Source organism: Lampetra fluviatilis, chromosome 4, assembly GCF_964198595.1.
Source record: "Lampetra fluviatilis chromosome 4, kcLamFluv1.1, whole genome shotgun sequence".
NCBI lineage: Eukaryota > Metazoa > Chordata > Hyperoartia > Petromyzontiformes > Petromyzontidae > Lampetra > Lampetra fluviatilis.
This window is the reverse complement of record NC_136278.1, coordinates 8,065,414-8,170,061: the sequence shown is the minus strand read 5'-3', so window position 1 is coordinate 8,170,061 and position 104,648 is coordinate 8,065,414. Positions and strand designations below refer to the sequence as shown.

Below are 104,648 nucleotides of genomic sequence, written 5' to 3'. Positions count from 1 at the left end.
CGATCAGCTTATTAAGGCCCGGCCGCCTTTGTCTCCCTCGTGGCGATGTTTATACACCGCGCCGAGTACTCAGTTGAGGCCGAGTTGACCTAGGGGAGGCCCAGGACTGGTTCAGATAATCGTCACTGGTGCCGAAGCGAACTCGGCTCGCCGGGTTCGTAGTGCGCTAACCACTGCGCCACCGCTCCCACCACAACACAATCTCACACGAGGATGATCACTTATTAACTGTTCCCTTTGTAAGTCTGTTTAATCATTTACTTTGCAATACCTGGTAGCAATAATGCTTCTACATTTAAAAAAACGTTACTTCATCACAAACCCGTTACATAGTTTAACGTAACACGTACGCTTAAAAAAATCATGGAAAATAATGTGCAGTACTAGTCTAGTTTGGCAAAGTCGCAATTATATCTTCTTAATCTCTCCCCCAAAGAATTGGGAGGTTACCTCAATTCATAATCACGCACTGTTCTGTTACTACTCTACACACTCTGTGAATACATACTGCTCGTACCAAACGCTGCAGTAAAATTGCAATAATATTCCAGGTAATTCCCCCTCCCCCAAAACTTCTCTTTACAAACAAATTAACACACAACCCCCCCCACACTCACTCACTCAATAACAACACATTGCTGCAGCGAATGGGCGACTCACGATTGGCTCAGCCAACCAGCGACATCCACACCGACCAGATGAGAAGGGCAGCAGGTGGCGTGATGGTTTGCCCTGACAATCCGTGTGGGCAGATGGGTTGAAAAACATGCTCCTGGTTACACCAGCCCACAGGGATTATTGTGTCCGTCCGTCCGTCGTGCTTCCAAAAAATGGGAGGGGTGGGGCTGGGTGGGGAGGGGAGGGTGGGGCTGGGTGGGGAGGGGAAGGTGGGGAGGGGCTGGGAGGGGAGGGGAGGGTGGGGAGGGGCTGGGTGGGGAGGGTGGGGAGGGGCTGGGGTGGGGAGGGTGGGGAGGGGCTGGGTGGGGATGGAGGGGGCTGGGTGGGGAGGGTAGGGAGGGGCTGGGTGGGGAGGGTGAGGAGGGGCTGGGTGGGGAGGGTGGGGAGGGGCTGGGTGGGAAAGGTGGGGCTGGGTGGGGGGGGTGGGAGGGGTGGGGAGGGGAGGGGCTGGTCACCCCGTGGTGCCCTTATAAAACTCAACGTTTAACATACTCACGCCGGCTTTTGCCCGCCCTCACAGTCGGGCATATTTGCGGAATACACCACGCCGCCGTTGACCCTGGCCATTGACCGAGCAACCCAACGTTCCTACCAGCTCCCTCCGCAGGAATGTGTTTAATTTCCTCCCTCCCCACCCACCCAACCAAACGTAAAAATGAAGACCTCTCTCTCTCACACACATAGACATTGATTGGGGTGAGAATTGCACAGTGCCTGAGCCAGATATATAAGCACTTAGTCTTTCACGTGACACAAATTAAAGTTCTCCATCGAGTCGTAACAAAGATGCATGGGAGAATTAGGACGTTTTATTCCCAATATGTCCCGACAGCCTGTGTTCTCTCACAGACTGTCGGGACATGTTATTGGACAGGATGGTCCAGATATCATGTGACCCCCCACCCGCCCCATTTAATTATCTAAAACGTAATATTTAAAAAATAAGAGTTTATTTGAAACAGAAGTGAATATGCAAAGGGACAAAACATGTCAGGGGTCTATTAATTGTGAGTCACAAGATATCTGGATCACGGTGTACATAATTTTAATCAGCAGCAGCCATGGTCAATCCACTGCTGGATACATTCCTTTGCCCCCCCCCCCCCCACACAGCTGCGGTCATAGTCTTGCAATGTAATAAACTCGTTTAAAAAAGTTTTATTTTAAACAACGGTTTTATTTCGATTTAAAGCTTTCGTGATTGCAGGGATTCATCTTCTTGGTTCTTTCGGTAAAGTCACGTAGAATGGAAATAATAAAATAATAATAATAAAACATAATAAAATAATTCTCACGACGTTTCGGCCACAACGCAAGCAGCCGTCCTTAGGTGAAGAACAGGTCTGTCGAGAAGACAGCGTCTTAACAACTTTGTTTAACTCGCGGTCGAGAAGTACGTCAGTGGCACCTGAGACACGCGGCGCCTGCGTTTTGTGCGAAACGATTCCACAGTTTAGGGACCACGGCGTTTTTGACCTACACAAATATATATAAATAATAATAAGACGTCCATACAAAATGTAAATTGCTTTAAAGTAGCGAATTGATTTATTAATTGACGCCGATTTTGATACAGGCATGCATTGTCACCGGATCTGAGTGCGTGTGCAAAATGTGGAATTGATTGTACAACGGGAAGTGGACGAAATTTTTATAACAATATTTGACCCAGACAACCATATGAATCAAGTTAAGTAAAACTTGGTGCACTTTGAGGCCACGTGAATTGTCGAAGGCTCGATGCTGACTGGAGGTCACGAGAGAGACCCAGGTGTCATGAGTTGACTTGGCTCCTTTGCTGTAACGACTTGCTGCGGTTTAGTCGCTCGTTGTTGTGAGCGTCGTTCCCCCGCTGTTGTTGGAGGGCGACTGCCTCCAAACGTTCCAGTCGCGTCCTTCACAAAGATCTCCCATGTGGCCTTGAACAGACTGTTGAGGCAAGTGCTATGCGCAGGCACCTATGACGGCCGGCATGGTACACGAGAACGTGAGTGGCCTGCACCATGCAGGCCAATGTTTACGCATCACACTACGTACTCATTTTCGGCTGAGTCTACCCAGGGGAGGCCCAATACCGGCTGAGACCATAGTCGCTGGTATTGACCGCGAGCGGGGATCGAATCCACGTGGCCGGGTTCACGAGCTGATTTCATCGGCCCGTCCCATCGGACGCGTTTCATTCTATCATTGTCACTCCCCGTCATCCTTCACCATCGTCCCCCATCTCTTCGAGCGACACGTGCTGCCCAAACCCACGTGCAGTTTTAGTCATTAACACGTACTCTAGACCGCGTTTTTGCCCGTCTTTAAACGTCATGGTTTTAGGTCAAGTTATGTTTAGGGCATTGTTGGGATCATGGGAACCCATGAGCAAAAAAGCAACCCACATTATTTTATTTCGCTACTGTCTATATCTGGATGTTGTGGATAAGAGTCTGAGCCGGCCCAACCACGTGGTTCAGGGATGATACGTGACCACTTGATGACCCAGGTGATGGGCTACAGTGGTAATAGGACGATGTAGTTTGCATTTTCTCCCTGTGGTCGCGTGGATTTTTCTCCGGGTCCTCCGGTTTTCCCCTCCACGTTTAGAATCGGCATCACGCGTTTAGAATCGGCATCACGCGTTTAGAGTATTTGGCTGCTATAAATGTCCACATTATAAATCACTTATTTGGATTATCATTTGTGGCCAGGTCGCTTCTGAAAAAGAGCTATATAGCTCAGTAGGTCTTACTTGGTAAAATAAAAATAGTTTAGTTGAAAATATGTTCATGTACAGTACTGAAAATGTAAAAAATAGAATATTTAAAAAGCTGTAGCAAGAGAAACAGAATTTGTTTTTTTTACAGCTCTTTGTCAAACTACGTGGATAAAGCCCTCCCCCCCACACCGTTTTGGTCATGGGGGCTGTTTGACCATACTTCACCACGCTGTCACGATGGGTTGGTGAAGAGGTGCTGGTGGTAACCGAGCTGAAATCATCTTAAAGGATGGTGGTGAATTGTATATGAATCAGGATTTAAGATGATAACAGCGGGGCGATACGGTTATGTACGTCAAATGCGGCTCATTGTTTACATATTGGTGGTGCATTGGTGTTTCTGTAACTTAAACTTCGTCATTGTATGATAATTATCAATCAAACATTGTCCACTGCTGGGAAATGTATTTTCACATCGGCTTGTGTTTGCGCAATGTTTTAGACTTCTATGGAAGACAATAGTTGTTTTGTTCTCATTGCTATTTGCTACAGCGCTGTAATTTTGTCATGTTGGTGACCCAGATCAGTCTCGCAAAGAAGACTCTATCCCGGTCTCTCGAGTTCTCTCGCCTGGTTAAACAACGAACTTGAAACCAGAACTGGATGTTCTACAGCCAATTACTGTTTGACGCCTGGATTAAAAAAAAAACTGCTGTGAATGAAAGTGATAAGCGTGCTGCTCATGCTGACAAAACAATGGAGTGTACCGTCATTGATAGGAATTTGATACGTACGTATTGTCACTGCTGTAATTTATGGCAAGACGCTATGTAATTTAGAATATAGAGTACTGTGTATCCTATTACGCTACATTGTACAAAGTGTCGTGTTAAAATTAAATTGGTTATGAAGGTAGTGTTTGATACGTATGTCAGGACACAACGTACCATTAAATACGAAATTACAATGAAAGCTTAAAATAAATGGAATGCTATCGCATTACCGTGGTTTGACTTTTATACGAGATCACACATAATTTGGGGATAACTTCAAATCACCTGAGGATTAAAGGTGTCCTAATGAGATAACGTGAATATTTCATGCAACCGTGTAATTATTTTCAACCTTGAAATTGCCTCTTGAAGCCACTGTTAGCGGATGAGAGCTAACGATGCGGGTATTTTGGCCTACTCTTCCATGCTGGATAGACGTCTTGGAAGAGTTTGGAGTACCCACACTTTACTCCACTAGACACGACTAACTGCGTGTAGCCATTTGTTATATTGTACTTCTGGGTGGACAGAACTGAAATACATCTAAGAAACCTGCACCACTGTTTCAATTGCCGCATCTGTAGATCGAATCGAAGTGTCGATCTCTGGATTGTAAGTCGTGTGCTTACCATGACGTCACGGTAGCATCCCTAAATGTGTCCTAACGTGAATCAATGATGGTCATGCAGTTGAAGGAAAAGTAATTCATAACCCTATATAATACTCATACCATAGACTGATGGATGTTTCATTGCTTGAAAAAGAAAACGTAAAAAATAAATATTGCTCAGCACACAGCTGGACAGCACATTGCTGGAACACAAATAGTTGTGACTTTACCACTGCACTTGGCTCATGATTCTCTCTCCAGGTTCCCTCAACAATGTCAACACTTCTCACTTCATGGCCAAGGTTAACACTGGTATGGTCAAGCCACCCCCTTGACCAACGTAGCATGAGGAAGGCCTTTATCCTGCAGTGGCTTGACAAACAGAAGTGGATTTGATGCATGCATTATAGCATAGGATGCACGGCCATATACAGGTTATTCACGTCTTTAAAACTGTCAAGTGGGCTTGGGTAGGACACGTAACGAGATGAGACGATAGCCGGTGGTCAATAATAATGACAAAGTGGCATCCAAGGTACGGGACGAGTCCGAGAAATTTATCCAAGAGGAGATGGAGCGATTAAATCAGTTTATGTGCACGTACTAAGCGGATTATTACATCACGTGATAGAGATTTGGGCAGCTTAGGGAGGCCTAAATCCAGCAGTGGGTTGATCATGGCCGACGACTGATTATATTACAACAGGCCGTGTGTACATATCTGCTTACACCATTAGCGTATTCGGTCGACAACAGAAATTGATTTGTGACCGAGGAAGCGCGCCACTGTATCTGGGTATTAACAGATTAGCGTATTTGAAAACATTGTTTTACTGCAGAGGAAGCACAATATTTTATCATGTCATATCCAATTGCAATTCAAAAGGTCAAAGATACGACGCAACTGCATGTAACTAACAGCACAAACATAAACACTGACACGTACAAGCATTTCAGTGGCATACTGGAGGCCTTTGAAATGCAAGCACGTGCTGCACAAGATGGCCATGATATCACTAAACCGTGCCAGCTGTCTGTAGTGTGGGGGCATTTTTCGTCTTGCTGTGCCACTGACATACAACCATTTGTATACAATGCAGGCTGAAACTGAGATTCTGTTCTACCGGCCATGCCCTATAGTTTTCTCTATAGTACCGTAAATTAAATAGAAACTTGAACTTCACCAGCACAGTTCAATGATTCCCAGTTTTGTTCTCACTCTCACATGAGTTATGGCCAATATGAATATTTGTGTAGTTGGTAATAAAAAAAAGCGAGCATTAGCTATACAAACAAGTATTTTTTTGGAGTATTTATATTGTATACCTGGGCCAATGGTATGGTGATGATCATACTACTGGGCCAGGTTAATTGAACCATAACATGGCTAACAACAGTGATAGGGGTGTGACTAACATGGCATAGCGAGGCCTTCATCCAGCAATAGATTGACAAATGGCTAAACATCTCATTATTGCTGTATTCTATACCCAATGCACACATGAAACGTCCATCATAAAAAAAACATAAAAAGTTAGGTAAAGATGTCATGGAATTCATTGCTCGTGCAACTGCAAGCGAAAGGGCCTCCACTCGTGGCACCTCTAGAGGGTGTCTCTAGAGGTAACTTTGGCCTACTCTTCCACTCTTGCTGGACGTCTTGAATACATGGGAGGATCCACATGTCACAGCACCACACGGGACCTGTAGATTGACTGTGTTGAACCTGATAATTGTTTTTTTACCCTTCTATCTGGCAACAAAACTGACACCTTTTTTTTACAAGGAGTCATGTTTACATAGACCACAATACCTGCGGTCATAATGCAAACAAAAAACATAACTCTGATAATGTGCACTGTCCTTGAAGTTGATTGGTCCACACCCGAGACAGCTTTCCTTAGAGCCTAGTCTCACGTGGGTTGGATCAGTTTTGTTGCCAGATAGAAGGGTAAAAAAAACAATTATCATATTTTTTACTGGCAAATGAGGTTCCAATGGTGTGTTGAACCTATTTATACTGCTGGGTGGACAGAGGTGGGGAGGGAGGGATGGCATTTAAGAAACTTGCCTGGTTGTTTAAACTGCCATGCCAAGAAATCGATTGTAACCAGCCACTTCTGTATTGCAAGTCCACTGCGAGAGTTTGCTGTAAATGTAACACAGATGAAGTGTAAAAAAAACACACTCAACATTCTTTTATAGCAATACAGCACATTGGTTTCTCAGTAAACGTGTCAAACTATTTCATGGAACTATGAATCATTTTACGTGGTTCCAACTCGAAAAAAAAATTCCCTTGAAGATAATGTGAATTCGTGAGTAGGGGCATTGTTGCGTTCCAAAGAGGTACAACGAACAACAAGTGGAACAGAATGTACATAGATCATTATTAATAGAAAACCAGGAAGTTGGCAAATTGAATTTGGCCTCTTGCCAGGCAGCAAGAGTTATCAGAATAACAATGCCAGTGTGGGCCCCTTTCTCACCAACATGTTTCAGTTGCACCCAATGGGCACTTAGCAAGTGCTGTACACAGATGGTGTTCGGCACATTCATGGAGGAAGTATGTTGTGCATGAAAATAGAAATTTTGCAATGAGCAACATCCTAAGTTGAACACGCGTGTCAATCAACAACACACTACATTTGTATGCGTTTCAAATTGTCCATGCCACGTGATCCGTTTGTTTACATATTACTACTCATTTGCACAGACTCTTAAAACCCGTGCTGATGGGCAGAGGCATGCTTTGGTCCTGTACCTCAAATGTGCCTCCAAAATCATTAAGCGTTGCTTTTTCATTTAAAATTCCCCGCGCATATGTATGGTTTACGCAAACATACATTGTGTGATTTTAAAATCTTTATTTTTTTTATGATGGTTCTGAGTATATTGTTTGAGCTGGATAAGTTGTCGATTTAGAACTCTCATGGTGCAATCGCACGCAGCGAAAATGTAAAGGATAGCGGAATATGGCACAGGTGATATTCCTTTAGGCACGACTACCGAAAGCAAATATGATGAGCACGTTTATTTGAAGTAGGTATGACAATGATATATAATTTGTTAAATGTTGGCTCTAATGTCTATATGCCCATGAAATCACTGTACACCTGTCTGTGTAAACATGCCGCAGTATTATTGAGCAAAGTCAACACACGGGTGCGTTATTCCTTAGCCTACTGTGAAAATGCAATCCTGCCCCCTGCAGTTTCAGTTATGTTACTACCTCACGTCATCACTATGGTAGGAACGCACGCAGGATAGTAATTCGATAGGTGACCGCCATGCATAACAGGTGTTACAGGCTGTCGACCCACAGGGGTGGTAGAGTTGCCACCTGTTTCGAGTTTGACCTCGACAGTCTGGGAATTGGCATCTGTGTACAGGTGGCAGGAATTGATTTGCACTGAGCAATGTTTAGCTTTATCAGATAATACTGCAGTTGTGATAGATGGTCAAATGACAGCTGTTTCTTATTTTCTGCTGCAGAGCAACGTGTTCTCTCACAGTGAATTTTATTTGTAAAATCACCACGTTTGCAATGAACCCTGCCTTTCACCAGAGATAAATGCGGTCTCCATAAAGGCATCACACAGTATGCACATCTAATTTCTTCAGACTCTTGGGATTACAGTAATTGAATGGAGAATGACATATTTCCTGTGGCCAACATATCATCTTTATGAGCTAAGACAAGATCCCCCGTATAGCCTTTAACAGACTGTAGGGCAAGTGCTGTTCTCGAGCCCCTATGGATGCTGGCACGGTGATGGGTTTGTGGATAGGGGTTCCTAGGAACCTTTCACTGACGATTTGTAGCCGTGGCCGGGAATGAAACTCGGGTCACTGCTAGTGAAGGTGCACAACGTAGTGTGCAAGCCACAGTACCACCACCCCCTCATGCAGAATGCATTGAATCGTCCAAAAGCCACACGTTTGCAAACGACAGTATATTGTTTACATGATTCAGCAAGTGTAGTTTAATGGAGCATGGTTATTGCAGGCACTTCCATTTTCCATTCACCAATTTTATGCTTACCTTTGTTTTAAATCGATGTTTGGACCATGCTTACTTGTGGATTCGAGCTTTTGTCAAGGGCGTTAGTCGGCTTTCAGCAAGGAACGCACTTAGGAAAAAAAAACATGTCTTGCTGTCATATGGACTAGTCAGCTGTTTTCCATGACGTGGCATGTCACGCAGATGACTACCACCTCCCTTCAGTCGTCACAGGTCGTTCTGTCCCTTTGGAGATGCGAAGAATAATGTTGGAACAAGTTATAATAGCGGTTCCTGGAAAGCACGACATTTTAAATGGAGTGTGTTGCTAAGTAATACAAACTTTAACAGATCTGTCAATAACACTACATTAAAAGGACAAAATATATATTTCAGGTGGCTTTTTAGCAATTGCCCTTCTTCATAACACATCCAAAATTAGTTTGACTATAATAGTTAACTTTAAACTGAACACATTTTTATCGGTTACATTCGGTTAATTAAATTCTTGCTAATAATACTTTGTGTAAAATGCTATTTAAGATAATTATGGTACTGAAGGTTTCTTATACTTTTTTTTATAGTACAGTAATTGCTGAAATACCTGTTTGGCAGTAGTGAAAAGGATTCAGTTACAAGTGCTGATTATCAATGTCATGAATAAGGGCATTAATGTTAATTCAGTTGCTCATTAAAACCCAAGCCAGCTGTAAAACATTACAAGCAAGCCATGATTTAGAATGCAACTAAAAGCAACGAAACATATAATTAAACAGCTACATTTTCAGTGTCACAGCATATCAATATTGCAATCACGCAAACACTCATTAATTGGCTGATAACACCTTCACATGCAGAGGACCGCAGAACTTGGGGAGGAAATTTGGCACCAGCTCAGTGCCTGGCTGCCTTTCCTGCTTGCCTATCGCTCCTCGCGCCTCTGACTCGTTTTCTCTCTTTTAATAGCGAGTGAATACTGTGCGTTGGCGTGTTACAAGTTGATGTATTATTATAAACGCCGTATTTGTGAATTTAATCACGGATACAAAATGTCGTGTGTTTCCCTTCTCCTTTGCATGCGTTTTCATATCTAAGCATATATTAGCCATCGTGATTCAAGTTCAAAAACATTGTTTTAAAATCATCTCCAAAATAAGCACGACAATGATGTGATTGTAGGTTACATTTCAAATGCAGCAGAGTTTGAAATAAATCACATTTAAAAAGTAAAATAACATACAGCACACTTGTGAATAAACTGAGTCACCAGATATAGTCCGTGGGCAAGAGAAGACCCCAGTACCACCGAAAGTAGCAAAACTATCGTCATTCCGATTTATAACCCCACTGATTTCAAATTATTATCACATCTTTCGATTTAAAGCTTTCGTGACTGCAGGGATTCATCTTCTTGGTTCTTTTGGTAAAGTCACGTAGAAGGGAAATAATAAAATAATAAAAATAAAACATAATAAAATACAATTCTCACGACGTTTCGGCCACAATGCTGTCTTTCCGACAGCATTCAGACGCTGTCTTTCCGACAGACCTGTTCTTCACCTGAGGACGGCTGCTTGCGTTGTGGCCGAAACGTCGTGAGAATTGTATTTTGTTTAATTTTTATTATTTTATTATTTTCCTTCTACGTGACTTTACCGAAAGAACCAAGAAGATATTATCATCACCATTCACTGTTGTTGGCCACGTCACGAAATTGGAACTGCTAAAGTGATGCCACCTCAGCTGAGACTGAAAAGTAAAATATCTCGTCTGGACTCAAGGACTAACACAAGTGACATCATTTCCTGAACTATATTCTTTGGGCGGGTCACCACTAAAAAAATGCTTCTTAATTCAATAGGCCTTACCTTAAATACACCGACTGGCTTACTTACGGTGGTTCAGTACATCCCTGCAGCATTACGTTGCGTGTAAAGAGAAAGGCCATACGGAAACTCACACGGGGGCATGACACAGTCAGTGTTAAAACAAACTTTAAAGCAACTCTAATTAAACCCTGAACAGAACTAGTAACGATTGCTTTCCTCTCTCGGGCATTCTGCTCTAGATCCCATCGTCCCCCGTGCAGGAATGGCTGCGACGCCCATTTCTTAATTGCTTAATTGCCACTGGTATTAAATATTGTACCAAATTAGTTTTATAGTTGACGATGTAATTATAGAAGGGGCGCTGAGCTTTTCCGTGGGGTGGGGGGAACAGCCCCCTCCAGTGCCCCCCCCCCACCCCCCCTCCAATCCTCCCCCCCACCCCCCCTCCAGTGCCCCCCCCACCCCCCCTCCAGTGCCCCCCCCACCCCCCCTCCAATCCTCCCCCCCACTCCCCTCCAGTGCCCCCCCCCACCCCCCCTCCAATCCTCCCCCCACTTCCCCTCCAGTGCCCCCCCCCCACCCCCCTCCAATCCTCCCCCCACCCCCCTCCAGTGCCCCCCCCCACCCCCCTCCAGTGCCCCCCCCCACCCCCCCTCCAATCCTCCCCCCCACTCCCCTCCAGTGCCCCGCCCCACCCCCCTCCAATCCTCCCCCCACTCCCCTCCAGTCCCCCCCCCCCACCCCCCTCCAATCCTCCCCCCACCCCCCCTCCAGTGCCCCCCCCCACCCCCCCTCCAATCCTCCCCCCCACTCCCCTCCAGTGCCCCCCCCCACCCCCCCTCCAATCCTCCCCCCACCCCCCTCCAGTGCCCCCCCCACCCCCCTCCAGTGCCCCCCCCCACCCCCTCCAATCCTCCCCCCACCCCCCTCCAGTGCCCCCCCCACCCCCCTCCAGTGCCCCCCCCCACCCCCCTCCAATCCTCCCCCCACTCCCCTCCAGTGCCCCCCCCCCCACCCCCCCTCCAATCCTCCCCCCCCACTCCCCTCCAGTCCCCCCCCCCCCACCCCCCCCTCCAATCCTCCCCCCACCCCCCTCCAGTGCCCCCCCCACCCCCCTCCAGTGCCCCCCCCCACCCCCCTCCAATCCTCCCCCCCACTCCCCTCCAGTGCCCCCCCCCCCCACCCCCTCCAATCCTCCCCCCCACCCCCTCCAGTGCCCCCCCCACCCCCCTCCAGTGCCCCCCCCCACCCCCCTCCAATCCTCCCCCCACTCCCCTCCAGTGCCCCCCCCCCACCCCCCTCCAATCCTCCCCCCACTTCCCTCCAGTGCCCCCCCCCCACCCCCCTCCAATCCTCCCCCCCACCCCCCCTCCAGTGCCCCCCCCACCCCCCTCCAGTGCCCCCCCCACCCCCCCTCCAATCCTCCCCCCACTCCCCTCCAGTGCCCCGCCCCACCCCCCTCCAATCCTCCCCCCACCTCCCCTCCAGTCCCCCCCCCCACCCCCCTCCAATCCTCCCCCCACCCCCCCTCCAGTGCCCCCCCCCCCACCCCCCCTCCAATCCTCCCCCCCCACTCCCCTCCAGTGCCCCCCCCACCCCCCTCCAATCCTCCCCCCACCCCCCTCCAGTGCCCCCCCCACCCCCCCTCCAGTGCCCCCCCCCACCCCCCTCCAGATCCTCCCCCCCACCCCCCTCCAGTGCCCCCCCCCACCCCCCTCCAGTGCCCCCCCCCCACCCCCCTCCAATCCTCCCCCCCACTCCCCCTCCAGTGCCCCCCCCCCACCCCCCTCCAATCCTCCCCCCCACTCCCCTCCAGTCCCCCCCCCCCACCCCCCTCCAATCCTCCCCCCACCCCCCCTCCAGTGCCCCCCCCCACCCCCCCTCCAGTGCCCCCCCCCCACCCCCCCTCCAATCCTCCCCCCACTCCCCTCCAGTGCCCCCCCCCCACCCCCCCTCCAATCCTCCCCCCCACCCCCCTCCAGTGCCCCCCCCCACCCCCCCTCCAGTGCCCCCCCCACCCCCCTCCAATCCTCCCCCCACTCCCCTCCAGTGCCCCCCCCACCCCCCTCCAGTGCCCCCCCCACCCCCCTCCAGTGCCCCCCCCACCCCCTCCAGTGCCCCCCACCCCCCCTCCAGTGCCCCCCCCACCCCCTCCAGTGCCCCCCCACCCCCTCCAGTGCTCCCCCCCACCCCCTCCAGTTGCCCCCACCCCCCTCCAGTGCCCCCCCCCACCCCCTCCAGTGCCCCCCCTAACCCCCTCCAGTGCCCCCCCACCCCCCTCCAGTGCCCCCACCCCCCTCCAGTGCCCCCCCCACCCCCTCCAGTGCCCCCCCTCACCCCCTCCAGTGCCCCCCCCACCCCCTCCAGTGCCCCCAACCCCCCTCCAGTGCCCCCCTCACCCCCCTCCAGTGCCCCCCCCCACCCCCTCCAGTGCCCCCACCCCCCTCCAGTGCCCCCCCCACCTCCCTCCAGTGCTTCCCCCCCCACCCCCCCTCCAGTGCCCCCCCCACCCCCTCCAGTGCCCCCACCCCCCCCTCCAGTGCCCCCCCCACCCCCTCCAGTGCCCCCACCCCCCTCCAGTGCCCCCCCACCCCCCTCCAATACCCCCCACCCCCCTCCAGTGCCCCCCCTCCAGTGCCCCCCCCTCCAGTGCCCCCCACCCCCCTCCAGTGCCCCCCCCACCCCCCCTCCAGTACCCCCCCACCCCCCACCCCCTCCAGTGCTCCCTTCCACCCCCCTCCAGTGCCCCCCCCACCCCCTCCAGTGCCCCCCCTCCAGTACCCCCACCCCCCTCCAGTACCCCCCCCCACCACCCCCCTCCAGTGTTCCCCCCACCACCTCCAGTGCCCCCCCTCACCCCCCTCCAGTGTTCCCCCCCACCACCTCCAGTTCTCCCCCCCCACCCCCCTCCAGTGCTCCCCCCCACCCCCCCTCCAGTGCCCCCCACCCCCTCCAGTCCTCCCCCCCACCCCCTCCAGTCCCTCCCCCCCCACCCCCTTCAGTGCTCCCCCCCCCCACCCCCCTCCCAGTCCTCCCCCCCACCCCCCCTCCAGTGTTCCCCCCACCAACCTCCAGTGCCCCCCACCCCCCTCCAGTGCTCCCCCTCACCCCCCTCCAGTGCCCCCCCCATCCCATCCAGTGCCCCCCCACCACCTCCAGTGATCCCCTCCAGTGCCCCCCCATCCCCTCCAGTGCCCCGCTCACCCCCCCTCCAGTGTTCCTCTCACCCCCCCTTCCCAGTGCCCCCACCCCCCTCCAGTGCCCCCCTCCAGTGCTCCCCCCCCACCCCCCCGACACCGCAAGGTCTGGCTCAGTATCTGCGAGGGAAGATGGTCTTGATGTACGGCTCCAGTAGGCCATGCAGCTCACTCTTGCGCTCGAGGGCTCGCTCGCTCTGGACAACGCGCGGAACGACTTCATTCATCCGCAGCAGAGCAATCTCCCTCTCCACTTTCACCTTCATCACCTGAGCACACGAACACGCAATGCGCGCGGATGATGAGAGTGGGTTTTTGTTCGGATACGTGCCGTTCATCTGATTAATGACTGCAACAAATACAAAGACAAATGTCCCTTCCAAAAAAACGTTCACTTGTCCACTCCACTGCTCGTGGAAGGGCCTCAAAGAGAGGAAGCTCGATGGAGCACTCCCCCGACCCTCTAAGAGGGGTATTTTTGGTCTACCCCTTCCACACGCTTGTCGAGGTGGGAGTATCCACACTTTACCCCACCCACACGCGTTTCGCCAAATCGCCTGTGGTGTGTACACGCTTATACATGGTGCTTCAAAAATGCGTTAACACTTCTGAGAATTTGCAACATTGCCACAAGAAATGTGCCTCCGGGCTCTGGAGACCACGTGGAGACGAATCCAGGCACGTGTTGACAATGATGGCGAACAAGTGGACATTCTGAATTATTTTTGAAGCTATGAACATACATTTGTTATCATATTACAGTGTATTATCCGTTCTTTTTCCAGTAAAAACGATAGTCACATATAAGTGTTAATATTGTTTTTAAGCACTCTGTACTGTTGGGTGGACAGAGGCGATGTGGTCTTATTGTTTCAAATGCCATACAAGGCGTTCCAATGAGCAACCTCGAATTGGATGAACGTTTATATGCCATTCATATTTTGTCAAATGATTGCGCTTATGATGCAGTGCATATGTTTTAATTTGATAGGCTAAATGTGATGGATTACGAACCAATCACAATTATAATCACGCGAATGTAAAAACCAATGCCTAAATCACTGCTCATGAGGCTGTTAAATAAACAAATCCCACGTGGAAAAAGACTGCTTACGAATACATTTTGATGATAATTATCCTATCTATAGCTCTTCTGCGTGGGAAACGAGCAATTTTTTTCTTAAGACTACAACATGTTTAGAAATGTTAATTGGTCGTGGGACTTTGTTTTTCATCGGAGCAGAAATCGCAATGTAATTACTTGGTAAGAGCCTCAAATTACAGCAACAAATTTAATGTTGTCAAGTCGAATGAGGCATTAATATTTTAATTGTGTCACGCGATATTTAGTCGGTAATTGCCAGATAAGTGCCCCAAACTTACGATGGCCCGAACACCCTTCACCTCCAGCTCGAAAATTAATGTAGAAATATCACGTGACGCTTGTGTGTAATCAGCTGCAAATTCTAATCTTGCTGACTTGGCCACTGCAACCACCGTAATGGGTTTTACGGGGCGATTAAAATGTAAATAATTCCCCTGATGCTGAGATGTTGTTTTAATTATTAAAAGGCTCCACACAAAACACTTTACACAGAAACGTATTGTTCTTATACACGAGATACAGCCACAGGCAGGTGTGAGGGGGGCAAATTAACCTCATGGCTCTCGCATAATGTTCGTGATGCGGTAATTCTTAGTCTGTTGATGGTCGGCGATGCGGCAATCGACTCATCTCGACGAGCTGTACACTACGATGCACCACGATGCGTACCGCGAGCCTTCAGGGTTTCAGCGCAATCGTCCTCGCTGCATTTCGACATTGCGGAGTGGCACCGATTTCGGATTGATTGGTACCCCAGTCGCGGAGTTAAGTACACCCCTGGACAAAAATAGTGTCCCAGAAATAAAATATTTAATTGCCTCGGCAATTTTGTATTAATTGGTACCCCGGGGTACCGCCATAAGGATCAAATGTTGAGTTTGTGAAAAAGAGGATGTGGATGTCTGTTTTGCTGTGGGTGCAAAAGGTAAAACAGGACATACAGTCAATACTCGTGCCTTTAATTATATTGCCGCAGACATGCTGCGCTTTTACGATGATTATAAACGAGACATAAGCCATGAGGGGTCGTTCCTGGGAAAGTCTGAAGCAGCTCAGGTCTTGTCCCAAACAGAAGATGTGTGTCTATGTTGTGTGTCTCTCTCTGTGTGTCTCTGTGTTGTCTCTCTCTGCTTGTGTGTCTGTCTGTGTGTCCCCGTGTCTGTGTTTTGTCTCTCAAATTTAGCAATCTTTGGAAGAACGTAATCAACCAGGTAAGGTGCTGACTGTTGTGTTAGCCGACTCTCTGTGTTGGATTGCATTGTATTTCTAAGTTCACTAGGTTTGTTTTCTACCTGATGACGATTGCTTGTGTTGCGATCGAAACGTCGCATTCTATTACTTAATTTATTTTCTTTCTACGTGACTTTACCGAAAGAACCAAAGAGTCATTCCTGCAGTCACGAAAGCTTCAAATCAAGTTTGAAGATGTGAGTTTGGACCAGAGGTCGCAATCGGGTACCCAGTACCCGTTTGTCACTCATTTCGGGTAGGGTACGGGTACGGGTTGGATATGGCTACCTGTACCCGGCCGGGTACGGGTACCCATTTGCGACCCTAGTGCGGCCGGGTATGGGTAAGGAATCAAAACCCGTTTGCGACCTCTGGTTTGGACCCCCCTTTTGCAGACCCACACCATTTCCGCATCCCTTCGCACTGTATCTCCACGGATGCAATAGTACATTTGACTGGCTTAGCTCATGCTATGCCAAGCAATATATTTATTGATGGTTATTTATCAATGTTTGCGATATTTGCTCACAAAAACATGGCCCTGAAGTTAAGCTACGCCAGAGATGTTGTTTCGTTTATAACCATCAAATACCTCGTTTGTTAGTTGTCCAATACATCAATATTGCTCCCTGCACTATTTATGCGTGTCGTTTTTGTTATTGTTGCTGTGCTCACACACCACAGATCGCCATTGTAAAATAGCCGGGGAAACTGGATGAATGGGATCATCCGTGAAACAAATCGAATAAATAAAAAAAACTCAAACTATTAACGGCATGTGTCTGTTCCATGTGTCTGTTGAATTGGACTTCCACGGTAAACTGGACTTTTATGGTAAACTGGACTTTTATGGTAAACTGGACTTTGATAGAAAAACTGGACTCCAATGTTAAACTGGACTCCCATCGTATCGTCACATCTTTCCGAGGGAGGCCCTGGTGAAAACATTTCAGTTTATTATATATTATTTCTTACACGGATTGTCTCATGTAGCCAGTCGCATGGTTATTTAAAGAGGGGCAAAACAACTCAGAGTACAGGGTCCTGAAGGAATATTGCGCACAACTAACAAACAAGGTAATTAACGCAGGTCGTAAACAAAATACACGCGAATCGAAAACAAATGCCAACATCTTCTTGGTTCTTTTGGTAAAGTCACGTAGAAGGGAAATAATAAATAATAAAAATAAAACATAATAAAATAATTCTCACGACGTTTCGGCCACAACGCAAGCAGCCGTCCTCAGGTGAAGAACAGGTCTGTCGGAAAGACAGCGTCTGAATGAACACCACCAGGCTTGGCAGCGTATATTTAAGCTGGGTTGGAGAGGTAAGAGCGCCTTGACAAAAGAATTTGCATATCAAGAGGAATTTAGCATATTTATGGGAAATGTGGCCGAAACGTCGTGAGAATTATTTTATAATGTTTTATTTTTATTATTTTATTATTTCCCTTCTACGTGACTTTACCGAAAGAACCAAGAAGATGAATCCCTGCAGTCACGAAAGCTTTAAATCGAAATGCAAACATAATAACATGAGAGCAAGAGGCACCACAAAAAAAAACCAAGGTGCAATTACAAGTAAGCTTCGTGGCCTGAAAAAAGTGAGCTGCGTGGCCCGAGTGCAGCTCGCAGGCCCGCTGGTGGGAAAGGTTTCGACGTCTTCGCTTGGTTTAGCAATCGGGCCAGTGGGCCATTCATCGGAATGCAGCAATGCCGGTCTGCGTGCACGTTGGCTCTTGTGCACTGTGGTCCAGATGTCTTGTGATTCCCATTTAATTCTCTGAGACTTAATTTTATTATTATTATTACACGCTTTTATTTAACTCACATTTGTCTGTTGTTGTTGCTGTATCCTCAAATCTTGTAACTCAATTTTAATCCACTTCCCAATGTGGTATCGACTGCAAACTTGGTATACTTATGTCATACTGATGACAATACTATATTCTATCATAAAAAAAGAAAAAAAAACATTTTTAAACGTTATTTTTTATATGTTATGTTTCGGCTTGGGTCTAATTATCCACGGTCAACTAATGTTGGCTGTAATTTCCCACAGTCCCTTATGTTATGGCAAGCTTCGGGGCCACTTCCTGGAGTCGTGGAGTTCTTCAATTAATAGTACATTTCATAAAAGCGTGTTTAAAAATATATATATATACTATTTTATATACTGTACTAATGGGTGTGAAAACAAAAAATTAATAAGCAAAGGTAAAACAAAATGTTAGGGGTCATTTAATTGGGGGGTCACGAGACATCAGGACCACCTTGTACATGACAAAAAACATCTGTATACAGCACATGTGAAATTAGCAATCTGTCGCGTTTTAAAATCACTAGCATTGTTTAATCAAAATATTAACTATCTGAATTTGCAAAATAAATAATTACGAAATATACGTGACAGTATAGTTAGGCCTTAATCCAATATATTTACAAAGGGATAAAAAAATATTTTAAAATGTAAGTAACATTTTTGCATTATATATGTTGAACTTATTTTGCACAGTTCGTAACCAACCGTGCTAACCATGCGTATGTAATATGACCATCACTTTAGCTACGGGTGTTTGGAAGACTAACCTGAATAAAGCATTATTCATATTTTTTTTGCAATTTATTTTATTTCCGGAAGCAGCGGGACCATATTTGGCCAAGGCTGGCCCAGAGAGCACGCGGTTTGTACCTGGATGTATTTTGTCCTCGCGTGCGTGGCTCCGTGCGTGACGATGAGAATGGCAAGCGCTTCGCACAAGAAGGTGTGGGCATCTTCATAGAGGGCCGAGCCATAGCAGAGAGCGCCAGCCCTCACGAACGCATCCAGCAGCTGTGGAGACTTTGGGTGGCACACGTCACTGCAAACGCACAGAGGTCAGCAACAGAGACAAAGTTGACCTCCGTAGGAAAGAAGAGCTCTTGGCGTACAGCGGCTGGCATGACGCACAGTAGGGTAAGGTGGTCAGCACTATGCCCTGCCGCCTTTGTATCTCCAAACTGGACTGGGCCAGGTACTCGTGTTTAAAGGCTGATTCGAGCCCAGGGGAAGTCTACGCAAGGTTTATATAATAGCCATAGATGATTTGCGAGAACAGGAATCAAACTCAAGTGGCCGCGTTAGTCGTGATATGTGAGTGACACACAGAGAGAGAGACACACACACCGTGGCAATTAGGAATATCACAAAGCAGCTCAATTCTTCTGGCTGTCCACAACATCCTGTCAAGCGACCTAAAGTTGTGGTTGATAATATACGTTTGCTATATATATACATACAAGCAAATATTTCACACGTAAGACTCATTTGTCATGAGAATGAAGGTGAAACTCACTGAATCTGCGGGCAAGTGACAACTGAAGTGAAATCTGGGGTGATGTAAAATTTGTTGGAGTGACCCATCATAATTGGTGTGTTTTATTATTAGCAAATTGCAATGATATTCAATTGCATTCGGTTGCTTGGAATTAATTATATTCAACAACAAGTTATTAATGAGCTCGTTGGGGTTGAGAGGTTGCGCTGTTGTTTGCGAACTGCATCAGCTACGAACCAGGCGACCTAAGTTTGTTCCCTGGCCCACGGCCATAAGTGGCGAGTGACATCTCAACTGGCAAGTGGCATCTCAACTGGCAAGTGACATCTCAACTGGCAGGTGACATCTCAACTGTCAAGTGACATCTCAACTGTCAAGTGACATCTCAACGGGCAAGTGACATCTCAACTGACAAGTGACATCTCAACTGGCAGGTGACATCTCAACTGTCAAGTGACATCTCAACTGGCAAGTGGCATCTCAACTGGCAAGTGACATCTCAACTGGCAGGTGACATCTCAACTGTCAAGTGACATCTCAACGGGCAAGTGACATCTCAACTGTCAAGTGACATCTCAACTGTCAAGTGACATCTCAACGGGCAAGTGACATCTCAACTGACAAGTGACATCTCAACTGGCAGGTGACATCTCAACTGACAAGTGACATCTCAACTGGCAGGTGACATCTCAACTGTCAAGTAACATCTCGACTGTCAAGTGACATCTCGACTGGCAAGTGACATCTCAACTGGCAAGTGACATCTCAACGGGCAAGTGACATCTCAACTGGCAAGTGACATCTCAACTGGCAAGTGACATCATAACTGGCAGGTGACATCTCGACTGGCAAGTGACATCTTAACTGGCAAGTGACATCTCAACTGTCAAGTGACATCTCAACTGGCAGGTGACATCTCAACTGGCAAGTGACATCTCAACTGGCAAGTGACATCTCAACTGGCAAGTGACATCTCAACTGACAGGTGACATCTCAACTGACAGGTGACATCTCAACTGGCAAGTGACATCTCAACTGACAGGTGACATCTCAACTGACAGGTGACATCTCAACTGACAAGTGACATCTCAACTGGCAGGTGACATCTCAACTGGCAAGTGACATCTCAACTGGCAGGTGACATCTCAACTGGCAAGTGACATCTCAACTGGCAGGTGACATCTCAACTGGCAAGTGACATCTCAACTGGCAAGTGACATCTCAACTGGCAAGTGACATCTCAACTGGCAGGTGACATCTCAACTGGCAAGTGACATCTCAACTGGCAAGTGACATCGCAACTGGCAGGTGACATCTCAACTGGCAAGTGACATCTCAACTGACAGGTGACATCTCAACTGGCAAGTGACATCTCAACTGTCAAGTGACATCTCAACTGGCAGGTGACATCTCAACTGGCAAGTGACATCTCAACTGGCAAGTGACATCTCAACTGACAAGTGACATCTCAACTGGCAAGTGACATCTCAACTGTCAAGTGACATCTCAACTGTCAAGTGACATCTCAACTGTCAAGTGACATCTCAACGGGCAAGTGACATCTCAACTGTCAAGTGACATCTCAACTGGCAAGTGACATCTCAACTGGCAAGTGACATCTCAACTGGCAAGTGACATCTCAACTGGTCCTGGGTCCCCCTTCACCCACCCACATTGACCTGCTTGGTGAAGGTTGGTCAAGTAACCACCATGAATTGACAAAGGAGGAAACATTGAAGAGGGGTAAACATTATTATGTTTTTTTTCGGTAAAGTCACGTAAGTAAAAAAAATATAACATTTATTTGTTTTCATTTTAATTTATTTTATATGTTTTTACCTACGTGACTTTACCGAAAAAAACAGTATGGATCCTTGCAGTCACAAAAACTTAAAATCTAGAATCATGATTACGTTATTATTTTAGTATTATTGTATACATAAGTCTGTGTCAGCCTTCCACACACAAAATCGATTTGCTTAATTTGCCACGCTGGCAGGATGCCAAGCAGGACGAGGAGGGACTAAGGTTAACCGTGACTGGGGAATATTATGTAGTGGGAAAAAAAACTACTTTGAAATACTTTATACACTCGGAATAATTAATCAAACTGCTATAAAGCAAATCAAATCAAAGCTGTGTAAAGTACCGTACTAAGAGTTTTTTTTTCTAGAGTTTCATTTAAATCACGTTACCATTTAAAGCACTTCAAGTAGACAGGGACAGGCGGAGTGTCGCAGGATAACACTGGGCACTTGGGACAGAATTCGTCTAAAAGCGATATCTTTCATTCGCTAGCCTGCCAAAACATGTTTCTCGAAAATTATAACCTGTATTGAGTTCATGGCAAAACAAATCATTCATTAGTTATTTATAAGATGGGGGAAAAGGACATTGTGGAAACTAAACATAGCATTCTCTAACAGATCCATTCTCTGTGGATTATACGGTTCTTTGTCAGTGCAATGAGTCACATTTGAACATATCCCAGAGGTCCTAATTATGTGATGACAATGATACACTTACAGGAGTGAGGCATACATGACTAATTGATATAACATCTCAATGATATTCCTAAATTTAATAACAAAACTTCGATGAACAAAGCAACACCGTAAGCTGTGCATCTATTTAAATTGGCAGCAAGACTCAGCTCTCGGGAATACAACCCAGTAGGGGACAGCGTAGCCTGGAACGTTGGTTGAGGAAATAAGCTCATTAAATCACGAGAGAGAGGCAGGAGCACAACACGCAGTTGCCTTTACCTGTACGTGGCCTGGATACAAACAGAGAAAATACGACTGCAATTTTCCATTTTTCCAGCACCACACAAAGCTGGCATTGGTAAGAACACGTTCTGATTAATCCAGTGGTGGATCTTTATCTGATGATAATGATTTTATACTAATTATGGTTACATAATAATAATAATAATTATGATAATGATTCAATAATAATGATTAGTTAATACTTTTGATTTAAAGCTTTCGTGACTGCAGGGATTCATATTCTTGGTTCTTTCGGTAAAGTCACGTAGAAGGGAAGAACCAAGAATATAGTTAATACTATAATTTGTGGTGCTTTGTCAATTCGCTGCGAGGTGAAGGCATCCGCAAGCCATGTCATTCGTGGGCGTTTTTTTTTTTAGCATATTTCCCCATGCTGGTTAGTGCGGGTAGGTAAAGAGGGTCAATGTTTTTGTAATTTCAACTTGGTTCGTAAAAGCATCAAAATGACTCCTCGTTCATGGAAATTGGTGAAGCTGCCTAACTCTGGAATTCTCCTAACATACATGCATACAGATTAGTCGCTTATATAACAGGACCCTGTGGGGTGGGCTGGTAGGAACGAACAATTGAATGGCTATAATAAAATTAAATGGCAAAAAATGGCCGCCAATAAGTGGATGCCCCGTGGCCCCCCCCTCCACCCGCGTAACCCCGCCCCGGCCACCCGTGGCCCCGCCCCATCTCGTTGTCCCCGGCCCCTGCTTGTTGCCCCGCCCCTTACCGCCGTAACTCCGCCCCAACCCCGCGTAGCCCCGCCATCCACCTCGTGCCCACGCCCCCTGCCGCCATTGCCCTGCCCAGCCCCGCGTAGCCCCGCCCCCTGCCGCTGTAGCCCCGCCCAATACACCCCTAGCGGGGGAGAGATTCCCAGGCCTGGCTCTAGGCTGGAAAGCCGCCGATGAGGAGGGGGTAGGGAGTTGTTTTTAATGTAAAAGCTTTAAATGTAAATGTTTCTATTAAAAAACATCAGGGAATGTAACATTGTTAAACATTAACTCCCTTTCACACACGCGGGGGTACGATACGAAGGGAGAGTTTGAGGCATTGTTCGAGGCTTGAGGCCTAGCTGTAGGCTTTAGGCCGCCGTGAGTTAATTTTTAATTTAAATGTTTTTAATATTTATGTAAAAGCTTTAAATTTAAATGTTTCTATTTAAAAGCATCAGGGAATGTAACATTGTTAAACATTAACTCCCTTGCACACACGCGGGGGTACAATACGAAGGGAGACTTTGAGGCCTAGTTCTAGGCTTTAGGCCTAGCTGTAGGCTTTAGGGCGCTGTGAGTTTTTTTATTTAATTTAAATGTTTTAATTAAAAGCTATCTCAGGGAATTATAAGGGAATGTTACACTTGTTTAGCCAGGAAAGCCTCACAGAGTCTAAAGGTTTTTGTAGGGTCATGCCAAGTGTTTGCAGTAGGGGGCGATGTTGCTACACGGACGGACGGACGGACAAACGGACGGACGATATAATCTATTGTAGGCTGGTCCACTTCGTTCCTACCAGTAAAATACACCATACGTACATGGATGGTGCTCAAGCTTTAAGACTGCCACACTCTAACTTATTGGTATGTTTCATGTCGATTATCGTAGGCTAAATGCGTCCTGTAACGTGTCTATACGTGCCAGTTACATTTGTAGCATATGAACAACTCACCAGGATTGCACCAGGTCTCATTAACATCTCGGAAGCTAAGCAGGCTTGAGCCTGGATAGTGCTTAGGATGGAAGACCACCGTATAGACGATGTGCTGGGAAAGTAACCATGACTTAGAAAAAAAACCATGACCTCACAGAGGGCAGTGCTGCAAGGTCCACTGTGGTTCTGCACTTGCAATGCTCCCATACCTCTCCTCCCCGCCTTCACAACCCTGCACTGACCAGAGGCGTGGGAAGGCCCTCACCCAGTAGTGGATTGGCAATAAGGGGCTGTTACGTGTTCATGATGCTGGATGGATTACCGATAACCGGTCACGGCCCTGGCTGCGTAGATGGCAGCAATGCCGAGTTCCCGGTTGTGCGTGGCAGCCTCTGCCGCAGCGCTCAGCATCCTCAGGAGGTAGATGTTTGTGTCTGCGAGCACCGGCAGGTGTTTGTCCAGTGCCTCTTTACACAGGCTCCACACCTGTGGTCATGCAGAACAAAAATATGTTTCTAGATTTGAAGTTTTCGTGACTGCAAGGATCCATACTCTTTGGTTCTTTCGGTAAGGTCATGTAGGTGAAAATAAAAAGAATAATAAAACATAGTAAAAGAAAATAATAAGAATAAAATTAAAATGATTTAGTTATTGATTTCATTTATTTATTTTTATTTTATGCGATTTCATTATATTATTATTTTATTATTATTATCATTGTTTTTATTTTCACCTACGTGACTTTACCGAAAGAACCAAAGAGTATAAAATATGTTTGTTGTATGCATGTATGTTAAAACTTTTTTTTTCACACCGGAGGTGCGGAGGAATAACATCAAACTGAACACGCAAAAAATATAGACCAGCGATGCTCTGAACATTTTGAGTATGATTTTATGCCACCTCTTACAACCTGCTGCAGCAGTTGAAAAATTGGGACAGGTTCCTTAAATCCCACCCGACAGTAGCAATACGTGCACCATAATTAGCCAATTGGAAGGTTGCACGTGGTGGCGTAGAGGGTGGATACTACCACCTCTTCCAAGACATTTGGCCAGCATGTTAGAGTTTGCCAAATGCCCCTTAGAAGGGCTTTCGAGAGACTCCATCTCTTGGAGGCGCATTCTGCCAGCACTGGCATGAGCAAGTAATTGCAGTGCTGCACCTCTAATTTTTTTTTTACTTTAACTTATATCAGGATTGGGGAACCTAGAGCCCGACAGCCTGTGACCACATGAAGCATACTTCTTTAACATAACCTGCAAATCATAGCCACACTGATCGGGTATGAGAAGGGAATAGATCCGACCTGGAAATGGTAACTTTAGCCCACTCAAGTCACTGCAAGGGCCTCCTTATTATTTCGGTGGACAGGCACATAATTCTACAAGTTATTATTATTGGATAATGCGAAGGCGCGTGTTAATGTGTGGACAACCAAAGGTATCGTATTTAACGTCCTACAAAGGTCTGTAGTTAATAAAAGGTTCACACTTTTGTCTTCGGTCAATGTACATATTCATTTGCGATTAGCATATACATATGGTGTTTCAAATAAGTCGGGTCGTGCGTGTTATTAGTATCTTTCAAATAAATTGCTGACCATGATTGTGAATGTACAGTGTTTTATGAGTACGGTGTTTTAGGTACTTGAAGAGCTCATTAATTCAGAGAAAAATAGCATCGCAAAGGCAGATAAATCAGAGCAACGCAACGCAAAATATGCTCCATTGCTACGCGCAATTAAAGCTCACGTTACACAGTGTGGCTCGCCATGAATTACAAAGCACCATTACATGAATTGGCAGTCATGGTCAGTAACCTTTATTGTCTGGCATTTACATTACCTCGTCCCAGTGCCTCTCTGCCAGGGCCATGTCAACCTTCCCAAGGGCATGTTTGGAGTCCTCCGCAACTTGTTTGGCATCGATATCTTTTGACTGGAAACAACAAACAACACGAGCCTTTCAGGATTATGTGTCCTTGGGACGACTGCCTGCTTTAATGGAAAGCATGTTTGCTTTATATAAATCAAGAGCTGTGAATACTGAGCATTGTGACTTGCAAAATGTGGGAATTAGCTTTGAGGGTGACCCTGGTGTGGCGAGAGATGAAATTCTAAAGGAAATTCAATAAATGGTCAAAAGTCACACACAATAGTAAATGGGTATGTAAATTGGCCACGCAAGTTACAATTCTTAGCTTTAAATGCATCAGTGAATGAAAATGTTAAGTACATATTCCAGGTGAATTTGTCATAGGATTTCGATTTAAAGCTTTCGTTACTGCAGGGATTCATCTTCTTGGTTCTTTCGGTAAAGTCACGTAGAATGGATATAATAAAATAAAAATAAAACATAATAAAATAATTCTCACGACGTTTCGGCCACAACGCAAGCAGCCGTCCTCAGGTGTCTTTCCGACAGACCTGTTCTTCACCTGAGGACGGCTGCTTGCGTTGTGGCCGAAACGTCATGAGAATTATTTTATTATGTTTAATTTTTTATTATTTTATTATTTCCATTCTACGTGACTTTACCGAAAGAACCAAGAAGTTATCATAGGATTTCAGCAGCTTATGCAAAGTGAAGCCTGGGTCGCGCTTGGATGGGAGATCGCCATGCACACGCTGCTTGTCGTACGGTGCACTTAAATCACCTGCTGTTCTCTACTTCTAAGCTTCCACATCTGTGTTCCCTGCACCTTCGCCAACTCGCACCGACCGGCGCGGTGAAGTATTACCAAAATAACCCAAACAATCCACACGGCATTGGGGGGGGGGGGGGGGGCTCATCCAGAGAACACGGATTAACAAAAGGGCCGGAAATGATATATTAGTGCACGAAATTTCGATTTAAAGCTTTCGTGACTGCAGGGATTCATCTTCTTGGTTCTTTCGGTAAAGCCACGTAGAAGGGAAATAATAAAATAATAAAATTTAAACATAATAAAATAATTCTCACGACGTTTCGGCCACAACGCAAGCAGCCGTCCTCAGGTGTCTTTCCGACAGACCTTTTCTTCACCTAAGGACGGCTGCTTGCGTTGTGGCCGAAACGTCGTGAGAATTATTTTATTATGTAATATTTTTATTATTTTATTATTTCCCTTCAACGTGACTTTACCGAAAGAACCAAGAAGATAGCGCACAAAAGTTTGGACAAGGCGTCACTTATGATCACGTCTGGCGAGTTGCGAACCTTGGCTGCGGTGAGCAAAGTATCTTGCGTCTGATCCTGACAGTGGACACAGTTGCACTCGAAGAAATAATCTCGGAGCAAGAAGGCTCGACGCTCCTCCGCCAGGCCGACAAAACTCAGGTAGGAGACGGTGAGCTCCTCGTCAGCGTTGATCGCTCGCATCACACGCAGCTCCGCCCTTTCGTCGAAGTGAAGTTTAGAGGCGGGGAGACAGGGGCAAAAACAGCCTTTAGAGTAGATTTGCTTTTAATTAGCACGCTTACCAAGTCGAATACATATTTTGCATGAGGATCCTCCCACGTTTTCAGGGGCTGTGTATGATTGCATTTTTTTTGCGTGGCAAATTTGGACCATGATGCCGCCACACAATGGCTTACTCTTGAGAATTATGTCACGGGATCTTTAACGTTCACTGTGACGCAGGCGGCGTGTATTTTTAAATCCTTTATATTAAGTTCACTTGCTTGCTTGCGCGCTTACAACCGTGCAAATCTTTCGGTCGTTTTTTAACCCACTTCCCATGATCCAATCGAGCTGACATTTTGCACACAGACTCGTTGTGCGTGACAATTTATTTTCGTGAATTTTTTTTCCCAAAATTTTCCACTTTTTAGTAAAAAAAAATTTTCATATTTAATTTCAAATACCAATGTGATAAAAATGAAACTCTTACTCAAGAAAAACAGAAATGAATAATAAAATAAAACCGATGCCACGCATATAAAGGATTTATAGTGAAAAACTTTGTTTTTACGGGTTAATTTTTTTACAGTTAACAGATCCGTGGTATTAATCATGGCGGCCACGGGATTCGAACCGTGAACCTCTGCAACAAGTGGTGAATGCGCTACCGCTGGTCCATGTCACATGACAAGATATGCAAATAATGTGTTAACCATAAAACGTGAGTAATTCTCGTGGCGAAAAGAGTCCAGTAAAGGGCTAATTACTGTATCTCTGGAAGACCAATGAATTACCGTATAGACGATGTTCTGGTAAGTAACCATTACTTAGAAAAACAACCATGACCTCACATAAAAAAACCAACCACGACCTCACGTAAAATAGATGTCATGTTATTATACCACCACCACCGTCACCAGCGCACTGAACAGCGTGGTGAAAATTTATCAAACGACACCAATGACAGAAAGTCGCGAGGAGGCCTTCATCCAGCAGTGGACTGAGGACTTTACATGAACATTGCACTAACAACCACGAGACGGCAGCAGTGACCAGTCGGTGATTATTTATTTGGCGATGCATTGGCAGCGGTGCACATCAGAAAAAATAGCCAACGAAAAATTAAACACCTTTGTCAATAACACTGTTGTCTTCAAAGGAAAAAATATATATTACAGGCAACGTTTCGAGCAATGGCCCTTGTTCATAGCACGTAAAATCACGTGCTATGAAGATGGGAATAAATGTATGTGCTATGAAAAATGGCCATTGCCTTTAACATTACATTGTATATATTCTATATTTTTACTTTTAAGGCCATAGTGCCATTGACACGTGTGTTGAGTTTACGGTGAGGTGGAAGGTCACCCATAGGCAATGCAGCTTTCATTCATGGGGTAACCTTGATGAGGTCACAAGTAACTGGGTGCTGAAAGGCAAAGCCTAATGTGAGTTCAAGGTCATTAATTTTATGCAGTTTTATTCAAGGTTGTCATAAATAAATAGATGCCCTGCCATTAAAATGGGCTGGTACGGGCTTGTGGGTAAAATGACATGGATCTTCATTGGATAAATGAATAAAAAATCATAAAGGGTTTGTCAAATATACCAATTATCGGGTATGTTAGAGGCAGTTTTTAAGAAACTGCATTCCAAATCCCAGCACTTGCATTTACTGATAAACGGAATAAAGGTGTATATGCTAATTTACGTATATTTACTAATACACTTCATATCTTCACATATTTTAATTACATGAAATTTGAGTTGCATATTTTTGATAATTATTTGCAATAAGTACAGCCGTGTACTCTGATTGTATATGGGTTTATCCAACCGTGTCCTAAAGAACAAAGCGTTAATAGATATACTGTACTATGGGAACCTCATTTGCCAGTAAAAATATGATAATTGGTTGTTTACCCTTCTATCTGGCAACAAAACTGACACCTTTTTACAAGGAGTCATGTTTGCATAGACCGCAATACCTGCAGTCATAATACAAACAAAATACATAACTCTGATAATGTGCACTGTCCTTGAAGTTTCCTTAAGGAAAGCTGTCTCGGGTGTGGACCAATCAACTTCAAGGACAGTGCACATTATCAGAGTTATGTCTTTTGTTTGTATTATGACTGCAGGTATTGTGGTCTATGCAAACATGACTCCTTGTAAAAAGGTGTCAGTTTTGTTGCCAGATAGAAGGGTAAAAAAACAATTATTAGATATACTGTATTGACAGCAACTTAAATACATAGGGATGCGATTTGTGTATTGATAGTTACATTGCAAGCTAATATTCTAACCAGCCATTAAGTACCTCCATCCGCTGAAAAATACAATTGCAGCACAAAGTTTGCTCTACATTTAAATTGTCTGCTTCATTGCCTTTGTGATTGCCGTCAAAACGTTTGAATAATTTCCAAGCGTGGATTTCAGTGTACACGTTCATCACAGTGCAATGTTGTATGCATTCCGTGCAATGTTACATGCGACGCGAGATACAAAAAAATAATGACAGAAAATGTTTCGCTCACCTTGCACTGGAGTGGAAGGTGGTTTTATTTGCTTGGCGGCTGCAAGACAGTTTAACGCACCATTTATGGAACATTCAATACATTGGGAGTCTGTGAATGCCTGGACCTTGTAAATGAAATCGCTCCGCAACAGGCCATAGCTTTTATCCTCAAATTAGTCTCATGTTAGCCTGGTACGAGTAAGTCAACGTGGTTCACCCCCACGTGCAGCTCATGATTCGATGATTTAACACGATTCAAGGCCGCTATTTATACCGAAAATCAATCTTCTAAATGTTTGAATGCAGCAGCCGATAGAGGTCATGTGAACCCATTACATATGACAATTTATTCATATTAAAACATCGATTCAATGCATGCATCCTGGGAGTATTGACATATTTAATCGAATGCATTATTAAACCTCTAGTTTGTAATCATGCCTGAATTAAAAAAATAGACAGCAGTGATATCTGAACACAGGAAGATACTTTCGCTTCACCAACGTGCACTGACCGACGTCGTGAAGTATGGTCAAACAACCCTCACGACCTACCCAGTGTGGTGAAGCCTTCATCCAATAGTTGATTAACAAAGGACTGTTTTCATTTCTTGTTCAATTGGCAGGAAGAAACAAAACCGAGTATAGCTCTAAAGTGTGTTTTGTAGGAATTTTGACAGATAATAACCGAGGCATGTTTATACCGACACATCCTGAGCCGGAACTTTTTTGCATGATTGAATATATATCAATAACCATCTCCGTCTGTGTAATCACATCCCGCATCATTGTTAATGCAATGCTAGGCAACACATCATTGGGTAGGCAATTATATTTGCTGGCACGGAAACAGAGACATTAATAAACCACGATTCCTCTCCATTTATTACCACTTAATGCCAGCAACAGGATTAGAATTCAAACGAATCCCCATGTGTGTGTGGTTTTTACCAATGACTGCATGCAACGTACTTTGGTACATACTGTGCTAGGAATACAAACCCTTAAGGAGCCATTTAACGTCCTCCATTATATTTAAAGCTCTGTTACGTATATACCAATACCCGCCATGGTGACGTCACCACGTAGCCTGTGCCAGACCACGTGCACTTTGAGGACCACGTGAAGTGTCGATGGCTCGCTGACAGGTCACGGGACATACCCAGGTGGCATGGGTTGACTGACTGAGATGACTGGCAGATGTACCACCTGTGCCCCCTATTGTGTTATGTATATGAGAGATGTATCACTGTCATCATCAACATCGTTACCACCAAAACAACCAAAATCTATCCAGAATATTTTTTCTTTGGGTTAGATCGCATCAATATAAATGTGTCGTTAAACCCGCCACCACCCGACACAGCCAATTAGTAAGGTTTGTTGCGTAAACAAAACATGCAAATTAGTTGCTAGTTCAGGGCATCAGTGTGATTGAGAGTAAACTCACAACATTCACAATTTGAGTACGACGTTTCGCCGGTAATTACAACCAGTCTCATCCTGCATAGGTTTTTCACACTCGTGCCATAAAGCTCTCCGATGGGTTTTCTGGTTGTGCCGCGCATTGCTCAGCAGAATGTCCTTTCCTTAAGAGGCTCCCAGCACGTGGAGCAAAACGTCAGACATCCCACCGAACAATACCCGTGGTATAAACTTGAAAACACGCACCGGAGAATTGGTGCAATAGAAACGATATCAGAGCAAACTCTTTAAGGAAGAAAAAGCCTGAGTGGACAGTGTGAGATATTAATAGCATAGGCACGGGAGTTGGTCACCATAAGGTTGGCAGAGGTCTGATAATTAATAGGAGGCACCACAGGGACATTATGTGGTTGGGTGGGTGAGGCATAAATCATGAAACAAAGCTATCCAGAATGAAGCGTTTAAAACCTAAGCAGCAACCCTTGAACACCCAGCGGTATTCAGAACCACCTTCCAATCCATGTTTATTGTCTCCTCGTGGGATTCCATTTGCTCTGTGAATTACTTTCCATTGTCTACATTTGTCTCCACTTACGTTCCAACTGTTCGCGTAAAATCACGAGAAAAATAACAAATACATTTGGAATACGCACAGCTGTCAGTGCACCACCCTGTGTTAGAGAATGGTCCTGGAAAATGGTGTTACGGTGACTTCACCCCACCTCTTAATCCACGTTAGGAGCACACCTTTGAATGCCCGATTTATAACATGTCAATCAGGCTGAAATGTTTAGGACTCAGAGCTGGCACTTATCCAAATAAGACGGCTAACCAAATGCTATATTAATGTTGTACAGTCATTGATAATTATTGAACCGAGACCATAAACTCATAACAGTCGAGAACCCAGTTTGATCACGGCCCGGCTGAAATGCAGATTCGAACCCAGGATCTTAGTGGCGCTGGCTTGGTGCTCAGTCCCAAAGTGCCACCCGGTCAAATCTTACTTTCCGTTGTTGAAGGTCACGCAGCAATTGGGCCAGCAGTCGTGATTAAGCAGGCTGATGGTTGGAAAGAGGCCCACCCCCATGGCTTTGACACCACTCTGGTCTGTCAGGATGAGGCTGTTGAGGTTAACCTGCAATAAATCACAACACGGCACAGTGCTCCTCTCGTCGAGGTGCATAAACCATCACGCAAACTCCGGCCACCCTCGCAGCAGAAGCGGATTTTTGATAACCATCGAACAAAGACGGTTACCGCATCGCGCGTTTCAGATGCGCTTCTGCGTCCGTCTGGAACCCTCTTTCTTCCTATATTAGGAAGCCCCTGGAGCTATGCATTGATTTTTTTTTATTTCTGATGACGATTGCTTGTCTTGTGATCGAAACGTCGTAGTTTTTTGTTATTTTCTTTGAACCTATCTACGTGACTTTACCGAAAGACCCAAATAATATAAATTGAAAAGAATTTCTTTAGAACTGCTTTTTGTGTTTAGTTTGTTGTCCTTCCCCCGCACCTCAGATTAGCACGGTTGGTTACGTACGGTGCGAAAGAAGTTCAACATACATACAGCAGACAAGTCGTTAGGGTTGTTGGGTCATACTTCGCCACGCTGGTCAATGTGGTTCAGTGATGGCAGCGATAATAGATGGCAATGTAGCCCCGTATCAGCCTATAGCACCTGTATATGCACGATGGTTGCTTAACTAAGAGCTATCCATGCTGCTTAGTTTCTGAGATATCATGAAATCGGGTAGTTTTGGTCATGGGCAATGACATTCATTCAAAGGTTTATTATATCCAGCACTGATTGAAACAACAAATGTAATGAGAAATAGCATGAGTACCTTAGTCTTGGGCTCACAAACAAGTAGGAACAATTGGCAAAAGCATGTGTTAAATAATCAAATTACAACATGAGTTTAAGACGGCTATGCAGCAATAATTTCACGATTTACCTCTTCCCAATCCCAATGATTAGATGAATAATCCACGTCTTGGGGTCACAATTCCCTACCAGAACCGATCACTTCGTGTCCCGTTTGCGTTCTCGCGTGTACCGCCTCTCATTTGGTCCATCTCATTGTAGTGTTTCGGTTCGCATTCGTCTACCATTTGCATTTAATGTCAAGGCATTGTTCATAATAAAGATTTCACGCGCGATTACACACGTGTACAATGAGTCTATGAATGTGAATCCAATCAAAGAGTTATTTAAATTCGTACAGTGCGGTATTCATGCCTTTTTCTAAAGTTGACTGTGTTTGCTAGGGTTCACGTAACCTCGTGTGAATTTTTCCTTTACGAGCAGAGCTGAAGCAGCTTTGGTTTAACATTAAGTTTAACGCCGGCATGTAAAGGGGGCACTCGCTATTTTAAGTGCCTTCTATTTGCGCAACTTTGTCCCTGTCAATTTGTGAGCGCGCCAGTGAATCCCTGGAGCAGGCTTTGTATCTCCCGCATTGCATGGAATCGAATCGCGAAACAGACGTGGGCTTCCTACGTTTGTAAAATGCTTTTGTGTCTCTTGCTCGAGTTAACTCCTTCCCGTTCTGAGACGTATGCAAGTTTGCAGGATGGGTGTCTCGTTCACCGCTGAATCCCAGAACGCGCAAGCAGTTAGCATTAATTTTATTTAGAGAGGCATAGCGCCGCTGTTTTTAAACACATTCCTGCGGAGGGAGCTGATAGGAACGTTGGGTTGCTCGGTCAATGGCCAGGGTCAACGGCGGCGTGATGTATTCCGCAAATATTGCCGACTGTGAGGGCGGGCACAAGCCGGCGTGAGTAGGCTAAACGTTGAGTTTTATAAGGGCACCACGGGGTGACCAGCCCCTCCCCACCCAGCCCCACCCTCCCCACCCAGCCCCTCCCCACCCTCCCCTCCCCACCCAGCCCCTCCCCACTCAGCCTCTCCACACTCTCCCCTCTCCACCGAGCCCCACCCCTCCCATTTTTGGATGCACGACGGACGGACACAATAATCCCCTGTGGGCTGGTGGAACCAGGTGGTTCCTACCAGTAAGATATTGTACTCGCCGCAGAGAACTGTCGCGACACGACCGCACTCTACGATAGCCACACGCCTTCCCACATGGCCTTGTGGCAGCCTCGGTACTGGTAACGTTCTTTCATTAGTTTTTCTTCCGGTTCCAATCCGATTCCGTACATCATTTGCATTTCATCAGTACATGTACGTCATCAGAACGGGAAAGGGTTTTAATAGCATTCTTACAATCTGGAGCATTTGCAGTATGAAGGCTGTGTCGAAGTGCTTTGCTGCCGCGGGGCAAAACTGCAGGCACGCTGTCACGTCTTGCTCCATAGCTTGCCGTTCGTCGTTGCTCAGCCTCTCGATGTGCGTTTCCAGCCGATCTGGAGAAATGATTTCGCCCTCTGCTCCGAAAACACTGTCCTTAATCACCCGCCTCAAAATACGGGCCACCAACCTATTTAAAAGGATAATGACAACAACAACACATTGTGAGATCATACCTCCGATTAGCGGGGTTGGCTACGTACGGTGCGAAAGAAGTTCCATATACGTGTGCATACAGAAAGCAGCTCGCGTGCAGATGGATTGTTACATCTCGGGAGCATGAGAGATGACGAGGGCTTGGTCAGACTTTCATCCAACAGTGTATTGATTGTGGCTCATGATAATGATTATGTAAAGTCCCATCACAATAGAGGCCTACTTCTGTTTGTGCACAATTGCAAAACTAATTTGCACGATGCTGCATGGCATGGCGACACATATCCGGCCGTCACAAATCCGCCCTGACGCAGTGCAGTCGTTGGGCAACTGCATCTTTCTGCGGATGTTCACTATTGTATTCTTAATCTCGTGTACATTCGCCTTTAAATCACGGTAAATAATTATCCCATCTTCTTGGTTCTTTCGATAAAGTCACGTAGAAGGGAAATAATAAAATAATAAAAATAATACAATAAAATAAAATTCTCACGACGTTTCGGCCACAACGCAAGCAGCCGTCCTCAGGTGAATAACAGGGCTGTCGGAAAGACAGCGTCCGAAGGACGGCTGCTTGCGTTGTGGCCGAAACGTCGTGAGAATTTTATTTTACCGAAAGAACCAAGAAGATGAATCCCTGCAGTCACGAAAGCTTTAAATCGAAATTTAATTATCCCATGTTCAAAGCATTTTCTCTTTTTGTCCAGTAACCACGATGGTGTTAACTGAAAATGTTGTCCGACCCGAGCACGTAAGCACGACCTTTCAACTTATCCACCTATAACCTCAGTCTCCAGTAAGTCTGAAATGCGACGTTGCTCTGCATCTCACATCTCTTTACTGGAACTACAATACCTCAGTAGTGCTGCCTATGCCAAGTCTGTGCGCGTGCTGCATACAGCAAGCAGGCTACGCAGGGGTTAATAACAGAGAACCCAGCCCACTTTGCCAAATGCGAAAGGCCCAATTCCTCATGACGAGGGAGATGCGGCCACAACAGCTAATGGGAATTTAATGTAAATTACTGATCAGTTATATAAGTGAATGTCTCTCACACCTGGCACTGGAAACATAACAAGAGCATCTATAATCCACGAAGTAGACCGTTCATTGGATGCTCTGCTGGCTTGTATTAAAAATAGCATGCTGTATTGTACATGCGTACATGTAAGTGCACAATCCCATTAGTCAATCCACTGCTGGATGCTGAACGACCGTGTCAGTAATGGGGTTTGTTTGATCATACTTCACCGTGCTGGTCCGTGCGGGTTTTGTGAAGGTGGCAGGGAGCATAGATTTTGTAGCAGAGTACAGTACAACATAACAATGGATTTTTCGACACTGCCCTCTGCCAAGCATGCAACTCTGTAGCAGCACCAGCATCCTAAAAACCTGTGTGTGCACGGTGGTCACGCATCATCCGAACACTATGCAGGCCCAACGCATGCTTAGCTTCCGAGATCTGACAAGATAGGGTGGGTGAAATGTGGGTATTGTATATAAAATACCTTCTGCCATGGTTATCGTAGCATAACTTTCGATATAGGAATTGCTATACAACGTTGAGTAAAGTGTTTGCGTCGTCCGTATTTAAGCACAGTGCGTTTCAAAATGAGAATATTTATTTAGACTGGAGGAATCCGATGAGCAATAAAGCTCTTTTTCACATATGTCCAGTAGGGCACAAATAACCTGTGTTTCCCTTCGCAGTGTGGATTAATGAAATCACATCGTGCAAATGTTCAAAGGTTCTTCTACTCGGTTCGCCATGGCAACTCGGTGTCAAATGGACACGCGGAATGCTCCCAAATGCCTGGAGCATTATGACCAGCTGCGGCCGCAATAAATGCGACATCCCATCAGCTGCGGCCCCAATAAATGTGACGTCTCATCAGCACTCCCTTCCCCTGCCCCTCGCTAAAACAATTCAATATCGTTCATCACGAGTATTCTTCTTGTGCGAGTTCGAAAATCGCAAAGGTGCGCACGTTTTCCGATTTTGCGACATCAAAGTAATTACATGAGACGTCTTCTTGGTTCTTTCGGTAAAGTCACGTAGAATGGAAATAATAAAATAATTCTCACGACGTTTCGGCCACAACGCAAGCAGCCGTCCTTAGGTGAAGAACAGGTCTGTCGAGAAGACAGAGTCTCATTCAGACTCATTCAGACTCTGTCTTCTCGACAGACCTTGTCTTCACCTAAGGACGGCTGCTTGCGTTGTGGCCGAAACGTCGTGAGAATTATTTTATTATGTTTTATTTTTATTAGTTGATTATTTCCATTCTACGTGACTTTACCGAAAGAACCAAGAAGATGAATCCCTGCAGAATGAGACTCTGTCTTCTCGACAGACCTGTTCTTCACCTGAGGACGGCTGCTTGCGTTGTGGCCGAAACGTCGTGAGAATTATTTTATTATGTTTTATTTTTATTAGTTTATTATTTACATTCTACGTGACTTTACCGAAAGAACCAAGAAGATGAATCCCTGCAGTCACGAAATCTTTAAATCGAAAAATACATGAGACGTGTTTACAGGGAAGGATAATTTGCCTGCAGTAAGTGAAGATCCTGCAACCAAAAATAGAGCCACAGTACAGGGTGGTCCAGATGTCTTGTAACCCCCAAATTAATTGACCCCTAACATTTGTGTTCCCTTGCATATTCATTTATGTTTTAAATTAACCTTAATTTAGAGAATGAAATGGGGGTGGTCACAAGACATCCGTAGACATATCGTGGTGGTACGCGCCTCCGCGTCGATTCAACAACAATAAAAGTGCTGTACATGTACTCGTTTATTTTGTTTACCCACGTACCAATTAAATGAACACCTGCTTAAAGTCAATTTAAAATAAAGGCGCTACGAGACGCGTCGAGGCCCATTTCTTCATCAGCATCGATGGCGAGATCTGCAGCAGAATGCACGACAGATCACAGCAGACCGCATATCCTTGCTCAGCCTGTTCAGCACTCCGCCTGTGTCAACGTCTGTTTCACGTTGACTGCGTCGTGCGCCACCGTTATTGGGTTAGGGGCCGTCCATAAATGACGTCACGCGATTTTGGATGATTTTTACCCCCCCCCCCCTCGTCACACGACGTTGCGCATTTTGATGTGACGTCACATTTCTCCCCCCCCCATCCTCTCGTCACACATCGTCACAAATGTCTGACCCCCCCCCCCCCCTAGATGCGTGACGTCATTTATGGACGGCCCCTTATTGCCCTGCTCCCCCCCCCAATCACCACAGTCAAGCTGCAGCGGTGTTGCTCCCTCCTCCTCCTCCTCTTCACTACGAGTGCAGGAATGGGAATGTCAACTGGGAAGGCCGTCTCGCAGGCCTGGGATTCCCAGAGCCTCATGAATAGCTGCGCGCAATCCAACCAATGCCACGTCCCCCATTCACACTGCGACAACTGTACAGTCATAATAATTTTCCTAATCGTTTTACAATTTTTTTGAAAGTGCACAGTTGTTGCGTCAATCTTAGAGAGAGAATGATTGAGAGGTGCGGGAAATAATATTAAATTTTATACAGCATCATTCATGCTAAATAGCATGACGACGAACGAGTTTAAGTTCCTCGGTGCAACGATGTGTGCTGTGATGGGTCACTAGAAGGAGAGATGAGATCAAGAACAAGGGATGGATGGTTGAAATGGTGAGAGATGACTGGTGTGGTGTGCGATAAGAGGGTCCCAGTTGGGTTGAATGGAAAAGTGTGTAGTGTATAGTGTAGTGTATAGTGTAGTGTATAGTGTAGTGTATAGTGTAGTGTATAGTACAAGACGGTGGTGAGGCCGGTGCTGTTGTATGGGGCCGAGTGCTGGGGCACAAGAAAGAGGGAGGACCGAGCTATGTGAGTCACATAGATGAGGATGTTGCAGTGGATGTTGGCTTCAACAAGGAAGCACAGGGGGTGAGAAATGAAGAAGTGAGAGGAAGACTCAAGGTGGTATAAATCACAGATAAGATGAGAGAGAGAAAGAGAGAGAAACGACTGGTGTGGTTCGGTCATGGAAGAGAGACAGCAGAAAGATGATGTGGGTCAGAAGGTGCAAGTGATGCAAGTGGAAGGAAAGAGATCAAGAGGAAGGCAGAAGAAGAGGTGTAGTGCGATGGGACACGGTGGCCCGAGGGAGCGGAAAGAGAGATGGCCCGGGACAGCGTGGAGGAGGTTGGCAAGGACAGTGGACCCCACGTGAGTGGGACAAACGCGTGGAAGAAGAAGATCCATGCTAATAGCATCCCATAACGCAATACATTACATTAATTAGATATAAGGACCAAATCCAATATATAGCCACTATCAAGAAAATGAAACCCCTACTACTAAGCAAAATCTAAAATGAATAAACTAATTAAGAAACGGCACCAAAATAAAAATCGCAAACAACAAAAAAAGTTTTCACAACAAAGAAATTGGTCCATTAGGTCTACACATCATAGACCACAATCTCAACTTCCCAACCAAGCCAGGAAACCTTCACAGGAGGGGCATAAATCACAGATACGCGGGAAGGCAGCCAGACACGGCATCGACAATTCCCCAAGAGCTGTTGGTCCTAAAATGGAATGTTCTGGCGAATACTCAATCGCGCATGCGGGTAACAATCAAAAGGGCGCTGTGGTGGCGAGATGTTAACTCTCTCGCCTGGTATACAGGAGGTCGTGGGTTCGATCCCGACCCTGATGCCTGTGTATTTGGAGTTTGCATGTTCTTCCCGTGGCCGCGTGGATTTTTTCCCGGGTCCTCCTGTGTTTCCCCGACACATTTAGAAACATGTGTTTAGAGTATTTGGCTGCTGTACATTTCCACATGATAAGCCACTGTGTTGAGTTATCATTTGTGGCCAGGTCGCTTTCTGTAAAAGAGCTATACAGCTCAGTGGGACTTACCTGGTAAAATAACAATGTTTGTTTGTTTAAAACCCCGCACAGATGGAAACCGATTGAAAACGGACTTACATTAAGCATGCGCTGACAACGTCACAAAGGGCTCGGAGCGGCAGACGTCAAAAGCTTTCTTACCGAACGTTGTCCGTGGGCAGGCCGCAGTTCTGCATGTCAGCGCACTCCAGGCTGTGTTGTGGCCAGCCTTCTTGTCGGCACGTCCGATCGCAGTAGAAGGCGAAGCCACAGCGACCACACCGCAGCAGGTTTTGGCCGGAGCGGAAACAGCTGTGGCAAACCTGAGTAAAGTGGCTTAAAAAACGCCGGCAGAGAGAAAACGCCAGGCCGTGCCAATGGATTAAAGCAGAAACAAGTACAAGCCGTAAAAACAAAGTTTTTCACTATAAATCCTTTATATGCGTGGCGGCTAGAGTCCTCTCGTCCTCTGGCTTGAGATGGCTGCCACCTATGGGTCAGATGATTGCATTGCACCATTAAGCAATTGGTAATTAAATATAATATTTTTGTCCTAAAAAGGGTAAAATTTTGGATTTTTTTTCTTTCACGAACATTAATTGTCACGCACAACGAGTCTGTGTGGAAAATGTCAGCTCGATTGGATCACGGGAAGTGGGTTAAAAAACGACCGAAAGATTTGCACGGTCGTAAGCAAGCAAGCGAACTTAATATAAAGGATTTAAAAACGCAACAGCATGTCCAGGTGCGTAATCCATTTGCAGGCAATAAAGACGCAGCCCTGCAAATGTGTGCGCATGCCACTGCTGGTGGAAGGGCCACCACTAGAGGTGGCTCTGGAGAGCCCCTCTAAAGGGTGTTTTGGCCAATCCTTGCACGCAGGCCAGACGGCTTGGAAGAGGTGGGAGTACCCACACTTTACCCCACCACACGTGACCTACCGATCGACTAACTGCGGCGTGTTTATTGTTACCGCTATGTGGGCGGAGGAATTTAAAAAACTTGCACCGTTGTTTCAACCACTGTAATGGCCGGTCGAACCGGTGACCTCTAGTGTGCTGACCTACACCACGGCCTTGACATTTGCAGGAGTAGAAGTGTAATATTTCAATACTTAATCACTGCATGAAAAAAAAATGGAGATCGCCCATTCATTACAAATGTGTCATTTTGGCGAAACAAATAAGATAGAAAATGGTCACTCAGAAATTCTGTGTGGTTGCCATGCCAACTAGTTTTTCATACCTACACTGTATTAATAACAATTTTACATATGTTGTGGAACAGTGGCAGAGTGGTTAGCGATTTGCACTATGAACCAAGCAATCTGAGTTTGATTCCGGGCCACGGCTAACGTCAGTCACGAGCGATATTTTAAACCGATTCTGGCACACCCTCGCCACTAACCCGCAATGACCGGTGTGGTGAAGTATGGTGAAATAACTCTGCCACCCGTATGGCATGGCGGAGGTCGTCATCCAGCAGAAGACTGTTAGGTAAGTGAAATTCAACAATGTATCGAGGTGTATCTCTTCGATGTGTTTTCGGGTTGCCCCGTTTGTTCTTCGGCACGTTGTCCGACGTTTGGTTCCATGTGCTGGAAGCTTCTTCATGAACTTGTAACCAGAAATTCAGTTCCTCAAAAAGCTCCCAGCATGCGAAGTGAAAAGTTGGGATGTTGTTCTACAGAGTTTGAGAGAGTGGCGTTTGTATGTTCTCTCCCTGTTCTCTAAAGTGAAAGTGAGTGCGTGGAGTTTGTATGTTATCCTGTTCTGCAGAGTGAGTGAGAGGAGTTTATATTCTTGGTTCTTTCGGTAAAATCACGTAGAAGGGAAATAATAAAATAATAAAAATATAAAACAATAAAAAATTCTCAGTGAGAATTATTTACTGAAAGAACCAAGAATATGAATCCCTGCAGTCACGAAAGCTTTAAATCAAAATTTGAGATGAGTTTGTTGATCACAAGGCAGAGCTCTACAAGCACAACCACAAAAAAGCTATGCAAGTGGTATCGGATAGATCGGATGGTGGTGGTCATGATGATGACAGTAGTGACTTGCCATATACAGTCCACACGTATTGTACCATGTCAAACGCGACACCGTACCTGACAACATACCTGTCAAATGCCACTGCAGCGTAAGGCTTTGCTGAGAAGATGACGTCCCCGGTTTGGTAACTCCTTGTGGCCACCAAACAGCGTCCTTTCCCTGGCAGCGTCACAATCTTTAGCCCTTCCAGAAACATGGCTCTTCTAGCAACAAATGTTGATTTTTTTTAAAGTCACTCAACGAATAATGTTTATATGGCTGTCTGTCCCCTTCGACGAAGCGGCGTTCTCAGTTTGCTTGTCCCGACAGAATGCCCAAGGCTTCGACAGCAAGGGCTCTATAGAGATAACAGCATCCGTATATTAAGCCAGCCACGCGCATTCAACACCATATTTAGAAGAGTCCTGCTATGGTGACCTACCCAAGGGATATGAAGTTGAAAGCGAGGTGGCCGCAGTGCTAGGCAACCTACAAAAAGATCCTAAGCCCCTGTCAGTATCACAATGTCTGCTATTTTCTTGTTAAGTTATGAGTGCAAATACCCCTCGGGTTTTAGATACATTTTATTACTGGAAGGCACTTCAATTTGACACCAGTATAATTGTTATAAAAGATAATGTTAAGTGTTGATGTTAATTGTTATGATGTTGTGTTTGAGCGACACGGTAGCGAGGTGTTAACTACCTCGCCTGGTATACAGGAGGTCGTGGGTTCGATACCGATCCCGACCCTGATGCCTCTCTGTTTGGAGTTTGCATGTTCTTCCCGTGGTCGTGTGGATTTTTCCCCGGGTCCACCGGTTTTCCCCTATACATTTAGAAAAACATGCGTTTAGAGTATTGGTTGCTATACATTTCCACTTGATAAGCCACATCGTTGAGCTATCATTTGTGGCCAGGTCGCTTCTGAAAAAGAGCTAGAAAGCTCAGTGGGTCTTACTTGGAAAAATAAAATATGAAAAAAAAAATAGGAAGAAAAAAAATGATGTCCGTATTTTTTTTGTTAACAGACGTCCCTAATTTAGAAACACAGCACCTCATTCTTGTAAAGGAGTTGCATTTCAATATCACAATTGAGAGTGCCACGTGCCCCGCAGAGTAACACGGGAACATATCTGAAAAACTGCGCGCAGCCATTTAATAATACATTACATTGTCCATGACTTGAAACGGAATACGATCGCAGGTATATATCTCATTCATTTTAGATTTGGTAAAACTAAACTGCCTTTTCGACAAAGGTAACTGGATACGTCCAGAGCAGGCATTGTGCGCGATGGTAAACCAAGGTGAACCCTGGGCCCGGCCCGACGCTGGGCTTGGTGTTCTTCTCACACACACTAATGGCTCGCATTCTATTTTAGGCCAGAGAATGCGTGTTACCGAATAAAGCCCTTTGACATTGCGATAACAGCAGGAGACGGGCACGTTTTTATTGTTTCATTGTTTGGCTCGCCTACTTGTTGAGTAACGTGTGTACGGGTAACAGCGCGTAACCGCCGCTTTGATGAAGGCATTTTCGCGCTTGTGCGGGCCTTGAAAATGATTTGACCATACTTCGCCACGCTGGTCAGTGCGGGTTGTTGAAGGCAGGGAGAGTATAGATGTGGAGTACAAGAATGGGTTTTGCTGCACTGCTCTCAACAACCCACTGCATGGCCCTGCAGCCCTCTGGCAATCTGTTTGTGGGTGGTGGTCACCCATCCAAGCACTTTACAGGTTCTGAAATCCTGCTTAGCTTCGGAGTTATGATAAGACCAGATGCTCTCCAAGGTCATGTTTTTAGGTCACGTCAACATGTTGTCAAAATTTTTTAACTTATAATTCACTTGCTTAAATGCCTTAATAAATATTTAAACAGCGTTTCACCACAAAACTGACCAGAAGGTGAAACTAATGCACACATATTGAGCACTAAGTTAAGACTGCATTGGTGTCAGCAAGCGTTGCATTATTGTCCACCAGAAATAACGTGAGCGGAAACGATCACTGGGTTAATCTTCTGAAAATGATTTTACTGTTGTCATGAGCTGACTTAAAAAAGTCTCTATGTACGAGATGTGCATTTTTGGTTTCACTACACTTGGTGAGGCTGCTATCGAGGAGTCGTTTGAATTGTGGCTGCTGGTGCTACTGCCGATGACTCCTAACAGTACGCAGACTAGGTAGCATTGACTTCAACATGTATTCCTTCATCTCCACCAGTGTCACCCTCCAGCATTCCCCTGAACATTCAAGACTGCACGATCGGTGTTATTAACTGAACACTGGTTTCATTCAGGGTGGCAGTAGTGTAGGATGATTGGCATGGGCGCTGCTGCAATAAACTAAATGGTCACCCTCCCTGTCCAATTCCGACCCCCCGCTCCACCCCCATCCTTCATACCCGGACGTCCGGGCTCCTCCAGCCCATGGGCCCCCGGTGCAGTTGCACAGCTTACACCAATGGTGGCCAACATGTGGGCCGCGGGCCTATGAGGCCCCTCCTGGTGACCTGGTCTAAGTGTGTCTTGGGTGATGTATGGGCTCATGATTAGCGAACAAGCACAATTTAAAGCTTGCGGCCCACAGAGGTGAAGGAGGTCCGCTCACGTGGCCCACTAACTCGTCTGGGTTGCCCATCACTGGCTTGTACGCTGGATAGCTATACCACTGCAAGATGGGAATCCTGCCACTGCAGCTGTTGCTGCTCAGTGAACATGTACATTTTAATGATCGATGACTATAAATTATAAAGGTGAATTTGCCACTGTTTTCCTCTCATTACGAAGTAACGTTCATGAAATTGTATATGCATGTCAGAACTATTACTTCTAATAAATAAATATAATACGTAATCCACTGCTGGATGAAGGACTCCCCACACCATGGCAAGGTGGTTTATTGACCATACTTCACCATGCTGATCATTGTGGATGGTTGAACGGTGTGCCAAGATTATTTTAAAATATAATTTTTCGCTGTTGTTTGTGGTCGAGAAGAAAATTCAGGTCACCGGGTTCATAACGCAGTGTGCTCACCATTGCTCCACATTCCATCCCCAACATGAACACTGAACAGTATTCTATATTTGCAACTTTCTGTATTAAATGAAATTGTCATGGAATGTATTTGACATTGTATTGGCATTTCTACAAGCTAATAATAATATTTTTAAGTGCTGTGTGTGTCTGGCATTAAAATTCCCTCGAGCCAGTGAGAGCTCATGCTGGTTTTTCTCTCTTACATGAGGACATCTTAGCTTAACTTTCAGAAGATTAACCTGGCAATCTTTTCCACCCGTGTTAATTCTGGTACACAATTAGGCAAAGCTTGCTGGTACCAATTCAGCATCAACTGAGCACTCGACGTGTTCGGCAATATGGTAATTTCACTTTAAAATAAATTTTGTGGTCGAAAGTTGTTAAACTATACATTCAAGCATTTCACGGAGTGAATTAGGAATCTTGACTACGTGATGGCACACGCCTGTAATCCAGCACTGTGCAGGCAGCGAGGGTTATCGGATCGCACAAATGTTGTGAAACTCTCTTCCCATGGATGTGGAGGTGCACTGGCTTTCCAGAAGGCGGTATCGCAAGTGAATCTCCATCTGCCCCATGTGTATGGGATAGAGTGTTGCCCCCTCACATGCTGTTTATTCATTTATTTTGGTGCTGCGGTGTTCTCTCATATGTAGAAACACTTTCATTGGCTGAAAACGTCCTGACATATACAGAGGACTGCAAAACTTGGGCAATTGTTGTTGCCGGCTCACCGCCCGGGATGCTGCCTTCACGTTTGTCTGTGGTTCCTCCTGCCTCCGTGCGGTACACGATTGTAAAGCATTGTGAGATGCAAATTTTCATGAATTGACGCTCTAAAAAAACAACTAGACTTGATCTCGGAAGATAAGCATGTTTGAACATGGCTAATGCTTGTATGGGTGACCACCAGGTTGACATAGGGCTGCAGGGCTATGTAGTGGGCCATGAGGGGTAGTGTAGCAAATCCCACGGTTGAACTGTACTCTGTCTCGACAACTATTCTCTCCCTGCCTTCACATGGTCACACAACCCGCCACGTGGGAATGCCCTCATCCAGCAGTAGATTGCCAAGAGGCCTGCACGTGTAGATGTTACCCATCAAGTAGGCAATCCAGATATAAAAAATAAGTGCAGTCTCCTGCACTTGCCGCGAAGTGAAGTGCTCAGTTTGGTCGCAAGCAATGCCCCTGGCCTTAAAATAGAATGCGAGCACAAGCCGTGTCGGTCACAGGGGTTGTTTGACCATACTTCACGCGATCGGTGTGGATGGGGGGTACAGGGCCAGTTTCAGATATCACTCGTCCCACACAAGTGCTGACCGTGGCTGGCAATCGAGCTCAGGTTACCGGATTCATAGCGCGGTGCGCTGATCACTGCGCCAGCATTCCACCAAATTTCCTTGGTCATCTGATGAATATAGCAAATCCACGTACATTTTCACTTCTCCGCGCATATGATATACCACACGTAACACTTATCCGCACATACGATGACTCGTATGTTCACTTAGGGGCCGTCCATAAATGACGTCACGCACCTAGGGGGGGGGGGGGTGTCTGACTTTTTGTAACGCCGTGTGATGAGGGGGGGGGGGTCAAAATCGTCCAAAATAGCGTGACGTCATTTATGGACGGCCCCTTATCCGCACATCCGATGACTCACATGCTCACTTATCCGTACATACGATACATCTCATGCTGACCTATCCGCACATATCAAAACTCACGTGCTCAGTTATGCGCACATAAGATAACTCACATACTCACTTATCCGCACATAAGAACAGGTCCCTGCGGGGTGGGCTGGTAGGAACGAACAAATGAATGGCTATAATAAAATGAAATCGCGGGGGTACGATACGAAGGGAGAGTTTGAGGCCTAGTTCTATGCTTTAGGCCTAGCTGTAGGCTTTAGGCCGCTGTGAGTTAATTTTTTATTTAAATGTTTTAATTAAAAACTATCTCAGGGAATTATAAGGGAATGTTACACTTGTTTAGCCAGGAAAGCCTCACTGAGTCTAAAGGTTTTTGTAGGGTCCTGCCAAGTGTTTGCAGTAGGGGACGATGTTGCTACACCTAATCGGACATCGGACGATATAATCTATTGTAGGCTGGTTCACTTCGTTCCTACCAGTATAACTCACATACTCACTTATCCGCAACATACGATAACTCACATACTCATTCTAAATTCGAAGCTTTAGTGACTGCAAGGATTCAAACTCTTCGGTTTTTTCGGTAAAGTCACGTAGGTAAAAATAAAAAATAATATAAATAATAATATAAATAAAATTATAAATCAGGGTGACCTGATGACGGAGACTTATGTTGCCTCCGAAACGTCGTGATTTATAATTGTATTTTTATTATTTTTAATTTGTATTATTTTATCCTCACATACTCACTTAACCGCATATTCATTTATCCGCACTCCCTTCAGGCTGATGTCACCTCCCCCCCAACCCCCACCGACAAATCGGTGCACTTAATCGAGCGTCGAGCCAACTCACCCCAAGGGCGTGGGGGGCGGGGGAGCTCGTCGACAATACCGACCCGATCCGACGTCGCCTCCCGCTCGAGCATCCATTGCTCACGCCTGGCAAGCCCAGAGTCGACGGCCAGAGAGGCCTCCTCCAGGAGAGGGACGCGGCTTCGTCCTCTTCGCTCGCTCCGTCCCGAAGCCTCGTGACGCTATGAGCCTCCCACGTTGACGACAACGGCAGCAAGCGAGCAAGCGTCGACGACCACGAGAACGAGCAGACGCTAGGGCGGCTCGGCATGCGCGGCCCCGCGGGCGAGGGCGCGCCCGAGACCGGGCTCGGCAGCACGGGCCGGGGTGGCGAGGCGGGCGGGCGTGGCGGCGCTGGCCGGGTCCAGGGCGAGGGAGGCGGGCAGCGGTTCCAGGCGAGCGCGGGGGGCTCGTTCGATGTGCTCACGCTCGCCGTGGCCCTCAGGCGCATCGAGCAGAGCGCGCGGCCGCTCAGGGACGCGCTCGAGGTGGTCAAGCACATCGTGCGGTACGTGTCTGGCTGTGTGTTGTGTGTGGGGGGGCTGTGTGGTGTGTGTGTGGGGGACTGTGTGTGTGTGTGGGGGACTGTGTGGTGTGTGTGTGTGGGGGGCTGTGTGGTGTGTGAGGGGCTGTGTGTTGTGTGTGTGTGTGGGGGGCTGTGTGTTGTGTGTGTGTGGGGGCTGTGTGGTGTGTGTGGGGGCTGTGTGGTGTGTGTGGGGGCTGTGTGGTGTGTGTGGGGGCTGTGTGGTGTGTGTGGGGGCTGTGTGGTGTGTGTGTGTGGGGGCTGTGTGGTGTGTGTGTGTGGGGGCTGTGTTGTGTGTGTGGGGGCTGTGTGGTGTGTGTGTGGGGGGGGCTGTGTTGTGTGTGGGGGGCTGTGTGTTGTGTGTGTGTGTGGGGGGCTGTGTGTTGTGTGTGTGGGGCTGTGTTGTGTGTGTGTGGGGGGCTGTGTGTTGTGTGTGTGTGGGGGGCTGTGTGTTGTGTGTGTGTGGGGGGCTGTGTGTTGTGTGTGTGTGTGGGGGGCTGTGTGTTGTGTGTGTGTGTGGGGGGCTGTGTGTTGTGTGTGTGTGGGGGGGGCTGTGTGTTGTGTGTGTGTGTGGGGGGCTGTGTGTTGTGTGTGTGTGTGGGGGGCTGTGTGTTGTGTGTGTGTGTGGGGGGCTGTGTGTTGTGTGTGTGTGGGGGGGGGCTGTGTGTTGTGTGTGTGTGTGTGGGGGGCTGTGTGTGGGGGGCTGTGTGGTGTGTGTGTGTGGGGTGGCTGTGTGTTGTGTGTGTGTGTGGGGTGGCTGTGTGTTGTGTGTGGGGGGGCTGTGTGTTGTGTGTGTGGGGGGCTGTGTGGTGTGTGGTGTGTGGGGGGCTGTGTGTGTGTGTGGGGGGGGCTATGTGTGTGTGTGTGGGGGGGGGGCTGTTTGGTGTGTGGGGGGGGGGCTGTTTGGTGTGTGGGGGGGGGCTGTGGTGTGTGGGGGGGGCTGTGTGGTGTGTGTGTGTGTGGGGGGCTGTGTGTGGTGTGTGTGTGTGGGGGGCTGTGTGTGGTGTGTGTGTGTGGGGGGCTGTGTGGTGTGTGTGTGTGTGGGGGGTTGTGTGTGGTGTGTGGGGGGCTGTGTGTGGTGTGTGGGGGGCTGTGTTGTGTGTGTTTGGGGGGCTGTGTTGTGTGTGTGTGTGTGGGGGCTGTGTGGTGTGTGTGTGGGGGGCTGTGTGTTGTGTGTGTGTGGGGGGCTGTGTGGTGTGTGTGTGTGTGGGGGGTTGTGTGTGGTGTGTGGGGGGCTGTGTGTGGTGTGTGGGGGGCTGTGTTGTGTGTGTGTGGGGGGCTGTGTTGTGTGTGTGTGTGTGTGTGGGGGCTGTGTGGTGTGTGGGGGGCGGGCTGTGGTGTGTGGGGGGGGGCTGTGTGTTGTGTGTGTGTGTGGGGGGCTGTGTGGTGTGTGTGTGGGGGGGGGGGGGCTGTGTGGTGTGTGTGTGGGGGGGGGGCTGTGTGGTGTGTGTGTGTGGGGGGCTGTGTGGTGTGTGTGGGGAGGGGGCTGTGTGTTGTGTGTGTGTGGGGGGCTGTGTGGGGTGTGTGTGGGGGGCTGTGTGGTGTGTGTGGGGGGGGGCTGTGTGTGTGTGTGTGGGGGCTGTGTGTTGTGTGTGTGTGGGGGGCTGTGTGTGTGTGGGGGGGGGGGCTGTGTGTGTGGGGGGCTGTGTGGTGTGTGTGTGGGGGGGGCTGTGTGGTGTGTGTGTGTGTGGGGGGCTGTGTGGTGTGTGTGTGTGTGGGGGGCTGTGTGGGGTGTGTGTGTGTGGGGGGCTGTGTGGGGTGTGTGTGTGTGGGGGGCTGTGTGGAGTGTGTGTGTGTGGGGGGCTGTGTGGTGTGTGTGTGTGGGAGGCTGTGTGGTGTGTGTGTGTGGGGGGCTGTGTGGTGTGTGTGTGTGTGGGGGGCTGTGTGGTGTGTGTGTGTGGGGGGCTGTGTGGTGTGTGTGTGTGGGGGGCTGTGTGGTGTGTGTGTGTGGGGGGCTGTGTGGTGTGTGTGTGGGGGGCTGTGTGTTGTGTGTGTGTGTGGAGCTGTGTGGTGTGTGTGGGGGGCTGTGTGTTGGGGGGACTGTGTGGTGTGTGTGTGTGGGGCTGTGTGTGGGGGGGACTGTGTGGTGTGTGTGTGTGGGGGGCTGTGTGTGTGTGTGGGGGGCTGTGTGTGTGTGTGGGGGGCTGTGTGTGTGTGTGGGGGGCTGTGTGTGTGTGTGTGGGGGGCTGTGTGGTGTGTGTGTGGGGGGGGCTGTGTGGTGTGTGTGTGGGGGGGGCTGTGTGGTGTGTGTGTGGGGGGGGCTGTGTGTTGTGTGTGTGGGGGGGGGCTGTGTGGTGTGTTTGTGGGGGGGGGGGGCTGTGTGGTGTGTGTGTGGGGGGCTGTGTGGTGTGTGTGGGGAGGGGGCTGTGTGTTGTGTGTGTGGGGGGCTGTGTGTGTGTGGGGCGGGGCTGTGTGGTGTGGTGGGCTGTGTGGTGTGTGTGTATGGGGGGGGCTGTGTGGTGTGGGGGGCTGTGTGGTGTGTGTGTGTAGGGGGGCTGTGTGGTGTGGGGGGCTGTGTGGTGTGTGTGTGTGTGTGGGGCTGTGGTGTGTGTGTAGGGGCTGGCGTGGTGCTGGCCACCCACCCCCCCTCGTGTGCCGTGCCTGCCTTGATAGGTTCTCGCTAACAGCACTTGCCCCAACAGCCTGTTTCAAAGGCTATACGCAGGGAGGTCTTTGTCTTTTAGCGGGCTGTGTGGTTTGTGGTGGTGGTGGGGAGCAAACCTTTAAGACCTGGGTCTGTTCCGTGACCTGTCAGCGAGCCTCAAAGTACACCTAGCCTGGTACAAGCGTTGAGTTGACGTCGTGGTCACTTAGAAGTGAATGGCGGCTTTTGTGGTGGGGGTGCGCTATGTATATGTGGGGGGCTGCGTGTGTGTTGTCTGTGTGGGTGCTGGGGGATTGGGGGATGCGGTTGTGTGTGGGGGGCTCTGTATGTCATGCTGTGGTGGTGGATGGGGGGGGGCAGTGTGTGCTTGGCTGTGTGTGTGTGGGGGGAGGGGGCTCTGTCGTACTGTGGTGGTGGGGGGCAGTGTGTGCTTGGCTGTATGTATGTATGTAGGGAGGTGGGCTCTGTATGTCGTACTGTGGTGGTGGTGGGGTGGGGTAGCGCTCTGCTACGAATCTGGTAAACTGGGTTTGATTCCTGGCCATAGACATCAGTGGTGGGGAGTAGTATCCTAACTTGTCCTTGGCATCTTATAGATCAGCCCACCCTTAAATGAGTGCCTGTTGAGGTGCGTCAGCATCCGCACTGGAGAGACAAAGATAGCCTGCATTGATGCGGACCACACTCTCTCCTCATGTGCAAATTGGCAGTTAAAAGGTGCTCACTAACAATTTACCCCATATAGTCTGGAAGACTGGATTGAATCTATTTTTAAATCCTTTATATTAAGTTCGCTTGCTTGCTTGCATGCTTGCTTGCTTGCTTCCGTGCTTGCTTGCTTACGACCGTGCAAATCTTTCGGTCGTTTTTTAACCCACTTCCCGTGATCCAATCGAGCTGACATTTTCCACACAGACTCGTTGTGCGAGACAATTAATGTTCGTGAAAAAAAAATTCCCAAAATTTTACACTTTTTAGGCAAATTTTTTTTATTTTACATATATTCAAATAGAACTCATTCATGGCTTTGGCTGAACGTCACAGTGTAAGAGCCCAGAGCATAACCCCTCCACAGGCCGTGGCGGAGTAGCGCAGTTGGTAGCGCCCTCGCTTCCCATGCCAAAGGTCGCGGGATCGATCCCCGCGTCCTCCACAGGCGAATATATTTTTAAATCCTTTATATTAAGTTCGCTTGCTTGCTTAGGACCGTGCAAATCTTTCGCTCGTTTTTTAACCCACTTCCCGTGATCCAATCGAGCTGACATTTTCCACACAGACTCGTTGTGTGACAATTAATTTTCGTGAAAAAAAATTCCAAAATGTTACACTTTAGGGAAAATAAATTAAATATTTAATTACCAATTGCTTAATGGTGGCAGACAATCATCTGACCCATAGGTGGCAGCCATCTCAAGCCAGAGGACGAGAGGACTCTAGCCGCCACGCATATAAAGGATTTACAGTGAAAAACTTTGTTTTTACGTGTTTACTTGTTATTTTTTTGGCTTCATCGTGCACCTTGGTAGCAAATGCAAATGTTCCTGCATCTTCCCGTCACTCCAGTCAGTGAACCCATATTACCTGCATTGTGATGTGCCAGAGAGCCTTTGCCATTCCACAAGATCTCAAAGTGCACCTAGCACAAGCGCGGTTTTGAGGTCACCGCCACTTGTTGCTGTGCACCTAGCCTGGCACAAGTGCCGTAGTGATTTCACTTTCGCCGAGTGGTAAACGGCATTGCTATTTGACATTAAACTCGATCGAAAGTGGTGGCGGAATGTTTGGCGCACCGCATTATGATCCTGGTAACATGGGTTCGATTACTAGCCATGAATATCAGTGTTAATTATATTTACCTGGCATGGGTAAATCATAGACATGCCATGCTGACCTTAATGAATGCTTCCTAACAGCACTTGCACACAACCTTTCAGACAATTAAATGTGAGTTTACAAACATGAAACCGTAAAGAACACAGTACAGGAATGACAGTACGTAAATATACAGGTAATATTTTCAAGAATAAGTGGTTGTGTGGCAATGTCATTCTCCAGAGACCAAATATGATAATTAACTTGCAAATACAGAAATGTGTGGAAAAGATTGTCCGCGCAAGACTAAGGTTAACCAAGCCAAACCCTTGCCGATGGAAATCAAGAGCCCCCATGGCTTCTCGCCCAGTTAAGGGTATTATTTGCTGTAATCTGCAGAGCAGCAGTGAGCAAGGTCATTCGTGAAATTAATAATAGAAAAACAAATTCCTCTATACATTTTCTGTCAACATACTGAAATGACACGAGTTAAATTTGGATTGCCACATTCTGATTCTATATGCACACTCCCTTAAGAATCTGGATGTTGTAGTATAGAGCCAGCAATGTCCCTAACACAAAGCATGATGAAATGTTTTTGCAGTAGCCTTTACTTTATTAATATTTTAGAACCGTTTTTTCAGCAATTTAGCTTCTTCATCAAGTCACGCTGGGATAAATAGGAATGCCACTTCCCCTTAAAAATGTGCTTATTTTTTTAAAATCCCCTTCATAATACAGTAACGTTCTACTAAGAATGTGTTGCAATGTGTTGCATTTAATCAATATACATGTTGCTTTTCGGTTATACTGCATATTATTGTGGATTTAAAAAAAAAATAAGTCATTGCCAGTTCTCTTGTAAATGCATGCAATAAAAAAAATCAAACAAAATTTTGTAAGCAAATAATATTGAATAATTTTACTTCAGTAATTGTGTGTGGAGCCATGGTGCAGTGGTTTGCACACTGCTCCATCAACCCAGCGATCAGAGTTTGATTCGCAGCCACAGCGAACAACATAATAGGTGAATTCTATCTGAACCAGTCCTGGCCCCCTCGCCACTGACCAACGTGGTGAAGTATGGTCAAACAACCTCGACCATCACGGGGAGGTCTTCAACCAGCAATGCATTGACAAATAGATCTAAATTATTTCCTTCAGTTGTACATTGATCACTGTGCCAGTACTAATAAAAGTAAATCGTTAAAATGGCACAAGAACAGGATTCCAGCCATCTACTTTTAAGAGTCGATGGCTGTCTGCGAGGCAAATATGAATGCGCCCAGAGTATACGGTGTCCCTTCCTGTTTCCTGTTGCCATGTTTCTTTTGGGAGTAACTTGGCGACTGGTTTCCACTTCATCGGGAGAGGTTGGACATGTGTGATGAAAACCATATAAATGTGTAGGATTGTTACTTTTCGTTTGATAGCAGCCTTACAGGCTTCTTGTTGTACATGCTTCGCGTTCCATGAGGTTTTATGCGAATGCAGGTTTTTTGCCTTGAATGCTTTCTTTTGTTACATTTTTTGTAACTTCCTCCCCTTCGAAGATGTTTGTCATTTCGAAATGCCTCGTCTGACCAGTGGAGATTTTTCAGGAAGTGATTTGGGGCTTCAAATATAATACAGTACCGTACTTAAAAAGAAGATTTATTGAGTGTGTTATGTAATTAATAATATTCTAGAAGGGCTATAAAGTTGTAGTCGAATCTTTTCTTACAACTAGAAATATCTGAAACACCACACAATTAAACGTTTATTCAAATTTGTAAAAAATAATTGGCAGCTCCTTGTAAAGGCGCTGCTGGATGAGGCACCGCCTTTTGCCAGTGCAGACTCTGAATGAGGTTTATTTGACCATACTTCACTACGATGGTCATGGTTGGATGGTGAAAGGGGTGGACAGATGTCTAATACAGTAATCCCTCGCCACTTCGCGGTTCAAGTTTCGCGGCCTCAGTGCATCGCGGATTTTTCGAACTGATTTAAAGGCCTCATTATACCTGTGCAGTAACACCATCATCATCGTCATTCATCATCACATTCATCGAACTGCACAGGTCTGTCATCGTCGTCATTGTCATCGTCATTGTCATCGTCGTCGTCGTCATTACTGGAGTCAAGTCTCAAGATACTACTGTCATTGATGAGTGTAGAACACCATAATACGTATCGTATGAGAGAGAGAGAGAGTGAATGTATAATATTAAGGTTTTATAATTAAATAGATTTAAGTAAAATATATATATAAAGTATAAATATACATATTTTAAACATTCTGGTACCCACACACACATATACGGAAATTCCTAGGGGGCCAATCCTACTTCGCGGATTTTCACCTGTCGCGAGGGGTTCCGGTCCCCATTAACCGCGATAAACGAGGGATCACTGTACTGTTTCACATCACTTTCCATTGATGTTAGCCGTGGTTGGGAATTTAACACAGGCTGCAGGGTTATTAGCACAGTGCCACTAACCGCTGCCCCACCTCTCCACCATTTGAATCTTAGGTGACAAAAGTTATGGACTGGAAGTTGACCGGATTTACTCGTTAGGCAGGGTCAGCCTAAAGTTCTAAGTGGGTTCACGTTTCTTACTAAACATTTACAACTATGCTACTGTATCCCCATCATCAATGAACCAAGTAACTCACTTGCCGTGGAGTGACACCCAAAGCCGGACGGAAAGAGGAATCCCACTTCCGGTTAAACACACATATATTTCTCTTCTTGGTTCTTTCGGTAAATTCACGTAGAAGGGAAGTAATAAAATAATAAAAAAACTAAACATAATAAAATATCATGACGTTTCGGCCACAACGCAAGCAGCCGTCCTCAGGTGAAGACCAGGTCTGTTGGGGAGACAGCGTCACATATATTTACTCACCTTTAGGTTGCTTCTTGTATTTTACCTGATTTGTTGTGGTGCATTGGAGAAGTTTCATTCCAGCTGCATTAACATAATCAACAGGAAAAGGATTTACAATTTCAAGGGTTACCTTTTGGAGAAGATGTTTCCTTCAGATTGGCTTCTTGTGACCCAAATTCTGTCGTGGCAGTGAAGATTAATGCCGCACTGCAGTAGACTGCATCGCACCCTGGCGAAAGTGGAAAAAGCCAATAAATGCAATGTACACACTGTGTACAGTACAACATGATTGTGGTCAACATTTCGTTTAAAATGAGTCTCCTTCCCAAGCCACGAGTCTTGCGAAGGTCTTTTGCTCCGAACGTAAATCAACTTAGGCGTTACAATTCAATGGTTTAGCTGCACAGTGTGGAGCAAATACACTGGCGGAAAACGTGACTCAATGCTCAACTTGGGGTATTCGGTGTTTGTTAACAGCTGTTTAACACAGGCATGATGCATTTTTGCATGCGTTGCTTTAGAAAAATATTTTTCTTGTCATATTTTTTTAACTTGGTGCATTTTGGTATGCACCTACGCAAACAAGTGTGTGAAGTAATCCATCGAGACTTGTGCACAGCTAATACGCTTTACGTGAATCTCTCCGTTATTTTGTACACTTTTGTGGTTGCAGTGTGTACACACATATTTTTGTCTTGTAGCTTGAGATTTTGAATGGTCATCAGTTCCAATGTGTATGTTCTTTAGCATACGTTTGCAGTTCATATGAAAGTATTGAGTTTGCCGCAGCATATGACGGCAGTGACATTCACATGATTGTGTGCCGACTGGTTTCAGTGAATGCTCTGCTGCTGTGTTAATAGCTTCTTCTGTTTAGGTTTTTTTTTCCTTCTGAAGCCATCCAATGAGAATAATTGTTTCTTGTTCAATGGAATGTTGTGAACTTTACCCACATTGTCCACAGGAGTCTGACGGGGGTGTATTTACTCATCGGATTTTTGTGAAATCTGTGTTCAGGAAAGTTAATTTCCCTGAGCACAGTGCGCACACAGACACACCTACATGCCTACCTGTGCCTTACCTATTGATCCTACCTCGTGTGAACCCAGCAATGTCTGCGCTGGTTTATCAGGATGAAGTTCAGTTTGGTTCAGTGTTTTATTTCGTTTGTCTTTTGTCACTGCAACAGTTAGTCGGCCGTGTTTTTGTCCTTTACATGTGAAGTGTGCTGAAGCAGTCAACACCAACATTGTGTCTCACCTTCTCTTCCGCTGTCCGCTGCTGTCAACCTCTCATGAGTTCTCATGTTGCAGCGTACCCATTTCCACTTGAATTATTTTGCTTTAACAGAAGCATCACAGGTGATCCCTTTTGTCCCTTATATCTTTGTTCCTTAATCTCCTTTATTGATTTGCTCCTAACAAACCGCTTTCCATTGATCTTTGTCGGAGATCAATGAGCTCAAGATAAATATGAGCAAACAAAAGTCATGTAACATCAATCAAGGTGTCTGTTGGAGGGAAGTGACTGGAAAACACATAGTTTGTGTACCTATGGAATTTATTTAAGGCGGTCAGTGAAGACAATTGTGAAATGAAGAGGTGTGCAAAAGCAGGCTAGAGTGACTTTATAGACTTAATAATGGAAAGACTTTATCTTGGATATCAACACACCCATATGCCTAAAGAAGTATATTTTTCAATAGGTGAGTATTACCTGTTATGTATTTATGTTGAACTTCTTTCGCATCGTACGTAGCCGACCGTGCTAATCGGAGGTGTTGGATCCCCTCCGAAAATTGTGTTGACATTTGTTGGTCCCATTCTCCAGGGGAAATCGGTAGAGCCCCATCCCACCAAGCCCAACGCTGACATATGGATCAGAAACATGGACATTGGCTAAGGAAACGGAACAAGTGTTCAAAAGTGCCCTAGTAAGCATGAAAACTAGCATCATTGGAATTACAGGGAGGGTTGAGCATAGTATCGTGGGAATCCGCGAACAAAAGCAGATTGGAGACATAACGAGTGAACGCGTCACTAGAATAGTGACGGCCGCTGGTCGAGATGGCGATGGAGTGACAGCCCAAGGATAGAGATGAATTGCTGCAGCGTGAGACCGTGAGGAACGGCCACATGTTGAGGTTTTTAACCACAAGTGGATTGAGCCTGGCTAATGGTGAGGATGATCCAGTATTCTATAGAGTGTTACACATTGAATGGATTTAGTTGCAAAGTAATGCGTGATAAATTTAGACGTTTTTGTTTTGTCTTTTCCCAATTAATACAACCGATTTTATTTCGATTTAAAGCTTTCGTGACTGCAGGCATTCATCTTCTTGGTTCTTTTGGTAAAGTCACGTAGAATGGAAATAATACAATAATACAAATTAAACATTAAATAATTCTCACCAGAGAATTATTTTATTACGTTTTACTTTTATTATTTTATTATTTCCATTCTACGTGACTTTACGGAAAGAACCAAGAAGATGAATACAACCGATGTTTTGCATCGTGTCATCAAATGAAGTTTCAATTGTTAATTCCCACGGAGCAATAAATCAGCCTGTGTTTAGAGATCCCTTAAAGTGACCCCCTGTCTATACTCGATTTTCTGGTTTTTAACATGTGCACTGGTGTCGAAAATGTGTCCAAAAGCAAGGAAATGTATTTATTTTTTATTCTCAGAACAAGTTTTGGCAGATTTTATTGCCGGATTACATTTTTGTGGAGTACTCGGTGACCCGACAGACGATCAACTCGCTCAACTTGAGAACATGTTCTTTGGTTCTTTCGGTAAAGTCACGTAGATAGAAAAGTAATAATACAAAATAAAGTGAAACCTGAATTTAAACCTCTTGAAATTGTAAATGTAGTAGTAGATTTACTCTCTTAATACACCGGTGTGCTGTACCAGTAAAGAATTGGCATTTTTGTTCGTGACAAACCTTACTAATTAGCTGTTTCGGGTGGTGGCGGGTTCAACGACACTTTTATATTTACGCGATCTAACCCAAAAACCTATATTATGGAAACAAATAAAAATCGTATGGCATTTTCCTTCTGATATTTTTTCTCTCTATCATTTGTGTCAATTAGGGCACGTGTGTGTTTGTACTAATGTGCAGTGACAAACTATGAATTGAAATGCATAAACAACAATTATTCTTGGCCCATTTAAAATCATGTCCTTTGTTGTTATTGCGTGACGCAAATGTCTGGCTTAACAGCTCAATGGTACATCTGTATATCGTTAAGCCACTAATGGTGTCACCATTACAGAATACAACTGCTTATACTGCAGAGGTCGCAAACGGGTTTTGATTCCTTACCCGTACCCGTACCCGGCCGCACTAGGGTCGCAAACGGGTACCCATACCCTACCCGATATCCGGCTACCCGTACCCGGCCGGGTATCGGGTAGGGTACGGGTACGGGTACCCGATTGCGACCTCTGGGATGAAGCCATGTTGCAGGCGCGGGTGGGTTGATTCTAGGAACTTGAATTGTGAGAAGAGACAAGACGTTGGGAAATGAGTGATAAATGGTTACTCACCAGTGACTCACGGCTTACTCGTACCCGGCCGCACCAGGGTCGCAAACGGGTACCCGTACCCGGCCGGGTATGGGTAGCCGGGTATCGGGTAGGGTATGGGTATCGGGTACCCGATTGCGACCTCTGTTATACTGTGCTATACTTTGAGGTGGCACTTGTAGTTAACAACACAGGCAACAGCCTAGTTGCTCAAGTTTCCCACGGTATATTCATAATTAATTTACAATGTCAGTCTGACCTTATGGTCTCCCGTAAAACCCATATAGGCCACACCTAGCGTGCATAAACACTGAACATTATCGAGTGCAAGTTTAAACCTGTCACTTGGTTTTTGTTTGGGCATGTTTGAGAGTCAATCGGAGTGGGTGGAAAAACCTGTTGCGATACATAGCCACGCTTAGGTACGCACCTTTCACGTGTGAATCTCTGTTATGTTTCACAGAATGTCATGGTAACACCCAATTTGCAGGTAGTTGTCTTGCGGCAGTTTATGCTGTGGTAATGTTTCCCGGCTAGATTCGTCTGATATATGAAAGTAGGAAATCCTATCCTGTGGAGATGTCTCTCCTGGCTAGATTCATCCGAAATATGAAAGTAGGAAATTCTAGCCTTTGGAGATGTCCTCTCCCGGCTAGATTAATCTGAAATCTGAAAGTAGGAAATGCTAGCCTGTGTAGATGTCTTTCCTGGCTAGGTACGTCCGAAATCCGAAAGTAGTAAAACCCCGGACTGTGGATTTGTCTCTCCCGGCTAAATCCGTCCAAAATCTGAAATCCAAAGCGTTCGTAAAGCTGTGCACTGTAAATGCCTTCACTAGAGTTGGACCGGTGTGGGGCAGTTTGTGATAATCCTTGGGTGGCCATCCGTCACGTGATTATGACGAGCCGCTGGTGCGTCCGAGTCGTTCAGGAATCCAAATTATCCGCGGCCCCAATTAGTTGGGATTTTCGCCTTTGTACTGTTGAGCTTTTTCTGAAGCAGAATTCAGAAAGGTTGATTTTGTTAAATCGGCAGGGGGGGGGGGGATTGCATTTGTATTGCTTCTATGAACATTTGTCAACGTGTGTAATTTGAAAACGCAACTGCTTATTAGTGCCGGCAGCCACCAATGGCTTTAGGTGGTGTTACGTGGCCTCATGCTTAACCACACTTGTGCATTGAAAAGTACATATTGGTGTTAGTTGTGCATGTAATGAATTGGACACACTCTGTGATTAAATGAATTGTCACAATTTGGGGTAAAAATTTAATACAAGAACTGATTGTTTTCTTGTATTTGTATTGTCCCATTGGTTTAATTAGCCCGAATTAGCATATCCATGATGTGAGGGCGTGTTATTGACTTCTCTTATTATCTGTGCTTGTCGCAAAAAGCTAAATCCTCCTATTCACTTAATGATGATGGGATGGATGTTCTTCATGATTTCTCTTATGTGCAAAAACATGCACATAATAGGAATATGCCGAAGATATCCATTTTAGTGGTGTGCGGAAGAGTGTAGTGTGCTGCATCTGTTGCATGTGGTGCCATGAGGACTGAAGATATGGTGGAAGTGGCAAAATCATCATCATCACAAGTCATCAAATTCATTATCATCTTATCCGCGGATAAATGCGGGAAAATGTGAGCAATCGAGCCGTGGATAACACTGGTCAACAACAAAAAAACATTTTTTTTCTGGCCTGGACTTTTGCAGCTGTTTTAGACTAATTTCAGGGTGCTGATTCCACATTTGATCTCAGATTTGCTCTATCACATCTCATTTTTATGCTATCGGCATACCCCATTTTCATTGATTTTACCCGAAATTAACTCTGTCACTTATGATTGCAAGTTGTTGCGAGTCAGTGACTGCTTTAGTGTTAAAATCTGGTGCTGTATTTTTAGGATAGTGTGTTTATAATATAATTTTATGTAGATATCCACATTTATTTAATATTTTTCTTCTGCAGTTTTTATTGAAAATGCAATATTTGATATCTCAAAAACCTGATGTGATAGACAAAAACTGATGCCAGATTTGGAATCAGCACCCCAAAATTACCTTAAAACCGCTGGAATACCTTATGCCAGAAAAAGTGTGTTGACCAGTGTAATAGAGTATTTTGCTGGTCATCCTGGACCAGTGGATAATAGGTTTGTGGATACATGGAGCATTCCCGTAATTGGTAATCTCCATAAGCCGTGATTTCCTGAGAGAAGGCCTCCCCCAGCTATCCGCATGGCTTGTACTCCCACAATGCAGCAAACCATCTCGTGCCTGCTTTTTACATTCTTTTTTAAACTGTCATTTGTCTACTCGTAAAGTTGTTGATTCTTAAGCGCTTGATTCAATGCATGCATTGTAATAAAATGTTTCGATGTATTCAATACATTTTTACATGGATAGTGTCAGTGATGAGAAGGAAACTCACACTATTTGGATACGTGTAGGATGGCCAACAACAGGAACATTCCAAGTGTTCTTTGGAAAAATGGAAGGAACCGGAAAGAAAGGAAGATCTAACAGAGAATCGCTTGTTGAAGACTCTAAAGAGATCGGTGCCAGAAACATGTGACACTACTTGAGCATATTGGCACTACAAGACGGAGGAAAGTGGAAACAAATGACGAAATCTGCAGTGGACACCAATGGGCTATCTGCCCCATAGATCGTGATGATGACGGTGATGAGTGTCAGTGTGCCGTGTGCAGCTGTTTACAAATGTTACGTTTGTGCTTGCAGGTGGAGAACTCCAGTGGTGTCGGTCTTCTGTTGTTTGGTGTTGAACTTGTTCATACTTGCACTATCTCATGGTAAGTGCCTTTTACTTGAATCGATAATTCTCTGCATAGAAAGAAAGCCTTAAAGTGGCCCGAGACTTAAGTTAGTGCCATCTGGGAACACTCGTTTTGATTACTCATTCAATGATGGTTATGATTATCGAAGTTGTCATGCCTGGCTGTTCTCGTGTTAAAATAGCAGTGGATCCCAATCCGATGCTCCGCAGGGCCTTGGGAAGTTGTCTGCAGAACTATTGTGGATTAAAATAGAAAATCACCAAACACCATAAATTTAACTGCATTGCAGTCTGTGCAAATGCTTTGACAGTGAGAACCAAAGATAAATAAAATATCATAAACGCATACTGTACAGTGATGTTTTAATGATAGTGTAATTACCTCTATCGGAATTAACCTTTTAACCATATTTATAACTACCAGTGGCATAGTGGTTGGCTGAATTTTTTTGATAAACCTGGTTATCTAAGTTCGATTCCTGACCCTGGCTATTATTATTAGTGGTGAGTGCAATTTGAACTGATTCTGGGTACCCCTCTTCACCAACCCACACAGACAGGCGTGGTGAGGTATGGTCAAACAACCCCCATGTACCAACATCCCGTGGGGAGGCCTTCAACAATTATTGACAAGGGGCAGCTTTACTTAATTATTTCATAAATATAAAAAAAAATCTCGTTTGATAAATGTGGACGGACTGTAGCAAAAGCCATTGTTGCGACACTGTCTTCTGTGCTTTCAAGTTTATGCGCCCTGCCTTCATCCCACACTGACCAGCACGGCGAAGTATGGCCAAATATCCCCCACGACCTTGTTGGCGACGGGAGGAAGCTCTCGTCCATCAGTGGGTTGACAAAAGGCAGTGCTCTTACGTCAAAGTAAACGTGAGGTTAGGACAAACCTGGGTCCAATTATGATTAGTAAGTTATAATGCATAACAATATTTTAAATCGCAACTTAATAGTAATTTCGGTCAGCATTAGTGTGACGTACATGCACTTTCTTTGCGTATTGTCGTTTATCTAAAGACAAAGACCCCCGTATAGCTTTAACGGACTGTTGGGGCGAGTGCTGTTAGTGAGCACCTATGAAGGCCGGCACGGCACACGAGGGGGTGGGTGGCCAAGGCGACGCCCGGCCGCCTTTGTCTCCCCAGTGGCAATGTTTACACATCGCATCAGGTACTCATTTGAGGCTGAGTCGACCTAGTGAAGCCCAGGACCAGTTCAGATAACCGTCACTGGTGGTGGCCGTGAGCGGGATTTGAAGTAGCGTCACCAGGTTTCGTAGCGCAACGCGCTAACCGCTCCACCGCCGGGTGTTTGAGATGTCATTTATCCACGCGCACACACGCACACACGCACACTTGTGCGGCAGGCGCCTGGCTGGCCCTGGCGACCCTGCTGCTGACGGTGCCGGCGACGTTGGGTTATGCGCAGGAGCGCTGCCGGCCACGCCTCCCCGAGGAGCAGCTCATGGTGCAGAGGAGGCACTCGGTGTGGAAGGAGGACCTCAGCCGCATCACACTGAGTCGGCACGAAGCCCTCGCGGAAACGAAACATTTGTGAGTAATGGCACCATCAACAGAGGGGGGCGGGGGGGGTGACGTGGCCCGCGGCCTGCCGGAAGCGTGGCAGCTCCTCGTTGTTACAGAGGTTCGCCATTCGAAGTCGGCAGGTTGCCCTGGTTATTACTGCGAGTGTATTGATTGGGGAAAAAAATGCATGCCCTTTGTGCGTCGCAGTTGCATGCCTAAGATGCCCTGATGTCATTTGACATCAGGGCATCTTGTATGTTGGCGTCATGGTCCAAATATAAAAAATAACCTCCAATTTTCCATCAAACAGATATAGTTGCATATATCCGTCTGTTTTGTACATGCTCTACCGATGTTCATATTACATTGCTGTTTCGTATCACGTTTATTTTTGCTACAATTATATTCTCTATCAAACATCGCACCAAAAAGCCTCAACATGTCAATAACACTTCATTAAAAATAAATAGTGTACCATCACCAAATAATTTCTTCCTGACTATCCTGGTTTTAATAAAACAATTTTAGCATACAAAGCTACCACAGTAACCGAGCTATCCATACATGCTTGTAATCTAGAGATAATCTGATTCAGGAAAATCATTGATTGCATTTGCCTGCCTTGGTGGAACCAATAAAAGCCGTATTTGGGTCAATCGCTCAAGGACATGGAACAAACATATCGGACATCACCCTGAAAAATACGCGGTACAGCCTGGTCCCTCTCAGAACAACCTCTCTCCCTTGTTGCTCTGCTCTTCGTCAGAGTTTGCCCCCCCCCACACTTTATGGAAGATGAATCAAATACTCTGTGTGAATTAGAATTATGGTAGATTATCTGCCTGCCACGTGTCTGGCAGATGGACAGTTGTACCTTATGGTTCGTTTCAATGTTATGCAAGACTGTAATAGAGAGGATCATCTGTTTTTAGAAACATTCATTTACAATGAACATTTGCGAACATGGGATTCTTCAAGTATTAGCCAAGGAATAGTTTGGACACACTTGAAACAAACTCTCTATTTGATACAGATATATTGGCTTCCTCCTCCGTGCCCCCCCCCCCCAAATAGCTAAACAATTTATAAGGAACTTACGATTGTTCTAAACCTCAGAGAGCTCTTGTAATAGAACAACAAGAACCTATATATATTTGTTCTGTCATGCGATTCTGTCTCGTGAAATATGAGAACTGTGGCATCAAGTGACCTGCCACTCCTGGAAGCGTGCCACCAAGTGAAAATGCTATCGTCTATAATTAATCTGTGGCCTGAGAATGGCTGTTGAAGATGATTAGATACAATTGGAGTTGGATGTTTTGTGTAATCTCGGTCAATAATGGTCACTTAAGAGAAATATCGCCATTAGTTCAGCTGCTAAACTTTATTGGGCTGTAAGTAATGTAATTGTTATTGCATTGTTCACAGCTATTTAATAGTATGTATATATTGTCGTCTTAGTGTACCAATGACATTAGCATTTACTGCCTATTACATCTGGATTTACCGTAGCTTTAAATTAGGTGCAATTTTTGTCATATATGCTGTGACATTTTTACAACCGATGAAAACTTTGGTACATGTCAGTAAATAATCTGACGTGTACTTTTTAAAAGTGCTGTTTTTTACTATGCTTATAAAAAATATAACTAGTTTTATTACTATGTCTGCTCTCCTTTTTGTCATGCAGTTTAATTCAACTTCAACATATGCTCACGAGAGCGTGTGATTTGTGCGAGATATTCTATGGCATTATCAGCTGGGAGAGTCAGGCGCTCTCGGTGAGGTGAGTGTACCACTGCATTACATACATACAAGTGTCAGTCCAGGCAATTCTAGTTATCCTCCTGTCTGCCTCGGCTTTTGCCAAGCGCCGATTACCATTGAGGGCCTTCATAAACGCATGAATGATTGGAGCGGACGATTTACAACTTGAATGATAAACATTGGCATTCAGACACTGTTAAGTTGCCTTAGTCTGGAGGGTATGAGGACCAGATTGTCCTTTAAAGGCCTTGGTTTACAATAAAAGCATGAATGTGTATTTTTGTAAAAGATAGTTACAAATATATCATAGCACTTGCATAAAGAAGTAAAAATGCATGTGTGTAATAGGAAATGCTCTAAAATATGAATTGTTTTGTTCTCTTTTAATAGATTTTATGGATGTCTATTGGCTGCACTTTATACATTTTACTTCCTGCCCCTGCACTGGATGATACTGTTGGTTGTGAATATAACGTTTTTCTGGAATCAAGACTTCCTCATAGGTGAGCGATGCAATACGCGCGTGTCTTGGTTTCTCTATGAAGTAGAGAATTTGTTTGTTTCGTGAGATATGCAGATGCAACTGGAACTTCTAGGTTGCAATGGAAATCAACAGCGGTCACGACGTTTTTGTGACTGCGGTGCTTAAAGGTGTTGTCCTAAGCAAAGGTCGAGGCATTCCCTAAACCTCTGACACTGCCCGTTGGATAAATAACACCAGCTAGCATACACGAGCTGATTCATACACGACATAATGCCAATTTTAAATGATCTGATTTCATTTACTTTGGGAGCGCTTAACAATGTTAGGTGTCTGATATCAGAAAAATACGAGCGTCTTCGATAAACTAAAGCAAATCTAATACTGTGGTTATTTTGGTAAAGTCATTTAGAAATAAAATAAATAATGGGATACACGACGTTTCGATTGCAACACAAGCAACCGTCATCAGGTGTGAAAGAATGCAAGCTTGGAGAGAGACAGAGAGACACAAACAGTGAGAGAGAGACACTGTGTGTCTCAGTGTCTATGTGTGTGTGTCTCTCTGTATGTGTCTCTCTCTCCGAGCTTGCATTCTTTCACACCTGATGACGGTTGCTTGTGCAATCGAAACGTCGTGTATTCCATTATTTATTTTCTTTTCTTTCTACATGACTTTACCGAAAGAACCAAAGAGTAATTCCTGCAGTCACGAAAGCTTAAAATCAAATCTAATACTCTTTATTTCTGCAATCATCATGTAATTCTGACATCGGGCACACTTAATGCCTTTAAATCATTTGCTGGAAACAGTTTTTTTGGTTTGTGTGCCCAGCTTTGTGCAAGCGTCATGGTGTTTTCAACACAAACGTTGTGATGGCGAGATGTTAACTACCTCGCCTGGTATACAGGAGGTCGTGGGTCCCATCCCTACCCTGACACCTGTATATTTAGAGTTTGTATCTTGCCGTGGTCGCGTGGATTTTTCTTCGGGTCCTCTGGTTTTTCCTTCTTATGTTTAGAATCAACGTACGTTTTGAGTATTTGGGTACTCTATATTCCACACGATAAGCCACTTCGTTGAGCTATAATTTATGGCCAAGGTTACTCCTGAAAAAAGGGTTATAGAACTCAGTGGACCTCACCTGGTAAAATAAAAATAATTTATGGTTTTCACAGACAAAACAAAAAAACTTTTCCAAGTTCAGTTTTATAGCCACCCTATTGGTGTGCACACAAGGCTGTAGCCTTTCTGCAGTTACCACATTCCTCCAGTAGATGGTGCCATTGTGCTTTGGGAAGTGACATGAACAATTAAGAACACGAAACAAAGCTATAAACTAATTTTTATTTTACCAGGTAAGGCCCACTGAGCTATATAGCTCTTTTTCAGAAGCGACCTGGCCACAAATGATAGCTCAACGAAGTGGCTCATCATGTGGAAATGTAAAGCCGCAAAATACTCTAAACGCACGTTGATTCTAAAATGTGGAGGGAAAAACCAGAGGACCCGGAGCCACGTAACCACGGGGAGAACATGCAAACTGCAACTATACAGGCTGATACACAAGATAATACTAATATTAGAAGATGTTTGCTACTTAAGCTTAACATTTCAGTTGTCATTATTTCATCATAAATGTTAGAGTAAGTAAAACTATTATAAATGTTAGACGACTTATGGTAATTTTCCATTAGCTTTTTGTTCAATTTGCCAAAAGGTGGCAGTGTGGATTGTGGGCCTGGATTTTGCTCGATATGCACCACATTCTTTCATATCAGTTTAATCTGTTTATTTTATGTGTTCACATTCCATTTCTTAAATCCCCTCCCAGAGAGGGCATTTAGCTTCTGGTCCATCTGCTGTGGCACTTGAAAGTGGTCAGAACATTGAAGGCAGTGAGCTGCCACTATCATGACCAAGTTAATTACCAACTTTTAAGTGATTCATCTGGAAAACAAGCGATGCCAAAACAAGCAAGTCTTGTAAAATAACTTGCATGTTGAGCCAAACAGAGCTACCCATTGTAATACGCTGTCAGTGCTTGAAATTTGTAAGCACGTGTACAAGCACACGCATTGTCCAATGCCAATTCGCACAGAAATACATGTTGCTAATCAACTGCTGGGCAAGGGCCTTACTCACATTGTGCGGCCCGTGAGAGTTATTTGATCATACTTCACCGCGCTCGTCAGGATGGGTTGGCAAAGGAGGGGCAGCATAGATGTTGGAGCATAGAAGTACCGTGCAACAGGTGGTCTCACATCCAAGCACTATGCAGGCTCAAGCCCACTTGTTTTTAATACGGTACAACAATGGATTTGGCTATGGTGCATTCTGCTGGCCGCAATGCCTTCTCGAAGGCTAAGCAGCGTTGAGCCTGGATTAGTGTTTGTACGGGTGAGCACTATATATAACAGGTTTTATACGCCTATTGAGTTTTATGTGGTGGACAACAGATGGCATCACAGCAAAATCCATTGTTGTATATTATACTTCTATGTCTATGCACCCTGCCTTCACCAGCCCGCGATTACCAACACTGTGAAGGTATGGTCAAATAGTGCGGTACATGTACACATTTGCATGCATGCATAGATCTAATATGTCCACTCATAAATAACTGCGACTGCTGCATGCAGTGATGTCAGAGTGGTGGCGCAACCGGAAGCAGCAGCGGCGGCAGCAGCAGCAGCAGGTTCAGCAGCAGCAGCAGGAAGAGGAGCTGGGGCCCCCGCTGTCTCCCGTGGAGGTCACCGTCACGGAGCCCAACGAGGCAGAGGAAGAGGCCGTTGCCCCCGATAGCTACGGCAGTGAGGTGCGCCGCCAACGCCAGGCACAGGCAGCGTCCCCAGCAGCGTCCCTAGCAGCCTGTGGCTTCCTACGGCCCACGGCCTTGGGACGTTAATCCCATCGCGTTGCTTACTATGGCCACATTCCATCTCTGGGAATTAGAGTTATCGGTTTGATTGTCATGCGATGAACATGATGCACGTACAACAAGAGTGGGCGGGAAATTGCTGCCCTCTCTACCTTTGTGGATCAGAGTTCACTTGAATGAATCTCAGAGGTAACTTTGTTGTCCCCGCTCCTGTGGGCCGTTCTCGAACAAGAAGGGCTACACCGCCCTGCGAGAGATGGCAATGGATTTGTTTTGTCTCTCGACACGACACCGAAAGTACAATTGGGATAAAATTGTGGTTAAAATGTCCAATCACACGGTGCTGTCAGATGTCTCAACTTTGCGCGTTTGTGATGGGCTGGACTCGTAAGAGTGCGGAATAGCAAATTTTCTTACTTACTTTGGCCTCTTTTCCGCTGACTTTGACCTTGGTTGTCTGTGGAGACCACCATGAGATGCTGATTTTTGCTGCAGCGCCGATTGTTTGTTACCGGGGACGGGGATTGCTCTGGTGTTGGCGGCGGCGGCAATCGTGACATTGGTTTAACGATTTTCACGTTGATGTCAGCTTTATTAATATAATTGCTAAAGATGACGAGTGATTGGCTACATTGTGGGACCTCCTTTGCCAGTACCAAAATATGAGAATAGGTTTTCCCCTTTTTTTCTGGCAACAAACAGGTGTGTTAAAATGTTAGAATACCAAACTGAAATCTTTATACAAGGAATCATGTCTGCATTAACCACAAAACTTGTGGTCAAAATGCAAAAAAAAACACACTCTGATAATATTTGCATCGTCTTTGAAACTGATTGGTCCACACCAAAAGGAGTCCTCTGGTCTAACACCGTTTTGTGACTCGGCTCAAAAGAAAGCTGTCTCTGGTGTGGACCAATCAGTTTCAAGGACAATGCATATATTATCAGAGTGTGTTTTTTGTTTGCTTTCTGACTACAAGTATTGTGGTTAATGCAGAAATGATTCCTCGTAAAAAGGTTTCAGTTTGGTGTTCTAACATCTTAATACAACTGTTCTCATGACGAGTGATGCGGATTGATGGCTGTTCAAGGTTGTTATAGGGGTTTGGCCACGTTGTGGGGGGTAGTTGATTGCAGTAAAGGTGAAGTCGTTGGTTTTTTTTTTATGTGTCCCCACGTTCAGTGTGTGGTCCGGATGAATCAGAAATAATAATAACCAGGAGAGTGGTAGTATTTGTATATATATATGAAACAAATGAGAACGAATTCTGGCAGATGATTTAATTATGAATAAAAAAAACAGACACGCGCTCACAACTTTGGTGGTCGAGGGCACATTTTTACAGCGTTTGCTGGCCACTTCTTCTTGGCAAAACAGCCATTCAAAACCAATTAGGGGTTAATGTGGAATGCCCCGTAATTAAGGGCGCTGGTAAGCAAATACACGAACTGTTCAACTGATGTCATTGACGCTGAAGCGTACGCGTTCATTCATGAGATGAAACTGTTGAGAGATATTGATTTGAAACACTCTGTGTGGCTTTACGCTGTGGTAATTTGATCGCTCGTGATCGAACCCGGTTAGAGCACATGGTTACACGTGTTTTCGTGCATTTTTACATATTCCTAAAATTATACTGAATATATTCGGAGTAAAAGTAAAATGAAGGCGAACACTGTTCATATGAATCGTCACTGTTAAAATGTACATAGTTAATTTGCAAGAAGGCGGACTTTGCATACTCTTGCAATAACAACATTGATCATTGTTGGCAATGTTTTCAATTATTGACAATGTAATATACGTGTATTATCAACTGAGCGCAACCATTAAAATAAGCAGAAGTCTGGGTACATCATCATTTGTGACCTATCCACTGCTAGATGAAGGCATCACAAAGTCCATCCCCATTTCTCAGTCTCGCAATAAAAAAATCCATGTAGCTCCTGAACACGCACTAATCGCATGGCTCCATTTCTGCAGTGGTTGACAATGATTGAGGATGGAAGAAAAGACAATTTAGAGGCCAACCAACCACATGAGCAAAACAGATTTAGGAGAGGGTTTTTCTACCTTCACACACCTGTATCTATAAGATTATGCAAAAGATTAATGGATTTGAAGTACCATTAGTTGTCGTTTTTAACACGGTAGATCACTGTTCTTCATTGCAAGACCCACGGGGTCACTGGCCATTAGTGCGGCCCCCGACAATACACAAATGTGAAAACACCACATCGTCGTGCTGTCAAACCCAATGGTTTCAAATGCGGGATGGTCCTCACACTGATGTCTTATTGGCAAAAGTGGCCCCCTACTGAAAATTAGTGAAAAACACTGCGGTAGGTGCATTTCTGAAAAGTGCTGCGTTCAGCAAAAACAACATTAAGCGCAAACGATTTCCTCAAATAATTTAACGATTAAGTTTGACAAGATACGATGTACTCGCAGATTGCGGTACACATAACTGAGAGTACGCTGCCACGTTACTGTATCATTGTAGTATCCTGCTCGGTCTTGCAGCTCAAGAAAATAGTTGTCGACCACTTGGAAACTGCGTTATAATGGTGCTGAGGCTTTGTACACTATGAAAATGCATTTTCCTCAATTGAAATTGATGCAGTCATCCAAAACCTTCACTACCAAGGCATAATTAAGAAATATTTACAAATTCTAAAAAGCATATACAAGAATGAAGTTACAAAACGGCATAGCAGCGGGGTACTCGGACAAGGTGACGCGCTTTTGCCAAAGTTATTCACAGTGATTTTTTTAGAAGATTTTTTTTATCGGATTGGGAGAATGACTTCAACATGAACATGGAAACAACACTAACCATCTCGAAACTGCTGAAAAACATACCCATTATAACAATGTACGTATGTCGAACTTCTTTCGCACCGTACGTAGTCATCGTTACTCAGACTATCGTTTATTTATTGTCCGTATGTTAATAACACTTAGAAACTCTTAATGACCAGAGTTGGATTTAGTTGGAAAATGTTGCCATGCCCAGGTTAGCCTGCAAGGTATGTTACTGTGCAGATTTCTGAGCACATGTTGAACATGATATTTGTTTTTGTAAGGAAGCAGAGCCAATATTTGTACACGTTATAAGCTTTTATTCATCTGGACATTATCCACGTAAGAAACCCAGGGGGCTTTAGGCTGACGCGGACCAATGCTGCTCTCGTTGGGACCAAATCCAGGTGTTGTACTGCATCGGAAAGTACTCTTTGGCTATGCTTGAAAAGAGCTAATTTCCTACAAACGTCTGGAGCATGAAAGGGCTCTATATTCATGAAAATCCCACAGTTTTACTTACATAATCAACTTTCTCAGATAATATCTGCAGTTAATTTAACTTTTATGACCATGCTGTCTTGTTCAGACAGTAGAGAGAGCCCTTGTAAAATCCAAAAGGTTAATGTTGCAGAATGGAGAGGTTTTGGAAAGGGCCTTTCTTTTTAACAGTCTACTCCTGGCAAATTCCTGTTTGCATGTTGGTCATATGATCAGTCAAAAGCATAGTGGGATAGTTTACACTTAAGTGATGGGAGTCATTTCCTTTGACTGCTGAATGTGTAATTTTGCAATCTAAACGCTTCCAGTAATGCCACCACTGTAACTTAAGGGTATAAACATCTTCATTGTTAAGTTGGTACTCGTGTTGTAATTTATTTTCCTTCAATGTGTGTGTTCTTATCGAGTATATCCTCTAGGTATGTTGGAGTAGGTTGCCCGACTTCTTCGTTACAATTTTAACATTTGCATAAAATTCTCATAATTCATGATTATTTATGCAGAGTGTGGTTGTATATGTAGCCATAATAACTGTATACTATGAGCGGAGTGTTTATTTAAAACTATCAAATATTAATGCTCTGAAACTTCGCTCTTTTCTTTTTTGTTTCATTGAAGGGTCTGATGGAGGATCCCGTAAAATATTTTTCCCATGAGTCTTTGCAGCCAAGCACAGACGACAGCGAAGAACAGTCACTGGAGGATGAGTTTAAGGATGCTATCGAGGTAAGACCTGTAATGTTAATCACTTGTAGCCTGAATTATACTCGCGTTACCTTACAGTCTTATATTCAGACGTTACTACTGTACTTGCTTATACTACACTGTACAAATTGCCTTCGTATGCCTTTTATAACTTGGTTCAAGACGACGATTCAAAATGTGACCCTTAAGCATAGCAAGAATGTCATGCACAGTGCATTTCACTATATACAACTGTTTCACTAAGCTTAAAAGGAAACGGGCATTTTTATATTTATATATTGTTCACATCGTTGGACGGTGACTGGCGGTATTGTGTGCCGCATTTGCGTAATAAGCTCCCCGGTACGTGTGTTGAAGACTGATATGAGTTGAACAGCACTGGGACGTGGTACCCGCACAGCAGAGGTCGCAAACGGGTTTTGATTCCTTACCCGTACCCGTACCCGGCTGCACCAGGGTCGCAAATGGGTAACCGTACACGTACCCGGCCGGGTATGGGTATTCGTTCCCTACTCGTACCCTACCCGAAATGAGTGACAAACGGCTACTCACCAGTGACTCACGGCCTACCCGTACCCGTACCCGGCTGCACCAGGGTCGCAAACGGCTACCCGTACCCGGCCGGGTACGGGTAGCCGGGTATCGGGTAGGGTACGGGTATCGGGTACCCGGTTGCGACCTCTGCCGCACAGCCACAACGCTGCGCTTACTGGGTCCGTTGGCCCTGAAGTCACCGGCAGGCACTCTCCTCCACATGCGTGGAAGCACTCGCGTTCCTTAATTCGCACTTGACCACTTAATGCAATGCGCTCCTTCACACAAGCATAAACGGACCCCAGTTATGGGTTAGCTCGGTGAACAGAAAACCTCCGTTGCCTGCAGAAATTGTTAATGTTTGTTTTTAAGCGTATTAGAAGTTCTCTAGATTTTCATTGCACTGGTCATCTGCCAGCTGCTTGCCATGGGTGCTTCAGTAAGAAAATGTCACCCTCTGGAAATTATAAAATGTGTGGCACACATTCGATACTGGTTACTTAAAGGACAATTTGCACTGCCCCCTCAGATGAAAATGCTGCATGGGATATATAACTGAAAACTGATGCTTTTACGATTATTTATAATGCAGACGAATTCTCCCGTCCCGTAATAATAATATGAGGTTTATTTTTGCATGAGCGTCGGTATAAAAAAAGTAAAGCAATGGGACAATTAAATTGAGCAGACTCTGTATACGTTACTTGAAATGTAATCGCTCTTAATGTATTGTGAGATAGTGTTATTTGTACTCATAAGTGGGACGAAAATGTCAAACTATGGTAGTCTTGATTTTTTTGCAGTGTCTTGTTTTCAAATTGTTTTGACCACTGCTCATGTATATATGCATAACAAAAACCGCAGCTTTAAAGGGAACGTTTTGGAGAATTAATTCTGAATCGGTTTTTGCATCATTGTTCAAGTACGCTTAGTAAAATAAAAAGGAGGAAACATGAAATTGAGCAGAAACCCTTTTGGCATGACCAAAACACTTCCAAATTCCACTGTTGCCTTGAAGCAACAGATGGATCGTGTTTATCAGAATAGATTAAAAACAATTGGCCAATAAACTGTCACCGTAGAAATGAGTAAAGGTTTGTAATTAGAGTGAGAAAATTTACTTTCTGAAGTTACACTTGTCCCATGTAATGCCTGTTACCCACAATTCCAGGGGTAGGTTCCTCTTATACTGTGTAATAGTAGTGTACTGCAATTTTGTTGCATAGTTTTTTGCTGTGAAGGAACTTAATATTCAGTTCCTTCACAAACTGTAGAAGATGCCCGGACGTGGAGCGAAACGTTAGATATGTTGCTGAATAACACGCGGTACAATCTGAAAAGCACATCAGGGAGTGAGTAGGGTTGTGTGCAGCATTGCTTCTGCTCTCTGGGTTCGGGAAACGAGTCTTGTTTTCTTTTTTAACTAAACATTTGCTCCATTCTGTTTTGATCAGTGTGAACATTTCAATTTGGGAACGCGGTACACGCCCCCTTTGTTTTTCACAATATCGTTATAAAACTGCGCTTGGCTCCAGATAGATTAATTAAAATATCGTTTCGTTTTTGGCAGTGAGCAGTGGCCTCGGGTTGCAGTGTGCAACAATGAGGCTGGGGACTTTCATTTTGCGCACTCATTTGCATGATCAGCCGATGAGAAATAGTGCAAAAGAATTTGGCACTTTTCTTTGGTTGGCTGAGCATGCTGGAATGTTTCATTTTTCCAAGTGAAAAAAAAAATATTTGCACCAGTGCAGAAATGTCCATCTTGCATATTTTAAAACATTAGCGTTTGCTTCGGTATGTAAGCCTTAAGTCTGTGCCACCTAATAATAGGAGTGGATAGTCGGTCACACGAGGTTTTTCTGAATCATGTGGTTGTCCTAATCTGCTAAAACTTTCTCTGCTCAATCGCCCGCCTTTGGACTGCAGACTCTTTTTATTAAAAGCATAAATGTTCACTTTTACTTGCATCCGATTAGCAGCAGCATTCCTAGGAATACATTGTGTGAATCCTAAGCAGCATACACAGTCTTCTTGGTTCTTTCGGTAAAGTCACGTAGAATCGAAATAATAAAATAATTCTCACGATGTTTCGGCCACAACGCAAGCAGCCGTCCTCAGGTGAAGACCAGGTCTGTCGGGGAGACAGCGACAGACCTGGTCTTCACCTGAGGACGGCTGCTTGCGTTGTGGCCGAAACGTCGTGATAATTATTTTATTATGTTTAAATTTTATTATTTTATTATTTCCCTTCTACGTGACTTTACCGAAAGAACCAAGAAGATGAATCCCTGCAGTCACGAAAGCTTTAAATCGAAGCATGCACAGTATTTCACACTTGACTAACAGGTGCACAGAAACAAATGCCATGTACATACCAACAACATGTGTGCAGCGAATTACAGTATTGACATGTTAAACACACTTAAGCAGTTACGATAAACGTAATAAAACCTGCCAAAAGCATGACATTCAATACTTTTAGAGGTTTTGTGCGGAAGGCGCTGGACTAAGCATGACCATCTCGGTGGTGTTTCCCTAATTTCACATTTTTTTGTGCCGCAATCCTGGAGGTAGCGTGCATGAAATAATTAAGCCATTAATTACGGGCGAGGATGTTTGTTTAATAAACTGCCAGCTTAAACATGGCCAAGCAATTTTGGCCCTTTTTCTGCTTCATGCGTTTCACTACAGATTAATGTTTGGAAATGCAAGTGCAGTAAGTTGAAAATGAGGTTTTCAGTTGCAAATCACGGCCACTTTTAAGGCATTATATGCACCATAAGTGCAGCATTGTGTACTTGTCTCGAGCAATCATTCGCGCACGTGCAGGCTGTTACATAGACAGGCAGGAAAAAACACACCTGACATAAAAATAATTCTAAAATAAAAATTGTAATCGCTTATTGAAATGGCAGTGTTACTTAAGTGTTCCAAACAATGTGTTTTTCCACTTTTATGTTGGAGAGTTCATGTTTCAAAAGATATTCACCCATGAGCATTTTATTTCTTAGGAAGCAGACAACATATTAAGAATTAAACACAAAGGCTTTTATCTCCATATATATACAATATTTAAATGTGATTTTGGGATGAAATAATCAGCTTAGTTTTTTTTTACATTTAATTAACTCTATTGAGTGGAATGCAGGGTTGATTAAATGTCCTGACATCTCGTATCCTGTGATAGGAGGTCTGATTGTGAGCCATAATGTATCGTATCAGTTTGAATCGGTCATAATGGACTAATTTATCTGTTTTTATAACTATTTTTGTTTGTGCTTTTTCTTTTGGTGCCATTTCTTAATTTGTGTATTATTTTTTTTGTTTTGCTTGGTCGTAGGGTTTTTATTTGCTTGGTGTGTATGCACGGGTGTGTGTGTTGGGCTATTCCACACCGTGCGTAGCCAACCGCGTATATGAGTTTTGGTGCTGATATATGATTAATGTACAGCGTTGTGGGATGCTGTTGGCATGCATGATGCTACATAAAATGAAGGTATTATTATATTCTGTGTTGTGGTGCCTTGGTTGGCAGCGTTGGACTTATTAGTCTTGGCCGTGATTCTGTCCAATCCATACAAAACAAAATCAAAGATCCCTGTAAAGCCTTAACAGACTATTCTTAGGTTTTTTCGGTAAAGTCACGTAGGTAAAAAATTTAAATTAAAATTAATAAAAGTTAAATAAAAATAAAATAAAAATCACGACGTTTCGATTTTATTTTATTTTACTTTTATTAATTTTAATTTTTTACCTACGTGACTTTACCGAAAAAATCTAAGAATATGAATCCTTGCAGTCACGAAAGCTTCAAATCCTTAACAGACTGTTGGGGCAAGTGCTGTTCGCGAGCACCTAATGAAGGCCGGAACAGCACATGAGGGAGTGGATGGCCAGCACCATGCCCGGTCGCCTTTGTCTCCTGAGTGGCGATGTTTACTCATTTGAGGCTGAGTCGACCTAGGGGAGGTCCAGGACCGGTTCAGATCATCGTTGCTTGTGTTGGCCACGAGCGGGAATTGAACTCGGATCTCCGGGTTCATAGCTTAGCGCGTTATCCGTATACACACACACACATTCCCACTTCGACATCCATTATAACACGATGGGGAGACCAATGAAAAAACACTTTCTTATATAAGCATAGAAAAGTAAGACTGAATGGAGCATTTTGTAAAAAAACAGGTCTAAACTTTATAATAAACTTAAAAGAAATACTTGGAGAAAGTACTGGTGTTAATAAGAACTGACTTTTGGCTTCCCACCAAATCCTAAGTAATGAATAATGTATTTTCCTGGATAGCGGAGACAGCTAAGGGCTCTATCCATGTAAGTCAACTACGGTCACCTATGACCCTTCTGAATGCATTTGCTGTGTCAGTGGGAGAAGGGGTTGGGGGATATTTTTAGGATGTGAAAATTGTATATTTACCAATGATTGTCAGTCACCCCATAAGGAAAGTGTTCTTAAGTTTATATTTGCTTAGGTGTCAGTTGGAGGTAGGTCTTTATATCAGAGGCAGAATAATGAAATGTGAAGGTCAGGACAAGGTGTAATAAACTGCATTTGAAGCTTACTTTTTCAAAAAGGCTGCCTTGTTTGCTAATGCATGTTGGTTTAAAAGTCTTAAGCGTTGGTGAGATGTGTATTTTAGGACTGTTCTTGCAGGTGTCGCTTATAATGTACCAGCAACAAGAAATTGCCATGATAGAAAAGACGTGTCCGTATATGCAAGTTAACGACATCATATTCACTTCGAGATGAAGCAAAGTGGGCTGAGGCTGGACACACGTCACCGTTACGGGATGATGTTCATCGGTAGAGAATCGCATCTGCAGTGGCAGCCCAAAGGAAGGGAACGCAACGTGAGGTGATGTCCAATGGGGAGTTGGAGCACCGAGATCAGCCCATGTGTGCATGAGCTCGGTGGACTGTTGGCTCGTGAGAGCGCGAGAGACAGCGACGGCTAGGGAAAGCCTTCATCCAGAAGTGGATAGGCCGTGGCTGACGATGATGCTTGCAGAAGGCAATGGAGTGGTGTCCATCTTTTTTTGGGAGCGCTGGGCTAAAATTAGACGTGCTACATGTCCACTCTAATGAGGAGTCATGGATAGATGGGATTTTGCTTTGCATCCCATTGTACTTTTCTTCAAAACGTGATTTCAAATCGAGCAACGCTGGAAATTATATCTTCGCATATTACTTCCTTTCTCTGCTCGTCGGATCCTCGGTTGCATGTTTATTTTAAATATTTGCACAGGCGTTTCTGACGCTTTGTCGTATCCCATTAAATAGCGATTCTCTCTTTTTTTGTGCTGCTCACTATTGCACTTGCAAAGGAGAGGATGCTGCCTGTATTGGTAAGTAATCATGCTCAATTTAAGTTTAATGATGGCGTGGTTCGTTGCTTGTGTTTTTTTTGTTGCCCTCTGTTTTCTAATATGTGGTATAGAGTAACATACTTTCCCCCCGTGTGCTCTGTAAGAAAGTTGGTAAATAACTTCCAGTTCTTTGCTTTAAGACACTGCGTTTAAGCTGTGTATTGTGAAAAAATACGAGACTGGGCGACTGACTCTAGGTTTCATTACGCATCGCAAGGTTGCGTTGTCTGCGTTGGAATGAATTCTAGTTTTAATACCGATATTAGTGTTCACGATTTGCAATGTATAGGGGGCGTGTGATGACTCTGCTTATATTGCATTTAAATACAGAGCAAAAGGTCGTAGGCTATTTAACGCGTTCGTGAAAATCGTACATTCTGCGCCAAAACGTAGGCATCTCTGTCGATATTTGGATATCGGCTATGTTCAAATATACAATTGGGCGAACAAAACGCAAACCCCTCGGAGGATGGCATGAGCATCACAGTTACCGTTTGTGATTAGCATTTAATGTGCCGTGGTTGGTGGGTAAAAGAAATCTACATCACCGTTAATCATTGCAAATGGCTTGGAACACTCATTTCAGAAAAGGGGGGCAGCCTTGTTGCGGTGCTGTGACTAATCAAATGAATATGGAATACCTTTGTGGTTAGTTTTTTTTTTTGAACAGCAGATGATCAACTCGATGCAGATGGTATTAATTGGAAATGCAATTAAGGTGATTACAGCTCAGGGACACAATTTCCCAAACTTCCCGTGGTAGGAAGGTGGTTCTGATTATTAGTGTGGCGTGTGACACTGGCACAAAGCAGACGGGCCAGGCTGTGTAAATACAGCGACTTGATCTGCGGTAAGATTATCTGGGCCCGCTTTAAGAACATTTAGTAACCTGCAAGATCACGTTTCCTCGCAGATGTTGACGATGCATTCTTTGCTTTCTAAAAGCCACTTGTTAAAAAAGGGCTTCATAAATATCGTAATTTTAAAAAGTTCAAATTTCAGCTGCAGATATATTTGTGATTGTTAACGCTCATTTTTGCAGCGTCGTAAGCGTCTCAATAAAATGTCAATCACTAGCCATGAAAAATGTCACGCTGCTTTAAAGAGTAGGCCAATTATTGACCCATGCCCTCTTGTGCCATCCCCTTGCGTGTCACTGGCTGCTGATGAATAAAGCCATATCCAATCAAAGCCGTGGTAAATTTGACCAGTCCGTGAGCAATTTAAGAAATTCTATCTTACTTTAATCATAAATGCCCATTTATTAAATTGACCTAAAATCATAATGCGAGACACTCCTGGAATTAGTTATTCTTCTGGAAATTAAGGCATGAATTTTAGTATTATTATCACCATACAGCAGCATGTTATATGCTTGCAGCTCATGCAAACACCATGCATATAAACATATTTAAAAATATAAAAACTTAATAAATATTAAGAATGTGACAATTTAATTTACCTCAGTTGCACTCTTTTGTTCATTTTGAAATGTGTACTTTTGTTGGCATCTTTTATTACGTCGCTTATTTTTCCGTCACTTAGCTGTTGATGAGAGAAACTGACAACACAAGTGGGTGCATTTGCGGTGTGCATCTTGCATGCATATCCCTCTGTGGCCCTATTAGAAAACGCATCATGCAATCCTCGCAGCACAATTTGCTCCATTCAATGTTGGATATTTTCAGAGCCAAGCTTTCCAGTTCCTCCCATTTACTGGAGCATATCCTTACCTGGCTGCTTTGTCACTTGTCTTTCTCACTCCGAGGGATACCTTGGGGTAGCTTTCCGATATGTTTCCTGGTTGTACCACATGTTATTTGACATAAGTCTACCGTTTTGTATTGAATCCGGTTCCTGAACGAAGCCCAACGTTCGGTGCGTGACATCGAATTTCATTCCAAACAACACGTGGTGCATTTCAAACAAATTGGAGAGCTATACAGCAGAACTTAAAACACCTACACTGTTAGTGTTTTTTTACGGTAGAGCCCTCAGTTTAATATTAATGACAATAATGTACATTATTTATTCAGCAAAGCCTCACCGAGTCTCTATCTAGAGGAAGACTTCTTGAGATGTCCTACATGGGGATCTTTGCCAAGCTCCGTTTTAATGAGGCTTTGACTTAACGTGTGAGGAGACCGGAGTACCCAGATGAATTCTAGATTTGAAGCTTCTAGATTTGAAGCTTTCGTGACTGCAGGGATTCATATTCTTAGGTTTTTTTCGGTAAAGTCACGTAGGTAAAAAAATATTATTTTCATTATTATTTAATTTAATTATTATTTTTACCTACGTGAGTTCACCGAAAAATACCCAGATGAACTCCACCACGCATACAACGGGGTGAGAATCACCGGTGCCATCCCTTGGCCATCTCACAACACCTGGGGATGGTTTACCCAACTAAACACCAACTGGGCTCGACCCTGCTTGCCACCAGACATCTCATGAAGCCGGGTGCATTTACGGTTACTTGGTCATAGGTTCGAGTGAACTTTGCTTTGGTTAACTCGGCACAGAAGCTGTGCTCCTGACGGCAAAAAATCTAAAAAAAAATTATAAATAAAAAAACCTCGGAGCTGTGTGAAAGGTGGTGGACGGGGAGAAAGTCTGGTTTCACGGCTGCTGATTCAGCAGCTGTGTTGCCTTCCTGTGGAAAAATGCGACTGAACTTCCCAGCCTGCTCCCCTCTCTGCATTTCCCACTCACTAGTCCCACACCGCCAGTTACCTCTTTCATCAGTGCATTACTCTAAAAAAACACACGTTAACTAAGATATTTATTTAATAAGTTATTCTATTTATGTTATGAATTGATTTTTTTCGTAATTTGTTAGTGGCTTCTGTCATTGAGAACATTGTATAGGGGATGTCTTCTTCTCGGTTCTTTCGGTAAAGTCACATAGAAGGGAAGTAATAAAATAATAAAAATAAAACATAATAAAATAATTCTCACGACGTTTCGGCCACAACGCAAGCAGCCGTCCTCAGGTGAAGAACAGGTCTGTCGAGAAGACAGAGTCTACGTGACTTTACCGAAAGAACCAAGAAGATGAATCCCTGCAGTCACGAAAGCTTTAAATCGAAAGGGGATGTCTTGTTGATAAATGCTGTTTAATAGTTTATTTTTTGTTCATTATTTTATTCCTGTACAATTAAAGATAGGGGTTTGCACTGCACTATGAACCCGGCGACCTGAGTTCGATTCCCAGTCACGGTTAACATCAATGGCTCGTGATATCAGAACCAGTCTTTGGCTCCCAACTTCACCAACCCACATTAACCAAGTAACCCTTGCAAATGAGATTATCCTTAAATTTCGATTTAAAGCTTTCGTGACTGCAGGGATTCATCTTCTTGGTTCTTTCGGTAAAGTCACGTAGAAGGGAAGTAATAAAATAATAAAAATAAAACATAATAAAATAATTCTCACGATGTTTCGGCCACAACGCAAGCAGCCGTCCTCAGGTGAAGCGACGCTGTCGCCTCGACAGACCTGGTCTTCACCTGAGGACGGCTGCTTGCGTTGTGGCCGAAACGTCGTGAGAATGATTTTATTATGTTTTATTTTTATTATTTTATTACTTCCCTTCTACGTGACTTTACCGAAAGAACCAAGAAGAGATTATCCTTGTCTCTTGAGTTCCCACCTGGCGAAATAAACTTGACTTGACCATCGTGGTGAAGTATGGTTAAACAATTCCTATGACTGACACAGTAGGCAGTTGACCTTGATCCAGCAGTGGATTGACAAAGGGCTGAACTATAATTTTATTTAAGTCATTCACAAAAAGGTACACTGTTATAAAATTAATCAGTTTTAATTATAGGTTATTTGACTTGGCAGATTGAATGTTTTGCCAGTTTTTAAAAGTTCTCAGTTTTTATCAATCAGGTGATCCTAATTGAATGTGGTTGTCACTTTAACACCTGATGGTGAAATTTTCCATAAATGTCTCAACTGTTATTTCACCTCCTTCAGTGACCTGAGCTCATTGGAGTAGACATGTTATGGCAAGAGATGATGGTAAAACTGTTATAATGTCATGAAAATTATATTCTGTGACTTTGAAACAATCTTTTTAGTTGGGAATTGTATTACTGTGCTTTCGTATCTCTAGAGCTCCTTTAAAATCTGCACATTTGATAAGGAAATAAGCCAGAGGGAGTCCCAAAAACGATAAATCACTCGTTAAGAATTGTGACAAACAGAAATCAAATGCACTCATGGCAAAATGTCATTAGACGGTGCATAAACATAACGAGGATTCTCAAATTTGACAAAATTACCCCCTTATAAATGTGTGTTTGCTACAAAATATATGGGCAAAAACAAAATCAATCTGTCACGAGACCGGGCTTATTTGGGGAAGTTCTTTGAAAGCGTAGAGAAGTGGTTATGCAGAAAAAGAGTCACATGTAGAAGGACCGCTCATTATTTTGAAAAATAGCCCCATGCACTTAGGTAAACAGCAGTTGTTTAAAAAAAAAATCTAGTATGCTTACTTACTTTACATGGCAATAGATGAGAAGATAGCGGCAGTATTTATGGCTGTAGGGGTAGGGATTTCTTGATGCTAAATATTCCCTCTAATTTGGCTTGTCATTTTACATTTACCCTGTATTTACACGGTGTTTTGGGGTGTTTTTTTAAAAGTCCCTTTAGCTCCATAGGTTCCCTTTGTATGACTAATTACCCATGCGTTTTCCCATTTGTGTTGAACCACATAAGTCCAACTTGAAATAGCCCTATGCACACTTAGGTAAACAGCAGTTATTTATAAAACCTACCCACGTTAAGTGCTTGTAGATGTGATAGAAAAAAAAATGCTAAAACTATGTAGCTTTCTTTATATATATCTGGGAAAAAAATTGATTAATTATTTACCCAGAAAAGCCACACTGAGTCTGATGACTCGATTTCAGGAGGGTCCTGAATTGGTATATTTTGCCATATATGTTGTACGTATGTTGAACTTCTTTTGCACCGTACGTAGCCAACCGTGCTGATTGGAGGTGTGGGGGGAAGGACAATAAATGAAACACAAAACGCAGTTCTAAATAAATAAGTTTCCATCTAGATTTAAGGGTATATAGCTCCAGTAGCTTTCTAATATCGGAAGGAAGAGCGTTCCAGACGGCCACGGGAGCGCATCTGAAACCACCCAATTACATGGAGGAAACCCATGCATAACAGGGGGAGAACGTACACACTCCACATAAAGGCACCGTAATGAGGAATCCAACTCGGGTCCTTCACACTGCTGCAAGCACATTTGTGAAAACAACGTAAATGAAATATAAAGAAGTGTCTTTCAAAATGGCTCACAAACCAATGCTTGCGCCACTGGCCTTGAGTGTGCCCAGGTAGCCAATGTGACAGCGTGTGACGGCGTGTGACGGCGTGCGTCATCTCGTGGGCAGGGCGACGAAGACAGTCACTCGAGTTCTGGCGACCAGGACATGGTGCCACTGGACAACGGAGGGCCCCCTGCCAGAATTCCTGAGCCCATTCGCTACAAGGTGGCCTCCAAGCTTGCCGAACTGAAGCGCAGGCACTACCCCACCAACACCAGCGGTGAGCATCGCATGCATTTTCAGTACGAGACTTCATTTAAATTGGCAAAAATTCCAGATCTGAGGATAAAAGGAATTCGTTCAGCTCACGGTGCACATCGCTATAGCAGGATGTATGGAAAATTGCATTGCACCTGGGGTTCTATGATATTATTTGGGATTATAAGACTCTGGGAGACTGGGTTTCAGGTTTTTGAGTATCAAGCCATGCAGTTACGGTGACATTACTTATGGCTGTACGGGGAGGGATTTCTTGATACGAAAGATTCTCTACGGTTGGCTTCTTCATTTTAATTTAACACGGTATATTGCAGGCTAAAGGGGCGTCGGCTGAGAGGAAGGGGCACCTGCAGTTGAGAAGAAGAGGTTCACTGAGGGTTTCGACAGAGGGCTTTGGTCACTGGAGCCCCGAAGAGCACGTGAAGTCTAGTAGATAGAGACGGATCTGGCTGTCCGTGGGAGGATGCCTGCACGCTCTGACCGCAGGTGGTTTTTGCAGGAGGGAGAATACTTGTCTCTGTGATTTACAGTATGGGTATGTGGGACGCTGCTGTAGGAGGTGTTTTGTTTAACCAGGTGAGACATTAAACCCATGTCTTGTCTCCTTAAGCATTAAAATATCTCATAGTACTCCTGAGATAAGAGCAAGAGTGATAACCCCCTTAGCTCTGGATTATATTTTCCAGGACAGTAAAATCTCACCTGGTCAAATCCTCCTACTTGGTGAATTTCTAAGTGGGGTGTTTTTCTTTATTTTTTTCACGGTGTCAGGGCATTCCTCTAACCGAGAGTTACGTGTCTGAGCACAGTGTATGGAAGTTTTAAATAACAAAGTGTATCTTCACTTTTCTTTTTGAGGGCTCTATCGGCAACACACTCACTTCGCCCGCTCCTCTCTCGGCACCGGGGAGTGAGTGGGTGAAAAAAAGCAGTGAATGTGTTGTTGTTAAAGCGAAGGCCGTAAAAGTGCTTAAACCTAAATAACACGATCAATGGATGAAAATTGAGCGGTTACTGCAACATCAGGTTTATGGTGAATGAAATGTAAGAAATATTAGGTCATGTCCAGGTGTGAATATACAAACGCATAGTTTCAGTGTCCTTGGGTGGGGGGGGGGTCTCATGTGTCGCTGAATGCGTTGCAGCCTTGACCAGCGGGACAGCAGTTCTGACAAATTGATGGACTTACATTTTATTTTATTTCAGCAATTAATCAGATGCTTTAACTGTTAATAATTACTCACCCGAGTTGTTAACCTCCTTTATGAGGGGTGGGGGAATCTCTTTTGGGTGCTTGCCGTTTGTAATTTTTACCAAGTGCTGTTATTCAATCTTCAGTTGACATGAGCCACCCAGTTTCATCTCGGAGGCCTCTTGTTACTTGAACCAGTTGTTACCCTATTAACATACCGAACACAGTTGTGTATGCTGTGTGTCTGAAATACGTTCCTGGTGATCAGTCACCGTATTTGTCTGGTATTGGACAAAGATACACCGGTGCATTACAAGCCTAAGTGCGATTACATTTTTAAGCAAAGTGTCACCGGAAGAAGGACAGTTAGTGCAGACAAGTCATTGCGAATATTGTAAACAAATTGTAAGCCACAGGGTTACAACCATCGCTCAAGACACAACTGGATAAGATGGTTCGTTTTGCTAAATAACTGTGCATTGTCTCTGGTTAAGGCTTGGGGAAATGTATGCTTTGTCATTGCTCAACAGAGCTGAAGTTCAGTCATCCCTCTTGTAGATTAATTCCAAGCCTTCTTGTTTCTAAAGCGCTGAGTCTACACAGCTGACTCAAGCCCACATTCCAAGTATCATTAGACTAATTAGGCTAAGTGATTTCCATTGTGCAGTTGCTCGTTAGAATTGGAATTGGTCGAGCGACGTATAAGTAACACACTGAAACATGTTCAGTAAGTACAGCCATTTTGTCTTTCTGGATGAGGGCCTTCCCACACCAAACTTTCTTTATTCGGACGTAGGAAGATTAAAATCTGGCCCCTTCTAAAAACAAGTTATGATGTCGGAATGGAGAAACGTTCATATAAAAAAATATGCAAGGATCATATAGATGTGTATAAGGTTTCATAATATCTTTGTAGTTGAATACAACACGTCAAACTAAAATAACTATCAAGGGCCCACTTTCAGGATAGGCTGTGTAATAAAACAGGTAGCAAAATCCTACTTGTATCCCTCCCCCATAGCCTGTCTCTGCCAGCAGTAACAATGTAAGTCAACATTTTTCATCAGCGTCGATATCTGACCCGCTGGGGGCCAGCTGTTGTGCTGTGACCTTTGGGAAGAGTTGATATTGCCTTGCAATGAGGTAAGTGCAACAACGAAAAAAACTCTAAAACCCTGCAAGGAGTAATTCTCTTTACAAGGTCTGTCATCGGGTGCCTGTCAAGGACAGATCGCTTTGTTTCCGCTAATCCTGGGTGTGATAACCGCAAATCCGTCTTGGGGGTTGCCTGACGCAAAGAATGTATTTTTTTAGGACCCCCCCCCCTTCCTTTCTTCCTTTACACGTAACCTTCATAACCTCTCGGCGTAAAGTCATTTTGGCACCAGATATTTCACAGTGGAAATTGGATAACATTTGTACAAAAAATGTGAAGGTAAGCAGCAGGAAAGAGCCTACGGTAGCTGTAACGCTGATTTTCCACTACCTTCCCCCTCCCCCCACCATGTTGGTATTATCGTACCGACTTATGGCCGTGGCATCGTAGTTGATCGGTCGTCGTTAAGCTGGGCCGCTCAAGTTCCAACCAGGACACTGCGAGACGAACGCTGGTAATGTTCGAGCTTTAATGTGTGACATGGAGAGAGAGAGAGGGAGAAAGCTGCATTGCATTATTTCCCACCTCGTTCGTGTACGCTGGGCAGTGAGATCTTTGCGCTAATAATGGGGGTGTATTCCCCGCGGAGCCACACTGACAGTCGTGCGTAGAGGGAGCGATTTGTCCGCGTGTGTTGCAGCCTTTCCCGACAGCGTGCTGGGAATGTGATTTATTGCTGCCTTGCCAGACTCTGTAAAGGCAAACATGGCAAGTCCAGCCGTTGTGTGGGGTCATTGGCCCTATCTGGGACATATGCCAGTCAGATTGTTGTTTTTTTATTTAAAGTATGTACAGCATTTAATACCACCCTGTTAAAACTATAATTTAACAGCAGTTCATGTCACAGCGCATGCGAGTGATTTTTAAGGCTGACGTTGCAGCAAAATCTATTGTATATATTTGTGTGCGTGCGTTATATTTACATCTTGCAACTTAAAAAAAAAGTATTTTCCTTACTAAACTAAATTAATGCTGATTATAGGCTTTAAAAATGCATGTTCTTCTAAAACTTCCTAAAGCGTTTATCCCGTTGCAAAAGAGTCAATTGTTCCCACATGCTCAGACCTGCATTACAATAAACACAAAGACTTTTAGTATATATTTGCATGTATACTTACATTTAAACATTGTGTGTATGTTGGCAGGGGGATGATTCAAAAGAAAGACTGGAGACAAATCACACATACATTGCTCGTGGGCTCCTCATTAATATTGTGGCTCTGAAGGTGTCTGGACAATAGCAACACGTGGCGATTTGAACTTTTGCCAAACTTTGGGGACTCGGCTCGCACCACCACATGCGACTAAAAAACAAAAAAGACAGATTGCCTGTGTTCCTCCCCCCCCTCCCTTGTGCTTCTGTGGCGCGAGTGACACAAATAAGTAAATAACTATCTTCATTTTGATTTAAAGCTTTCGTTACTGCGGGGATTCATATTATTGGTTCTTTCGGTAAAGTCACGTAGAAGGGAAATAATAAAAAAAAGAAAATATTAAACAATAACATTTAATTGTTTTATATTTAATTATTTCCCTTCTACGTGACTTTACCGAAAGAACCAAGAATATAACTATATTCATGCCCCAACCCCAAGGAAATTATTTCGCTTCTCACCTCTGCGGACGCTCAGGTCATCGGTGGCGCTGTACACCGATATAAGAACGTAACAGGATTTCGAGGTTTTTGTTGTTGCTTTAATTGAATTCCACAACGGCATGACGTGACTTTGCAGCGTTGTGCGACAGATTCGGAGTGTTTTCGCTGTAACCAAAGTTGTCCCGCCCCCCCCACCCACCACCACCCCAGCCCCCTGGCCCCCCTAACCCCCCCCCCTCAGGTCACCTAAATCCGGCACTCCAGTTTTACCCCCCCCCCCGCTCACTCACATAGGGTGTGCACATTGACAGCCTTGCACTTGGGGAGGAATTTTTTCTGCTATTTTTTTTCGTCCCTTTAGTGCCGCGGCCTCCTCCGGCAACGTTGATTAATCGGCAGACACTGCAGCTGACGAGCTGGGGGAAGTACGGCAAAACTTTGCATCTGACTTTCGTCTGTTCCGGGACAGCGGCCAGCAAGGCCCATTACACGCATCGTTGAGTGTCAGTCCCCCGGACGGTCTGCGAAGTTTTATTGCGATGCGGCTTTCCTCCAAAGTTATGCATTTTGGGGCACGTTGGAAATGTGCTCCGGCGTCAACTTGTTTTAGACGAGAAAACGGCATCGGTTTATTATTTTCTTCTTCTTCGTGAAATGGTGGATACCGACCGATGAGACGAGATCAAATTCATTTAGTCAACACCTGCCAGATAGTTGTGATTTAATGGGAATTCTCTTTTGGCATTTGACACTGGGTGTACTGAAGATGATGTTCCTTTTGGAGTTCTGAAAAAGTGCAGTCTTAATTGACCTCTTTTATGTGCAGTTGTATTCTATTATACAGCATATACAGTAAAATAATTATGACAATTAAGGGTGAAGTAACTCCAGAAGTCTCATTCGAACAATTGTGAAAGAGTGAAGACAGTTTTTGTTTTACGATTTGTGATTAAAAAAACACTGGGTTGGAATTCTGATATTTTATATTTGGATAGGTTTTTATATTATAGTAATAATTTAACGTACGGTATTTGTCATGTCTGTTGATCTCGTAAGCTTGAGCCTGGATATAGTGCTTGGGTTATTGACCACCAGGCATCAAACAGCTGTTGTAGACCCGTGGGTCTGCGTTGTCAGCAGAGGGCAGTGCAGCAAAATAAATTGTACTGTACTATGCTTCATCGTCTATTGCCACCCACGTTCACCAACCACCATGGTGAAGTTTTGCCACGTGACTCCGATGACCCACAGCGCGTGAGGGGGAGGCCCTCCTCACGCGTTGAATTGGCAAAGAGAGCTGCACGTGTACAAGGCTCGTAAAACATTTCTCGAAATATATTAAAAACATACAATCATACCAGAGTTGGCATGTGGGGGGACGCCATTTAGAAGCGGGCCAAGATGTTATAATAATTTTTGCCCTTTGTTTCCGAAAATAAAAACCTACCAGGAAATTGTCCGCTCGCTTTTGCCGTGCGCACACCAACTCGGCGCGAGTCGCTCGGCGGGGAATACGAAATCAGTCTGGAAATGGCGAATAGAGCGGACGGAGCGGGACATGTTGTGTCAACTCCGCTACTTTGAAATGCGGGGAGGAGGTTTGCCGATGAGGCCCACTTTGAATGCAGAAGTAGTTGCATTACATCTCGGGCCACCCAGCTCCCCCCCCCCCATCAATGAACACTGCAGTAATTATAATACGAATAACACTGCCGAGGTTAGGGAAGAACAAGAAAAGAGACCGGTTCCCCACCTTGAGTGCGATCCTGTTACAAGTCGGCGTGGCCATACGGATTTGCCACTGTGATGTCTGTAGCATGTGGAGAGGATATTAATAACTGGAGAAAAAATAAATGCCTTTCTATGAAGCACAAACCCCACCCCCTCCTCTACCCCCGTTTTTTTACAGACAGGACCACCTCAAGCAAACAGACGCTAGTCATTAATATTAGCGGGAGGAAATGGGAATCCCGCAGCAAGTCGAGTCCCTGGAGGTGTTTTCCTGTTGTTAGCACCCTGACCCACAGCTCGCTAGCAGCAGCCGCCTCCTCACTGTAGCCCCCCTCTGCCAAGAGGGGCAGAAAACCTTAACAGTTGAGAAATGAATTGGCTGGCGGCTCATTGTGGTCGCCACATATATATACATAGCGCGATGCATTTATATAGGTACCCCGTGAACATAGTGGGGAGAAATGATAGAGAAAACGAGTTACGGAAAAAAAAACAAAGACGAGCTATAAGTTGGCCAAAGAACTTTGGATGTTCGGAATACGTCGAGCAGATAGGTTACGGAATGACGAAATAAGGAAAAGAACTGAGATCACCGAGGCTGCTGATAACGCAAAGGAAATCGAGTGGAACTAAACAGGACATACCATGAGAGCGGCTGACGTGAGATTAGAGGCAATATTGACTATAGGGTGTATGTTTGTATGTTGAACGTCTTTCGCACCGTACGTAGCCAACCGTGCTAATTGGTGGTGTGACTGAGAGGAAGGGTGGATACTGAGAGAAGCCAAAGGAAGCGGAGGAAGACGAGGGGAGAAGAGATGACAGAGAGACAACATCACAGAGTTTGGAGTCCACTGCTTGATCGGAGTAACCAGGGAGAGGAGTGAATGGAAGAAACTGGGGGAGGGGAGGGCATTTGCTCAGCAGTGAGAAGTTACCAGCTGACTACAACAATCGCAAAACCTACATTTTATTTCAAAGCCTCTGCAGTCTTCCATCACTCTCCCCATACACTTATTAAATAATGTAGCAATTCTCCTGGTACACCTTGTCCAATGCAGCTGGTGTAAATTGTCTACAGCCAAGAAAGTAATCTGGTTGCGAGAAATCAGTGGGGTGTTCAAAAATAAATCACCTAGTGTATATACAGCAGTACGTATAAACACATTGTGCATATGGATATACACTACAGGTGGGAAACCTTTTTCCTTAATGAGGGAGGAATAGTCTTTTTACCCTTTCCCGTTCTGATGATGTATGTGTACGTCATCAGTTTTTCTTGCGATTCCATTCCGATGACGTAAGCGTACGATTCCAAATAGAATTGTATTCGATTGCACTTGGAATCGGAAGTCAAAGTCCATGCGGGAGCGCGCGTGGCAGTTTGACGCCAGCCATCGTCAAGTGCGGTCGTGTCGCTACAGTTCTCTGCGGTGAGCACAGTAAAAAATATTTTAAAACAGCAGCGCTACGCCTCTCTGAATAAAATTAACGCTAACCGCTTGCTTGTTCCAAGATTCAGCGGTGAACGGGACACCTACCCTGCAACTTGCAGATGTCTCGGCATGGGAAAGTGTTCAATGCATTTGGCGGGCACGCATTAAGTGTAATAAAAAAGAACATTAAAAGTTAACGTGCTCGTCGACCGAGCGCAAAGGAGGCTCTTGCAGTGACGGAATCGCGGCAGTAAATTTATAAACTCGACGGTGCCAGGTCGAAAATATTCCTGTGGCCGAGATGTCTGTAGCGACGGATAAATATTGTTGTATGGGCTGTTTTGAAGCATTAAGGCCTCAAGTGGCCACAGGGGCCACGTGATTTGAAATCCGGCCCGCCGGCTGCTCGTTCGCCAACCGTTGCCTTCAAGTAATGCCTGGTCCCACATTAATTACTAAATTACACTTATTGCATAGAGTTATGATGTGGTGAGGAAAAACTGTTAGACATTTACTTGCACAAATGTTTTAGAAATGACGTGCTGTTGCAAAATGCAGGTCACAACGTTTCACTGCTGTGTGTGTGTGTGAAATAAATTACACGGCAGTTAGATGCAGAAAAAGTCCAGATGATTTTAGAAAATGCGACGATCATTGATCGTCAAAGGTGAAATTAGCTCGTAATAACATAATGCCACGCTGAATGTGGTGGAAATATTGAGAGTTTAATATGTTTATGTGGGCCAGAGCCGAGTTAAGTCACTGTGCCGATATTAAATAATGCTACGATGCCTTCTCTTGTATTGACCTATGTTGAACTTCTTTCGCACCATACATAGTCAACCGTGCTAAACGGAGGTGCGGGGGAAGGACAACAAACTAGCTGCAGTTCGTTTTCAATCTAGATTTAAAAGTGCATAGCTCCAGTGACTTTCTAATATCGGAAGGAAGAGCGTTCCAGACATTCGCAGAAGCGCATTTGAAAGCCCGCGATGCAGTGTCTGTCTTTTTTTTCGATAGTTTGCCAAAAGCCGCTTCGAGAATGACCGTATGTTGCATGATGATGGTTTATGCTCCTTGACGAAAACGCAGAGCAAGTACTTGCAGCTACTGGGACCAGCTTTAGACTTACTGATTAGATTACGGAAAGAAAATAGTTTTGAACGAAAAAAGGTACATGGCCATCAAAATTTTATTCTGTGAGCAAATGCCATATTCAAAAATGTGCAAAAGGCAACACATACCAGTGCATAGTTTCCCAAGTGTTGTGTCGCCTTGGTAGAGGGAAATGCAATTCCCATTTGATAGTTAATCCCAGAGTCGTTCGCGGATGCTAATGCTGCATCCGCTTGCATTAGGAAAAGATCTGGCTTTGGGCTGTGTAACCTCTGTGTGCCGGAGCACCGTTGCTTCACGAAATGAATTTGGCAGCACTCTTAAACTAACAGGCATTCAAACGAGCCGGCCAGGATGTCTTTATTAAATATAATTGTAACCCCGAGTCAGACTTTTGTTGCTCCGCTATTAACATTTGCGACTTTCTTTTTCGACCCTCATATAAAATTATGCATCGGAAACAAAATATAAATGGAATAATATTGCTTGGGTTTTTTGTTTTTGGCTAAATTGGCCAGATGGTTCGTGCAGACTTGTGCTTAGTGGCGGCTATGCCGTCCAGTCACGTTAATTAATATTTGAAGCATTCGGAGCGCAGAGTGTGTTGTATGTAGGCCTTATTGAGAATAGGATGTTAAGACAAACGTTAACATGTGGAAAGGGGGGGGGGGGGGCATGCGTTTTTTAAAGTTTCCTTTATTTATAGAGTCTGCAGGTTTCCATTTTTATATGCTTGAATAGTTTTAAATAACCACTTTGATAGTTACGAAAAAATAAGTCATGGTATACTTTTAAATTAAATATTTAGTGGTTTGTTTTTCTTAATCCAATTTAAACCAGGTGAGATTCCACGGAGACATGTTGATTTTACTTGGGATACCTGGGGAATAAAGCAATACGCAAGGCGCAGTATATTAATAGCACCGTGTTGATTCGTGGGTTCGTCTATTTGAAATATATTCCGTCACTCAGTGTGAAAGAAAGTCGATAGCCGAAGTGGTTTCTCGCTTGAGTGAGCGCTGATTGAAATTCCACATGCTCCACAACGCGGTACCTATTTTATCTACCCTGGAGAGGGATGAAGGAGCAGGGTTGAACCCCATCCCCCCCGACTGAGATATGAACGCACAACTTCCGAATGCGAGCTGTTCGCATTACCGCTGCAATTGGATTTTATTGCTGTAAGTCACAATTCTAATTGTGTAAACTCTTGCTCTGTTGCAGGAACGTGTACTTCGTGCAGTAACAATTTCTCAGTGCTAAAGAAACGGGTGAGTATTAAACGTCGGCGCGCGTGCTCTGCCAATTTTCTGAAAACAAAATTGCGTTTAACTTTTTTGAAAACTAAATTGAACCAATCTTCGGGACACTTGATATTTTTTTTGTTTTTTCCATGAAGACGTGCTATGGCATACAAGAACTGAGTACAAATAGGACATGCAAGTTCATGGATAAGGGCCTCCCTATGCTTTACCACACTGGTCAGTGTGAGTTGTTGAAAGTGGGGAGCATAGATATGGTGGGCCATAGTACAGTACAACAAAGAGTTTTTTTTCTGCGTTGCTGTTGCTGTCCACAATGTAACCGTCGTGACAGCCCAAAGCACATGCTTGAGCATCCTAGCGTTGTCCAGGCTCAATCCTGCATAGCTTCCGAGAACTGACAAGAAGATATCCCTTCAGGGTGCTTTGGTCATAGGCCATAGTTCACACGGGCTGATAATACCTTCATTTTTATTATAACTCTTCGTAACGCGTAAGAATGTATTTTGGAATATGTTAAGCACACCAAACGAGCCTCTAGAGACGAAAGATGATGTGAATTAATAAGCGTTACGCTGTCATAATGTTTTGATGTCCGCTTCTTATGAAATGCGTTGTTGTGACGTGACGGTCGTGGCACTTTGTTGAGCGTTTGGCGGTGCGTTGTTTTTTGGACAACGCTTCCCACTTTGTGGTTTGCAGCGGAGCTGCAGTAACTGTGGGAATGGCTTCTGCACGCGCTGCCTCAACTATCGCGTGACAAAATCGGCGATGGGGGCTACAGGTGGGTGTTTCGCCATCCAATCACCGCCGCACACAACGACACGCTTCACCCCTCCTCCGTTTAGACTTTATGGACTTTTTGGGGTAAGTGCTGTTGATGGTCACCATACGAAGGTTGGCTCGGCACGCTTCCCAAGTTCAGAAGTTTATTTTCCGAGAAAAGCCCGTTGAGCTAAGAAGTTCGTTTTCAAGGCCCGACTCGTGCGAAGCGACGGTGTGGCTATCACTCTGCCTTGGCCCACCGTTAGTCTCCCCAGTTCTGATGTGAAGACACCACACCAGGTAGTCGTATGAGACAGAGCTGACCTAGGGGGAGGCCTAGGACCGATTCTGATATTTGCCAGCGATGTTGGCAGTGGCCAGGAATCAAACTCGGGATTTCTCGTTTCGTAGCGCAGGGAGCAAACCACGACATTACTCCCACACACATATGGAAATCAGATTTTCAATGTACGCTGAGCCGAAGCTATTTTTAGTGAAACGAGCAGTAAAAAAAAAAGTCCTTGGCAATGCTCAAATAAATTTGGAAACAAATATCACAAATGCAAAATTGAGCCACGATTACCGCTAAAACTCGGTGAAACGCAACACTGCAACCAAAACCGATCCATAACGCCGAGCGTAAACTCCGTCCACTGTGCAGGGTAACAACGCACCACCGTACAGTGTCGTGAACGTACTTCTGTCGTTTAGAATTCGTTGGCAAGTCCCAATTTAGCTCACCAGTCTTATGTTGTTGTTGTTTATATAAAAGTACTGTGATTACGATTCAAGTGCCATCCATTTTCTGTGTGAAAAGACAAAAGCTGATGTGGCTGTTCTCTCAGACTTTGCATATTTTGGTCATCCCAAAGATTGTAATTTTTTTCTGTGCAGATTTAAAATGTTGCTTCCTATATCTTATGATGACACGCAACTTTGTCTGTTTGTGGTCAGTCATGTCCTCTCTTAGCAATTGCATGAAAGTATTATTATAGCGCCTGCCTAGGTGTCTAGTGTCTGTATGTTTGGGTGTGACTGGTCAGAGTATCGGGTATGTACGTCAGATACCTCTTATTGACAGTTCATAAAGTAAAGTGGCCTTGGGCAGGACTTCTAAGAATGATGGCCAATGGGCAAGATTAACGATGGTGTGGCAGCCAAAGGAGGGAACGCACCCAAGAGGTTGTCCAACTGTGCAGACGAAGCGACAATATCAGCTAAGGTGCAGATAGTAGATTGATTGCTACATCGCAGGATGGTGAGAGATGGAGATCGTTTGGGGTGGGGGGAAGCCTTTATCCAGCAGTAGATTGGTCATGGCTGATGATGATCATGAGTAATAAACCTGTCTGTTCTCGTGAGGGGAGTAACTGAATCAATGAAGATATTCAAACGAGTTTTGTCATCTCAGGAGCAAAGCAACCAACTCTGTAAAAATGACAGTGTTAAAATGAATAGATTAAGTTAATTGTTATGAATAACAATAACAGTTAATATTATCTTTGCGAGGTGAAGGGTGGCCTGCAGTAATGTTGCGAGGGTTCCTGGGTAGTTTGTTTAACTCTCTAGCCTCGTCGAAACACGAGGCTTTGAATAATGAGAAAAACACAATGCCAGATGCGCTGCCAGGAACTACATTTATTTTTAAATCAAATTACGCCAATTAATTTGGCATTCAGCGCATCTGTGCATTCGGCATATGTCTGCGTGTGTGGTGGGAGGGAATGGGGAGGGCACACTGGTGTAATCGTGCTTAGTGCGCTGTGCTACGACAACATGCCATTGACATACCCTGGGATGTGTCCTGAGCCTCCTCTAGGTCGACTCAATCTTCAACGAGTCCTGTATCGTGCAGATCAATGCACTTTTTTCTCACTGGGGGCGGGGGGGGGGTACAGAGGGGTGCTGCGCATCCTATAATCTGGTAGGGTTTGCGAGTGACCAGATCTGTAGAACTTTATTGGCATCGGGCACAATTTTGTGGGGGATGAGTCTTACTTTCCGGGGGCATCTGGAAATCTGGAGAATGCATTTAACAGTCGGCCGTTTTTGTTTAATAATGTGCCTCCTTTGCATGTGAATTGTTCAAAAGAGCGTTATAATTGGAAAATATTTCCTCCAAATAAAATACTTTATGTGGCATCACTTAGGCCACTGCTTTGCTCTTGTGTTCAATTGCCTTTCCCTGTAAGCGCTCGTCTGTTCTGCAACTATAAATTTTGCTGTGGCTATGCTTATTACAACTTCAGCAGAAAGTTTGTTTGAACTTTGTCATATTGAAACAATTGTGTGGGCCGCACACACCGCCGTCCGTGTTTATTATTCCCGCGGCGTAATTTGTAGCAGCGCCATTCATTAAATCACATTCTGAATCTCTCCAAATGTGCGATTTTAATCTTTTGAGTACGTATCATTGCTAATGAATGAGCGAATTGTGGAATTGCGTGCCGTGGCGTTTAAGCATGCCCCCCGGCTTGCATTTTCCACGCTTCGTTGGGGACTGGGCATAAGGTGGTGGCTGAATAAAGCGGACTCGGGTTTTTTCTGAACTTGATCGGCATTGTGAGATCCGAGTAGGTTTCATTGGTGGCACCGCGCTTCGCACGCTTATCGAAGCTGCCGCAGAAGATGTAGAACAGCTGTGCCGTTTTGGATAACCAATGGCTCTGCGTGACCTTGTGGTGATGCTGTCGCCAACAGTTGTGACTCACAGTTGTACGTCGTAGTTACTTAGCTTGTTGATAGCAAGACGAGCAATGCGGTTTCACCATCGTGTTTCGATGTTACGTACGCACCTACTTGTCAATGCACTGCCGGATGAGAGAGAGAGAGCGTCTCTGCGTGCGTGAGTCGGGGGGGGGGGGGTGTTATTTGTCGGTGCTGTTTGGTGAAGGTGTGAAGCGGAGTACAGTACAACATTGGATTTTGTTGGACTGCCCACAACGTAGCTTTTGGAGAGTCCTTTTGAATATACGCACGCACGCACGCTTGCATGTCGAGTACGGCGTTTGATAGGCCGTCATTGCTGTGACGTTGAAGCGTTGTAGCTGTCGAACTTCGCTTGGCCGAATGTGTGCTGTTGGAAGTACACTGCGAGTGTAAATGAATATACCGTGGAGATTAAGGAGCAGAACTCAATGCGCAGAAGGCGATATAATGATGCCCTTGAGACCGCGCTTTCTGCTGAATACCTTCCAATGGCCGATTCACTGGAGCATGTCAGCTTTGTTTAGATTGGCACCAACATCAGCATTTCAGACAAAAACTTGTACGCATGTTCTGGATATTGTAATGCAGCTCATAATTCCCCCTGTCGCCTATCCCTCACCATCTCAAGGAACCCAGTGTTTTAGGCACCCATTAAATATCCCTTTAATGTCTTCAACATTTGTTGCATTCGGACTTTATGGGATGATTTTTCTGTTTTTGCCAAATCGCCTTAATGCACCTGCTGGCCATTATGAACGTAAGCTTTGGTTTATTTTGGTTATCTGGTATTGGGGCGCACAAATCTCTTCAACTAAAGTGATCGGCGAAACTGAGGTCATTGACAATTTGAGTAGCGTATGAAAAATATACAGAAGTATTTTTTTTTCTTCATTTAATAAACAATACATTAAAAGCTACCATGGAGGATTGTGGCTCTTGAGCATGACTCGTGATTAACTGTTCCTTTACAAGCAATAACACAATAACAATACTGTTGGCTGTGGAATAAAATAACATATTTAATGTGCCGATTCGTAATTAAAACACATCTCTTGCACCAGCAATTAAATTGTGCCGGAGTAAGTGTCGATTTATTTAAGAGTACTGTCGTTGATATAACACGTCTGTTCAATGTGTCCGTGTGCATATCTCCGCGTGCACGTGAAATCTTTTCTTTATCTTAACAGCTCCAGATGCCCAAAAGGAGACGGTGCAAGTCTGCTACACCTGCTACGGCCGGCTGAATAAGTACTAAACAGACACTGGATCAGCCGGGGTCACGACAGGACCTGTGGAAGCTTTGATTCCCCCGTCTGCGTCGGATAACAGACCCTATAATCCTGTCGAACGCTTTAAAAGAGACACTGCGCAGACTGGGGGGGAAGGACGCTTGGACACGTGAAGCCTCGTGGATAAGATGATAAATGGCAGGAAATGCCAGCCTCCCCCTTAACCCTCTCACCTGCAGTTCCCTCTGTGCACAGATGAAGTTACGTGGAGTTTGCTTTGAACTGCTTTCGTCCTGCCAGAGTCTGCGCCGTTTTTGCCGCAACACGTTGCCACCTTGGGCTGATAATACATTTCTGGCAGTGGAATACTGTATTAGATGACATTTGGATGGGTGGTAAAGTGCTTAAGTGCATTGAAAAAATGTCTAAATAATGTTTGACATGCGGGCCACTGTGATAGTTGAACCTGCACAGGTGTTTATTGTTTCACACACGTGGACGCGTGTCGCTTCTTTGCGTGATTTCTGTAAATCGGTCACAACTTTTTTGTTGTTTTCTGTTGAGATTTTTGTCAAGAACGGTGGCGGGTTTTTATTTGAAGGGGGGAGGGCAGTGGCGTAAGGGGTTGGGGGGGGGATCGTTGGGTCGGGAAGTGATATTCTGCAATAAGCATTCCATGTGTGTGACATGTGTGTGACATGTATAGCTCAAATGAGAAATCCTTGCTTTTACATATGGGGCTTGTGGCAAACACTATTAAACAGTAACCCCCCCCTCCCCCCCCGATGTGCCGATGTGGATTCGTACAGAAACAATTTACGGTTGGAGACCAGAGCGGCTATTTCAGTCAGATATTGTTTGTAAATGCATGGGCCTCGGCCCTTCGATGCTGTGCTTGCAGACACGACAGAGTGGTCGTTTGCTTCCAGTCTTTTGAGAGCTTCGTGGGCGATGGCACCTCGAAGCATTCGTGAATGATATTCAACTGGGCTGTCCCCTGCCTGGATACGTGAATTGTGGCTTGGTTTAGCTTATTTTCGGTCCGTGCGTGTCTCTCACCCTATCCAAAGAATGGAGAACTTAACCTCGCAGTTTGTTGTCATTGAAGCAGATTTATTTTTTATTGTGAACCATGTTAACGGGAAACTTTACCGAAATATCGATATTTATGAAATATAAGAGTGAAATCATTAAAATCACCGTACATCACACTTTAACCGCAGTAAACACGGCGCATATTCGCTATACAAATTTCACGAAAACTTGCTTCATAAATGCGGCGTAATTTTCTGCCGACCGTTATTCGTGCGCACAAGGGTCGCGAGAGCAATGGGGACGATCGGGACTCCAGGTCCGTTGCTGTTTTTTGCCAAACGCTGCGACGTGGTATGCCACAGTGAATGTTCCCCTGGCTGCTGAGTAAATCGATTGTAACGTTGCAATTTACATGGGGGTTGGCGGGGGGGCCCACTTTACGGTTAAGTGCTGAAACTAGAAACGCTTTGAAGAAATGATAAGAAGATACCACTTGGATTTGAAATATCGCAATAGCGTGCATCGAACGCATTTATTTTTTTCTTGCTGGAGAATCGTGAAATGAAGCTTTTTGAAACAAGGTCAATCTGTTAGCCAATATAAAATACACCTTCTGCAGCACCAAGGGTCTTCACGTGCTAGTCTAAGTCGGTTTTACTTTGGCGGCAAGTTTCCTTGGGAGGAGAAAATATTAGGTGTTGAAAAGTCCAGTGTCGGTGAATTCCAATTAAATATCTGTACTGGTGTTCCTGTATACCTCACTGGTTAACCAATGGTTTGCTGCCAGGCTTACTAAAGCACGCAGACATTCACCACCTGAGGGAACATGCAATTATATGTTGGATACGTTTTGAGAAAGCTTTGGCATTACCATATCAATACTGTTATGCTGTTTTTTTACGAATATATGATTGCATATCTTTTCATTTATGGGCCCTCTTGTTATTTAAAAAATGAAGCCACCTCTGATGTCACGTGATTGTGTTTGCCTGCTCGTGTACCGAATGTTTTTGTTATTATAGCGGCCAAATGACAGCCCGAAGCATCAAACTTGTCAGTTACCATTTGTGGACACATGAACACAGTAACGTTTTGTTTTACAGTAAAATACATTTTAAATGCATTTTAAAATGTGTCAACTTGTAAACAATACTAGGTTTCTGTTACGCAGCAGTTCAGTAAGGTGTCGCGCGCCAATCTCGTATTGTTCTTCATACATTAAGTGTCACCATCACGCTGAGGCTCAACTTAATTGGCTGATTGCCCACGTTGATTTCTTCAGCATATTTTGCAAACTAGAACAGGGTAGTTAGTACGTTTTATGGCATTAAAAAAACATACTTTTAGTGTTACTTGGTGTACATGATGCATGTTTGAAGGCTTTTTTTCTTGACAAGGGATGACACCAAAGCGACACACAGAAACGATTTAATTTGTGGGGGAGGGGCGAGATTGAAAGCGCTCTGATCTGCCAATTTTAAGTCCGTCCATTAAATGTTCCACATTTAGAGTTTGCCATTGAGGGCATGTGTTATTTTGCATATTGCAGGTTTTCAAAATGAGATGCATATTTTTTTCTTAGAGATAAATAAATGTTACAGTGGCACTGGTCTTCTTTCTGAATACATATCTCTCTCCGTGTTGTCCTGGCTGTCTACGTAACCCCGCTGTTTTTTTCTTGACAGTTACGTTTTAACGGGAAGGACATGTCAAGTGCTCGAGAAACATTTGTTTTTAAAGAGTACTGTATGTCCAGATTTTTAAATGGAGCATAATCAAACCCAGGCCTCGACGTGTAGGCGCTTTATTGGGTGGATTTTTGGAGTCAATCGAATGCATGTGCAAAAGTTAAACGTACACTTTATTATGATAAGCGTTGCTAACTTGTGTTTATGAATCGTAAAGGTTTAACGCAAGGTTTCCTTCTCGTCTTGCGCGCTTTGGTGCGTCGGTGTGATCTCTTTATTTCGGAATCGTCCCATTTTTGATTTACGAGAACGTTGGTGCAGATATTAAACTTAAAGAAAGCGTATGTATAATTAGCTTAACTCCTTTTGATTACAGATATAGAGTTTGCGTTGTGCCAGTTTATCTTTTTTTTGTTGTAAAACGTTAGCCTTTAAAGGCAAAATTTACACTTGGGAACGGTATGAAATGCCCACGAACTTTAATGTGACATCTGTGTTTTATTTCCACCCACCCCATTTTAAAACGTTTCTTCTAGTCTTACAAACGTGCTTCTTGCTTTTGAAGCTCTATGCATTCAGCAGCCTGATTTTGTAGAGCATTTTGGCTCCTGTGCAATGTTTACTTAGACAAATGTTCCCCAGCACATCGAGTGAAAGAAGCTATTGCGTGTAAACAATTGAAAAAAAAGTCGCTGAAAGTTAATGGAAGTGCATTTTTTTTATTTAAAGCCCCAGGAATTTTAGGTGGTGGTGGTGGGAGGAGGGAAGTTAGGAGTTTTGTTTGTCCGTGAAATGAAAGTCAAAGCAACACTGGAATAAACCATCACGCTACTTTGTCTCGCCGGTAATGGATTTCCTGTGTACGTGGCTAATTTGCACAGTATCTTGACGCCGTTTTCTGCTTCAGTTTTTTTTTTGCGATTAATTTGTGTTTATTAACCAGCACCTTAGCAGACACAGTTCCCTGCACGACGTCAACGTTCGCACACCTTGTGGTATTACAGTAAGCGCAAGACGTGATTTATCAAAATACTGTAATGATTGTGGACACTTTACACACCGATTGAAACCGTGACCTTTTTTGAGATTGCGCGAGTAATCAAAAAGTAACCGAACGATTCCCCTGGCGATCATTTTTTTTATTGCATTAACATGTACTTTTTCGTTACCCCCCTTTATTGTGCAACAAGGCTTGTGTATAATCACAGTTACGTGATTATGTTACGCGAAACGTTGTAATGGCGACGTTAATCCGTGCAGAACGTCGGCGTGAAGTTAAATTGTACAATAATTTATAAGAGTTACGTTTTAAGGTTTTTTATAACTATTTGAGGGGGGGGGAAGGTTTGAGTTTGGATTTCTCTGTTCTGAACCCCTCTGTTTCTGTCAATGCGTTCGTTTATTGTGCGTGTGCACACCAAGGCATGGCTGTTGTTCTTTGCCAATAATTTATGCCCCCCCCCCCTCCCGACTGTGTGCTCGTACACATTTTAACGTTTCCAAATAAAATTACGAAAACAAAAAAATCTCCCACGACGACTCCCCCGCGCGCTGTTCTTGACCGACGGTATCTTCGGTATCGTGCCATTGCTCCACTGTCGTCACTGTGATGATGGTGAAAGACTGAATAGAGTTCACAAGGTATGTTTTAAATGCTTTAGGATAAGCGCCGCTTAGGGGTGGGGGGGGGGGGCGTGGGGAGACTGTTGCCGGAGATGCAGCGGTAAGAGAAGCGGGTCTAAGGCACTACTTTTACTTAAACCCGTAACCCTAATACCTTTTCCTTTTAAATCTTTCACCCGGATCATCCCTTGAGATGGAAGCATGTCGTTTGCAAACTGTTTAACCCCTAAATCTAAACACCAAAACGCGAGAAAGCAGGCGTCGTATTACATTTCGTCAACGGAAGGATTAAGGCGGGGTTTCCCTGGACCCCAATCCTCACGATTTACTGCTCCAATTCAAATACACACCAACTCGTTCCGCGCTGCACGCGCCCGATGATTGCTCAACACGTCCCACGTGGCGCGCTGAGCAACTGACGCTGCCTGCGTCACGTGCTACACGCTCAATTTTAGTTGAATAGGCTCTATTATAAAGCGGCGTTAATTGAATTATTAGTGCGTTACATGGGGCGTGTTTAACAATTATCGGGCGCGTGCAGCGTGGAACCAGTTATACTCTTGGGTTTTTTTTCGGTAAAGTCACGTCGGTATAAATAAATGATAGAAATAATAATAGAAATAAAATAATAAATCACGACGTTTCGGAGACAACACAAGTCAACACAAGGCAACACAAGTCTCCGTAATCAGGTGGGACCGTCACAGCTACATTTACAGTAAATTTATCTGTGACGATCCCACCTAATGACGGAGACTTGTGTTGCCTCCGAAACGTCGTGATTTATTATTTTATTTCTATTCTTTTTTTCTATTATTTTTATTATTTATTTTTACCTACGTGACTTTACCGAAAAAACCCCTAAGAGTATGAATCCTTGCAGTCACGAAAGCTTCAAATCTAGAATGGAACCAGTTAAATTGAATGGGGAGTAGATTTGTAACGCGGAGAGGACTGGAGTTTGAATAACCCTGGATGGAGTAATTCTAAAGGTCTGCGCAAATCAAAGGATGTGGTTGAGAAAATGTCCGTCGTGGTTTTGTGTTGTTTTATAACACATTCCTGCAGAGGGAGCTGGTAGGAACGTTGGGTTGCTCGGTAAATGGCCAGGGTCAACGGCGGCGTGGTGTATTCCGCAAATATGCCCGACTGTGAGGGCGGGCATAAGCCGGCGTGAGTAGGTTAAACGTTGAGTTTTATAAGGGCACCACGGGGTGACCAGCCCCTCCCCACCCAGCCCCACCCCTCCCACCCAGCCCCTCCACACCCTCTCCTCTCTGCCCTCTCCACCCAGCCCTACCCCTCCCATTTTTGGATGCACGACGGACGGACGGACACAATAATCCCCTGTGGGCTGGTGGAACCAGGTGGTTACTACCAGTATAACGTATTGTCGAACTAGGATCCATGTCTAACAGAGAACGTCCTTGCCTATCCACACCTGGCAGGACAATCCTGATCGCTGATGTAATAAAGTTAAATGTCGAAACCAGCCCAGAGGTTTGTGCCAGTCTTAAACCGATGCAGCTGAAAAAAACACTCCCAAGAGTGGGGTGGGGGGAGCGATATTATTGGTTAAAAAAGTTTGTTTCGCGTGTATGTCGAGGAGTGATGCTCACAACAACGAGCGGAGCGCCGAGTGGCTAAAACACAGGAATTTGGCACATTATGAAGCACAGGTGGTGCATCTGCCAGTCATCTCAGTCAGTCAACCCATGGGCACCTGGGTCTGACCCGTAAACCTCCTGCCAACGGGCGTTCGACACTTCACGTGTCCTTAAAGTGCACATAGCCTGGCACAGGTGCCGTGGGGACGTCACCGGCACTTGGCGGCGAATGGCGGCTGCTGTTGTAGAGATGAATTATGAGGAGAGAAGAGCCTGATTGTCTGCTTATTTTAATTTGATAAATCAGCTGGTGAATGAATGGATACACATATCAACCCATACGGTTTCCCCGTATTCTTGTTCAAAGAAATTGAGATTTCAGTTCCATACGGCGTACAGCCGTTTCAATACGGGCAAAAATGTGTTTGTCTATTTGTTTGTGTTTCTCCCTTATGATGGGACTTGGTAGGATGAAAGTTGAGATTTATAAGGGCACAGGGTGACCAATAAGGTCTGAATTGGTCTGTGATAAGATAGGCACTGATAAGGGGGTTGACAGATATGAAATATGTTTGTTGATTGGATTTAAAAACATTCTGCTGGGGTCAGCAATCGAGGAGATGATCTTCTATTCCCCCATCTTTGGGGGAAGGTCGTCGCTTTTGGTAAAGTCGTGGGCTACAATATCTGCTTCTCATTAACATTATTGTGTACGTTCTATATTGACGAGAACGGCTGTGTAAGTCAAGGGTACAGCTTGTGTTCAAAGGTCGAGAGGACCCTTCCTCAATGGATGCCTCAGAAATATCTGCGGTATATTTTGGCCAAACAAAATTTCCAAACGTGAATTATCCGCGAGTAACCGAAGCGAGGAACATCGCGACGGAGATCGAACAACGAAGACTGCGATGGCCAGGCCATTTCTATAGAATGGAACGGTAACCGCATCCCTACAATTCCTCTGAGATGGAGCCCCCCTCCCCCCCGGGCAAAAGAAAATCGAGGAGGCCAAAAACCACCCGACGAAAC

General features: G+C 44.7%; 2 protein-coding genes across 4 annotated transcripts; one reads left to right on the top strand and one right to left on the bottom strand.

Annotated features, from left to right (window-relative positions):
- Positions 1–13,899: 13,899 nt before the first annotated feature.
- Positions 13,900–41,805, bottom strand: LOC144931279 (histone-lysine N-methyltransferase SMYD1-like). Its single transcript, XM_078855087.1, has 10 exons — positions 41,678–41,805; positions 39,718–39,891; positions 34,442–34,655; positions 32,211–32,341; positions 29,799–29,837; positions 27,079–27,256; positions 25,726–25,818; positions 24,201–24,364; positions 18,824–18,992; positions 13,900–14,063 (listed from the first exon to the last, which is right to left on the bottom strand). Exons 1-10 carry the CDS (start codon positions 41,803–41,805, stop codon positions 13,908–13,910), a joined length of 1,446 nt encoding a protein of 481 aa, XP_078711213.1. The 3' UTR covers positions 13,900–13,907.
- A 5,427-nt stretch (positions 41,806–47,232) lies between these two features.
- ZFYVE27 (zinc finger FYVE-type containing 27) lies at positions 47,233–101,906 on the top strand. 3 transcript variants are annotated; one of them, XM_078855511.1, is made up of 12 exons: positions 47,233–47,650; positions 61,241–61,311; positions 62,674–62,860; positions 64,524–64,619; positions 64,991–65,103; positions 67,725–67,900; positions 71,886–71,993; positions 77,850–77,870; positions 83,321–83,474; positions 92,926–92,972; positions 93,666–93,747; positions 97,625–101,906. In XM_078855511.1, the coding sequence occupies exons 1-12, from the start codon at positions 47,412–47,414 to the stop codon at positions 97,690–97,692; spliced, it is 1,362 nt and encodes a 453-aa protein (XP_078711637.1). In that variant the 5' UTR covers positions 47,233–47,411; the 3' UTR covers positions 97,693–101,906. The 3 variants fall into 3 exon arrangements, 2 of the variants coding, with proteins under 2 accessions (XP_078711637.1, XP_078711638.1); XR_013636577.1 differs by lacking the exons at positions 93,666–93,747; positions 97,625–101,906 and adding an exon at positions 83,788–83,959; XM_078855512.1 differs by lacking the exon at positions 77,850–77,870.
- Positions 101,907–104,648: the final 2,742 nt, after the last annotated feature.

What these genes read in the sequence shown, in the direction of transcription:
- LOC144931279 (XM_078855087.1), bottom strand. Translation starts at nt 41,805, where the DNA reads ATGTTTCTGGAAGGGCTAAAGATTGTGACGCTGCCAGGGAAAGGACGC. An exon ending in CAGAGAGGCACTGGGACGAG is followed by an intron (nt 24,365 to 25,725) that starts GTAATGTAAATG and finishes GCATGACCACAG; the next exon opens with GTGTGGAGCCTGTGTAAAGA. An exon ending in CGAGGACAAAATACATCCAG is followed by an intron (nt 14,064 to 18,823) that starts GTACAAACCGCG and finishes TCGTGTGCTCAG; the next exon opens with GTGATGAAGGTGAAAGTGGA.
- ZFYVE27 (XM_078855511.1), top strand. Translation starts at nt 47,412, where the DNA reads ATGCGCGGCCCCGCGGGCGAGGGCGCGCCCGAGACCGGGCTCGGCAGC. An exon ending in GAATCAAGACTTCCTCATAG is followed by an intron (nt 65,104 to 67,724) that starts GTGAGCGATGCA and finishes TGCTGCATGCAG; the next exon opens with TGATGTCAGAGTGGTGGCGC. An exon ending in ATCGGCGATGGGGGCTACAG is followed by an intron (nt 93,748 to 97,624) that starts GTGGGTGTTTCG and finishes TTATCTTAACAG; the next exon opens with CTCCAGATGCCCAAAAGGAG.